This window comes from Amblyomma maculatum, chromosome 9, assembly GCF_055883805.1.
Source record: "Amblyomma maculatum isolate TAMU_Amacu chromosome 9, ASM5588380v1, whole genome shotgun sequence".
Classification (NCBI taxonomy): domain Eukaryota; kingdom Metazoa; phylum Arthropoda; class Arachnida; order Ixodida; family Ixodidae; genus Amblyomma; species Amblyomma maculatum.
Genome location: NC_139352.1, coordinates 21,572,958 through 21,686,269, shown reverse-complemented (window position 1 = coordinate 21,686,269; position 113,312 = coordinate 21,572,958). Strand labels below are relative to the sequence as shown.

At 45.0% G+C, this 113,312-nt stretch overlaps 4 protein-coding genes across 6 annotated transcripts in view; 1 reads left to right on the top strand and 3 right to left on the bottom strand.

Annotated features, from left to right (window-relative positions):
- Positions 1 to 8,226: 8,226 nt before the first annotated feature.
- Positions 8,227 to 31,358, bottom strand: LOC146178567 (cathepsin B-like). The gene is made up of 7 exons (XM_084579782.1): positions 31,230 to 31,358; positions 26,324 to 26,533; positions 22,978 to 23,093; positions 17,079 to 17,308; positions 11,668 to 11,784; positions 9,273 to 9,404; positions 8,227 to 8,303 (listed from the first exon to the last, which is right to left on the bottom strand). Exons 1-7 carry the CDS (start codon positions 31,356 to 31,358, stop codon positions 8,227 to 8,229), a joined length of 1,011 nt encoding a protein of 336 aa, XP_084435908.1.
- A 19,628-nt stretch (positions 31,359 to 50,986) lies between these two features.
- On the bottom strand, positions 50,987 to 81,695 carry LOC146178566 (putative ATP-dependent RNA helicase DHX34). The gene is made up of 18 exons (XM_084578378.1): positions 81,347 to 81,695; positions 81,082 to 81,170; positions 79,708 to 80,477; positions 78,614 to 78,895; positions 76,514 to 76,718; positions 75,141 to 75,355; positions 73,650 to 73,844; positions 72,103 to 72,291; positions 70,619 to 70,846; positions 64,679 to 64,825; positions 63,993 to 64,138; positions 61,807 to 61,917; positions 59,549 to 59,670; positions 56,769 to 56,930; positions 55,409 to 55,517; positions 54,045 to 54,187; positions 52,678 to 52,830; positions 50,987 to 51,368 (listed from the first exon to the last, which is right to left on the bottom strand). The coding sequence occupies exons 1-18, from the start codon at positions 81,607 to 81,609 to the stop codon at positions 51,361 to 51,363; spliced, it is 3,537 nt and encodes a 1,178-aa protein (XP_084434504.1). The 5' UTR covers positions 81,610 to 81,695; the 3' UTR covers positions 50,987 to 51,360.
- A 4,968-nt stretch (positions 81,696 to 86,663) lies between these two features.
- bc10 (BLCAP apoptosis inducing factor bc10) lies at positions 86,664 to 87,855 on the top strand. Its single transcript, XM_084578377.1, has one exon. It carries the CDS (start codon positions 86,808 to 86,810, stop codon positions 87,054 to 87,056), a length of 249 nt encoding a protein of 82 aa, XP_084434503.1. The 5' UTR covers positions 86,664 to 86,807; the 3' UTR covers positions 87,057 to 87,855.
- Positions 87,856 to 88,848: 993 nt separating this feature from the next.
- Positions 88,849 to 113,312, bottom strand: part of LOC146178563 (uncharacterized) — a 145,058-nt gene continuing 120,594 nt past the window's right edge. For 2 of the 3 annotated variants that reach the window (XM_084578374.1, XM_084578375.1), the window contains exons 2-8: positions 104,801 to 105,246; positions 102,959 to 103,162; positions 101,874 to 101,927; positions 101,051 to 101,152; positions 99,331 to 99,392; positions 96,800 to 96,966; positions 88,849 to 94,606 (exon numbers count right to left, since the gene is read on the bottom strand). In XM_084578374.1, coding sequence (XP_084434500.1) covers positions 94,412 to 94,606; positions 96,800 to 96,966; positions 99,331 to 99,392; positions 101,051 to 101,152; positions 101,874 to 101,927; positions 102,959 to 103,162; positions 104,801 to 105,246 — 1,230 coding nt within the window. In that variant the 3' untranslated portion in view covers positions 88,849 to 94,411. The remainder of the gene's footprint in view (positions 94,607 to 96,799; positions 96,967 to 99,330; positions 99,393 to 101,050; positions 101,153 to 101,873; positions 101,928 to 102,958; positions 103,163 to 104,800; positions 105,247 to 113,312) is intronic. The other variant, XM_084578373.1, reaches the window with a different exon arrangement.

The window sequence follows — 113,312 nt, the reverse complement described above, 5'->3', positions numbered from 1 at the left end:
CGACACTACTTGCCAAGTTATGCCTTGTGACAGATGAACCAAGAATGCATCACTACTCTTTGAGCAAACCTTAACAGAATCAAAACTAAAAATATTGCTGAAACACGGTGCTCTAATAAATTTGCTCATCATCGGCTGGACTATACCCACTGCAGGGCGAAGGCCTCTCCCATATTTCTCCAATTAATCTGGTTCTGTTCTAGATGCATCCACATGACCCCTGCGAACATCTTAACCTCATCCACCCACCTGACTTTCTGCTGCCTCCTGTTCCACTTTCCTTCCCTTGGTATTCAATTTTCTGCTTTCACTCCCACCGTCATCCCTTATAGTTCGTTTTAGGTGTCCACACAGAGAGTGGAGTGTAGCAGATACTGTGTTTTTCTTTCCTGTAAAGCAATTTATATCTCCTATAAATCAACAATTTTGAGACGAAATGGCAGCGTCAGAGAGAAAGAAAGCTATAAAAGAACATTGAAACCAGCATTGTATCTTTTATTAACTCAGCTATATCTCTCGACGTTCTGTTCAGCAGCGTTGAATGCCAGTAGTTTTTTTTTTTACAATCTTTCATGTAATTGCAGAGCCAGCGCGCACTTGAAACAGCGTGGCAAAAAGGAGTGGGCGCATCGATGGGTGATATATAGCGTCACTGATAGCCTCGGATGAGAGGCAAAGGAGATTAAAATGCAGTAATGGAGCAGGTGACAGTATAAGTAAGTCATTTGTGGCCTTTTACAGGGTAGTCCATTGAAGGTGCTGTTACAACAGCACCGTTTCTTTTCCATGCAGGAAATTCTCTTGGGTAGTTTAGCATGCGTCGCTTAGGCAGACTTGATAGTCCAGCCCACGACTGCGAAAATGCACCTTGGTCAAACACCTCTCACACCTTCCTCGCTTCCCTCAATCTAGGTACTGCGCCTTACATTTGTTATAAACCAGTACAATTTACAAGAAAAAAAATTCTAGGGGGCACTTTGGACCACTGGAGTGCAGTGGTAGTCTGAAGCCCTCCACTAGGGCACCTCTTTCTCTCCTTTTTTCACTCCCACATTCCTCATTTTCCTTACTGCTCGGTTGATGTATAGTGCCTGGAATAATATAGTTAAGGTGTTCGCATGGGAGTCCCTCCTGAGTACCATGTACCGAGCTCGCCCAACAGCGCCAGCTCATTTTGCACGCCGCAGAGCCCCAAGGGATCCCTGCTGACCTTCTCTAAGCAGTGCAACCAGTCTTTCGGCTGGTTCCCCTATTTTGGGAGTAAATAACGAGCTTATCATCATCATCATCATCATCCGTGGAGAATTGACAGATAATGCACCTTTTCATTCCTGTAAACCAATTTGAAACGCCGCTGATGTTTGCTGTACTGCGTCTGCTTTGGTATGCTGGTATGCTGTGGAGAGCGGGGTTCGAGGAAGCGCCAAATGAAAGGCAGCCCACAACAGCAGCCCACGGACGCCTGGATCAGACGCCCGGCAGGATCAGCTTCGTATATGCGTAATGTGATGTGATAACTTTATTATTCCACCAGATAAGAAGGCCCTCTAGTCCCTGGCACGCAGGCCTAAGGAACGGGAGCCGGGACCTCCGCGATCAGAAGCAGGTAAAGAGGTCTTGGTTCTTCGCGGCTTCTTCCGCCAGGCGGATGGCTTGTTGCTGTGAAGTAATGACCTCGCTCCGCAGCAGGGCTTTCTCAGGCTTCTCTACAATTTATATTTGTTTTAGCCCCTGGGGAGCTAGCACATTCCCAGATTAAATGGTCGAGGGTCCCTCTCTCCCCACATTGCTTGCACCGTGCTTGCACTTATCGCTTTTCCCATCGTCCAGCAACTCCGGATGGTGACGTCATTACCAGTCATGCCTAACCATCGGAACTGACGTCATCGTGACGTCAGTTCCGGTGATTAGTCATGACCGGATATCATGTCATGGTGTCATGACTTGTCACGGCGTCACCAAGTGATGTCGTCATAGTCATCTTTGTTATCATCACTGTCACTATACTACTATCATTGTCGATAACTATCTACCACTAACTAGCGGTGGTGGTCTCAGGAAGAAAAGGAAGTTTATATAATAAATGTTTTTGCTCCTCCCCCTCCTCCACGGCAACAGCGCTGGCATGACGCTATACAAAGAGAACCAAGATACGTTTCTCACGTGCCGGGCACGGCTGTCAGGATGATTGACAGCTGTAATGGGACAGGACGCCGGACACCGTGAGTATGATGCATCAAAGGCTTTAGCCTTTATATGAAAACATGAATTAACTTGATCTGGTTAGATGTAGATGTCCACCATTCCGTGGTGTCCGCCCAAAAGTAAAGGCACCTTCATTTTCTTAAATTAGTGCGATGTCAGCTGTTGGTTCGGTTTCGGTTTGTGGGGTTTAACGCCCCAAAGCGACTTGGGCTATGAGAGTCGATCACCTGGTGCTCTTTACCGTGCTCTGACATCGCACAGCACACAGGCGCCTTACTTTTCGCCTCCATCGAAAAGCAGCCGCCGAGGCCGGGATTCGACCCCGCGTCATTGGGAACAGTAGTCGAGCGCCGTAACCACTGCGCCACCCTTGTTGTGGCTGTAGGAAGAAGGAAAAGAAAATGCATGGACCTGCTATACTGGCTCTGAAGCTGAGCCACCTCCGCTGCCTCGTGCAGACAGAAGAGAAAATAGAGAAGAAAGAAAAGTAAGAGGGAGAGAAAGACGCGCGCCGCAACAACAGCCGTCGTCCACCGCCGAAGCGGTGGCGGGTGCAATGACGGCCTACAGCAGATAAAAATTCGGTGGCAGGCTAGCTCCCGCCGCAAGCGGCGGTGACCTACCTGTCCTTGCCCCATCAGGGCCAGGACCAGCCACCCTTCACTACATTCCCCGGACGAAAGAGAACAAGAGCCAAATTGTAGAAGTATCCTTACTTAGTGAGGATGCCTTAAGAGTAACGCGCCCTTTTGCGGTGAACTTTAAGATGCGATTCTCTAAACTCTCTTTATTTAGGGCGTATTCAACCATGGACCGGATTAGGGCGCACCGCTCGAGGCATCTTCACCGAGGCAAGGCGCCTTCTAAAATTTGGCCCTAAGTGTTTTGTCTTTCCTCCTTTTTCTTTTTTCATGCCTTGTATGCATGGTGCTGCAGATCGCTACTGTACTCTGCAGCTGGGAACCTTTGCTTGCTCGTCAGAAAATAGTTCAGATGTCACTCCCTCTTCAAAGCACAAAGGAGGCTGCCAAAGAGAGCACGTCAGATGTTGCACTATATAAAGCAGCTTGGTAGACCCTTAAAACTCCGGGTCTAAGGGTGTGACGTGACAGCATCACTTGGGTTCCGTAGACATGGACACCGTTACGAATTCTTTTACACAAGCCCGGAAGTCATGTACACATAAAAGCGACAGCATAGCGCCTACGTGTGACTGCTACGGAGATGGTACATTATAAATTGCTCGAAGGCTATGCTTCTGGCTTTATGCCAATGGATCGAGAGATGGTCACGTCCGCACATGACCAACCCAAAAGCAATTACGCCACTGGAGTGATCGAAAATAATGAACTCAGCCTGCGGGCCAGCTGAGCCGCCACCTGCAGCGGTGGCGGCCGTGTCGCCCTGTACGTGTGCAACCGCATAGCGGGTGCTTTGGCTGTTCTATATTATTAGACAAGGCGCCTTACAGGTCCTGCAGCTATCTGCAGATGCCTCTAGGTTCGAGTGGTAAACTTGTATGATTACCAAACAGTGATGTGACCATGATCTGACCTTAACGAAAAAGGTTCGAAAGGGATATCGTGAAACAAAAATGAAACGACACTTCACAGGTGTGACAAATGTTTTTCTAGCTATCCCGAGACATATAGTCTCATTAGCAGTCTACAGCACTCTACTGCCTGTCTTCAAATCTTGCCCTTATAGGCTCCTGAGGCCAGTCAGTGCTCTTCAAACAGGCATATCGCGAGTGAAATAAGGATTGACATGCATGTCAGATTTGACAGCTCATAGATTCCGAAATTTTAGAGCGTACGTAAGCTCTGCTGCAGGGTGCAACTTGATTTTGCCTCGCCAAGTCCAAATGATCTTGAGTCGGGGTGTTCACTGAAAAGTGATGCAGATACTTCGCCTTCCTTTTCCCCAATACTGACTAAACAAAACTATAGAAATGTCGCGGAATAAAAAGGCAATGTTAAAGGCGCCTCCCCGCTTGCGCTATACGCGTCGCGAATTCTTGTTCGCACAAATCCACTTTGCTACCAACTTTTATTATATCATACGTGCTCATTGACATACAGTCCTAAGCTTAGCCGCATTATACGTGGAACCTTACCTGACATATACAAGTCCCCGTTTACTGAAGCCTTTATTGAACGTTCCTACGCGGTTTATGCGTAGCGTGTCTGGCACGGGATCCCAGTGGTTACGATTTCCTCCGATTTCAAAAGAGCCTGTAAAGTTGGCATCTCCTGCCGCCTCCGACTTGTCACGTGCTCTAGTGGCACTGTACAACTTGAAAACCAAATAGTGCCTTATCCTGTCTCCTACCATATCTACCACCTGTCGTAGTCATGCCCATGACTTTTTCGCTCACAACACCGACTCCAGTTTTTTTTTTTTTGTTTTGGAAAAGGACGTGCTTAACGCGGTCGCGTTAATATGTACTACTTGTGCATCTCTGCGCAGACCGGAACGCAATGATTTATTTTGAAAGTAAGTATTTTAATAACGCAGAGAGAGTCATCTGCGCTGCGTTCGGACTGCGCAGCCGTTGCAGCTTGTGTTGTACGTGTCTAAATTTATTGTGCTGCATCATCATCATCATCATCATCATCATCATCATCATCATCAGCAGCAGCAGCAGCAGCAGCAGCAGCAGCAGCAGCAGCCTGACTATGCCCACTGCAGGGCGCAGGCCTCTCCCATATTTCTCCAATTAACCCGGTTCTGTACTAGCTGCATCCACTTGACCCCTGCGAACTTGTTAACCTCATCCGCCCACCTAACTTTCTGTCGCCCCCTGCTATGCTTTCCTTCTCTTGGAATCCAGTTTGTTACCCTAAGCGACCATCGGTTATCCTCTCTTCGCACTACATGTCCTGCCCATGCCTATTTCTTCTTCTTAATTTCCACTAGAATGTCAGTAACTTGAGTTATTTCTCTGACCCACTCTGCACGCTTCCTATCTCTTAATGTTACCCCTACCATTTTTCTTTCCATAACTCTCTGGGTTGTCCTCAACTTAAGTAGAACCCTCTTGGTTAGCCTCCACGTTTCAGCCCCATAGGTGAGTACAGGTAAGATGCAACTGTTGTATACTTTCCTTTTGAGCGATACCGATAAGCTGCTAGTCATAATCTGCGAGTGCTCGCCAAATGCGCTTCATCCCAATCTTATTCTTCTTGTTATTTCCTTTTCATGTTATTTCCTGCATAAAGCCCTCAATAAACTAAAAGTAATGCCATCTCGTTAAGATTGTCCCATTCCCCGAGCCTTTGCACGGCGTTTAACCTTCTCATTGGCTGAATGCATCACGTGTTTTCGCGCACCCTTTTCTTGCTCGTTGGGTTTCTACCTTATTTCCCGTTGTCCCAAACAGCGCGCGAGGTGCACATCAACACAACGATTTGCTACGTTCCGCTCCTATTTCGTGCTGTTTTAACACGCTATACCCATATTCTAGTACACTGTAACATCTTTTGCGATACAGTGTTGCTGCGCTTTGTAGTGCAGCGCACGTGGAATTGACAGCAAACGGCTATTCGGGTCTGCGTACCTTAGTAGGGAAGTATAGACGAATCTCCTATACCAATGGCAGTAAAGTTTTCAATCACTCACTCACTCAATCAATCAATCAATCAATCAATCAATCAATCAAGGTGCCATATCCTCGAATCGAAATGTGGCGTGGAAGGCAGTTTGGCTGCATGTATACAATCGGCCGGGCTGGCTTCGAAGCAGCACAGTGATTGCGCCTGGCAAGCGAGCGAATCTTGTCTCATCGCTAACCTTGTATATGCCACTCCACACACTGTGAACTCATTAGTCTAGTTCATTAGTTTTCCACACTGATAAGTCACGTAAGTGTCCCATGTTTGCATTGCGTTTGTTTAGTTTTCGCGGCCGAACAGTATGAAGTATATAGACTTGAAAACTCGTATTTTGTGCCGACTCTGTCATGTTTCCAGCACGTGTTATCATAGACATGAATTTAGGCTTACTGCCTATTTTAAATGTATCGCAGTATTTAATGAAGCAGTTAGTGTATACTCCGGCAAACAGGACGGCGTGCTTTTTTGCGGAACGATGACCTTGATCTGACATCATGCTCTAATAATAACTCTGTGGACAACGAAGATCGCTGCTCCCGGCAATGTCGCCAACGCTCAGAAATGACGTCTGGATAACCTATAATTTTATCTAAATAATATAGTGCCCCCCCCCCCCCTTCCCCATATAGCAATGCTAGAGATTTCTATAGTCACGTATGGGAACGCGCGAACAGACAAGGGGAAGTAGACATGCAAGGCTTCGTGGAGATATAATTTGCTTCAGTTACGTGCGTTAAGCATTGTGCCTAATTGCTACTGCATTACTGAAGCCCACAGAAAAAAAATACCTGGCTTTGGTAAGACGCTCTGACACGTGGCAGATGATGGAGTGGAGAACACAGAAGCTTGGGCAAGTTGGTATCCCACTCTATATAGAAACAGGGCGAAGACAACCATGACAGAACGAGGACATAGGATGTGGTGGGGGTGAAAAACGTTTAATGATTGAAAAGGGGTGGAGGTATGCATGAGCCAGATCTTTGAAAATCCGGCCCTTACAAATACTAGTTGGGGTCCCTAGTACGGGACTTCAGTGGCGTCGGCCACTGCCCGGGCACGCTCGACCAAGGCCTTTTGGGCCTGCAGGTCATAGCAGCCGAGCAGGGTCGCCTCCCAGTCCTCCCGAGTGGGGTTGGGGTGAGGAGAAATAACTGGGTTGTATGGGCAAGCCCACACCATGTGGTAAATGTCCGAAGACTTCTCCGCACCGTGCGGACAACTGCCCATGAAGGAAGGATTAAAATGTTTGAATGCTGCCAGGCCCAGCAGTGTTGGTATAGAGACGGAGTAGAAGCCGCTCCTCCGTCTTAAATATACATTTACTCGGGCAAGGGTAAAGGCTGTAACAAGACTGATAACAAAGACGAGCACTCGGCCTGTGTCTTCGCTCTGTCCTGGTCGCCTTCGCTCTGTTTCTACAGTGAATGACGTGGAGCCGGGAAGAGCACTCCATTGTGGCTGTCTAGATCACACTAATTCCGTTGCTTTACCTGTAGCTTCCAGCATAGTGGCAGCTGTCAGATAAGTACCTACAGGCTGCTGATGGATGACTCGCTTTCACAGTCAGTAGTTAAAGAACGTCTTTCGGACAATTCTGCCGGCGGCCGATGAGCGACTGACGTACGAACGAGTATGAGGTTTCGCGCGACGTGGCACTGTGTTTGACAACTACTAATGGAAGAATTCAAGTGCAACGCCTTATCCACATTCACTCTTATAATTTGAAGGCAGCTAGTTATAATATATTTTAAACAAATTGCGACAAAAACAAACGCACTGAAAAGATCGAGCAAGACTAAGTGCCAGCCTTTACTCATGGAGAGCGTCTGCTAGGTCCGCATAGCGGAAGCCACGCTTGCAAAGCGAGAGGAGCGGCAGTGCAGGAGGAAAAGGGAGGAGACGGCGCGTTACTTTTATTAATTGAGGAGTTTTACTTCTGCGGCCATTGTGATTCTCAACGCGAGCCGCGCCCCCATGGATGCTGGAGTGGGGTCCCTCGATGCCGGAGGGCCCATCTTCGTCCAAGTCTGCTGGTAAAGATGATTAGCGATCGTCGGCTGTGAAAGCCAGACACGGTTCTACTTTGTTGACTCATCGTATCCACGGAATTGGTTGCTACTTTGCCATACGCACATTCATTATACAATTCCTGATATTCTACCGCTCTCTTCATACATCGTCCTATTCATTTACATAGTGGAGGGTAGGAAACTGGAAACTTCTCAGACTGTGCTTACTGCTCATTATTTGACAACGTCCTTATCTTCGTCGGATCTGCATATCCCAGGGGAATTAAACTGTGCTTCTCGCTTTATGTTAACGATAATGCACACGGGGACGAAGGACTGCAAATAAAAGTAACACAGAAATTGCTGTTTTCGTTTTTATGGAGAACACAGTAGGAATTTCATTCTTTCGGAATTCCAGCGACGACACCTTCCTCGATACCGCACTCATTGTTTCCACGCAGGATCTTAAAGAAGCCTGTAATGGAAATCGCAATCACGGACATAATTTTAATTGCATGCTGCGTTTTGTAGAAGACACAAGAAAGAGTGCGGTCATGTTAACATGTGTTTTCTGGCGTACCCAAGAGATTAAACGCACTAAAGCGGGAACTAAAACGCTTAGGTTTTGGATTGAGCAACTGGTGCGCGCGTCATTCACGTCACTGTACAATGTGTGTATATATATACCATCCCTATCCAATACAAACTAATACCAAAGCCATAATAAGTTATCTAATGACGTCAGGCAACCCGGTGGTCAATCTGTTCCCGGCCATGTCGCTGCCATCTATCACCCGCCAGTGGCAGGCCGTGAATTTTCACTCACAACGCAGACTACAACGCTTACGCCGGAACTGAGAGTTGAGCTAGTTGGTGCATCATTTTTTAAAAATACACAGTGCAACAAACATAGGACAAGCGAGTAGACGGAAACAGCGCTGTTCCAGCCAATTACGCCGGGCTTTCCGTTCAATGGAGGCCTTGGCGCAGTCTTCGGCACTGCAAACAGTCCCCGGGGTGGCGCTCTGATGGGGCCTTATATCTAGAGAGTAACTCTGCTGCGAGCTATGCAAGAAAGACAATATTCCTTCTGTATAGCGATTCCGCTTCATGACTCTCCCACTTTTCGCTCACGGAGTTTTTAAAACGAACATTACATACACTGTAAACAGCGCCAAGGGTAACACTCTTATGTGGTCTTGAAGGGAACCTCTGTAGCGAGCTTTGAACGATAGATAACTTTTGTGGGTATGGCGATTCATCTTTACAATCTCTAACACTTCCGGCTTCCGAAGTTTTAAAACCAAACATCTAATGCATTGTAAACTGCGCCCGGGGTAACACCCTGGTGAGACATTATACCTAAAGAATAACTTTGCTTTGAGCGATTGAAGAGGGGAAATATTTTAGTGGTATGGGGGGGGGGGGGGGGGGGGCGATTTACCGTTAAGGCCTCCCCACGTCTCACTCCAGGAGTTCGCCGCGAGCCAGTAGGGGACGCCGTTCTCGTCTCCCCATCCAAGAACGCGGATGGAATGATTATATATCCATGTATTGCTGTGCCTCCGGTAGACGCCTGTTGAAATACAAAACCCACCAGAACGCTCAGCTCCAACTTCACTGCATTTTATTTCAAACCTACTTCCGTAGTTCCAAGAAGGGACAACGCATGCATATTGGGACAACCACTACGGTACCACACGATGTGTTTGCGATGTTATTGCTCAACAGTGAGCATATGTGAAATACTTTGTGCAATGCAAACCATGGACAGAGCTGTATTGGCTGAGTCTTATATAGATTGGTCGCGTGACTAGTTTGTAGCATAGTGGTTCAAGTTTCGTTAATATGCTAATTGAAAACCATTATATAGCCTTTTATCTGATGCAGTCTTTTCATTGGGCTGTTTTCATTGCAAGCGAAAGTAAATTCCTTTCGATGTTCAGCTTAGAGAACATTTATAGCAGAAGCTTTGTCGTTAGCACAATATTTTTTGTCCAGAGTGAGTAGTAGATTTCTTTCAGTACGCGCAGTATGATGTAAGATGAAATCAGAAAAAAAATGTGCATTTCTGTTTCTCCACCATATTTATCGCGGTGTTTACATGAACATGACGAATTCGGGCCAAGATGGTCTATCGGGCTGAAAACCGGCTGTCGGGCTCATGTATACATTAGTGGCTCGTACTAAACGCCCGGCGAGTTGGGCTGACTCTACCAGACTGCAGCGGGTAGGAGGCCTGACCTGCTGGGCAAGCGGCGTGTATACTCTCACGTTTTACCTCTTCGACGGTCTCAGGAGACGGGAACCATGAGCTTTCCGTCTGGTGGTGCTTAGGATGTCCTCAGTCGCAATGGTACATGCCCCCAGTGAATGATAGGCTAGGGTGCATTGCAGATACAAACACATTTACGGACAAGGAGAGAAGTGTTCGGGTAAGTTTGTGTCTTAGACTAGTCTGCATAAACTGGGAATTCCGTCTCTCCTGCCTACACGTGGTAACCTTGCTCGATGCCTTGTAGCGGCATCTCGGCCTGACAGAAATGAGTTCTTATAAGTCCGATATCTTGGCTCTTGCTGGTGCGATGTCTTCCAATAAAATACCCGAACGTAAGGGATCGACAGGTGTCAATCTGCGTGGAGAGGCCATTACACTACTCAGCTACGTATTCAGTGCCCCTAGGTTTAATCGTCTTTAGTACCAAGGACAGCTAGGTATAGCAATTTGCAAGAAGGCATCGAAAACCGCTGAGGTGACGTACACCAATGCATGGCTCAAGATTTTTCCATAAGACCACCCCGCTGGGGTGGCGCAGTGGTTACAGCGCTCGACTACTGTTCCCAAGGATGCGGGATTGAATCCCAGCCTCGGCGGCCGCTTTTTCACGGAGGCGAAAAGCAAGGCGCCCATGTGCTGTGCGATGTCAGTTCACGTTAAAGAACACCAGGTGGTCGAAATTTCCGGAGTACTCGGCTATACGGCGTATCTCATAGCCTGAATCGCTTTGTCGATATAAAACCTCACAAACCCAAACTAAAGCAAACCAAACCATAAGACCAGGCGCCGTGCAGCCAGCACAAGCGGATGACGACCTGTTTGCAAGAACACCACCTTCAGAAGACCGCCTGTCTTTAGGCGTCGGGATATGACGCGACCTATCGGTTGATATTGCCGAGCAATGGCTATGACGCCAAAGTTAAATCTAGGTCACGTGAGCGGTTATAAAACGGCAATATAATTGCTGGTTATTCACTAGTCGAGGGTTCCTGTTCTTAAAGCAGGCGATCGTTAGCACTGTAGTGAATGAAAAAGACAAAGAAGCGATTATATTTCAGCTTTCTAGTTCCTCACGTGATCTAACCATACTTTGACATCATTGTTATCAATTGGCTGTCGAAACCGATACACATCAGAGAATAAATTCGGTTTTAAATTATTAAGAGGTTGTAGCCGAACAGCACAAGGAGAGATCCGTGTGTAGTAATGCCTACCAAGAATCAAACGCGCAAATAAAATTAGGTGTCTGAACTCCTTAATATGCTTTAGATGCTGCAAGCCGTCGTATTTTACCATCTCGGAAGGGAACCTCTGCTGCTGGAAGCCTGCAGGTCATCATATACTGTCTCTGACAGTGCACCCCTGATGCGATCAAAAAAGCCTGCATCGGAACTTCGCTCCGAAAATATGAAAACTACAGCGTTTCGGTGACGCCACTTTCAGAGACAGTCATTCCCATAGCAAGAAGCGACAGTTGAGAAGTCGGGCTAATGAGTGAGTGCAAGAAGAGACTGGTTAGAAAAAAAAAACAAAAAAAAAAAAAAAAAAAAACGTTTCTCACCTGTTTGGTATTGAAAGAAGTCACTATAGACACTGAAAGCCGCCTGTACTGGTCCGTTCTTGAAGATTTCCCTTTTAATCTGCATCTCGTCGCTACTGAGGCTGTACACACGCTTTGCTGTAGATAAAGTTACAAGCAGAAATAATTTCTGCAGTTACAGCGGTTGTATAAAGCTGAAATACGAAACAGGCATTTTTAGAAAACAATACACATAGTTTCATTCTTCTTTAGATCGCTTTTTTAGGACTGCGAAATGAGGGGCAATATGGAATTTTCGGAAAAGCGCATAACTATAGTCTGACTTCTTTAGTTGGGTATCCAATGAGCATTATGTGTTTGATTTTAGCGCTTTTCAAACCCATTGAATAAACATTATTTTTTATTGACAATTGCCTTTAATTGATTTGTTATCTTAAATATTAACAGGGAATTTTTGCTACTGCCTACAGAGACTTGCTCCAACCTCTTATCATGTAAAAAAAAATCGATAGGCAGCATAATGAGCACGTATGTCGAGTCGAATTATAGATTTACAAGCATACCTGTCTTAAGGTTCTTGCAGCGAAAAACTTTATAAAACCATCACAGCAGAGATCTTCCGTTCTGCACTTTATACTAAAAAATCTAAGGCCATATAACGCAATTAGCACAATACTGTAACTGTGTTGGTTATGTCCGGCTCCACTTAGAACCAGTACGTTGTCAACACACACACACACACACACACACACACACACATATTATATATATATATATATATATATATATATATATATATACACTTTAATATTGGGCCAGTGGTTTGTGCTGCCAGGGAGCGAGCGTCTAAATTCATACGCAGTCCCAATTTTTTTTGTCCACTTTGTTCCAGCTACTATAGTGATCTACCTAAAACTTAATGATGCATCCGGGCGTTTCTTTTTTTATTTATTGCTGTGTTCGGAGTTTACTGTGCCCGCTCAGCCCTCGCAGGAAGGGCTAGCATAAGACGTAAAAAAAATTCTACAAAATAATGCTGCGAATGGGTTTCGAAGCCGAGCCTGGAAGAAAACATCACCTTCCATGGCCCGGGCGCTAGAGTACTGTGCTATCACCGTTTGTTTTTCTTTATTGCATGAATTGGTACAAATACATCAGTAAAAGATCGTGGTTGCCATGTCCCTTGGCTGACAACCGTGTCTAATGGACTTTCATTACCACAAGTTCTCCCATCAGACTCAAGACCTCCTCCGCAGCGTCTTGCTGCTTCAAAATTTCTTTTAGTTTATACACTTGTTCAACAAAATAATCACATACAGATCGTGCATCGACATCACAGTGTCTATAAGCCATCCTACTCCTCCAAATACTGTGAAGGCCCAATAGCATAATGAGGTCATACTGAAAATCATCATTAACAGTTGTCAAGTACCGAATTCCACGTGGCGTCAACGGCAGGTCTTTTTTAAGTGTCCTTTGTAACACATCCCAGTAAAACACCGCATCCCAACAATCCAGGTACACGTGCTCAACTGTTTCAGGTTCCCTACATAGTAGACAGTTTGAGCCCCAAGGTACAAAAAGGCCCTTTTCCATCCATGTTTTGACTGGGAGGGTTCCTGTATGCCATTTAAAAAAGAATGTTTTTACGCCCGGTGCAACAGTCATGTTTTTAACTCGCTTGAGCACGTCTTTCCCTGGGCCTTCACAGTATAAGGTTCTGTACAATGGAGCTGGGAACAATTGTGAAATAAGATCCTTGTACAGCCGCTTAGGTGGTACCGTCGCTAAATACTCTACATAGTACCGCACGCGCAAAAACCTGAACGACCACACCACTTCTCGCAGGAAGCGTGACACAGTGTATCCCCGAGCAGAGCATGAAGAGACTATAAACTCTGGAATTGCACTGGACAGCATGATTTGCATAAAGGTTCTCAGGAATGCATCTTTTTGGTCACGTAGGAAACAAAACCTTAAAACCATCTGCCGCACATATAGATGCATTAAAGACAACCCTCCGTCTTTAACTTGCCGAAAGAGATTATCTCTGCTAATTCGTTCCCAGTTGGACGACCAAATGAAGACCGCAAATACACGATGGAACCTTTGTATATTGCTTCGAGCACAATACAATACTTGAAGTAAATACATTATTCTTGCCACCAAAAAGGTATTGCATACAGTCGCACGGGCGAAAATAGAGAGGTTACGTCCCATCCATCCTTTCGTCTTTTCCCGTATTTCTTCCGCTTTTTCATTCCAGTAATTCGTATTTTCCCCGTAGCCGATTACGCCTAGTGCAAAACTGCAGCGCACTCTCGTGCTGTGCAGCAAACATCGCCGTCTTCGTGAGGTTACATCTGCGCTGGTCCTCCATTTAGCCTACGCTACACGTACGCCATCTGGGCCAGTGCGGCCAATGTCCACGAGCGTAGTGCAGGGTGAATCCACCAGGCGGCGTGACAAAAAGAGGCGGCGTGGCGTAGAGGAAGTCACTTTCGCTAAAGACAGAGACCGAAGCCGTCACAGAGAGGCTGCCGAGACCATCGGAACAACGAGAAGCCAGACTATCCAGCTGCCGGGAAGTTACTACGCGCGGAATCTAGCCAAGATCGAAGCGGCAGCAGTGATGTGGTTGAGACCGATGTCTTACGCTAGTGAAACTTGGTTCGAGGATATTAGTTGAGCCTCTACAATTTTAATTAAAATTATTAATAAATCTTAGATGTTTCTGCACTCATCGCTCAAACTACAGCAGGGATTCTCTAACGTTTTACCTCGCGGAACCCTAAGAGCTACGAATATATGCCAATGAACCTACTTCCGCACCCCCTCCCATTGTGCCATTACGTTTAGGCAATGTTGCTCGTGCATAATCTGTCCTTTTTGAAGGCGTTCCTTTGCTTTCTTGCTTTTGGCAATCGGCTTTTAATTAAATGCCCACCTCGCACTTATACAACGAGAACGCAGAAAACTACAATCGCAATTGAGACACGTTTCACTTCATTCGTGCGCTTGGCTAACGCCACCTAAACGCGTTGCCTCGAACATCTGACTAGCGCAGAAAATCACGTTACGGCTCGCCCTTCTTTTCATTGGTTATCAGCCGCGACCTACACTGGCACCAAAACAACGTAGGCGTATTTTTCTACTAAGGCGATTACTGGTTTTACAATGCAGATGAGCAGGCCGGTGGCAAATCTTAGTCCTGGCATTGCCAACGTAGCCATTTTAACGATCACAAAAACTGACGTGTACGCTTTTCTAACTTGGAAAGGGTCTGCTGTACTACTCACGCCTAGTCGCCACGCGCACGCGCACGAGTATACAAACCCCAACCTGCGTCGCCTTGTGCACAACGTTGTGCACCAAGGTTACGTTTTCCGCAATCATGTTAAGTTTCCCGCAATCCAAGGTCATGTGATCGTTTCAAAATGGCAACACAGTGGCCGTCGCATAGCAGCAGCGTATTATACCACGCGATCAAGGTTGGATGATAGCCACATCAGACCGGGCCTGTCTGACACCGAAGTTGGCGCGGGAGACGTTGGAAGAAGACGTGTTCTTGTGCGCGCCATTCACGAAGCAGTCTTTCCGTCATATTCGTATGCTCTAAAAGGGTCGACGCTAATTTATAGCTTATTATCGGGTGGCTTGTAGGTCAGCTGTCGCTGAGACAATGATGATTTGTCTGACCGTTAAAACCATCGCCTAAAAAGATCCTTTTTATGTCGCGCCATGTTTACTCAAGACGTGGAGCCAGATTCCGTTTCCAGAAAATTCCAGTAACTGGTTGCCGACCGCGCCATTTTTTAATTCCCTCCTCCCTGCTATGTTGCGGCGCTTCTTTTAAGGCTATCCTATTTCAAATTTTCCGCCCGATGGGCTTCACTAGAAGGGGAAGAAGCAGGATTGCAAAGTTTGGTGAATTCTTGTCGAATTGACGACTTCTGCAGGCGTCTAGAGACTGAAATTTTAGGTTGACGACTTGGCTACTTTCTGACGACTTTTTCCAGTAATAATCCGTATACTGGCGAGTTTTCTCGACACATCAATTTCGCTTTAAAATTTAATTAGTTGCTATATGAAGACTGACAATCACAGGAATAAGCGTGCCACTTTTAGTTGAATAATTATGGAGGTCTTCAGTTACACTGACAAAGAGTGACTTACGAAACTAACGTCCAACGAACTTTCTTACCCTCAAGACAAATTACGGATTACGCCTTGAGGATAATCGTGGAAATTCTAAGAGCAGTATCTACACATAAGTTAAGGGCGCTGGAATATGTGGCGAGTGCTTTGTTTTTTAGTTCACCTTTTTTGTATAATGTGACTTGTGATATCTCATCTGGCCAAAATGTTTTGTTTCTATAGTCATCTGCATCCGCGGAAAGCATGAAATAATCGTTTTGCAAATGAGTTAAGATATGCGATAACGTTTTTGTTTATACTTCGTTACTTCGTTTCTCCACAATATATAGGACAGAAAAATAAAAAAAAATACTTTTCGGTTGTTCAATTCTTCACATGAAAATTCCCAGACTTCTCGCTTTCCCGAGAGGCGATGAAGTGATAGCGATAGCAGTACACTCCTCTGCGTCTGAGAGCCGTGTGGCGGACTGGGCCCTGAGGGGTCCGAACTCGCTCGCTAAATAAAGTTTCTCCTCCTCCCTCCGCCCTATCTGCGTCCGGCCAAGTACCCGGCGCCTCTTCATTTTCTGCCTGGCTTGGCGTTTGGCGATGCCTTAACAAACAAGTTTTAACGTAACCTAGTCCGAGAACAACCTCAACTCCCGGATCACTTTCACCATGGATGATTAAAAAAACAAGGAGCTCACATCGTGATCACACAGAACGGGGATGTTTACGGTTTCTTAAAGCACGACATCGTTTTTCCTGGATAAATCCTTTATTACACGGAGAAATATATGGCGACATTTTAGCTGCTAACTTAAATGTTTATGCGAGCTGGCGACTTTGTTTAGCTGCTTTTCAAATGTTTTTTATTCTTTTCTTCGTAGAAGACCTAGCAACCCCTAGGAGAAGCGCCAGCAACAGTGGAGGAGCGGCAAGTATCAAAGGAAGGCCAAACTCTTCCACTATGCATATGCTCTGCTTCCTTCCAGCGTGTGTTGCCATGTGACGCCCTCAAGGTGACCTTCACATGCGTAATGGCACACTACGGAAGTGGATCACGGTAGCGTGTAGCCGATAGTGCTATATGCTATAACTCCCTAATATCTAGCACTGCTACCATTTCTGCGCTTACATGGGAGCCGTAAAACTCAGAAAAACTTTTTTATCTAACAGAATGCGCGTTTCAGATATTTTAAGAGTACGAAAAGATAGTTTCCTTCAGCCTAGATAAGAGTTCGCGCCCAGTATTTCGATCCAGTTCTGTCCAAGAAATGGAATCAGTTACGTACCATAGTGCTTGTCTTCACTGTAGCTCTTCCGGTAGCCTTTCCGGCAGGCTTGCACGCATTGTGGCGTCGGTGATGTGCTATTGCACATGCGATCCGGATTTCGTGTTCTGTAGTTGCACGGAGGGATTGTGTAGGGCTTGCAGCCGTCGGCGGTGCCGTATAGGCCTCCGGTAACGATTCCGTTAGTTTTGTAAAACTCCCAAGCAGCTGGTTGATGGCCGCCGCCACAACTAAAAAAAAAAAATCAAAATTTGCCTCATTATATTATCTCAAAAGATTCAACGCATCGTCAGAGAATATTCAGAACTGAAAACCTGAAAGACTGGAAACAGTGTTTTTTTTTTTTTTTTTCAGTCTCAGTTCCTTACTTAACTGCAGAAAACATGGAAGCTAAATAAATTCGCGCGGGGCCCGGTCGCGGGAATATTTGATAGGTGGCATGGCCGGGCACGCGACCACATGAAATGGCCAACATAGGAGGAGCTGTCAACTCGAGAAACTTCTTTCAGATGAGACGGTTTGACGGAAGTCGGACCCAACGGGACTGTTAGATTTCTCTTTTCTGAAATTTTCACCAGATTTTTATAAATAAATGTTTATCCTCAAGCATGAGGATAAAGGAGATGAGGGAATGAAGGCACGTGTATTTTTCCTTAAAGAGGATGCTATGTTGGGAACAGCGGAGCGGGCATAACTTAACGAGATTGGAGGAGGTTTCCCTTAGAAGGATAAGAGCTGGGCGCGGCCCTTACTCCGTCGGTAACATGCCGATGGGAATCTCAAGCAGACATCGGACCAACCACATGCCCAAAGTGTTCCACACCAGCTGAAGAAGTGGATGTTCGCCACTTGCTGTGGACTTGTGCAGGGACAAGGGCATCAAATACACAAATTCTGCGGGAATGGGACTAACCACAACAAGGGAAGAGGACTTCTCTAAATGGCTCACCGACAACGATAAGAGCGGGAGCCTGCTCCGGTTCCTCACGGAAAATAATTTGCATGAGTTTCTATAATATGCCTTATGGCAAGCTTACGTAAAAAAAAAAAAAAAAAAAAAAGAAAATCAGGGTTTTATTCTAGGGCCTATTGCGCTTTCCTTTAATGAATTGCCCTCAGTTACGGGGCATTTAAGACAGTCATGAAGGCTGACGATACTGCATTAGTTTTTTTATGGGTGCACACTGGACGAAATAGGCGACGTCAGAAGCAATATCTATTAAACCTGTCAATGTTAAGTATAGCTTAACACTTAATGTCTTTAAAACAAAGTACATAACGGCGTAATATTTGTGTGGAGTGGTCTTTTGGAACAATGAGGTAGCTGACGACCGTGTGCTAATAAAGTTGTTTGTATGGGTTGCCAATTCAGCAGACGACGTCGATTCCTAATCGATTCTGATTGAACCAGGAAAGTGCATTATCCGAAAGTAGGAATGAAAGGGATAGCGGCCGCGCCAAATTTCCGTGGGAATAAGCAAGCGGTTTACCCATCACTACTGAAAAAACTGTAAGGGGCAATAACCTCACATTTTCTCATACAATCTCACACAATTCACATAAGAAATCACGTACAAGTCGCATATAATTGCATAATTTCTCATAGTTTTCTTGTACATTATCATAAATGTGCACCGTATGAGACTCTATGTGACTAAATGAGATTTTATGAGGTTATTGCCCCGTAGAACTTTTGGTTTTTCAGTAGGGTAGCAGTTTACAGTTCGAGTTTGGCGTTGCAACAATGAGTAAAGGAAAAAAAATGGATATTAGTGATTAAGCTAGTAGCAGAGCTTATGAATGTGACCGAGGACCTCGACGGGAGCTACACGGAAGCAGTTCACATCTTAAAAGACGGAGCGTAACGGTCCTCCGCTCCAAATTTTATCAGTGTTCCTTCGAAGAACTGCAAGATTAAAAAGCAAGATAGAATTAAGTACAAGCCCTTATATCACGATTTTTTGTGGTCGAAACTTCTATAATCTGTATTAAGATCCTTGTGACCAATTCATTCGCGATTTTTTGTGGTCGAAGCTTCTATAATCTGTATTAAGATCCTTGTGACCAATTCATACTACTTCTGTTTCTTGAATGGGACTGTAAAAAAATTGCTTCGATTTCGTTCTCTGTACCTTATGTTTAAAGCTCTAGATTTGTATATAATAAACAACAAGGAAGCAAATGTATAATAAAAAAAATTACAAGACGGCGCTTACGTCTGCTCAAAAGCGGAAATGGTGAAAGCCACTTTGCAGGACAGTTTTCGCTAACTGCATCGTCATTGTCATTCCTGCTATCATCATTATCACTATCCCTGCTGTCATCATTATCAACTAAATGCACCGTCATTACCATCACTACTATCATAAAACTATCTGTTTCGCCATTTTCATCGTTACTATCATCCTCACGCTAGAGAAGGAGAACTGCGATCGGTTTCTCATGAACACGGCGTGGAAATACCCTGGACCGGATGTTATTAGTAACGAGTTTTATGAAACATTTTCGCCTTGCCTTGCACCTGTTTTGCTGGAAGTTTTTCAAGCATCTTATATTGATGGTTTTCTGCCTCTCACTTCTTATTCTGGGCATATAATATTCATACCAAAAAGCAAAGACACTAATCTCTTGAAGGCTCTTAATGGGTATCGTATAATTTCTCTTAATGGGTATCGTACAAAATTTTTGCTAAGGTTCTTTGTGGCCGTACACAGCTAGTAGTTAAAACTTTAATAGGAATGCACCAGGTATGTGGTATTAGAGGCCGAGCATACAAACCCATGTTCATATTGCACGTTCGGTATTGGAAACAGTATCAGATTAGACTGGCAAAGTAGCTATAATTCAGATTGACCTTGTGAAAGCGTTTTATAAAGTCCGACAAAATTTCTTGTTCGCGATCTTGCAGCATGCAAATATTGGTAATATTTTGCTCAAGGGCAAAAATCTTGCTGTAAGGAGTCCTATAAAAGGCTAATTGTTAACAAAGAGCTGACCAAACCGACTCAACTGAAATAAAGGCGACAGGGGACAGCCTTGGTGAACAGATGTTCACCAAGGCTGTCCCCTGTCGCCTTTATTGTTTGCTATATATCTTGAGCCCCTTCATCTCAGCATCATTAATGCGAAAGCAATGCTATGTTCACACATTTCTGGCCGCAGACTGCGTCCGCAGAACGTGTCCGCAAAATCCTGTCCACAGCAGTTGTGAGTAATTGAGAAGTGGTCGAGGTTAATGAGTGGTGCCAATCGATAGAGGGTGACGTAATGCTGTGTCCAAAAAAATAATTAGGCCAATAAGTTAATTTGGTACCAAAGACTAAAATAGTTAATTGAGTCAGTCAATTAGGGTGACGTTAAGAATGTGACACATTATCGACGTAATGCTGTGTCCAAAAAAAATAATTAGGCCAATAAGTTAATTTGGTACCAAAGACTAAAATAGTTAATTGAGTCAGTCAATTAGGGTGACGTTAAGAATGTGACACATTATCAAAGAAAAAAAAAAACAGCGCGAACAAACGGGGACGAAAGGAAGAAACCACAGGAACAAGCGCTGATGTGACGTCACGCAACCGGAAGTAGAGCCAAAAAGGGCATAGAAAGGAATTGGCGCGCAATTTCAAAGTGCCAAAGACTAAAATAGGTAAACAAGAAGTGAATTAATGTGACGTCACGTAACCGGAAGTAGAGACGAAAAAGAGCACAGGAAGGGATTGGCGCGCAATTTGAAAGTGCCAGACTAAAATGGGTAAATAAGAAGTGAAATAATGTGACGTCAAGAATGTGACGTCACGAAACCGGACGTGAGCCGAAAAAGGTCACAGGAAGGGATTGGCGCCAACGCGGCATCAAGCCCAGACTGCTACGGTATTGGTCTTGCGTAGGCATTTGATCGTGTCCGGCATTCGTTTTTGTTTTCTCTGCTAGAGCGCGCCAATTTTGGATCAACTGTTCTTAAAGGGATGCAACTTTGTTACGACAACTCTTCCACTCGCTTCACGTCTAAGATTCTGTTAGAATTCTATCATCCATGGAACAAGGCTGTACTATATCACCGCTACTCTTTGCCCTAACCTAGAGCCACTTTGAGTGTACTGCGAAACAACAATATCCGCGGTTTTGTTGTCTTTAGCAGTGAACCAAGTGATTGCGTAAGCCAATGATTTGGCGTTTTCCTGAATTGATAAACCCAGTATTGACAGAATATAACCACTGCTGAACGTTTTGGCATCGTCTCTGGTGCTAAAATGAATAGCTCGAAATGTTCGAATCTGTCCTATCATGGAGATCAATGCCGACTCATTATGAATGGCCTCGTGTCCCCGAAATACCTTGGAGTTCTTCTTCATGCATTCAAGTCTAGTGGGCGTACCTGGAGAGAGCGGGTCCCGGCCTCTCAAAGCTATGCCCAGACTTTTGTTCCGCGCCGACTATCAATTATTAGTCGAGCACAGGACTGCAACATGTTTCTGGCTACAAGAATTTATTATATTCTACAGGTACTACATTGCGCAATCACTACACCAAAGCTTTCACCGAGCGTTTGAGGCGTTTATATGGGCCTCCATTTTTGAGCCGATGCGGTGTGATAACCTATTCATGTCTGTTTCTGTATGGTGTACTAGGCTGGCACATCTCTATGTAAGGCAGTTTGTTGCTCGTTTCTTCTTTTTCCTTAATAGCTCCCACCAAATTATCACAGCATCCCTGCAAATTAATTTTGTGAGCTTTCCTCCCAACTTAGTTGTTCCTTCCAATTTTATCGATCGGTCCTTATAATTTTGTTTTATGAAAGAAGTTTACGATTCAGTGCGTTTTCTGGCAGTTCGTTCTTCTTATAAGTGCTTATACTCCGTGCTATTGTGTTGTGTTGTATATTTCAATTGGACTTGTTCAGCTACAGGCTGATTACTTTGAAAATAATGTATATAGCTCTTTCCTTCATTTAAATGCGTATAATAAATATCATGCGGAAAAAAAAAAAGTTCATTCGTCGACTGGTCGGTAGCCTGCTTCGCTATCGACCTGTGTGTCAGGAGTTGAAACCCCGGCTGAAACGTAAAGAAATTTTTCTTAGCGAAAAATTGTAGAGGACAGTTAAGAAAACTTATGTACTTTTAGTTGAAATCCCTGACTACCTGCGATACAGTGCGCGTTAAAGAACTCCAGGCGGTCGAAATTTCCGGAGTCCTTCACTACGACGCCTCTCATAGCCTGAGTCGCCATGGGAAGCTAAACCGCATAAATCAAATCAAACTTGTGGCCACCCTAATTCCTTATAATCCAGTGTATTCTACCACTAATCCAACTTGACGCATCACAGTTGAACTTAATCCGCCCTACTGCTACCTAATCCAAGGTACTCCACTCGCAGTCCATCTTATCGCAGCGTAATCCACTCTTCAAACACCGCAATACTATCCTATTCCGCAATTAATTAACCGTAATCCACCCTCCTGCAACTATTGACCAGACGCATATTAATTTAATCGGCCTAAATTACGCGTAATCCTTCATAATTCACCTAATATAACTCTTCTCGCTCTTATTTCACCACGGTATATGAGAATTCACTCTCGATCCACCGTAAATTGACATAATATATCGTAATCTAACGCAATCCTCCTTAATCCAACGTGACCACCATAATTTATTTCTACATTATCCACCCATAATTCAACATTGTCCACCCTTAAGCTAATGTAATCGAAGTCTGGCTTTCCGTTATTCTCAATGCAGGCGTCAAAGCGTAAATTGCACTCTTCAACAACGCCGTTGCGACATTATTTTCGCAGGGACTTTGCCTTTGGTTTCCGGCAACGCCGACGCCATGTTTTCTTTTTCTGAAAGAAGCCTTGAAACAATCGTTTCAAAATGACAGAACTGAATCGCTCACCCATCGCCGCAGCCAAAACAGCACGTCATCAAATCTTCGGCGGAGATATTCACCTGGACTTTGCCTTTTGTATGGATGCAGATTCGGTCGGATATAGTTTCCACTGCTCCAAACGCCTGCAGTGAGAGTCTCTATTTAGGGTCACTGCGCAATCTTTCGCATAACCCTCAATATAAGAAATAAGACTTGATTTGTCATAACATTCTTATTGTCTAATAAACTTCGGGTGCATAAATTGTTCAAAATATGTTCCGATTGAAAGGTTCAGCACCTATCACAGCTCAGATTCGAGCAGGATGCCCACGCAAAGACACCATTACAAGTCCAGCGCGAAGAACCCTTGATCTTGTTCCCGTTGGGGATGAACCCGGTGGAATGTCGTAATTCTAAATGCCTGTTTAGTGACAACGCCTCAAATCGCCTTCTTGATCAATGCTAAAAAAAAAAAAAGAGTAATCTACAGGGTTATATTGCAGTGCCTTTGCTTGCAAAGTTCCTGTTGTTGTCACTCCGAAAACTAAAACTTCAGAAACTCGCATTTCCAGTTATACTAACCTTCTGCGGTGCCAGCAGGAAAGACAGTGCATATCAGACAAAAATGTTATTTGAATACTTCCGGTTTCGCAGAAAGCTTTAAAGCGAATATTTTACTGGAGTCGTCTAGCCAAGGTCATCGGCTCAGCAATTTGACCTTTAGGTGCGGCGCGAGGTGCCGGTGCCGCGCTTCTTTGTGGCGCGAGGAGCCGCCGGTCAACGCTTCTTCATCCTCTTCTGCCTCGCTTTTTTACTTCGCACGCCTGCTGCTGCTTCTTCTTCACACACGTGGCAAATAGTATTAAGGCGAAAGCCTTTAAAGTCTCGTACTGTCGGCCATGATTCTGTCACACACTTCCGTCACACTACATATAGCTAATGTGACGTCAGATCCGGTTAGGCGGCAATTTCGAAAATTAAGTCCGCAGCAGTCTGGTCAATCAAACTGATGACGTCATAGGCGTAACTCCGTAATTTAGTAGTGATTATATTATAAAATAATTTGTCAATAATTAGTAATTAATTAATTAATTAATTAAAATCCTATCTTCACCAGGAATCAAACCTCCATCCCTCAGATCCTCAGCGGAGCATTTTAACCAACTGCGCCACGCCCGGGATCGTGAAAGGCACATCATAATTCTTGTCTACCGTAAGGATGGTAGTAGCGATGACAATGATGCTACAACTAGTGATAATGACAATGATGGCATTATAAATGATAATGACTGTGCATTTAGTTGATAATGGTAATGAGAGCAAACGTGATGCACCGTGTGCACCAGCAACGCTCATGCTTTCGCATTTCTGCAGTGTAGATTCCACGATGCTCTCCGAAATTTTGTACAGGTACATATCTCCGCAAATATACAATATTTCCTGACAACGAGAGCCTCCCAGTGCCCTGTCTACCGTTTCCCTCCAGCGCTGCACATCTGGCTCGCCTCCCTCGACACCTCCCGTATAGACCAGGCTGCACATCTGGCTCGCCTCCCTCGAAACCTCCCGTATAGATCAGGCTGCACATCTGGCTCGCCTCCCTCGACACCTCCCGTATAGACCAGGCTGCACACCTGGCTCGCCTCCCTCGACACCTCCCGCATAGGCCAGGCTGTGGCGTCCTTTAGATTCGAAGACAGTCATGGAGGAGTTAAACCACAGCAAACCGTGTCTGACCAAGCTTTATTGAGCTTCCGCTCTGTAAACTGCACTCAGGCATATACGAGTCTAATCTGGCTTAGCAACACAGCATAACCAAACATAAGAAAGCTTTCGCTTGCATAGCCATGGCTTAGCCGATCTAAGGCGCAGCCATTTTTACAGCTCCCGTTTTTTGCTGACTAACAACTAACTTCCCATTGTAAGGGTTCAGGCAAATGGTCATACCCGATGTTTCATAACGCAACAAAACCGAAAGGGCAGGACACATGCGTATTGTCTGTTTTGTTGAGTTATGGAACATCGACTTACATCTAAGCATGTCCAGCAACCTTCGCGGCTGGGATGCACGTAGCGGAAGAGGTACATGAACAGCGAATTAAATGAAATAATATACTGGTTGCAGCAGTTGGTACCTGAACGCTTACTCTGCATTCAAATGAGTTTCTTGGTATGCTGAGAAAATATCGTTATTGTAAGCAAAGGCTGAAGTGCGCGTCCCGCAAATAAAATAATCCTAATTGATTGCATGCCGATGAACATTTGCTTTCGTGTTTCATCTGTCAGTGCACACGATTGGATATGTCCAAGTTTTCCAGCAGCAATTGCGCAGAAATTGCCATTTCATATCCTACAAGTGTTGTTAGTGAGTTTACGAATTCACACATTCCAAACTTGTTTAAAACTCGATACCCTCTCTGCTTATGAGCACAGCTTAAAAATATTCTTCGTATGAAGTTTCAGTAGCCCTGACAGTGCAAAAAAATGCTGTAGAGACTTGTATCAGTGTTTTAACACCCTAAGAGCACAGACACTTGCTGTTTATCGGCACGAGAAGCGCATGCGTGAAGGTCACGTTCAAGCACACATGAGCGATGATTGTTTTGGCAGCGTAGTTGCGAAAACTGCAGTCTTTGGTGTAGATTTCTGATCATGACTCTAATGCGCAGAGGTTCAAAAGACCATTTTTCACAGGTATACTGTCTAGCATACGGCATTAGGGGAGCGTTTGCAAGGAATTTGAAAATAGCAATTGTATTATTTTCTATTTTCATCGCGTGATGCCTGCGAAGCTATTGGTATGCTAAAATCAGAACTGCCTGTTGGCCATGACAGCATGCCATATCTTTCGTATGTAAAAGTTGGTGCCATGTTCTTTATTGGTGTCCGAGCACACATTTTAATCTGCCCTAGCATGCATTTTTAATACTGCAAATTGTATTGCCGTAAAAGTGGAAGACATCAATGGTTATTCTGGGGCATGAGAACAGCACTTCTCTTAATGTTAAAAACTGCTGACCAGCTTGCTTAATTTTTACCTTCGCGAAAATATTTCAGGTTAATCCCAAAGTGACTGGAGAAAGATATGCCATTTTCAGCATATTTGTTTTGGTGTCCCGAATTCTTGCTAGTTGTTACAAATGAAGGACAAGTTGACTCTGTTTCCATCTATCTCAAGCTTCCGTTGTAATATATCAGTCCTTAATAATAAAAAGCATTAGCACCTATGGGGTAAGTGTTCCTTGCTGCGCCTTTTCAGCAGATAACTGCGCCTGAAGAATATTGTCATGCACCATAGTACGACAGTAACACATGGTCGGGACAACTGTTGGTATTGCTGCAGCAGAAGGGCTGCGCGCGCAGCTGCGCTCACCCAACAAGCTCCGCAGTTCGACTGGAAGCGGATGACACGGATGCTGTGGCATCTTGGCCATCGACGGCGGGCGTCGAAAAACGTTGGCAGGTTTCGGGGGATATTCTCGCGGTATAGGAGCGGCAGGCCGTAGTACCTGCTGCTGGGGTGGACACCCGCGAGTCCCTTAAGAAACCGGAGCGGAGTGTTCTTGTGGAAATTTCTGCCGGCCTGTAAAAGAACGCTCATGATACATCACGCGATAATTTCAAAACTGTCATACAGTGGCATTTCATTACTGTTTTTCTCACTGTCATTACTTGGCTGCTACTTTATTGGAGAAGATAACACTGCTATATATGTCATCGCCGCTATAATAGCAAGATTTCAGATACCCTTGATTACCTCTGGGTTCTCGCTCCAACCGTAGTACGGAACTCGTTGTACGCGCTGTTTCCGTCAATGACGAGGATTCTATAACGCGGTCGCTGCAGTCGGGCTAACACTGCTATATATGTCATCGCCGCTATAATAGCAAGATTTCAGATACCCTTGATTACCTCTGGGTTCTCGCTCCAACCGTAGTACGGAACTCGTTGTACGCGCTGTTTCCGTCAATGACGAGGATTCTATAACGCGGTCTCTGCAGTCGGGCTAACACTGCTATATATGTCATCGCCGCTATAATAGCAAGATTTCAGATACCCTTGATTACCTCTGGGTTCTCGCTCCAACCGTAGTACGGAACTCGTTGTACGCGCTGTTTCCGTCAATGACGAGGATTCTATAACGCGGTCTCTGCAGTCGGGCTAACACTGCTATATATGTCATCGCCGCTATAATAGCAAGATTTCAGATACCCTTGATTACCTCTGGGTTCTCGCTCCAACCGTAGTACGGAACTCGTTGTACGCGCTGTTTCCGTCAATGACGAGGATTCTATAACGCGGTCTCTGCAGTCGGGCTAACACTGCTATATATGTCATCGCCGCTATAATAGCAAGATTTCAGATACCCTTGATTACCTCTGGGTTCTCGCTCCAACCGTAGTACGGAACTCGTTGTACGCGCTGTTTCCGTCAATGACGAGGATTCTATAACGCGGTCTCTGCAGTCGGGCTAACACTGCTATATATGTCATCGCCGCTATAATAGCAAGATTTCAGATACCCTTGATTACCTCTGGGTTCTCGCTCCAACCGTAGTACGGAACTCGTTGTACGCGCTGTTTCCGTCAATGACGAGGATTCTATAACGCGGTCTCTGCAGTCGGGCTAACACTGCTATATATGTCATCGCCGCTATAATAGCAAGATTTCAGATACCCTTGATTACCTCTGGGTTCTCGCTCCAACCGTAGTACGGAACTCGTTGTACGCGCTGTTTCCGTCAATGACGAGGATTCTATAACGCGGTCTCTGCAGTCGGGCTAACACTGCTATATATGTCATCGCCGCTATAATAGCAAGATTTCAGATACCCTTGATTACCTCTGGGTTCTCGCTCCAACCGTAGTACGGAACTCGTTGTACGCGCTGTTTCCGTCAATGACGAGGATTCTATAACGCGGTCGCTGCAGTCGGGCTAACACTGATGTCATCGCCGCTATAATAGCAAGATTTCAGATACCCTTGATTACCTCTGGGTTCTCGCTCCAACCGTAGTACGGAACTCGTTGTACGCGCTGTTTCCGTCAATGACGAGGATTCTATAACGCGGTCTCTGCAGTCGGGCTAACACTGCTATATATGTCATCGCCGCTATAATAGCAAGATTTCAGATACCCTTGATTACCTCTGGGTTCTCGCTCCAACCGTAGTACGGAACTCGTTGTACGCGCTGTTTCCGTCAATGACGAGGATTCTATAACGCGGTCTCTGCAGTCGGGCTAACACTGCTATATATGTCATCGCCGCTATAATAGCAAGATTTCAGATACCCTTGATTACCTCTGGGTTCTCGCTCCAACAGTAGTACGGAACTCGTTGTACGCGCTGTTTCCGTCAATGACGAGGATTCTATAACGCGGTCTCTGCAGTCGGGCTAACACTGCTATATATGTCATCGCCGCTATAATAGCAAGATTTCAGATACCCTTGATTACCTCTGGGTTCTCGCTCCAACCGTAGTACGGAACTCGTTGTACGCGCTGTTTCCGTCAATGACGAGGATTCTATAACGCGGTCTCTGCAGTCGGGCTAACACTGCTATATATGTCATCGCCGCTATAATAGCAAGATTTCAGATACCCTTGATTACCTCTGGGTTCTCGCTCCAACCGTAGTACGGAACTCGTTGTACGCGCTGTTTCCGTCAATGACGAGGATTCTATAACGCGGTCTCTGCAGTCGGGCTAACACTGCTATATATGTCATCGCCGCTATAATAGCAAGATTTCAGATACCCTTGATTACCTCTGGGTTCTCGCTCCAACCGTAGTACGGAACTCGTTGTACGCGCTGTTTCCGTCAATGACGAGGATTCTATAACGCGGTCTCTGCAGTCGGGCTAACACTGCTATATATGTCATCGCCGCTATAATAGCAAGATTTCAGATACCCTTGATTACCTCTGGGTTCTCGCTCCAACAGTAGTACGGAACTCGTTGTACGCGCTGTTTCCGTCAATGACGAGGATTCTATAACGCGGTCGCTGCAGTCGGGCCTGTAAAGGGGGGTACCCTGCAATTTCTACAGCGCTAGTCTCAAACTGCGCTTGCAGCGCCTTGCGCGGCTTGGAGCCAACTTCGTGTCGTGTACAGGCCAAGGCTCAGCTTGCAGTGCAAGCTCATACGCAAATCACGAAAGCCTTAGGCATATATAATATAGCCTACGAGCCTAGGCACAACACGGCCATGTGTGTATTTTAGCCCTTGCCTTTATTGCCAGTTGTTTTTTATTGCGAAAGCAATACTATACGCCACGTCTAACCGCTCGTCGCGTGGTCCGTGGCCTGTGGACCTCTCTGCTCCTCAAAGATAAGAAAACGGATAAGAAGACGACGAAGAAGAAAACGAAGAAGAAGAAAGCGACGAAGGCGGCAAAGAAGAAGCCGACGACGCAGAAGAAGAACGCTCGGTAACCCGCATCTAATGCTTTCGCTCCGTATTCGGTTCAGCAGCGTTGAACCCGTCTCATTTTTTTTTTCGTGCTTAATTAAAGATTGACACTCGATGTCTTTAAGGTTATATTGCGGAAAGGTTAACAATACGACTAATAGGTTTTGGCTAAACAAGGCAAAGGATGAGTTAAACAGTTGGTGTGAGGCAGCGATGATATGCGACGCTCCTTGCGCTGCGGCGCTGCTCCAGCGCTGCCCTCCTCAGCTGCCACGACCTACAAACAATCTTGGTCGCCGGGGCGCAAGTGGCGTTAGACACTATTGGATCTTCGGAATACTAGTGAGGACCGGTGCCAATAGTACCTGGCCCAAAGCACCTTCTTATCATCATCATCAGCATCAGCCGGACTATATTCACTGCAGGGCGCCAGGCCTCTCCCATATTCCCTCACTTAACCTGGTTTTGTGCTAGCTGTATCCACTTGACCCCTGATCCTTCTTGTACAATATAGCTAATAAATGTTTACCACCACGCCCACTCTCCTTGCGCGGACATGATTAAAAATGGCAGTTTTAAATGCTGAAGGTCCCCCCGTCGAACTTCGGTCTTGCTGAGAAGCCGAGCGCCTTCTCACTGGGTAACGAAAATAACTTGTGGACGCTGACGTCGAGCCTCTCGTACGCGATGCGCGGGGTTGCTCCGCATCACCAGCAGCACGACCACTGATGTGAAATGCACAAGCGCTGGGTTTTCGGGGTATTTTTGATCTTCATTACGCTAGGCAGAGCCGCGCTTCGCGTGCCTGGTAATTTAACGATCGGGAGACTAGTATATTTCAGTACAGTATATTGTGATTTTACTTTCCCCGTTGCCGATTCGATATCTTTGTAGAAGCTTTCGACTGCATGGTCACCATGGCTACAGGTAGGCACGTAGGAAATATCGATGGCCAAATTCTGTTCTGGTGAGGGAGTACATTTCCGGAGGTGTTCACCGGCATCAGGTCGCACCCCAAACATGTTTATGCAACTCCATCAACACGTGATTTTTTTTCTTCAAATCCGGCCACAAGAGTAATGCTAGCAATTGTTCAAAAACGTTTCCTCGGCTGTAGGGTACGAAACGGCAGCATTATAGAGGCCGTGTGCTGCCAACACAAAACGGGAATGTCGAACTAAACCCCATAAATAACACGTCAATTTTTAAGACAACACAAATAAGCTTGCTTCAATACAGCAGTGCTATGAAAATATATTTGGCAATATTATACAGCCCGAAGGCTGTAACTAATCGTGGCTACCGTGCAGGCGCGGCCACGGAGATACCACAGCCCCGCAGTCCCCTAGTAAACGGTCGCTTGGTGGCGCGCCAGTCGGCAGAAAATGGCCGCGCCCAAGAACGGCTAAAAAAGCATAAGCCGTACGATGGCAAGTTGGGCAAGTTGGGTTATGTTCATCTTGAGGAAAGATACAGCGCGAACAGAGACGACGCATGAGGACAGCACTTGTGTCATGTACTTCCTCGTCCGTCGTCTCTGTTTGCATTGTATATTTCCTCAAGCTGCATAAGCCGTAGCGAGATAGAAACGACGTAGCTGGCCGTTTTTCGAGGCGGTTTTGCATTGACACTGTTTCTCCCGAGGCAATAATTAAAAAAACAGCTAATTAGTCTTCACTAATTCATTACCTTTGATGAACGAAAATATACTGCACATTAGCATAGGCGACTCTGAACAGCTCTGAATTAGTTTCACTGGGCTGATACCCACTGTAATTTTTTAAACATCGGCTGGGGCACGCTGTGTATATATAGAACCCTGTGTGAATGGAAAAGAAATCCATCGAAATACGCGATAAAGTGTCTTACCTTCCAGGTAGTGTTAAGCCTGTTGATGAATTTAATGAGTTCATCAGACAACGGATGCATGCTGGGCGGGTGCACTTTGCGACCCACCGCCACCGCCGCTAAGAGTGCACACACGATAATAGCCTTCATGACATCTGAGCAGGAACAAGAAAAAAGTGAGATGATTTGTCAGAATTTCGTCGCTATTTCTTATCAGTGTTCCGCGTAATATTATAAAATAAGAAAAGTTAGCACACGATCGACCGCGCTTTGAGACACCCCCGGTTATTGACACCGTAACTCGGAAAACTACTCAGATAAAAACTGCCATCCCTTCGCTGGTAGCAGCTGAAATCACTGTCACGTGCATGAGCGCATATGCAGGGCGCAAATAACTCCTGTTTTGTGAGAACACTGGAGGAGTTTGTATTAAATGAAAAACAAATATGCCCAGTGGCTTTCGTCTCATCGGGCAACAAGGTGAGGATAATTTTAGCGAACTGGGTGGTCATGCCAATTACGTTCGTTGTATCCGAGCTTTGTAATAGGATTCCCATTTCCCACAGGAAGTCCGATAAAGCTGGCGTTTATTTGTCAGTAGTGTTCTGCTGAGGAAACCATTCCACGGGACATTCCAAGCCCTCCCGCTTTCTTTCCCTTTCTCTGCTGCCCAATTCTTGGTCTATCTCCCTGTGTGGGTACGTATACTTATGTTATTTGGTAAAAAAAAAAGAAAAAAAAAACAACAACAGTAATAATAACAACAACGACTCAGCGCATCAATCAGTGCGAGCTGAATGGCATTTGCCGCCGAAATGCGTGTAATGATGGAAGGATCCTTATGTTGGCCGTGAACGTAAACGGCTGGATACGATCTTGTCCCCCCTCTTTCTCACATCAGTGGCGTGTAGCGATACAAAAAATCCTTAGTGTCTTCGGTGCGGCACGGCTGGCCAAACTGCTGTGGTCACGTGTTCTGACATGCGCACGGATGGAAGTTGACCAAGACGGATACATACTGCTCGATAAAGTAGCTGTTTAAACGTCCGTTGTCAGGCTACACTAGCGCGACACGACACCGACGCAGACCCGACAACGACACCGACAGTCGGCCAACTCGTCGGCCGACCATGTCTGCGGCCGACCAAGCTGTCACACTAGGCCGACAACGACACCAACACGACCGAAAACCAAATGTCTTCCCAGTGTGACAGGCTTTGAGGCCGGGGACACCGACAAAACCAGTCTGCCGACTGTCGGTGGCCGAGTCTTCGAGAGATCGGCCGCCGAGCAAAAACTTTCTCGAAACGCAAAACCGACTCAGTACACCTCGTCGACAGCGAATACCTTTCAGCACTAATATACGTAAAAAAAGTAGAATCAATGCATAATCCGTCACCGAAACGCGAGCGTGAGCCGCCAAAATACTCGAGGCCGCCGAATGCGTGTGGAATATCAACGGCAGCGTTTTCTTTTCGGGGCGAGTGAATTCGGGGCGCATAGATTTGTGGCGCTCGTTGGGACCGTGAGCAATCTTTCCGCTTTTCCGAACTGCACAGAATAATGCAAAATGAACATAGTACGTGACAAAGAAATGATGAAAAGAAGCGATTATTTTCCTGAAGCCAGCAGAGATGCCGATCCTCCTGCGCACTTCGATCATTGTGTTTAACGTCTAGCCGCTGCGTCGCTACTTCGCAACCCAATTTCAACGCTATGTTACGCATCACGCAATAATTTTTCGTTGCATAATTCAATGTGTTTCAAGAATTGTGTGCGCAAAAAGCGCAGAACTTGCGTTTAAACTTTACAACAGAACTAACAGCAGTCGTGGTCCCGCGGCCGGCCCTGTGAAATCCGCCTAAGGTTTTAGAAAATCTGCCGAAAGTTTTACCTGTTACTGCACAACATGGCATGATTCAAACTATCTGCAGTTTACTCTCAGCAAGCTGGACAGTCAGTTAAGCGGTAAACGCTTCTACTACCTTCGCGACTTTCGCACTGAAAGACAGCGTATTAGCTGAAACCATATCTCAACCTCTGAAAGGGCCGGTTAGGCCTAACTTTCGTGGTGCAGTGGTTAGCGCAGCTGGCTATCAAACAGGAGGTCGTGAGTTCGATCCCAAGGGTAGAGTTTTTTTTCCTTTCTTTTTTTTTACCTTTTAATATACACTCTTATTCGCCGTGGACAGCGTTTGTTTTTCGAACACTAACGTCGTTCTGATCCGGCAACCAGAGCCGTAAAATACTGGGCACTATTCAGTCTCGGCCCATAATCACGACTGTTGAGACGCATGTTTTGGTATGGTCGAATACATGAAATAGAATTAAAATTAAGCGTTCCTTAAGTTGTTACGAGAATAAACCATGAAAAATAAGATAGGGAGTAGCTACAGAAAGGAGAATTTTGCATGGTAGAAAAAAAAATAAAAGGATTAAGAAAATGAACGTATGAACGAGAAGAGAGTGAGAATGAGAGGGCCTGGTCGGTGGGGAGGTTTCCCACGTTGTCTGGCTAGTGTGACATAGGAGTTGGGCGACCGTCGGCCGACAGGCGTCTTGCGAGCGACGCGGCGCCGACACCGACTGTCGGCCGACTGTTTCCGTCGGCGCAGTGTGACATAGACGCAGACATCAGGAAGACGCGCTGTTGGCAGACCAAATCGGCGCCATGTCGTGCTAGTGTGACAGGCCCTTTAGTTGGGGAAAGTAGCGTCAGGGAAACTTAGCTGCACGTCACGATTATGACCATATGCGTTTGCAATGTGTTTAATTATTATGCGCCCATTACATTGTTCATGACGTCACACTGTGGCGACGACATAGTAGCTTCAGAGAGTGATGGGTTCATAGCAGTCCTTCTCCGGCGCGTAATCTTTCGTTCTGCGCTTGCGCGAAAATACACTATTTGTACGAACTTGACAAGGGCAATAAAGCCCGTCGTTTTCTTTGCTCTGGTTTATGTTTCATTCAGTGATTATTTCGATCCATAGTTGCAGACGAGCTTGGAGGCGAGAACCAGAAGTTTATGCACTTATACCATCGCGCATGCGCAGAACACAAGATAGCGCGCCGGCGAATGTTATGGGGCTGCATCGCCTCACTACATATCTCCAGGAGAGCCCCATTAAGACTTAAATGATGCTGCTCTCGCTGTAAAAAGTTCGAGCGAAAAATAAAGATTATTCTCCAGAGGTCTGTCGAATTCCTTAGCAACTTAGCCAAGAAAAAAAAAAACACTTTTTTTCTAAACTTTTCTCTTCTGAAGATAACCAATGACACGACTGGCCAGCCCTTTGGAGCGATAAGCGTTGACCCTTTGACCATTGTTTGAGTGCGCTGGTAGATGACGGTTGCTTTTTAATGTGCGATAAATATTTCTTTTTCTTGCTCGTAGATAGTGACATTTATGTAACTATAGAGTTTTCAGGAGATTGAATAAGGAAGGAACGTTCCATGCACACGCTTTCTGCTCTAGTTTGAAAAATAGAACGTGGCGCCACTGTTTCCCGCGTATACTCGTTAGGCATAGATCCAGAACAAGCAAGTTTTGATCTTGCTTTAGGGAAATGAGTGTTTTACTTCTTGCTATGAGCGCCCCGTGACGACTTAGGAGGTAAGTTACATAAGACGAGACAATCTAATTTTTTTTATCTCGAAGCGCGTGGCTTTGCACCGCATGGCGCTTGATTTTGCTGCTGTGCGCTCTACATTGATAAAGGTATACTTACACCGTGCGTTGTCAAGCTTCGGGTAGAGCGGCGCCATGGAAGCAGCCCAGCTGCTTTTTTTTTTTCTTTTTTTTTTGACGGTCTGAGCGATGATAGAGCTCCTCTTCGACTGGTTCCCGTGGTTAATATATAGTCCTCCATACAATCGGGCCAGATATATTTTCCCTCGTCCTTGGCGCGAACAGTTTCTAAACAAGAGGTTTATTAACGTTAGCGTGGAATGAAGGAGCCACAAGACACGGTTCTGTAGCTTTTGAAGTGGTTTAATTTATAGATTCCTCTGCCTCGTGTTTTGTCAAAATCACAAATGAATTGCCGACGAAGGTGCGAAAACTAAAGCAGCCTTCCTCCGCCGATTCCTCGCAGATATTCGGCGCAAATGCGAGTTCACAAAAAAAGGAAAGACAGGGTTCTGTTTAGTGATGTACACGAGCTATCGAGGTCTACGTCTTCGGCGATATATAAATAATGCGCAATGAATTACATAACAGTCCTATGTGTAGAAGACAAGCTGAGAGCAGGACCGACATTCCCACATTTCTCACCATTCGATCCACTCGGATGGCCTGCAATGACGTGTTTCTTTCTTGGAATCATTAGAAACTTTGAGCCAAAATGCGACTTATTGTTGGAGTAGATGCTGTCACAATGAAGAAAAGGTAGTTCGACTGACAATAGGGCCGCGGTTATTTCCCTTAGAGAAGTTTTAACATCGGTGTTACAGTTTGGAAAATAAATAGACGCCAACAAGGCTGCTTGGCAGGCTTGTTGTATGTCGATGTTACTGCTCTCGAAAATTTAAGGTGTCTTCCTATAGAGCAGCTTCTGACAGCGCTATCCGATGCCTGCTAAAATATATTTAAAAAAAAAACGCAGGCGAATAAAGGAAGTTCCGACCTCTCGGAGTGTCATCCCACAAGCATGGAATATCGCTCAGCTCAAAGAAAAACTGCCTACAAATACAAAGTGAGGTTGTTGTCATCAGCAGCCATAAAACGCAAAGAAATATGATCGAAGGTAAACAATGGAATCTTTGAAAGGAGTTCGAAGTAGAGAAGCAAAGCAACGTGCGGTATTAACCACAAGAAAATTTGTCGTGTACATCGATGACATTGTGTAAAGAATACCATCGTGGTGCAGTGAGGAATACGTTTGCTGTATGTGCCTATGTGTGAACGATGGGGTACGATTCCGTTATTGGTAAACCTCGCAGAACACAGTTCAAGGTTCTATGCCAGGAAGAAAAAAATGCTGTGTCAAGTTCTCACAAAGTATACTTTTAGAAAAGCTGGTTTGGAGCCGTCCAACGTGGATCTGTATATCAGATAAATATGTGCCCTAATTTAAAAACTAAAAAGGTAACGGAATAATGACAGTTCATTTCTTCATAATCTTATTATTATTTTTTTTTTCATACAGCGCAGAACAGGACGCAACACAAGAGAACGAAGGTAGACATGACATCTTAAGAAACTACCTCTTATAGACCCGTTCTTGGTAAGAAATTTGGGCGATGTTGTAGAATTTTTGAAAACACAGCAGAAAAAAAACAACAATTCTAGGTTTCTCGGCGGACGTCAAAGGTCTGTATTATTCCATTATCAGCGCTCCGTCCTGTCTACCTTCGTTCTCTTGTGTTGCGTCCTGTTCTGCGCTGTTCCTAAATATGGATTTGAACCAACTAGCCCAACAGCAAGTGTTCAGAATCTTCTTCCAGAAAACAGTACACGGCTTATTCCTTGCGAATTCTGGCGTTGATGCCCTGAATATGATACTCGTCTTTTCCATACAGGATCTTGAAGTAGCCTGCAAAGTGGATTCCTAATATAAGATTGCATGTTGTGTTTTGTATAGGGAACGCAAGCTGCCTCTATTCCTCTGGAGTGTCTCCAGTTCATTACAGTTTACACTGTTAGGACTAAGGAATTTAGTCTACAACAGGTATTCATACACATCCCCTCGTAAGTCCCCAGCAGCCCCCCCCCCCCCCCCCCCCCCCCCCCCAGTTCAACACATATATACCTCCAACCAAGTGTTTTAACATGGCGCTGAATCAATGCACGCAGCCGTGACGACATATGGTTACAATAGTCCCGGCTGTTTTGTTGGCGACAGAGAGTTTACCAGCTACTTCACCGGGCAAGCGCAAGTGCATGACCATCGAGTCAATTTTTTTTATTTAGTAATACTGCAGGCCAATACTTTGGCCCAAGCAGGAGGGGCTATTCACAAACATTCACAAGAGATGGGTAAGACGGCTCACTTTAGTGAGCGGCTCGGAGCGGCTCCGTTCACTAAAGCTAGCCGGCTCACTTGAACGGCTCACGTCTGTAGAGGTGAGTGGATCGCTCAGGAGGGGCCATATATATATATATATATATATATATATATATATATATATATATATATATATATATATATATATATATATATATATATATATATATATATATATGTATATGTATATGTATAATATTAATAGTAATAAAAAGTAAAATCAATTTTGGCCTCACGTGACGCAGCAAGCGGTGGCATTTAGCATCAATTCCTGCCTGCGGTTGTGATTGCGGTTTCTGCCTGTTAAGACGACTGAGGAAGGTGCTACGAAAGAACGCGGAACGTTCGGACCACTTCGCTCTGCTTTTCTCTAGCTGTACCTTTCGCCTTTAATGCCGTGACAGACACGTGTGCCCCACTTTCTTTTTACGCGTTCTTATTGTATTATTATTTCACCAGAATTAATGAATAACAGACTGTTACATTCGTCCCGTCAAAAATCCCTAGAGGACAAACGCTGGCTCGCATTTTCTCTCTCTCTCTCTCTATTTCTTTTTTTTTTTTTTTCACTGTGCTTCGGAACGCTGGCTTCTCGGCGCCTCGTCTTGTTCGCGCGCCATCAGTAAAGAGGCATTGGATGGCAGAACGGCAACTGTCGTGTTTCTGCCGGTGCGATGCTCCTTTGTGTTTGGCGCGAAAGAAAGTTGTGCGACGGGCATATGGTTATTATTTCGCTCTTCTTACCTCCCACTGACTTCTTTCACTTCTCTTCCGATCAGATGTATAACAGTTGTAGTCAGTACTCTCTGTGTCCCCTTCTATTTTCGTCCTCGTCACACGCGCTATTTCATCAAAAGAGTAAACTGCACATCCGATTGCCTTTTGAGACACGAAAAACTTCGTCTTCAAATGGTGTTGTTGCACCAGCGAACAATGTACGACCGATGAGAGTCGTGAGACATCGTTCGAACAGCAGCATGGCAATGAACGGCGCCATTCTTTGCCAATTAAGGCTTCGTTACTCTCTCCTTCAGTGGCATCGGGTGTCACACTATATTACGCATATAGAGCCAAAGAGATTGCCGCGGACTACTTTACACAGCGGACGGCATGGAAAGAAACTCGTCGGCATGGAAAGAAACCACAAAACTGTAAGACAAAAAAAAAAAAGTGATGGGCACCATGCAGCAGTGCGCCCGCGGGAAGATCAGAAGTCAATGGGTTGGTTGTGACACTGACAAGGAAGGGCGGTATAGTTGCCTTTTCGCTTTGCGTTAAAAAACTCCAACCCGGCTCCGACAGAGAAGGCTCACTGAATGAGAGAGAACCGGCTTTTCAAAAGAAGCGCCGTTCCAGCCATCTAGGCGCGGATCTCCATCCATAGAACAAAAGCAACAGAACCACCTCGCTCGACTCTCCAAAAGAGTGGTGAACTCCGCTGACTCTGCTCAAAAGACAGCCGAGGGCGAAGACATTCTTGTTAACCTTGCGAGAAAGGGCAGGAGTTTGCTTTCTCGCATCGCTAATAGATGGTGCGGAACTCGCACCCGCCTTAGGGTGCCTCGATGCAGCGAACGGCGGCGCTATAGAGCTCTAGAATATAGCGGTGCTAACATCGAGGCACCCTAACCAGCCTGTGACGGAAAGGTTCACTGAACTAGAGAACCAGCAACGAGCTCTCCGAAAGATCCGACTCCGATGGTTCCGACCGCTCCGGCCGCTCCGGATCCGACGGCTCCGGCTCACTTTGCGCAGCCAAATGGTTCACCCGCTCTTTGAAAGGAGCGGCTCCGAAGATCCGGCTCGCTCCGGAGCAACCCATCCCTACGTCGATGTGCTCCTGTGGCCGCCAAGCAGTGCGCGCGTATGCGAGCGAACACATGTAAGCCTGTGTAAATACTTCGAACAGGCGGGCTTGACGTCCCATCTGTTCCACCACGTCTATAATGCGCGCAGTGATCGAACGCTCAGCGTGTGCTATCTCGGACGATAACGGCCCTTCGCCGCACAGGCTCAGTCAGTGTCAGGACCATCGCTCGTGTGGAGGCCCACCCGCTGTGCCGAGTGCTCCAGTGAACTGAGACAATTTACGGGCGGGCCTCAAGCATCCTACTATATATACTCCCTTTTAACTAGTCCAATGGCATTTTATTTTTGCCTACCATGCCCTTTCTTCCTGTCGCTCTCCTGTGATTTCCTCTCCCTCTTACTATTTCTTTACTTCCGCCGCCCCAGTTCAGATGTTTCTGATGATTAGGTAGCCGATACCGTGCCCAGGCAAATATCTTTTCACTTCCGTTTTTTGTTTATTTGAAGGAAACCATTTACTACTACTACTTAACGTTCCATATCTAAGTACACTAAAACTATTTCAAACAATGCATATGCTGCTGTTTGTATGGTTCATCTTATGGACTGTACCGATGCAAGTGAAATACGCGGTTTCGTTGGCTGGCTTCGAAAAAAGTGAAGTGGTGCGATGCTTGGATGGAAGCGAGTTGTTCGAAGAAACACTGGGAAGTAAAATACGGAGGACATTTCAGTTGCGAGCGTTTCACCACGGAGTGCTTCGGCCGCACTGGACAAGCGAAGCGACTGAGACCGGAAAACCTAGCGACTGTGCTTTCCGAGTTTCTGCAGCACGTATACAGAAAACCTCCGAGTACCCCTGGAGACTACAGTCCTTAGTCATCTATACCGAAACTAGAGCAACTGGATGAGAGGCGCACAAAATATACCGTGCGTGGTTCGATTTTTTTTTTTTTTTTGTTGAACTGCGCATCCTTCACTCTTCGTCAAATATTTAGAGGAAACCCCCAAGGTGGATTAGATTTGTAATAAAGGAGTAAGTACTGATATCCACCCAAGCGCAGCGATACGGCTACAAAAGAAAGCTATACAGCTTTCTCAGAACTTCGTAGTTAAAAAAAAATTTCGTCCTGTTCCGGGAATCCAACCCGGCACAACCGCCTTTCCGGGGCAGTCGCTCTACCGACTGAGCTAACCAGGACGGTCAGCAGATCAGATGGTAGGGCGAGAGCGAATTTATCCATAACTCGAAGTGGGTTATTTTTCAGGCGTCCAAGTACCTACCACGCAAAGGTCTACCGCTCCGTGGTCCCACAAAGACAATTTCCACCAGTACTGATGTCACGCGTAGGAGATAATGATGAATTGACAATTTAGATGAAAATAAATGCAACACACATTTCTCCATTGCTGCAAAATGAGATAATAACCATTTTGGACAGGCCGTGCAATAAACACTATGCAGCATCATTCCAAAAAACTACACCATAATTGTAGACGTAGCCAGTGCTGAGCAGGAAAGCGTATGCGTACGCTATATCGATGAATACGAGGTATTCCTGGGTCTCTGTACTTTGCCAAACACCAAAGGAGCGACAAAAAAATTTCAGTGGCTGAGCTCAGCTAGGCCAGAATATACGTAGCGTTAAGAGAAATCAGCCGTTCAGCGACATCATTAAGCACTGATAAGCATGATGGCAACAGCGGATATACCCGTGGTTAACCCTGTAGATGGGAACATGCTCCTTAGCTAGATAAGCCTTACACGCGACACAAACACTCGCTACACTGACTGTTTCAGCAGACCATTCCGAGAAGGCTAACTGCAGAGTCGCGCGCATGATCGTACTCGCCGGCGACAAGTCCTTGTGATATCGCAGTCTATCGCGTACATTACATGCACAGCCAAACTGATTGTTTAGTAAGCCTCGAAGATCCAAGTTAGCACTGGCCGTCAGCCGAATGGTATAATCAGTCATCTGACGCGACTTCATCGCTTCGACTTCTTGCTATACCGTTGGACGTTCTTCTTGTAGTTCGGCAGCGACTACCTTGTTGCCGCTCTTCAGGCGTCTCCGACGCTCGCTTAATCTTCCTTCTTCATTCGCACGTTGTCGGATGGCCATCCCGTCATACGTGCGCTCACCGTCCGCCTCGGTATCTTCTTCCTGCGTCTTGGCGCAACGGTAGTCAAAGTTAACCAAGTATTGGGGTTAATTGATAAAAAATCAGTCGCAAGTGCACTTTTTATTGTACCAAAACAAGGATCTCCTCCTCCTCCTCTGAAGTTTATGTTGAAACCGAAAAATCTCCGTTGTCATGGTAACGGCGCATGCGCAGTTGTGGTTCCGGCTGGGCACCGCGAAATGACCTTCTTAGTCTAGTGCAGCTTTCGCTACAATATGCACTTTCTGGCAGACTTGACGGAGCCACGAACATGAGCGAGGTGTATAACAGCTGTCAGGCAATCATAAAATCTAAAAACATGCTTGCGGTACTTTCTTTATGGAGGGCACAATTCGAACCTCGTAGCTGGGGAAGTCGCAAGCTGCTGTCCAGAGCTTCGAGAGGCCCTTATGACTGTAAAAAATCTGCCACACTTTCAGCGCGATTTGGATGCAGCTTTTTCAGAAAGAAACGCACTTCTTTTGTAGACCAGCGATTTTCGCTGCATTGGATGAGCACGATGCAGTGATCGCTTTCATTAAAAAAAAAATGGAGGACGCGTACCAGCTGAACAGTTACTAAAATTACGAAGGATTCTCGCAATAAGGAACCTGGCCACACATAGCTCCACTTTAGATTGTACCGCTGGTGTTCTCTGTGCTCGATGACTTTAACGCGTGCATATACATGGACACCACTCCACTGTCTGCTGAATGTGGCAGGTGGTTGAGAGCTGAGGGAGTTCAGAAAATTGCACTCCGAATAAATATTCAAAACTTTCGGAGAAGACCACGAAAGCAATCGAAGATGAAAAACCTCCTCCGGGGTGGCGCAGTGTTTAGGCCGTTCGGCTGCCCAGGGATGCGGGATCGAATCCCGGCATCGGCAGTCTCTTTTCGGCAGATGAGAATAGCCAGGCGCCCGTGTGCTGTGCGATGTCTGTGCACGTGAACCCCAGGTGGTCAAAATTTCCGGAGTCTTCCACTATGTCGTTTCTCATAGCCTGAATCGTTTTGGGACGCTCAAACTCATAAACCTCACCAAACCGAAGATGGAAACGTACATCCAGTGGAAGCTCCTATAGGCCTCGACGGCGTCCCAAAGGTGCCATCCGGGAAGTCACTGAAGCACCTATCGAAATTAGTGCACATTTTCGGCGTGTTCCTTTCTTTTACAATTACCAATTCGGCTTTGATGGGCGTCGAAAGAGGACTTGACCCACCTCGAAGGGCATAGCGACATAAAAAGAACTGAAAATATGATATTGAAAAAAAAGGGCCCTCAAAAGCCGACATATATTTTCGCCTTTCTCATTATTTTATTGTTTTGAAATTAAGCAACTGCTATTGGAAAAGCCTCTCGTGACCTTTCAGACTGTATACGTTTCACAGTCCATCTACAAAAAATTACAAGAGTTGAGCGCTGCTGAACCAAATATTGAGCGAAAGCATCAGCTGCGAGGGACCGAACGTTCTTCTTCTCTTTTTCTTCTTCCTCAGCCCACATATAAAGCCCCGCTTTAACCGAGCCGTATGAACGCACCTCGCCTTGTCAGATGGAAGGGAGGATGCACAACGTGCAGTCCTCCTGTGAGGGTACAGACCTCAACCAGTGACCATCATCATCCTACGGCAACCCCAGGCAAGGCCTCCCGCACTACACGGGGGGGGGGGGGGGGAGATTGTTTCGGGGAGCGGGCTTTTCCCAGCCGCGGGGCTCATGCAATCTGGCTTATTCCCGTGGCCTATAGGGGTAACGTGAATGCCAGCGTCCTAGCAGGCTGATTCTGACTCGTACGGCTGACGGCGTGAGCCAGGGCCCGATTTATCCAACTGTATGACGCCACTCCGTCTGTAGCGCTCCTCGCGGAAGGAGCGGGAGTTAGCCCGCCGTTGGTGTGCACCGCCTCGCATGGCTGACGGCGCGCGTTGGACCCCCGGTTTTTGCAGCAGGTGGCATGACGTCACACCAGGGGTGAAGATAAAGGTCAATGGTATGCACCGCCTCGCTACGTTGAAGGCTTGAAAGTGCAAGTAGTATTGCTTTCACAATAAAAATTGAAACTTGTGGATCTCGCAATGTCCGCATGTAATCTTAGCGTAGTAATTTGATATGCCTCAGTCAGCCAGAGGTCGTCACTGTCGAAGCTTTTGCGTTTAGCGCGTTTTACGTGCTCGTGTCGTTAAAACAATGTAATTCTTTACAATTATCGCAGGCCACAATTACTCAAGCCTGGTTTTAATGAGGGCCTTTAAATGCTCAAATTTGCTGTGCTGCCGCAGGGGCGGCAAGCCCTACCCTTTTTTGAGAGGAGGAGCAAACTTCGCATGTCTCATGCAAGCTCGTTTCTTTGTTCCAGAAAGTTTTCATACAAAGGGACTGCAGGAACCGCGTGGCGCGGTTAACTCCTTAGAAATCCTGGAGTGCCCGTTCTATGAAGTTTCTATAGAATGAGTTCAGATATCTGCACTGCTAGATTAATTTGTTGCGCGGTTGTTGACATCGCTCCTGGCCGCTGCATCATTTTCGTGTGTTGATCTCTCTCTGCTTTGTTTTCTAATGCCTCAGTTTTGTTCCTCCATGCGGTCCGCCAGCACTCCTCAAAAGGAAAAGTTGAGACACAGCTTCCCTCCGCTCAGCACATTCCCTCAGTCCATAGACGCAGTGTGACACCTCTTCCCTTGCCTCGTTTTTCCTTTTACGCGATCCCTGTCTGAACCCAGTCAAAAACTTCAATGGATCCAATTGGGAATTTCCTAATTGAAACGAATTGGTCAAAAACCAATTGTGTTTTCGCCACCCATTGGGCCTGACCATTTGATATGAATTGGTGCTCCCAATTGGGAATAATTGGTTACCCAGACAAACTGGTTCGCCAATCGAACTCAAATGGCATACCCATTGAGCCCGAATGGTTTGAACTCACATAGTTGAAAAAGAAAAGAATGGAGATGCAATTTCAGTGTTTTGTCCAGAAGTTATGGGGGAGCCGACTTTTATAAAAGTGGAATGAAATTAAATTTTTTACAGAAATCATGAGAGACAAGCAAGAATTACACACACGGAACTAACACAGATTCAATGTATATATCAACAGGTTGCAGGCTTATATACTCAATTCTTTGAACAGTGCTGCTGGGACCAGTGACACATATTTGTTATTCAGAGTTAACTTATTTAATTATGCCTACACTTACAGTGAACATGATATAATCAATTAATAAGATTAAGCAGCATATACTTTTTATAAGAACTTAAATTTTTTACTGTTGTCTCTTTATAGAGGTATGTATATCTGTGCACATCTCAGTCAATCATATCACTGACTTGACTTTCCCAATTGGGAATGTTTGCTTAGGACCAATTAAAACCAATGGGAAGCCCAGTTGGAAGCCCAATTCTTTTCAAATGGGCGTCCCAATTGGGAGCGAAAGAATCCCAATTGGGATTGAAGTAATCCATTGGGTTTCCCATTAGCTCAATGGGTTTATTCAATCCCAATTGGGACGCCCAATTGGTTTCTTCATTCCCAATTGGGAGTCACGAAACCAACTGGGCGTCACAAGTGGGAGTGAAGAAACCAACTTAGCTTCCCAATTGGGAGTGAAGAAACCTGTTGGGTTGGACAGTACCCATTGGACAAACCATTTGGGATTGGCAGAACCAATTCAATCTGACTGGTCTTCCCAATTGCACCCATTGATTTTTTTGACTGGGAATAGTTGAAGGCATCGTTCGTGATTAAACCTCATTCTTTTTTATACGCCTTTTGTGACTTCGGCACTGTATCTTACATTCGGTTCAACTGGCCCGTTTGTGCCACTGACCGCTGAGTCTGCTTCCCTGAATTTTTTTTTAACTGTCAGTCAGCGACCTTCAAGCGCTTCCTTGCTCTAAGCGCGTTGCTTTCTTTCATGTTTACAGGAAAGACTCAAAAAGCGCACGGAAGCAGCACGCAGAGGATGTCACAAAGGCAGTGCTTTGAGACGACAATGCGGAATGCTGCAGTTGGCAACATCAGGCCAGTGAAGGAAAGTGCGCGCGGCATCTTGTCAAAGCGAAAGACACAATGGTGTGCCGCAAATTTGAGGCCAGCGCGGCGAAGGTGGCGCTTTTTTGCCACTGTCCATGGGTAGAGCTGTGCATACTCCTCTTCGAAAGCTAAACATTTTGAGAGCCTGTCTCGTTGGGTTTGGTAATGGCCATCCGCCCAAAAAGTCAACCTTCATTCTGTGTACTTATAAGCTATTCGCTCGTCGCTGACTAACTTACAAAGGAAATGAAAAAAAAATAGTTGGGGCTTGGTTTTAGTTAAGCCCGGTAGGTTGCGAAAGCAATAATAGCATGGCTAATACCCATCGACAAAGAGTCGAATTCACTGTTCAAAGCTTCCATTACATTCCATTCGGAGTCGTCACCGGTGGACGATTCAAAAGAAGCGCGACTCGCTCGTCTAGCTGCAGTATCTTGAGCGCGCCGTCGAGCTAGACGCTGTTCCACGTTCTTCATCTCTCTCTGTAGGCCGCTGTCATTTCCTGGCTTCATCGAGACGGCGTGACTTTTCTTCATAGGAAGTGCCTCAGCATCATTTACATACCATCATTTTCGTCCTCCTCTCAACTGCGAGAGAAGAGGTGAGAGCAGCGCCTCCACTCGGTAGCAGCGCGGCTCAAGCTGCAGCGCGCCCCGACGACTCGACTTGGTAGCCCATCTCTCGCAGCCGGTATGACGTCACAGTGACGTCATCATCTCATCCACCCGAGGACTCGGCATGGTAGCCCATCTCTAGCAGCTGGTATGGCGTCACAGCCATCTGAGGTCATTAAAGGTCAAACGTGCCTACCGACCGCGGCTACGCGAAGGGCTGAAAATGGTAGTATTGCTTTCGCAATAAAAAAAAAAAAAACCCAACGAGCGCACCCCCGCACGCGCCAACACCGAGGCTCAACACAAGCTTTAGCACCCCCCCCCCCTCCCTTGATAAAAAATCCTGCCTACTGCCTGGACACAATACCACACGTAAAAATAACATAAGATGTAATTTATTTACATTATGCCTTCGACAGCGGAGAGAGCGGAAAAGCAGGTCAAATATATCCCTTATAAGGGTAAGAGCTGGGGCGGCCCTTACCCCGTCGGTAACATCTGAAGAATCGGAATCTGAAGAAGACATCGGACCCACCACATGCCCGAAGTGTTCCACACCAGCTGCAGAAGTGGATGTTCGTCACCTGCTGTGGACTTTTGCAGGGACAAGGGCATCAAGGATAAAGATTCGGCAGGAAGTGGGACTAACGGCAACAAGGGAAGACGACTTCTCCAAATGGCTCACCGACAAAGAGCAGGAGCCTTCTCCGGTACATAACGGAAAATAATTTACACGGGTTTTTAAAATATGTTATGGCAAGCTTGCGTAAAAAAAAAAAAAAAATCTCACATCGACGCACGCATACGTGGTGCGCCGCTCCAAACCGTCAGCCAAGCACCGCGGTCGTCAGGCGCGCATCGTATCATCAATACTTTTGAATCAATGTTCAAAAGTTATTACTGTTACAACCTTCTAAACTTTGTGAGAGAAAAACCCGTCGGTCGAATTGTGGCTACATATCTCATGCGTAGCGTCGGATTATCAAATGATCAAAACATCAGAAAACTGGCGTTATATACAGGGTCAATAACATTTAGCAAGAACATGGCTCTGCGAAGCGAGTGACAAATTCACGCAAAATAGCCGGCGATACTATAGCACCACTTCGGAGTCCCCGTATTCGCGCGCCACTCTGCATTGATTCGATCGTGACCGGGTATACTTGCAATGGCACAAATCGCGTGCGTCGCCACGCGAAGCCGTGTTCACGCTTACGGTAGTGTGACTGACCCTGTACGCATGTCCTAGCGACTTAAACGTCCTTTATTCGAACTCGCGATCCTTCGATTGGGTGTGCTGCGAGTCAGACTCTCTGTCGCTACGCGACATTGGCATGTTCGCGCGGCTTGGTTAAAGTGGGACTTCATATACAGGGGTGTTGCACTGGTTAAAAGATAAAACATTTGCTGTAGGCCACGGAAACCAGTTGCATATAGCACCCAGCGGTCTTGCTCACCAGAGGCATTACTACTCCAGGTTTCGAGCCTTCAGCGTAGCGCGGCCGGGAGCCACGTCTTACCCACGTGACGTCACACCCCACGTGACACTAGGGTGAGAGCTGGGCTACCAACTCAAGCGGTCGGCGTAGCGCGGCGGCAGCCACGTCTTACCCACGTGACGCTGTGACGTCACACCCCACGTGACACAAAAGCGAGAGCTGGGCTACCAACTCAAGCGGTCAACGTGGCGCAGTCGGAGCCGCGGCTCAGTTGGCAGGCGCTGCCAACTGGAGTCTCTCGTTTCACATGGGACGGTTATGTCAGAATCAGCCTGCTAGGACTCTGGCATTCACGTTACCCCTATAGGCCACTAAGGCACGTTCATACGGCTGGTTAAGGCGGGGATTTGTATGTGGGCTGAGGAGGAATACCTATTCGCTAAAGAATAGGTATTCAGCTCTAACTGAGGATGGCAACATTACCCTAGAGGCAATGAACAATAATTTCAGAGATATCATTACTGAGTGCGCGGTAGAAGTAGGCGGTAGGATAGTTAGAGAGGATACCGGTAAGCTGTCTAAGGAGACGAAAGATTTGATTAAGAAACGCCAGAGTATGAAAGCTTCCAATCCAACAGACCAGATCGAATTGGCCGAGATATCAAAGCTAATCAATAAGCGCAAGGTGGCCGATATAAGGAAGTATAACATGGAGAAAATTGAGCATGCTGTAAAGAACGGGGGAAGCCTTAAAGCGGTAAAGAAGAAATTGGGCATAGGCAAAAACCAGATGTATGCGATAAGGGACAAGGCGGGCAACATCATCACTAATATGGACAAGATAGTCAAAGTAGCCGAGGAGTTCTATACAGATCTCTACAGTAGCCAAAGTAGTCAGGACCGTAATGAGATTGGCGGTAGGGAAAAACAGTCAGACGTTCCACCAGTAACGAAGGACGAGGTCAAGAAAGCACTAGAAACTATGAAAAGGGGGAAATCAGCTGGAGAGGATCAGATAACTACAGATTTGCTGAAGGACGGGGGGGATATCGTGCTAGAAAAACTGGCCAGCCTGTATACGCAGTGCCTGGTGTCATCGACGGTACCAGAAGCATGGAAGAATGCAAACATTATCCTCATTCACAAGAAAGGGAACTCTAAGGACGTTAAAAATTACAGACCAATCAGCTTACTGTCTGTTACGTATAAGGTATTTACTAAGGTAATCGCTAATAGAATCAGGACAACCTTAGACTGCAATCAAGCAAAGGATCAAGCAGGGTTTCGGAAACGGTACTCTACTATCGATCATATCCATACCATCAATCAGGTGATAGAAAAATGCTTGGAATATAACCAGCCCTTATACATAGCATTCATTGATTACGAAAAAGCATTTGACTCAGTTGAAACCTCGGCGGTGATGCAGGCATTGCGAAATCAGGGGGTAGACGAGCCGTACGTGAAAGTGCTGGAAGATGTATATAGTGGCTGCACAGCAACCATAGTTCTACATAAAGAAAGCAACAAAATTCCCATAAAGAAAGGTGTTAGGCAAGGAGACACAATCTCCCCAGTACTATTCACAGCTTGTTTAGAGGAAGTATTCAGAGACTTGGAATGGGAGCAGTTAGGGATAAGGGTGGATGGAGAATACCTCAGTAATCTGCGATTTGCTGATGACATTGCCTTGCTAAGCAACTCGGGGGATGAACTGCAAATAATGATTGATGACCTAGACAGAAAAAGTAGAAAGGTAGGCTTGAAAATCAATATGCAGAAGACTAAGGTAATGTTCAACAGCCTCGGGAAGGAACAGCAGTTTACATTAGGTAGCGAAATACTGGAAATAGTAGGCGAATATGTCTACTTAGGACAGATAGTAACCGCAGATCCGGACCATGAAAAGGAAATATCAAGAAGAACAAGATTGGGATGGAGCGCATTTGGCAAGCACTCGCAGATTATGACTAGCAGCTTACCAGTATCGCTCAAGAGGAAAGTATACAACAGTTGCATCTTGCCTGTACTCACCTATGGGGCTGAAACGTGGAGGCTAACCAAGAGAGCTCTACTTAAGTTGAGGACAACCCAGAGGGCTATGGAACGAAAAATGGTAGGGGTAACATTAAGAGATAGAAAGCGTGCAGAGTGGGTCAGAGAAATAACTTAAGGTACCGACATTCTAATGGAAATTAAGAAGAAGAAATGGACATGGGCAGGACATGTAGTGCGAAGAGAGGATAACCGATGGTCGCTTAGGGTAACAAACTGGATTCCAAGGGAAGGAAAGCGTAGCAGGGGGAGGCAGAAAGTTAGGTGGGCGGATGAGATTAAGAAGTTCGCAGGGGTCAAGTGGATGCAGCTAGCACAGAACCGGGTTAAGTGGAGAAATATGGGAAAGGCCTTCGCCCTGCAGTGGGTATAATCAGGCTGATGATGATGATGATGAGGAAGAAGAAAAAGAGAAGAAAGCTCGGTCACCCGCAGCTAATGCTTTCGCTCAATATTTGGTTCAGCAGCGTTGAACTCTTGTTCTTGGTTTGCTTCGCAATTAATTCGGAGGTGCACGAGTTTCCCAAATTTGTCAATATTAACTTTAGACATTATGATTTGTAAGTTTGGAGCCCACCTTCACAAATCCCCATTCAATTTATTTGCGATAAAGGAAGCTACATATGTGCATCTTTTTTCTCAGCTCCAAAGAAAGCCTGCGAAATAAAAACAAATAACACGTGACTAGCGCGCTTACACTCTATGATTGTGCTGCTCTCAATCGTGGTTTCAGTGAACGAAACCAGTCACAGCAGTGACTTGGTGGTCAGGCTGATGTTGGCAATTGTTGCAGCGAGCTCGCTGCAATTTGCACTGTCACATGTGATGATTGGCTGATGCGGGTGAAGAAACCGTCGCAGACATACCAGCCTGCCGCTGCAACTGGGCTGTGGAGCCACGGCCACAGTCGATTTCATTAATTTAAAAGCATGACTTGAGAGCAGCACAATCGTGGCGCAGGAATGTTTCAGTCGTGATAGTTTTTGTATTTGGCGAGCTTTATTTGGAGTTTGAAAAAATATATATGAGGTAGGCTTTCCTTACCACAAATAAATGTAATGGGGTTTCTAAAAGTGCTCTCTTGCTCTCTAACTTTGCAAATTATATTGGCCGAAAGTCAACATTTAGTAATTTAGAGAATTTAACTTAACCATTGACTGCAAACAAAAACTGCCTATGGCATACAAGACAGCTGGCAGCTGTATGCAGTGGTTTTCCTGGCCTACCTGAAATGTATTCTTGTTTAACCCTTGGCTAAATTTAGCTGGGATGCCCTGTATATGTCATGTGGTATTTCACATTAACGGAAAAGAGAAAGACCGAGGGCAAGCTTATCAGCTGCCTCTTTCCGCTGAAGCTGGGAGTGGGCTGGTGTCCATATTAGCCGGATTATTCTGCAATAAAAACAGGGAAAAATGTTTGCTTCTATTCGCTGCACTGAACAGTGCAACAGAAAACACAGAAAAGCTTGAGCATTCCTAATTTCTAGGTGCAGACATTTTTGAATGTCCAGTATAAAAATTCAATTTACCCACGATTGATACAATATCTAACTGCACAAATATTCTGCACTATGTATGTAAATATAAAGATAAAGAAAAAAATGTTACAAATGCAGCTTTTCGTTTTCTTGGCTTCAAAAATAGGCTATGTAATTGTATAAAGAAAAAGCTTTCAGTAAATCTGCGTATCATTTTTATTATTTGCATGTGACCACTTTGGCCACGTCACAGTCTGTTGCGTTGCGGAATAAATTAGGTCAGCTGAATTTTTCACAGCATATTCTTCGCTCCCTGCCACCAAGATTCTTGGAAATGCGTGCAGGAAAGGGTCACCATCAAGGAGCTTGACTCATTGACCAAGAAATTTCAATTTCTTATTGGTGCAGTCATGGAGGTCACAAAAGTGGGCAGTGACATGACTGTGTCCACTGCCATGTTCCTCGATGGCAATTCAGAGATCGTCAAAGACATTGCTGCTGCTGGATTTCTGGAGGAGTCCTTTGGATGGCCGCTTGCTGCAGCTTAGTCATTCATCTAGACGGGAAAAGATTAGAATGTGAAGTAACAGCTTATAAGGATGCTAAATGTTTTTCTGAGAGTGTTTATGTCAAAGAACCACCTGGTTGATTAATTATATGTGCGCCAAGTGTGAATGTTATAATAGGTTTAGTTCTGCTAATGGAGCAACCCCTCGAAACATATTATGCAAAGCCCTATACTGTGGCCCCTCTCACCACCTTAGTTGCTGGGGATATTAAACCCCAAGAGTCAAAATCAAACCAAATCTATCTTATCTTTCATTACTGCCTGGTGTAGTAACAAAACATGGTAAGTACATAGCAACTATAGTGTTAAAGTTTACCCAAGGGAATTGTTGATGCGATGATATTTTTAGAACGAAATATGTTTATCAGCGTGACATTATTTTACATCGTGTTAAAACTATGCTTGCATAGTTATGTAAAAATATTAGCAGAGTAAAAAAAAAAATGATAAAGAAAATAGAAAATCTGGGAATATCATCGCAAAAAAAAAGTTTATTAGCAACAAAATGCAACAATCCTCATAAAAATCCGAGAAGCCATTGTTGTGCGAATGCAGTCTGCAAACAGAGCAGCAGTCAAGTAAAAATTGCAGAGGCTGAGGCCGATGCAATTTTTATATCTGTGCATTTATTTTTCCCCAAAGACACACGGCTCAAAGAGGTGGATCATTTCGGTGAAACAAGTTTTCCAACCTGTCGTTAGCAGTGGCACCGAAGCAGAGGTATTCACCATAATCGCAGAGATTTCAGTCAGTTTTTTGCTATCCTTTGGCACAAATCAATTTTTAAGAGCCACTTCTGGGCTGTTTTCTTACAGTACGACAAAGAAAACAGTGCAGATTGCAAATCTGTTTCCTAAAATTAAAAATTTTTCTGACTTTTGTGATTTAATCCTCTTAAATAAAAATCAGAAAAGAAAACATAGGAAATAAAAACATGTTCTACTAAACAAAAGCTAGAAGTTTAGTGATTCAAGATGCAGATCGCATCCCAATACGCATCCCAATAAAGGTTACCAGTCAGCATAATGGGAAGGACGGTACAGAAGAATTGCTGCATTATAGTTGTGCTGGAGTAATCTTTCACTAACCCAACTAACAAGTTAGCAGAAACGAATGGACTGACATTTGACAACCAGGTTAATACTTGTCAGATCACTGTATGATACAAAAGCTAGAGGCACTGTAGGCAGTCAATCCTCCTCCTCTTTGTTATCAATACACTACGAATGTCCTGGCTCCATCCCTGGTGAGCAGCCCGATGAAGGAATTTCTCGCGTCAAAAAGGTCAGTTCCTTGCCTTGGGAGGTAGACTGGTGTGTATTTTTGTGCTGGAAGATCTCTGGAAGCGTCAGGCGCAGTTCCCTGTTGCACTCTTTGCAGAAGTACACTTTCTTCGAGGCATCGTTTGGACGTTCCACCTCCTCTTCTGGCTGGGGGCTTCCTCCAGCACCTGCACAAGTAACAGTAGCCCAACTGGGCATCAACAAATCTAGCACAAGTTTTTTACAGCACCTATAAACGTGGCCTAGCCCTGCTCAGCAAGACTACCCAGATACGAACCAGACTGTGGCACCTGCGTTTCGATGGAGCCGAAATGTAAAAGGTCTGCGTGATGTCGGCGCCAGTTAAAAGAACCCAAGGCAGTATAATTTATTGCAATACTTACTTGCACAGCAGGTATTTGGTTTTTTTTTTACTAAATTATGGCAGCCAGCACTCGAAGCTAACTCATACCTGGTATGAATATAAGCTTCCGTGGTAACCTAATAACTGTTTGATTATTTGCGCATACTTGGCTGCGTCTACTAACAGAAGCCACAAGCAAAGCTATGGAGTCGTGCTCCATTTTTGCTTAATTAACCCTTTGACTGTTCTTTCCGTACGGGTACTGTGGCCGCATCCTGTCCCGCGGTGTTTTTGCCGTTCGAATACTGTGCTGAGCGCATAGCATGTAAAAAAATTTGACGCTGGGGTGAATTTTTTTCTGAATATTCGGCAGTCAAAGGGTTAAACGTTCCTCAACACTACCAAAGCCTTTTGCCGAAACTAACACCATAATAGTCCTCACGCTGAAAGGTCCTAAACTACAAACTACGCCCTTAAAAATTTGGAAAGCATGACACGGGCTGCATAACTGTAGCAAAAAGTATACTATAGGCAGTATTATGAACACTGCATGAACTTCTGGAAAACTCTTAAAGTACTAACTGGACTATTGTAGAATGATTCCTAAAATTTCTGAGAAAAACAAGCAAAGTGATTACTCTTGCAAGGATAATAAAAATCTATTTCCTTGCACATAAATTTCAATTTCTGCAGTTGCGTGACAGTGCTCAAAGCAAGGGACTGCACACACGGTTGAGATCATTGGTTAACTATAAGGGGCTAACCAAACACTAGACACAATCCAAACAGCACTGACCAGAAAAGTTTAGAACTCAGCATATAACCAATTCTCACAGAGAAGGCAAATTTAAACGCAAAGCCGAAATAAATCCGTACCAATGGCACGTGCCGTTTGTCGGGCAATCTGCCCAGGACTTAAGCCCTAGACAACGAAAAGTCATCCAGTTTTTCACATCTGAAGACTGAAGTTAGTCTGCTGAATTTACCCAGCTGTCCACATGAATTATGCACAGGTAAGTGAGTTAAGGCTGGCAGTACCTTTGGTGATCTCACTGTCTTTGTCACAGGTGTCCAGGTGGATAACAGCATCCATGACAGCTAGAGGGAGCTCCTTGTCACACAGGGGACAGTGACATGTCTTGTTCATCAGCATCTCCTCAGGCAGGCTCATTTCTTCCAAGCTATCACAAAAAGCGACAGCACAACTCAGTAAGGCATCTTTAAACTTGAGGGTAATATAAAACATTGGGCAAGGATTAGGCTGATTTCTATCACAGACTTCAAAAAGGGACAGTCTTAACAGCTCTTAGTAAAAGTAAAAATAAATAAATAATAATAATAATAATAATAAACATTAAGAACCGTTGTCATGGGTGCTAAGTTGCTGAAGGGGTGCCCCTCACCTTATCATGTGAATGGCTGTGAAAAAATAAACAAAAAAAAAAAACAACCTCTGCAGTCTGTGCTTTACAGGAAACATAATTCAGTAGCTGTCAGCTAAACTAGTTGAGGGTCGCAAGCTAATATAGAAGAAGTTACGTCACCTAGTCACATCAGTTCTGTTCAGCCATTCAGTGACGTGCTTTCCGGTCTCCCACTATCACATATCTACTCATCAGCCACAGTGATAACCCAGGCTTCCAAAATCTCTCGCGTCACCATGTTGTCTGTTCAGCAGCGTTTTTCATCAGATTTAGCCAGGCTGTAATCAGCTCCTTCTTTTTCTGAATATTTTTCTTTGCAATTGGTCACTACGGGCAATTCATTTTATGAACACCACTGCTTTGGAACCAAAATGCACACATTAACAAGGCACAACTTTATTCACAAGAGAGCCTACGATTACAACTGGCTACGATTAAGAGAATGATGGTTTGTATACATGTTCATGCCTGAACTGTGAAAGAAGGCGTCAGGTGTGGCGTCATCCTGAGACGCACTGTGCGCGCCCGTCCTTTCCCTCACCCAGCTCTCACAGAAGTCATGTGACCATTCTGACTGTGTATATATATTGAATGGCAAAACATTAAAGGAGGTCATTCTTGGTCAGCATACCACGAGCATCTGTCTGCTTATCTGAGATCAGGAACCGAAACAAACTCAAGGTGATTTCTGTATTGACTTCTCACAACTATTTTCTGCTTCTTGCTCTGAATATCTTGCATACGTTTTTATGGCATACATTTCTAATGGGTGTTTACTCAGGTCAAATAAAACTAGTTTAGCAGTACACAGTGATCAACATTGATAAGATAGCAGGGAGATAACACAGAATAAACGTAAAGATATAGCATCGATGTCATTGTAATAGGTAACAGTTGACCGAAGAAAGCAACTGAAATTAATTGAGCAGTGCTCTACCAAAGCTACAGTAACAAAGACAAGAAAAGGTCATATCATACCACCCAAAGGTGAAGTAGCTGCTTATGAAGACTCCTCCTTTCCTTGGATTCACTTTAAAGCGGTCCTCGGGTAAGCAGTCCTCGTTTTCTTGAGCAAGTGCCCGAAAAGCTGCAATATCAAGACTTGCTTTTGAGTGGGTGCAGGGAATACAGGTCGAAATAGGCAACTCACACCTGACGACAACTGCTTCGGGTACAAATTATTATCTGTAGTTTGAAAGATGCTAAAAGTTTTAGAATTTATCAAGGATCATACCGTAAATACACAGCGAAAATTACCATCCTCCCAGATGCTTAATTAGGCGCATTACTTTATGTCGAGACCTCATATCCGCATTGTGTGACTGAATGCAGGTTCCGGGGTCTCAGTTATAGTACTGCTTTTTTCCCTCAATATTGCCAGATCTAGTTATCTAAACAAATAAGCCCACAGTAAGCAATTTAGCGCACTTAACTTAGCAAAACACGAAAAAGAAAATTCGCACTGACTGCAGGCGTATCAGGGCTACCGTAAAACGGTCAAGAGTCAATCTTGAAAACGATTTCTTGCATTAATTTCTGCGGTGAAAGGAAGTGGCGTCCCTGTGCTGTGCGATGTCAGTGCACTGCACATCAAAGATTCCCAGGTGGTTGAAATTACTCCGGAGCCCTCCACTATGGCACCCCTTTCTCTCTTTCCGCTTTCACTCCCACCTTTCTCCCTTCCCTTACTGCACGGGTCAGGTGTCCACAGAACAAGTGTGACAGATACTGCGCCTTTCCTTTCCTGTGAACCAAATATTATTTTTATTATTATTAATTTCCCACATCTGGGTTGGAATAGTCTTACGAATGATTTTGCATAATTCGGCACTTTTTTTTAGGGCATACACATTTGTATGCACCGTGCCTTGTGTACGACAATTTGACAGCATTTATGTTGCAACTGGATACAGTGCATGAAGGAGATGTTTTATAATCCCTGACTGCATGTAGACGTTGAAGTCGCTTCACTGACTGCAATTAACAAGAACACGGCACTTTTTTAAACCATACGAATGAAACCACCATTATCAGGCAAGTATTTAAACACCAAAAGCGGTACACAATCATCTAACCACCTGAAGCTAACCAAAGAAGTGAACTGCAGAAATAATTTCATTTAGTGGCTAATTTTGAGTTGGAAAAAGCAGGAAATTGTTCCCCTACATCTTTGGCTTTCAGCAGTCTGTGGTGTCAATGCAAAGCTGAAATCAGATAAGCAAGGCCTTCTGCGCTCATGCCAGCTTTGCAGGAACTGTTTGACGTCACATGCTCGGTGAGAAAAAGAGAGGCAAAAGCCAGACAGGTGCGCTTTAAGTGTGAACAAGAGCATCCCTACCCTGCGCTCCAGAGTAGAGATGCTTCACGTCAGCTGGCAAGAGGCGCTTCACCGTATAGGGGATTTCCGTCTTCAGCACGGCATCATATCGCTGTCTCAGCTGCTTCTGCATCCGCCTTACCTCGGGGCTGGGGTCTTTCTTTTGGTCAGAAGACAATGTCTCTGTGAGGAAGAAAAAAGAAAGGAAAACTACATGAAGGATAACTTTCATTGTACAGAAAAAGAAGTCTCCAGAGAATGGAGAGGTCACAAGTTCATAGGAGAGACAGCAACAAAGCTCTCACGAAAGGTACCATGAGATAAGCCAGCGTATCAAAAACATCATAACTTAAGGGCCAAGGGTACAGCCGAAAGAAATGCATATGGTACGCTAAATAATGGAACCAAGTGATATGTCCACATTATTTAAAATCCAAAGCATCAGATGCTTGCTGCATAATTAAATGAAACAAAGCCTATAACACCCTATCAGCATACCATGGTTCTGATAATGTGTATTCTGAAGCATTCCTTGATGTCTTTCACCAAACTTTTACTCTCAGTTTGTGGGATTCATTTTTCCACCAGGGAAATTTGGGGGCCTTAGTCCCAAATACAATGTGAAAATAAGATCCCCCCCCCCCTCCCCTTAATGTTCTTATGTGAATCCACATTAGGAACACTGTAGTTGCGCCATTGTAAAGCAACCCGTTTCTTAAATTTGGAAATTTGAACTGCAAGAGAGAGTAAACTTACTATCAAAACTGAGGCATGGCATCGCCAGTAAAGGTGAGACAAATGAGACATCAGGGGAGCTACGGCATTGCTATTACTTTGTGTTATGGCTTAGAATATAATCACAAAATTTTAATTAGGTATGTAATTATGGTACCTTAGTATGTGTTCACAGTGCTAGTATTCGGTAGAAGCACTTTATTATACCTCAGCTAAGTGACAACTAGCTACGGTGTATATTCGAAGCTAATATTGCAAGCTTTATTGAACTTTTATGATATGAAAATGATTGGAAAGTTTTATGACGGTAAGAACAGGTTGGAAGCAGTTATTATTTTGTAGCGAAAGCTACAATGCGGTAGGTTTTAGAGCTGTCAGCGTAGCACCTTATTACTGTGGCACCGTAAAGGAATCGTAAAAGAAGAAGAAGAGGAAGAAAAAGAAGGAAAAGAAGAAGAAAGAGAAGAAAAAAAAAGAAGTAAAAGAAGAAGACAAAGAAGAAAAAGAATGAAAAGAAGAAGAAAAAGAAGACAAATAACTCAGTAGTTGGTAGAGGCAGACGACAAGATCGAGTTGCTAGGAAAGAAAGTTAGTTCAAATGCTGTGACAGCGGTGTGCCCCCAGTTCTACATAGAGACGATTTCATACCACTAGAAGTCTTCTACACCCAAATGAGAATGGTTATGACGAGAGGCAAGGGGTGCTCATACGTGAAGTGATTCCCCTGTGGCATAAATAAAGCTGAAACCATAGAGCAAACCATTATGTGCAAAAGCCATGTCTTTGTTTTCAAGCTGAACCTAAGCGTAGCCATGCAGATTGCTTTCACGTAACTTCAGGCTTAACCACAAGCTAAACCACCGCTAATTTTTTTTTAAATCTCAAAGGAACTGAAATCTTGAATACTCACTGTGCAATTGCTTAACGTAATATATATGCGAATTATCTGCTTAAGATTATACCTGAAGCGAGAGATTATCTATAACACTTCTAATATACACGAAGTATAGGAATTCAGCTTATCAGAAAACGGACAAGAACAAGAATAAGCAGTTAACGACAAACACTACTTCACCGCAACCATGGTGCACAGAGATAATACTTCTGTTCGCAGTCCCGCCTATATTTTATTCTGAATACATTGCCATTGTCCCGTGTGCTCTTTATCATTTTTTTTGCTTGGCTGACTTCCAGAGAAGCAATGGCACAGTGACTATTCAGAATTTCAATTCCTCTGATATTTTAAAAATAACTGCTTTCAACCTTTTTTTAATCATGAAAATTCGGTGAAGCTTGCAAAATTAACTTCGAATATACACCATAGCTGTACAAAATTACGACAGCTGTTTTTTGACTTGCCCACTAATGTTCTTTACGTGAATTTCAGTGAACAGCGGAAGCAATAATAGTCTGCAAAGAGTCCCACAAGACTGCCTGACGTTTACCAAAAAGGCCTTCTTGTAGAAAAAAAGCACCTAAACATTTGGCGAGCGCTTAAGCTTAAGAGGGCACTTAAACAGAAGTGTTAATATCTCCTGTCTGTGGCTCCCCTAGCAAATTCTTGTTCACATATTTGCATTTTGCTACTCACTAGATCACAAATCCCTCAATTTAAACCTCTACTAACTCACATGTACCCCTCAGTAAACAGTCACAAGCTGCGACACTCTGTGAAAGATTTTTCTGATGCATTACAACGTCTATTCACCTGCTAATATTGTTTTTACGTATGTTTTGTGCCTGTGTGCAGCTAATATTGCATAATTTTATTCTTTTCATTATATACTAATGTGAATTCACTCCTGCTTGGGCCGAGCAATGGCCTGCAGTATGTTGAAATAAAGTAAATAAAATAAATAACCCAACACGGATATAAACCCCCCTTAACCAAGCCTTATGAATGTTCTTATTTTCACTCACAAACACCACCGATGCTGACAACGCCAAATGCCAGTTCTTGCAATGTCCTCGAATTAAAATGAAGTGATGTTGTCACAAAGAAGAGGGGTCGAAATAATTGCTCAGTAAGACTCCAGTCTACATAACACGACATGCACCGACCATACCTTCAAGCATGTGAGCAACCAGTTTTTCATAGAGGCTCCGCGCGACGAGGACCTTCAGCAAGAGTTGCAATGCTTCCTCTGGGTCGGGGAAAGTCACTTCAACAAATTCGTCAAACACCAGCCTTGGGGTAGAAAAAGAGCATAAAAAAAAAATCAACAGATAGATGAACAACACCAGCTGGTTTATAATACGCACATATACTTGCAACAAATGCAATTAGAGCTATACACCTACCACGTGCATCTTTAACAGCTGACATACATTCTACTGGATAACATTGTAACCCTAGCTTTTTTACACCCGAGAAATTTTTTTATATATTATAATTAGGGGTGTGCGAATATTCGAAATTTTCGAATATCGAATCGAATATCATAATATTCGATTAGTTAAACGAATCAAATAGTGGAAATTAAAAATTATTCGAAACTGTTCGAATATCTTCGCAAATTTTCGAATAATTTTCGAATACTTTTCGAATAACTGGCACGAATTAACTTCTCAGTTACCTCCGACCATTCTCGCGAAGGCAGCGTCAGCTCCGAGCAGGCACAGCTTGCTGCCGCAATAAACCTACGCAAGAAGCAGAGATCACCATTTTAAAGAGCCTACACGTCGCCTACAGGGAGCCTACACACAGTCAGCGTGGCCGCGACACGGTCCATTCGCATGAAAACATTCTTAAAGATTGGACATATCACGAATCGCGGAGGCAATTTCTCGTAGTCGTGTCATAGTTCACACGTCTCTAATCTGCCGAGAAGTAACGCTACGTGTTTATTCCCTGAAAATTTCATTCACTTTCATCATCAATAGTTGAGGTTAAGTTTATTATGCTAGTGGCGCATGACATGAGAGTTGCATGAATGTTGTCAGCTCATGCCCATACATCTCTCCACTATACATCTCAGGTCGCCTAGCGCCAGTTGTAATCGCCTAGCGCCAGCTAGAGGAGAGCACGCGAGCTAATTGAGAAAGAACGAAAGCAACGAAAGTCACTGAAAAGAAGAGGACGATGAGGAGATCGTGCGCTCGGTGATAACTAGTTCGAAGAGCCAACAGCAGGGGAAGCGCAACTCTGTGGCCTCGGGTTACGCGGACGCAAGTCGGACGAAAGCGTCGCTCAGCCATTCGTATACTCTCTGATATATTGTATCATGCAATCTAGTTCACTAAATAAACTCGTTGAAACGTAATTGTTGTAGATAAAAACAACCAGCAACTGACAATGTGCGTAGAGATTAATAGTTGCGCCCTCTAGAGGAGATCAGCGTTTTCCCGTCAGATCTATTACTCCACGAGTTATAGCGCTCTACCGCAGCGCTATAACAGCGCTATAACGAATAGTAGAGCGCTCTATAGCGCTCTACTATTCGATTCGTATTCGATTCGCTGCTTTCACTATTCGATTCGTATTCGATTTGCTTTTTAGCTACATTATTCGTATTCGATTCGATAGCAAGAGTGCACTATTCGTATTCGATTCGGTTTGGAAAAAGTACTATTCGCACACCCCTAATTATAGTGACTGCTTCCCAAAGAATTATCCTTTGAAGTGTAAATATCCAAAGAGAAAACAAAATGACAAGGCTTTTGAAATTCATAAAGGAGTAACCCAGCGTTGCAAAGAAAATATTCCATCCACTTAGATTCTCAAATCTACGGTTTCTATTGAGAACATACAAAAAATGCGTACATTTTAGCATTTTAAAACACTCATTTTTTGCAAATTAAAAAAGGCATTTACAGGAGCCATAACTAAGCCTAAATTAAAACCCAAAGGCATCTATCTTAATTCTTTTTGTGTGTGTGTTCATGTGTTCATTTTGCATTCCTGGTTTGGAATGGCTGTGTAGTAATTTCTGCATAATTATGTACCTATATTAACCTAGTGCCCACATTTATATATGCCGCTATATTATGCCTTTGATCAAGGATTTAAAGCCTTCAGAGAGCTGAACGGTCCTTGTGAATGACCTTGACAGCATACATCAATTGAAATCTTTAATTCTACTCTACGCAGTTCATGCAATACTTCAAGTAACCATGATTTTAACAACCTGGTTCACTTGGGTTGACTACTCCTCCAGTTACGCAACTATGAAATGAACGCCTCAGTATACTCTGCGCCGACTGCTTCCAAGGCTGTAAACAACTTCAGCTCATAACTCCTAGTTACTTGTAGATTAGTGAAGCAAACTAATACTACAACTTTACAAATATTTACAAATTAAACTGGATAAGTGGCGACACCTACCTGGTCACTGTCATGCTAGAGTCTATGGCAGAAGAGACCAGCAACAGCATCTGGACACACTGCACCCTCAGGCAGTTCAGTAAGTAGGGCTTGGTCGTTTCCAGCAAGGACCTGTAAAGACAGAACAAGTCACCAGCTAAAGGCTGAGTCCGCTGAAAAGGTCATGCTTAGTAATCAAGCAAAACAAAAAAGTGTTCTAAAAAGCCTCTGGGCACTTTGTTGGCACAAATCCCACACACTATTATGGCATACTTTGCTGAGCATAAAAACACATAACGCGTTACAACTTTTCCATCTAACTCTAAAAGGGCACACAAGCATCAAGCATCATATTTTTTTACTTATGATAATACTGCCCACCTGCACGAGTGCACCTGTCCATTTAGTTAAAAAGAACATGACGTGTCAGCCAGAGAGCATTACTGGTAAACGCACTTCCGGTTCAGGTGAAAGAGGCGCAGTGCTGTCCACTTTCAAGAACAGCACAGAGTTTGAACAAAATTCTCTCGCCCGACGGCGCGTGCACAGAGTGACGTCAAACCTGTGAGCCCTTAATACGGCAATTGAACAGTGGATGCAGATGAAGTTAGGATTGCCACCTTGGTCTAAAAAACAAAGAAACTATGAATGGAAAAATTGACTAACAAGAAAGTATCTGGTCTGCAGTGCCGGTCGCAAAGGTGCTGGTAGTGCCAATAACAACGCACAGCCTATGCACACTTGTCAAGCTGCCCAAATGTTAGCAAGATTGAAAATGCGATACTCTTCAACCATCAAACTGCAAAAACTCGAAAGATCAATAAGAAGGATATGCAGCATTTTAGAGGAAAAAAACTAAACGGTTTTCAAGGAGTGTTAATGGCCTGACATAGTGATTGAAAGAACATCCAGTGATGTTCCGTTCGGTACCTTGGACAAAAAATAATGCCTTCAACACAGTAGCTCATTTTTATTAAGAATAGAAAATGCAGAAAGGCATACACAGTCATGAAACATGCTAGTAATCCATACTTTAAATATTTCTTCTTGTTCACACTTTTTCAGGCTTTGTTCACCACCACAAGATAAGTGATTATGTTTGTTACTAGTTCTAAAAAACAGACTGGACTACAAGATGCTAAAGAAGCATATCAAGAAACATCCCGAAGTTTGCCCGTTATTGCATGGTCAATGGCTTGAAGCTGTGGGGAGGGCGGCTGCTTCCGCGCCCTCAGAACAAAAAGTGGTTCGGGGACCGCCCCGCAAGAGTTCTTGGCTGCTTGGAAGTCATGTTTTTCTTCTTTTTCTGAGTAATTTGTGAGAAGAGATCTGAGAAAGCATTTCGGCACCACTGGCTTTATGATGGAAGAACTTTAAAAAAAATTGCTGTTATCATCTGCGACTAAAATAATCAGATTGGATGGAATTTCCTCATTACGGTGAGGCCAGAAGCTGAATCCATTCAGCCCGGCCAAATGTAAAACTCAAGGATTTCCAACTGCTCTATATGTTCGAGGTCCTTTGATTCCTATATATGACATTTCAGAAATCAAGGGATATTTTTTTTAGTGTTTCACGGACCACTACAAGCCTTGAATAAGGATTGATACTCAGCACGTAGGCTCTAAGAGAGAGGACCAAGTCCAGCTGGTTGGTTTGAGATAAAATAGTGAAGAAACAGATAGTTAGTGGAATCCTTTTGTGCCCCATATTCAAAGTGCAGCATCCCATGCTGTTATAGTGCACAAAAACCATTCTGATTCCTTCCTATAGAAACAATTTGGCCATAGATGAAGCGCTCTCCATTTTTTTAGCCTCGAAGAAACCCCCGATTGCTTTCAAGAAAACCTATGAAACTCCTCACATCTTCGCTCTCATCCCTGAGAATGCATGGAAAATTGGCTAAATTCAACAATAATGCTGTCTCTAGTGTGACAACACTTTCTTCTAAGTGAATGAAAAGGTCCGAAATAAAGCAGGCAGAAGGAAAGGTACAGGTTGAAGAACGCAGAGATTTGGACAACTGGGACACCCGAAGTTCTCCCGGACTACCCACAAGCTTGCCTGCCATTTACTGAACTCAAATTCAAATACAAAGCCCCACTTCTGAGTTGCCGCTACTGCTTGTTCTCTCTCAATTCAGCAAGAAATGATGAGCACTTCCAGCGGCAAAGTTCAAAGTTGAAAGGACATGCTTCTCAGCTCACATGAACGCCACAACTTGGTGCTTTGCACTGACGGGCAGATTACTCCGGAAGTTGGGCACGGTCAGGATGTCCATGTCATCGAGACGAAGCACATCCGCGTGCAACGCGAGGACACTGTTTGGATGGAGCACCACAAACCCTTTGCCCTGCACGCAATGAGCATGCAGTCCGGTAAAAGCTATTCAAATCTTCAGTTAAAAATGCATTCAACCTTCATGCTTTTACCTATCACTGGTTAAACATTGCATGTAATAAAACATCATGTAACGGGAGTGATAAAAACAAATTCTCCTTGAGAGAATCCGCATACATATGCTCAATATGTTATTCTAATAAAGTGACCAGTGATCGAAACAAAACAATTTCGAAACAAAATAGATATGTGGCCGTGGGTGTTGTAGCAATTTAAATCTTTTCTGCACTCATTGAAAGTCAGGTGACCCACATTTCATTCAAAATATCAAATACACAGCTACATCAGCTTCTACTGTTTTCCTGTAGGAACAGCTTCTAGTATGTCATGTATTGTGGAATCTCGGAAGATTATTTGTTTTCTAAGAGAGGATTCTCTGAAGGTTCTTTTTTTCTACAAATGTGCAAAACCATATTATTGCACAGTTTAAGAAAATAAAAACAAAAAATTGAAGAATAAGTAAAAACAAGAGAGGAAGCCATGCTAAGCATACCTTAGTGTGAAACAGCTGGTCCGAGTCTCGTTTGTACGAATTGTGGTCGTCTGATATGGCGATCTGTGGGTACACTCCAGCGCACAGGATCAGCTTCATCAGGCTTAGGTCGTGGAAGCCAAAACTGCGGCTGCGGCGCAGAAATTCCTGGTTTGAAAGAAAACAGGCAAGAAAGAGTGCAAGCGATTTCAGCCCTCTGTTCCCTCAAGTGACTGGAAGCCACTTGAAAATGTTGGTTTTCAACAACGCAGAAAGAAAGGAAAAACAGAAATGCGCTTACGATGAAAGCGTGGCAGCAGCGAGAAGAGGTACAAATAATTTCGAGCAAGTGCCCAAACTGCTTCAGCCTTTTGCAGTGAAATTCCAAAGGGAAGAATTTCAAAACTCCCCACTAACATCAACTCTCCATATTGTAAGGTAACGCGAAGGTCGGACTTGGGGAATCAGGCTTTATTACAGACCTGAAGCCTTGGTCGCACACTGCAGCCAAACACACTCCGCGATGACGATGGGTATCTACAAGAGGGAGCAGGATGAAGATGAAGCAGCACGTTCAGCAGTGTGGAAGATGAAGCGCCACACAGTGCTCACACTATTTCGCCCGCGCAGTTCAAGCGGCCAGCCTGGCCGCAATTAGTCCGCAGGATTGCGCCGAATAAAAGGTTTCATACGTGAAACGTGGACAACTTCAGTGCCACGGTAACGACAGTCCGGAGGAGGGTAAACAGGGGAGACGCGATAGTTGACAGGGGAGGTTTTTGCAAGAACTGTGTAAGGACCAATGTAACGGTGCTGTAACTTGTCACAAAGGCCAGGAGTGCGTAATGGGGTCCAAAGTAACACCTCGTCGCCGGGACGGAACGAAACTTGGCGATGGGTTGCATCATAGCGGTACTTGCGGTCTTCCTGGCTAGCTTCCGTGTTGACGCGAGCAAGCCGGCGTGATTTGGCGACTCGGGAAAGGAACTGGTCAGGAAGAGAGGATGAGGAACTGGCATGTGTAGAAAGAAAAGAGGCGTCAAGAAAGGTAGCGGGAGAACGGCCGTAGACGAGGAAAAACGGGGTGTAACCTGTGGTCCGCTGTACAGCCGTATTGTAGGCGAACGTAACAAAAGGAAGTATTACGTCCCAGTTTCGGTGGTCCTGGTCGACATACATAGACAACATGTCAGAAAGCGTGCGGTGGAACCGCTCAGTCAACCCATTGGTCTGCGGGTGATAGCTGGAGGTCAATTTGTGATGTGTGGTTGAGGCCTCAATAACTTCGGCTACAATCTTCGACAGAAATGTCCGACCACGATCGCTGAGAAGCACTTGAGGGGCCCCATGGCGCAGTACGAGCGATTCCAAAAAGAAGGTCGCGACCTCATGTGCTGAGCCATTAGGCAGGGAAGCGGTCTCAGCGTAGCGTGTTAGGTGGTCGACGGCGGTGACGATCCAGCGATTACCTCGTGCGGACAATGGAAGTGGCCCGTATAAGTCTATGCCAACAACGGCAAAGGGAGTAGCAGGGCAAGGTAGCGGCTGTAGTAGGCCAGCAGGAGGAGAAGTGGGCCGTTTGCGGCGCTGACATGGCAGACAAGAGGCGACGTATTTTGCCACACTTGAGGCGAGGCCTGGCCAGAAGAAACGGGCTTTCACGCGGTGGTAAGTTTTATGAAAGCCTAAGTGACCGGCTGTAGCATCATCGTGGAAAGCCGCCAGGATACGGGTGCGAAGCACTTTCGGAATAACGGGGACCCAACGGGTGCCTTCGGAGCAATAAATATAACGGGAGAGCACGCCGTTGTCAAGTTTGAACTTTTGGAGTTGTCTGCGCATCCTAGCGGTAGGAGGGTGAGAAGCACCGGTGAGAAGGTTGATTAGGGAAATACAGTAGGGATCTGCTCGCTGGTTTGAAATAATGGCGTAGCGATCTGGAGCAGCGGCAAGAGTAGCACAGAAGGTTGGGGCTCTGGACGACATTGGGACGTCGAGGGTGCACGCAGGAAGGCTCGAGGAAGCACTAGGTGGTGATTCTGAGAGCGGGCAGCGGGAAAGAGCATCGGCATCTCGATGTTTGCGTTCCGATTTGAATATGACATCAAAGTGGTACTCCTGCAAACGCAGAATCCAACGGCCCAGGCGTCCAGTCAAATTTTTGAGGGTTGATAACCAGCACAGAGCGTGGTGATCGGTAACGATCGTGAAATGCCGGCCGTAAAGGTAGGGGCGGAATTTCTGAACTGCCCAAACGACGGCTAGGCACTCTTGCTCAGTGATGGTGTAGTTGCGTTCCGCTAGTGTTAGAGTTCGACTGGCAAACGCAATTACCTTTTCCCGAGAAGCGGTATCACGTTGCAGAAGTACGGCGCCGATACCGAGGCTGCTGGCATCGGTGTGAAGAATGGTGGCAGCAGTGTCGTCGAAGTGAGCGAGAACAGGGTCCGAAGTGAGGGCATTCTTTAGGGTTTGGAAAGCTTTTTCGCATTCTTCGGACCAATTGAAAGTAGTACGGTCTGTAAGGAGGCGGTGGAGCGGTGCAGCAATGGTAGCAAAATTTCGAATGAAACGGCGAAAGTACGAAGACAGGCCAAGGAAACTGCGTAGTTCCTTAGTCCGCTGAGGGCGTGCAAAGTTCAAAACTGCAGCAAGCTTGTCAGGGTCGGGTCGAATGCCATCGCGGCTGACGAGGTGGCCCAGGATCTTGATTTCTTTCTTGGCGAAATTACACTTTTTTGTGTTCAGCTGGAGACCGGCGGATGCCAGGCACGTTAATACTTGATCAAGGCGGCATAAATGATCAGAAAAAGTCGCAGAGAAAATAACTATGTCGTCCAGGTAGCACAAGCATGTTTTCCACTTAAGTCCTCTAAGAACAGTGTCAATCATGCGCTCAAACGTAGCGGGGGCATTACAAAGTCCAAAAGGCATGACACTGAATTCGTAAAGCCCATCGGGAGTAGCGAATGCGGTTTTTTCTTTGTCGGCTTCGTGCATCGGTATCTGCCAGTAACCGGAACGCAAATCCAAAGTGGAGAAATATTCGGCGCCCTGAAGACAGTCGAGGGAGTCGTCAATTCGTGGCATAGGGTAAACATCTTTTCGAGTGACTTTGTTAAGTGCGCGGTAATCAACGCAAAAACGCACGGACCCATCCTTTTTTTTGACCAAGACGACCGGAGATGACCAGGGGCTAGCTGATGGCCGAATAATGTCTCGCCGGAGCATATCATTCACATTATCTTCTATGATTTTACGTTCTGATAAGGAAACACGGTAAGGGCGGCGGCTAACAATAGAAGTACCTTCTGTAATAATGCGGTGCTGTGCAGAAGACGTTCGGCCCAAGGTCGGAGAAGTGACATCAAAGAAGGCTTGGTGTTTTCGAAGTAATTCCTGCAAAGCTTGGCGGTGAGTCGCAGGAAGGTCAGGATTGATGGTGCCAAAGAGAACAGAGAGAGAAGCATCGGAAGAAGCTGCTGGTGAGGAAGAGGGGGCGGTAAGGGTGGTGAGGGACACCGGGTGAATGTCCAGGACACAAGGAAAACATGTCCCTTTAGTCAGCACAATGGGCTCTGGGGAAGTGTTCGAAGCAGCGACAAGCGCTGTGCCATGCTCAAACCGAACAAGACTTGGTGGTAGCGCGATTCCGCGGGTCAGATGGCGATCAGAAGGCACGATTAGCACATCTCCGTTATCAATGTCAGTAGAAGTAAGCGCGACAAGTTGTTCGCATCCAGGGGGCAACACTGAGTTAGTAGCGGCAAGCAGGCGATAACGGGGCTCGGGAGGTTCAGAAGACGGATCGCTCTCGTTCATGTAAATGACCCTGTCGCGACACGAAATGCTGGCTGATGCGGCAGACAGAAAATCCCAGCCTAAAATAATTGGGTGAGCGCACGGTGACATCACGGCAAATTGTACATGGTGGCGGACACCATCAATAAAAACTCGCACAGTACACTTTGCAGAAGGCCGAATTATTGCACCATTAGCTCCGAGGAGTTCAGGTCCATCATAAGGCGTTTTCACTTTTCGCAAGCGGGAGCACAAGTCAGTGTGTATCACAGAAACAGCGGCGCCCGTGTCAACCAAAGCCTCAACAGATAATCCTTCAACCCGCACTAAAATAATATTCCAGGGGCATTCCGGAGGATTTTTGGGATGGCCGAAGAGTGCAGTTTTCCCTCCTAAAACTGCAGTGGTCAGTTTTCCGACAGGCGGGGGGTCGTCAGAGAAGCTTGACGGAGAGGCGAGGTGGAGCGGCGAAAAGGCGAAAGAGAACGGCATCTTGAAGGCCTGTAACCAGCAGGCGGAGCGGGGCTTTCTGGCGGGGGTGATGAACGTCGGGGATAATCAGGGAATGAACGGTGGTTAGAGCCGGAAAAGCGAGGAGGGTAGTCTGCTTCAAATGATTCGTAGCCGCGGCGTTCATTCTGGAGCCTGCGACGACAGAAGCGGGAAATATGGCCTCGGTACCCGCAGTAATAACACACAGGGCGGGCTGGGCGCCAGTTGGGGTAGTATGTCGGCGCCGCGGCAGGTGGTGCCAATGCAGCGACATGAGCAGTGGTAGGCGCCGGTGGCGTAGGCGCTCCAACTGCGGGCGGCAAGGACGTGATCTGGGCGTACGTTGGCACCTGACAGATGGTAGGAGCGACCGATGTTGGCGGGGAATGGGTCATTGAGGCCAGCTCTTCTTTAACAATGCTACGCAGGCCGGCACTTGAATTATGTGGCTCAGATGCAGGGCGGCACAAATTACCTTGAGCCGAGAGCTCTTCACGGAGGTCAGCTTCGGCAGTGAAACCAAATGAAGTGGGATCAGGCTGCAGGCTTATTGACTGTAGTTCGTCAAGGCGTTGACAAGTCGATATGATGGCGTCAATTGTGGTTGGGTTCTGCACGGCCAGGGCGTTATAGGCGAGTGGACCAATACCTTTAAGGACGTGCCGAACCCGCTCGGCCTCTGGCATGGTGGCATTTATGCGCCGACAAAGTGCGAGAACGTCTTCGATATAAGAGGTATAGGTCTCATTGGACCGCTGAAGTCGGGCTTCTAGCTTCTTCTTGGCGGACTCCGTGCGAACAGTAGGAGCGCAGAAAATCTGGCGTAACTTTTGTTTAAAGGTAGCCCAATCCGGAATCGTCGACTCATGATTTAGAAACCACGTTTTGGCCACATCCGTCAAATAAAAGGACACATTAATTAATTTAAGAGAATCGTCCCATCGGTTGAAAGCACTGACCCGGTCGTAGCTGTCGAGCCAGTCATCAGCGTCGTCGCCGCGGAGACCGGCGAACATCTGAGGGTCGCGCTGACGGCTACTGACAGTCCAAGTGGCAAGGGGAGCTGGAGTCGAGTTGGTAGCAGTCGGAATAGCGGAGTGGCCCTCTTGTGTCATGACGATGGTGGTCGGGATCAAACGGCGGCCAGAACGAAGCTCCAGGTGGATGCAGGTGACGAAGCAGCGGGGAAATCAAGGCGCACCTCCACCACGTGTAAGGTAACGCGAAGGTCGGACTTGGGGAATCAGGCTTTATTACAGACCTGAAGCCTTGGTCGCACACTGCAGCCAAACACACTCCGCGATGACGATGGGTATCTACAAGAGGGAGCAGGATGAAGATGAAGCAGCACGTTCAGCAGTGTGGAAGATGAAGCGCCACACAGTGCTCACAATATACTTAAATACAACATGAAATAAGGCGATTATTCTTTATGCGGGCAACAGCTATGCCTGTTTCGCATAGCTCACATAGCTTTTCGTGAGAAAAAATTACTATTTGACAGAAAATAGGCATGGTGATGCCAGGAAACGAACAGAAATGCTGCAGTATAAGTTCCAGAAACAAATGACAATGAAGAAAAGGGGGGAAACTATGCTCATGAAACGTGCACTAGCAAGCAGTGACCATGGAAAGGTAAGGTATCTGTCCAGCAGTGGGTACACCTACCTGGACTAGGGCAGGATCCTGCTGCAATCTGAACTCAACGTCCTTGATGTCGATCTCTTCCTCTTCCTCGTCGTCGTCCCCCCGGTGGCCAACATGCAGCACGCGCTTCTTCCGCGGTGCTTTCTGTAGCTGCCGGCGCAGGTCCCTCAGCTGCTTCTTCTCTCCATGACGCTGGATTCGTGCAACGCTGTCCATGACCTCCACTTCGCTCTCCATCAGGCCCACTTCCTGAGAACATCACCAAGACCATTAACAAGGGTGGTAACGAGCCTATACCATAGCCACGAGAATATGTAACTACACAAGGAGAAGACCTCACCACAGTAGCTCAGTGGTTAAGCGCTCGACAGCTGAGCCCAGCTGCGGCAGCGGAGGCGACAGACAAGGTGCCCTTGTATTGTGTGATGTCTGTGCACATTAATGAACCTTAGGTGACTGAAATTTCCAGGGCCCTCTACGATGACGTTTCCCATAGCCCGAGGCTCTTTAGGATGTTGAACCATATCAATCAAACGAAGAAACAGGAATGTCAACAAGAGCAACCTACACATAAACACAACTCCAGTCAATTCTTTCTTCGTTTTTATTAAAGAAATCTGTCCTCAGTGTGTGTCCCTTTAGGGTTCCTCTCACATTTCCAAATGTAAATACATACTATGCAAGCGGAAATACTATATAATTAAGGGAAGCAAAAAAAAAAAAAAAAAAGGAGACAGCACACTAGAGCGCGTTCTGAAATAACACGCCTCAGCAAAATGACTCAATTAGCATTCAGACCTTTGTCCTTTCAAAACCGATTCCAATAATTTCCCCATTTAGAACAAACTGTAGCTCTGCGTACAAATCCAGCTGAGCTGTCAAATGATTTCTGTGTAAAACAGGAGTTCTGTGACGCAATGAGAATGTGCGGGCTCCCTCGAATCACATTACTTAAAAATTACTTGAAAGTTTTAACCGCACATTACACAAGAATAATCTGGAGCAGTCTATAAACATCCTATATAACCGCATAATGGCCGGCATGTGATGTATGATACAAGCCATCAGAATGTGAACAAAGTCGAATGCAGACATACTGAACTCGGAGGGGACCGCACATTGTTCAATATCCAGTAATTCAATACATAAAAAAAACTCATAACTAAGCTCATCTGTAACTTACAAGCAAGAATACACTGCAACCATGCTTTCTCCTTATAGTACTGTACTGCCCACCAGTAAGCTGGAAGTGCATTGTGGAGCATGGTCACTTGATTCAATTTTTGAATTTTGCTATTCATTTACTGCATGCACCTGGTATATGCAGAGTTTTATCACTCGTTTGCACGCAGACACTACCATAATTTACTCGCTTTAATTGTGCCGTAATTATTACTTTCGTGATAAATCTGTAAACTTCTACATTTCTGCAGTGTAGGGATGATTACTGACAAACTATTAGAACAAGAACTACTAGAACAAACTACTAGAGTCCAATACCTTACCTGCAACAGGTGCTTGAACTGACTCCGCAACTTGGTCATCTCGTAGAAACGCTGCTCTTCCAGCCCCAGACGCCGGCACCATTTCCGGGTGTCCTCACCATAGCTGGACTTGGATTCAAGCCACTCGTGGTATGCCTTCAGGAGTGTGAACGGGTCGCCATGGTCGGAATCCACACTTTTGCGGGCTGCCTGTGTGTTTCACACCAGTGGATAAAAAGGTACTTCATTAGAGCACTCCACTGACTCATCATCAGTTCTAGGCACTCAATGCATCCCAAGCTTGAGATGCATGCCGGGCTGAATCAAACATGACGAACTGGGCTAGTCAGTTTTGCTTAGCCGAGTTAATATGCAAGAATGCTTACCCCTATTTTAGTTCTGTCATTTGTTTCAAGGCAGTTCAATAATATTCGTGACTCACTGCTATCGTTGTTATCTTTTTATGATTTACAATTCAGGAGCTAATATCGAGCATTCTCAGCTCGTCCGGTCTTCATAATGAATTGTAGAAACATGACAGCCAAATGCTTAATAGATACGTACACGAAAGTGCATCCTTGAGAATGCTCTGCCTTCACAGCGAGGCCTGTATCCTGCCTACACTTAACAATGGTGTCAATTAAGTTTTACTTCATTTTAAAAACAAAATTACGCCATCTAAGAACACATGTTTGCATTATTCGATTTATTTATGCAATAGATTGACATTCAAGGTTGTTCAGCATACTCAGTGCCAAAATTTCGTTTCTGAGCAACTTTCACGTGCCTAAGATGGTGCGACCTTCTGGTGGTTTGAAATGCAATGTAGTTTTGGTACCACCTTCAAAACACCAAATTCACTGATAAAAAATTCACTGATATGCACGGCTGTGCATTGGGAAGAAACAGTGATTTAACCAAGAGGTAGAAGCTGCTTGCAACCTTACACAATGCGTACAATAAACAGTGCTCGAACAATGTAAATGCATGCAACACTGGGACAATTAAACTGACATTCCAACAACTTTAATGGCATTTGACTAAAGAGCAATGTGGAACCCTGATTATATGTCTCCCGTTCAAGCGACTACCAGCATTTTACAACGAATTGGCACGGGCCCGGCAAATCCCCTATAGCGACAGTGCATTAAAAACCTTCATTATATCACGTTAATGCAAACCCCACTTTGTACGAACACCGACGGGAACTGTTCGGAATGACAGATGGTCGTATAGCCCTTCATTGGTAGATATCGCATCACCCCAAGGTGTTCCAAATTGCAATTAAGGCAGGGACAATTGCACGCAGTGTTGCGATCCAGCGTATGATGGCCTATAGCAACAGTTCTGCAGTTCTGCTTACAGCTATGACTCCACGCGTGCGATCTATGGTCGTTAGTAATTACCAATCCTCAATTGGATTTCCCTCCAAAAATGCTGCTACTTTACTGCTCGCAAACAATATTTATGTTGAATAATGCTACTATAAAGGATGCAGAAATAGAGAGGACGCATCAATGATTAACATGTGCAGCTACATGAAGCACCAAGGAAGTTAGGCCACTAACCGAAGCATCAAGGTCTCGAAATGACCGCTGCGTGAACGGAGACTGAATGCTCAGGGCAGCGGCAAGCGAAAGCACTGGATCCACCAGCCGGAAGACGCAGCCGAGGATGAGCACCTTCCCAATGGTGATGTCCACCGGCAGCTGTGCCAGGATTCGGCCCGTTGGCGTCAGCACTTCGTCGGCAGTCAACGCACCCTTCGCGAGACAAAACAATAATATTTAGCTGAGGCCAGCCCAACCTCAAAGGAAATTCACATTATTACAGCAGGACTCTGATGAAGCAAACACTCAAGGAGACTGTACATTGAATTTTAAGCATTCAATTTTTTTAATTTGTTTTGGCGCCACGGAAAACATACTATCTGTAGTGGCCGATTCCTGAACGGTTTTGCAAGAAATTCTGCGCAAAATTTTTATCAAGAATTCTTCAATCAGTGCAGGCAGCCCTTTTTATGGATATTATGATGAGTGAGCGCGGCAGCAGTGACATATCAGCAAAAATGATGTACCGAAAACTAAAACGAATGTTTCCCCACCATACAGTAATTTAGTAATGAGTAGAATCTATTTCAGTTTTCATACTGAAGATTGTTACGGCACATGGATTTACATCTCGTCAGCAAAAGTTTCAATAGATTGTTGATTACCGCTTCAGCCAAGGAGTTCAAAAACACTGTGGTGCCTCCTAATTATTAAAACTAAATGCACCCAAGCCAAGGCAGCATTATTTTTTACCTAAGGGTGCTCTGGAGAGAGTACTATATCTAATAAAACACGATAAGCATGAAATAAAAACCAACCAACACTGCGTACTATTTGAAGAAATCAGCAGTATCTTTCCAAAATGTGGTCATGGGGTGGACTGCACTGATAAGAGCAGCATTCCACCACAACATGACACGTCAGTTTGTCCTATGTGATTTCTCAATGCCAAATTAATATCATAAATCCTCGTCTCTACGATAATGGCATGCTCAAAGACCTTTATATTTCCACCATAACGTCACATAACGGTTTGATTGAAGTTTGGTCCAAGAAACAGTAATGAAATTTGAAATTGATTTGAGAACAACAAAGCGAGCTATGGAAAGGGAAATGATAGAAATAGAAAAAAGTGGTTTAGGGAACAAACAGGGTGCTATTACAGCCGAATTGAAGAAATGTAAATGACGGGCAGAACATATAATGCAGGGAGCAGGTAATCAGTGGATGTTTAGGAAAATAAAGTAAACACCAAGAGAACACAAACATAGTAGACAACAAAAGAGAATAAGGTGGGCAGGTGAGATAGGAAGCATAATGGGACAGGGCAGGCGGAGATGACGCAGGAGAGGGTTAACTTCAGACCAGCATGAGAAATATTTGTCTTGTAGTGGGTGAGTCAGGCAAACGGTGATGTTGATGATAAAAGACACCCAACAAGATAGCCCCATAGCACTGTTTTCTACCTTCATATGCGACTCGCATGGGCTCTCACCAGTCCCCACTCACCTGCTCCTTGAGCGCCTGCACTGCCTCTTCGATGCTCTCCGATGGAGGCGGCTCCAGGAAGGGAAACTTGCGAACGTCCGGCAGCCCCAGGGCCACCAGCTGAAGCAACAGTGAATTGAGGGGCACACGCTGGATCTCGGGGGTCGAGTACGCTGCCAGTGACTCATACTCAGCCTCGGAGTAGAGCCGGAAGCAGACACCTGGCCCTGTCCTCCCTGTGAGTGCAAGTGCAGGACAACAGGTCCTGTGACACTGTCTCGCAGGCAGCATGCAAATCATAGCTTAATGAGCGAAGTGAAAAGTCTCGTTAAAAAGGCAATGTGCATGCTGGCTTTATGTTTCATATTTTCAAGCGTTTCACTTCCTCAGCAATAAAGTGTACTACAGAGCTTTCCTATGCAAGACTGCACATCACCATCTAAATGGGTTCGCAGAGAATGACACCATTTGGCTTACTGTGGTATCCTTCAAGTACCATCACAAAATTCGGTTTGAAAGCCGAAACTAGCCACAGGATTGCGTTTTTGGTATAAAGTTTTAATGCAAAACTGCAAAAATTTTAAGCCGTTGCAACACTTATTGCGGAACAGGTGTGCACTCTTACAATGACGATAGCAGATATGAAGATGGGACAAGGGCTGCAGCCCTGTTCTGGAATTTTCCTTGCCTCTTCTGCCATCACCTCAAACGCCCACATCTATCCTATGGTCGTGGACGAACTAACCTGCCAAACAGTCCTCTTCTAACAGATTTATACCTGTCCTGTTTCCATTGGCAAGGAAAAAGTGAATACTTCATTGCACATTAATTACACATTTGTACTGTATTGCATGAAGATGGCTGTGTGTCATTGGAATCAATTGCACAGAATGATTGACTGTGCACTGTATAATAAATAATCCTGCCCTTACAAAATGGCAGCTGTAAGCTCTGATCTGCAGCAAATCAATTCAAGAAGAAACCAACTGTTCACAAAACATCTGTGTGAGTGCACAGTGTTTCTTTTCCTGCGGGGGGGACAATCCCATTAGCACATTACTCACGAAAAAGCAACTTGGGTCTGTTTTTTGGCTCACTAATCTCGAGTTTATCAATCAATGCGGAATATTATCCGACTCTTAAACAGCCACGGAATAAGAAACAGCGTGTGATGGTATGCTGCAACAAATCCTAAAGTTGCCAAAAAAAAATAACTAAGTAAGGGCATCTTGAACTGGTGCTTAACAAACAGTGTTGGTTAATTTGAGGTATACGGCTGGTTCACACATCTGCCAGCTTCTACTTGCTTCTACTTGGCAGTTTTAATAAACTAAACTTAGCCGAGTATCAGTTTAAGCTGATAGTGATGTTGTGTGCAATTAGCCGAATCTTGCCTGCTCGACCCTTGCGCTGTTCAGCACTGGCACGGCTGATCCAGAACTCCTTGAGCTTCTGCATGTGGCTGGCCGAGTCGTAGCTCATTTCTTTCACTTTTCCCGAGTCGACAACAAAGCGGACCCCGTCAATGGTCACGGACGTCTCGGCAATGTTGGTAGACAGAATGCACTTGCGCGTTTTCTCCGGCGCATAGTCGAAAACCTGGAAACAAACACAAAAATCTTTCTGCTTGTTTTCGCAGTCAGGCAGTCAGAACTCTTACATGTCAAAATATTCCACACATTCAAAAGTACACTGCCTTAAGTATTATGTGTAATGCACACACCTCAGTGGAACTTTGGACACAGTATGAATCAATTAAATAAAGAGGCAAGAAGATATAGCAACAGTTTCACTTTCCGCATTGGTCTATCTTTTAAACTGTAAAGCCATTGTAAACAGGGCAGCCTTATGGGCTAGTTGAGTGTAACTGAGATATGATGGAACCAGCGACAAAAAATGAGAACACAAGAAGTACCCGGGAAAATGCTGGAAACATGATGGAGCCAGTGAGTGAAAATGAAAAAACAAGAAGTATCCAAGACATCGCTGACCCTGTGTCTATAGTTGCAACGCAAGCTTCCCAGCACAGAGAAATCAACAATAACAGATGTATTTACAACAGAAAGCTATGTTGATGTAGGATACTTTGCATTCTGTTTTTTGTTTTTTTTTGCCCCTCTCAATCATTCAACATCTGGTTAATTCATACATTTCCTCCAGTCCCATGAAATCCTAACAAATTGGTTTTACTGTACATCCTCTTTATGCCTCCCCACTTTTCATTCCTGGTTCCATCATCTACCTTATAAATGCCACACACTGTCCCACGCTAGTCAATGCCTTGTTCTGAAAACTTGTGTACGACCTCCTTTATGAAGAACACGAAGCTAGACAATGCCACAAGAATGAGCAGTAATCTGTACCTTGAGGAGAAAAAGCATGCGATCAGTAGCTGTGACAACTGCAAAAACACTAAACTGGTCTCACTAATGCAAAAGTTATCAGAGACGGAAAATGATACTCTTCTCCCTTCTCAACCAAACCCACATCAACACGCAAAAAAAAAAAAAAGAAGTAATTGTGCCCCGCTGAATCTTGTCCTGCCCACAACATTTGAGTGCACTCAATGAGAAGGCTCACACATGAAGCAGCTAGGAATGCAGTGCAAGTGTTGCACTAAGCGGTCTTGAGGGAGAATTTTTAAAATAATTTTTTAATTATAAGGTCCTTGCAGAGCTCTTAAATTTCCCTCAAACGTTGATAAAGGCTACCTTTACAGACCTGTTGTATAGAGTATGACCATAAATTTCAGCAGCCCTTCAAAAACTATAAAGACAGCTTTTGTCACTACTTTTGAAACAGGGGCTAAGAAGTGAACTTGAATGCGAAAGTGATCATTGCCTTCTGAATATACATGGCTTTTTCCGACACCCAGATATTTAAACCAAGCGTGACGGGCACCCCATATGTCTATGCCTGATCTAGCCAGCACAGCTAGATGGGCTTATGCAAAGTTACAAAGTGTACAAAACCACTTGGCCAGCGGATTACTCATTTCCTAACTCAACTAATTTATTAAATATGTAATCAATATAAAACCCTGCAAATCATTTAATCAAGACAGATAAGACAAGCACTGAATAAGAAAATTCTTGACCTACTCAACTAGTGTTGTAACGTCAATGTGTTTAGAAACCTACAACCAAGTGGTCAGTCACATTAGCAGCATATATGGTTTGGTTTGATCTACGGGGTTTAACATCTCAAAGCAACTTAGGCTATGAGAGACAGTAGAGTGGAGGGACCCTGAAATTTTGACCGCCTGAGGTCCTTGCACTGATACTGCACAGCACACGGGCGCCTTGCTTTTTGCCTCCATCTAAAAGTGGCCGGCGTGGCCAGGATTCGATCCGCCGTCCTTGGGCACGGCACTTGAGCGCCCTAACTACTATGCCATTGCGGCAGAACTTAGCACCATATAAAACACCTACAAAAGGCGCAGTTGTTTTCTCAGCATTCAGTGTACAACTCAGAATTCAGTAAGCAATGCAAACCTTGTCTTGCTCCGCGAGCGACAAGGTACTGTGGAGTGGGAGTATGATCCAGTGGCCGTTCTGGTTGGCGTACTCTTCTGCCGCTTCCTGTACAGCAGAGATCTCACTCATGCCACTCAGAAACACCAACAGGTCTCCACGTTCATTGCTGGGGTACTTGTTATCGATGAGACTCAACAGCCTAACATAAGGTGCAGGATTGAGGCGTCCCGTGCGAGAACGTTTTTCCTCCACAGTGACGGGGTGGTACTGCATTTGGATTGGAAACAGCCGGCCAGGAACCTGCATTAAAATTACAACAGGTTATGCTGGATTCTCAAGCTGCAGAACAGCAACTTTAACAGTTTCAGACAAATCTGAAGCTAGACTGAAAATATATGAAGACTTTTTGGGGAGACCAGAAAATATTGGGCAGTCTCACAGACAGCAACTTGTGCTACAAAAGACGTCTGCATTAGGCCTAATGGTGTTGCTAGGTTAAAAGCACCTGCTGGTAATTGCTGAACGATCAATTGTTGAGCAGAGCCTGTTCTTTGGCTAAACTGCGCCCTCTGGAGAAAATTTTCATGTGCCCAAAGATATGATCGGAACAGTGAAGGAGACACCACTTAGAACTATTTTACTAGGCAAAGCTAAACTTGATTACATGTAAATGCAATTGCATACTTAGGCAGTACAATAGTGATGAGCCTACACTTTAAATAGACAGCTAAATAAAGCATGCAAAACTGAGTTTGGTTCTTTTGTTTGTATATTTAGCCTGAGTTTGGTTCTTTTGTTTGTATATTTAGCCCCGGTGTGAAATATTAAATCATTACATCAACAGCAGCAATGTTCATAAATGCTTAGCTATATGCCTGAACGTCTCGTTAATGAAACAGTCAGCAACAAAGCAAAGTTCTTCCCTTCTCTTGTGAGAGACTGTCAAAGCAAAACACCACAAAAAAAATCAATGCTTATAACTGCCATACACACAATACTTTCAGAATTAAGAGTGCCGATGGAACAGCCCGTTCTGCAGCTCGTTACCTGAACAAAGCAATGGCTTGAAATATTCGCAGCAAAGCAGCCACATCACTCATAGCCCTACTCACTTGTACAACAGGGCAGTTGTAGAAATACTGGGAGAACAACTGGATGTTGATGGTCGCTGACATGAGGATGATCTTCAGGTCGTTCCTGTGTTGCATGAGGCATTTGACAACGCCCAAGAGAAAGTCGCACGTCAGATGACGTTCATGAATTTCGTCGAGGATAATGACATTGTAGTCCTTGAGCATCGGGTCAGTAGCAATCTGCCTCAGCAGGAGTCCCTCCGTGAGGAAAAGCATTTTGGTGTGCTTACTACGGTGCTTCTCGAACCGAATTTGGTACCCGATGTGGGTTCCATATTCATTGAGGGTCTCAAATGCAACACGCTTGCACAGAGATATGGCAGCAATCCTCCTTGGCTGTGTGCACGCGATCCCTTCTAGTCCAGAATTGAGGAGGTACTGCGGTATCTGCGTTGACTTACCACAGCCCGTGTCACCGGCAATCAACACAACATTGTTTTCTGACACGGCTTTTAGAATGGCGTCCTTGTATTGGGCGATGGGGAGGTTTTTCTGAAAGTCACGCAACTTCTTGAGCTTTTGGAACTTCTGCCTCTGCAGGAAGTCGAGGTAAAGGTGGAAAACCGTCCGCACTTCCGCCACATCTTCTTCGGTGAGCGAGTGAGATGAGTCATCACTATCGACGAGCACGCCGGCATCAAGCATGAGGACTTTTGGTTCCTCAGGAAACAGGGAGAAATTTACTTTGTGCAAAGGGCTGTAGACGCTGGGAAGACCCAATGATGACTCAGCGCTCTCAGTTGCCTCATCTGTGGAAGAAATTTTGTAAGCGCATAAAACACCGTTGCCCATTTCACAACACATGTGAACTAAAAATGCCTTATGCATCACAACGGGCTAAGAACAAGTCGAATTCTGTGACTGTAACTGGTGAGACATAATAGTTACTGACTTAATTTTGCTGAATGACATTACTAGTGGAACACAAAGAAAACTAACTAGGCGACACAACTTTTGCAATTCTAAAGCTTTTCTTTTTCCTTTGCATACAATAAAGAAATATTTAATTATTTGTTGCTCCAGTGTCACTTACAACGTGAAATACATAAATGGTTCTTCATGATCGAAATACCGTTACAAGAGCACAAAAAAGCGCTCGGTGAGCGGCTAAAGCATATAATATACAGTGCAGTCGATTTGTTAGGGCGCCGTCAGCGCACGTTAAAGATCCCCAGGTGGTCGAAATTATTCCGTAGCCCTCCACTACGGCTCCTCTTTCTGTCTTTCCACTTTCACTCCCACCTTCCTCCCTTCCCTTACGGCACGGTTAAGGTGTCCACAGAAAACAAGTGAGACAGTTACCGTGCCTTTCCCTTTCTATAAATCAATCTTGCAATTACAATAATGTCGTACCCTTCGATGTCGCGGACTCGATGCTTTTTCGCTTCCGCTCCTCATACTTCTTGAGAAAGGCCCAGAAATCGTTGTACTGTTTGGAATGTCTGCGTAAGACAGAAAGCATGACTTTATGTGTGCATAAACAACGGATAATACATTCAGACTATTCCTTAAGCACTTACATTTCGTGGTCAGCGAAACTTATCCTTAAATTGATTGTGCGCATTCTCAGATACAAGACATTTTGTGAGTTTGAGCATTATGATAAGCACCAACTTGCCTGTTAATGGGGCTGTTGTCACCAAAAAATATTCGCGTGAGGTCATGGCGAAACTGAGACAAGTTCCTTGGCTCTCTGTCTCGGCCGTCTAGGCTGTTCCGCGTCGATTCTGGTAGGACGCGATCACGGTGCCCAGGCGAACTGTCCCGTCGCTGCCGCCGCCTATATTTCCTTGATCTCTTGTCGCAGTCATCATTACTGTCACTGCGCTTGCGCTTATGACTAGACTTATGGTGATGTCTACTGTCGCGATCTCTGCCCATTTCGACGGCTTTTGACTTTGTTTGCAGTTTAAAACGTGAAGATCGAAACTTCTGCGTCCATGTGGCCGTGTTTACGTTTGATAATGTCGATGCTCGCCGCATGCTGTAAGTGGTGCTAGCGGTGCTTTTAAACGACAATAACAACTGCAAAAATAGCCCTAAAATAGTTTAAGAAAAAATTTGCAATATATAAAAAACTGAAAATGCATTGCACAACTGCTCAAAATGTTAGCTCATATAAATCACACGGTACCTGTGGCGTTACGTGGCGTTGGCTCGTTTGGCGCTATGTTTGAATTGCATTATTGATTGCTTAATCACAAATACTTCTTGCAGACGTGTGAGATATTTGAAATTAAAAATTGTGAGTAGTTTGAAAATAGCGTTCAGATTTTGATTTGGTTACCATCGGTGTCATGAGCAACATGCATGACATGCATGCACCAATAAGATTTGTGTTGATGTTTTTTGTATATTTTTTTGGTTTAATTATTAAAAGTTCCTATTTTTGAGATGAGCATTCCAAGCCATTTTTGTTCGTCTCCTCCACTACCGCATCTGCTGCTTGCTGCAGCGTGTCCTCAATTGTGCCGGCGTGACCCTTGGTTGTCCATAGAGTAATATTGTCGGCATATAGGTCTGGAATTTGTTCTAATTTACATGCCAATTTTATTAAAGTGATATTAAAGATAAATGGGGACAGTACTGAGCCTTGCTTTGTGCCCCTGTCTCCTATAGTGGGAATTTGCTGGAATTAATAGATCCTAACTGAATTTCCGCTGTCCTACCTGTTAGGAAGGCCTTGATGTAATTATACGTCCTGGAGCCCACCTGCAGGTCGGATAGGGCACCTATGATAGCTTTATGGGTCATGTTGTCTAAAACTTTTGTGAGGTTGAGAGCTAATATGGCTCTTAGCCTATTATTCATCTCAGGTGCCAATATTTCATGCTTAATCCTTAACATATTGTGTCTTGTGTAGACAAAAAGTGTCTGAATCCCAACATAGTGTGAGGGTACAGATCCCACTCGTCCATGTATGACTGAAGCCTTGCCAATTGGCTACGTGTTCGAATAGGGCATGAGGTGAGGGAGATCACCCAGGTGAAAATTTTCTGCTGGTTTCCTGCTGGGATCCTGCTGGTTCCAGCAGTGCTGGGTTATTAGCACATTCCCAGCAGCTGCTGGAACCAGCAGCTGCTGGTTCCAGCATCTGCTGGTTCCAGCATCTGCTGGTTCCAGCATCTGCTGGTTCCAGCATCTGCTGGTTCCAGCAGCTGCTGGGAATGTGCTAATAACCCAGCACTGCTGGAACCAGTAGCTGCTGGGACCAGTAGCTGCTGGGACCAGCAGCCACTGGGACCAGCGGCTATTGGAACCATTGGCCGCTGGGTTTCAACCGAGGGCTGCATATAGTCAGAATTTGGTTGATTGGTTCTCTGGGGACTTGTCAGCCTACGAGAATTTGGTGCAGCGACTGCCTTGGACTGCACAAAGAAAATAATGGCAACAGCAGAGGTTTCAGTCATGACACATAGTTTAATTTTATTTTCCATGCCCATATAAATTCTGCAATCTGCATGGACACATTTTCCCTTCGAGACTGTGGTACTGCAGCAGGTGTGCTCCAGCTCCAACTCGGATGGTGCCATGAAGGTAGCTGCATGAAAAAAAAAAAACAGACCAGAAAAATATGCTACCAAAACCATGCTACTGCACATAAAATATGAATAATGGAAATTGAAAGCATCTACCCAAGAACCACATATTTGGTGCAAATCCACATGAGAACTGGTCAAGTGTGATGCAAACCACGTTTAGAGAAAATTTTCAATGAGCAGCGCTTCTACTAATGTGTGGATGGCTAGCTTTTGCATGTGCCTGTGCAGACTGCACCAATGCACACACGCACCCATGGTGTTTCATTCATTCAACCATGAGAGCGCCACTCCTAGGAAAGTGTCTGCATTGCTTTAGGCAGATGCAACGTAACAACTGGTGTGGTATTACCAGAAAGGTTAGATGAAATGAGGGGCTCGCTATGATACAATTGAAAGGAGCAAACAGTCTAGAAGTCCAAGGTAAACATTGGGGATAATTTTTCTTTTTAGGTTTGTTGTCGATGTTGACAAGAATGAGTGTTAAGATGATTTAGGGAGAAAGAATATTAAATGAAATGTGGAAGGAAAAACAATGCCGCTTTTCATGCAATATTATTTATCCCTAAATCATCATAAGACTCATTCTTGTTAATAACAACAAACCTAAAAAAAATATTATCCCCAACGTTTACATTGGACTCGTAGGCTGTTCGCTCCTTTAAATTAAATCAGAGAGGTTAGAGGTATACCCATTGCTAGCCAGACATGACTGTTTAGCGGCATATTCTTTTAACCTTGTTTGGTATGCCACTCGTCATACACCCATACCCTGCAAATGGATTGGCATGGAAAGACAGTCTAGTTAGTCTACTTGCAACGAACCGTATAGAATGTGTGTTAACTTGCACAGTGTGTTAACTTGCGATTAGACGTTCTTTGAATCCTTGGCTGTTCACCATTGTTCGTACAAAGCGAAAAACAATCGGGCGACAAAGATATTTTACTTGCCGAAAATAGCACCAATGATACTTCGGCAAAATGATATGGCCTATTTTAAACTAGGGACGACAAAATTACCAGCTCACTTACTAGTCAATTACTAGTCACTCGACTAGTAAGCGGCTCTGATCACTGCCGAACTGCGCTGGCAGTGGTGCGCGCTTGAGTCATTGTTCCCGCTTGCTTCACTGTTCTTTTCCTCCGTGCCTATAATAAGCTCTCGCAAATCCACTAGACGTTACACAACGCGAGGACTACAAAAAAAAAAAAAAAAAGAAATGAGATGCACTTTTTTACTTACCAAACACACGCAGGTCCTAGGCCTTGCAGATGTCACATCACATTTCTCAGTCTTGACAGAAGTTGTTACACCACCTTGACCGGTTCAAACTTACGTAGATGTTTCAGATAAAATGCCTTAAATAATTCATACTGACGACGACGTTTAAATATTGTAAAAAGCACAAAATACTCCTGCATTCGCAAACACGAGCCAGCACAGAACAGCTCACTACGTAAATGTCTAAACTTCGGAACGGCTTCTTTTGGCTTGTTGAGCGTCAACCGGACTGGTTACGATAGTGTCGTAAGCGCTGAAAATGCGCGTTTGTCAAACGTTACGAAAAAATACTCCTTAAATATTTCAAATTGTGCTAATATTACTATTTGTATACCATCTTACACGTAATTGTATTCGCTCTGCTCTGATCGTTGCACCAGATCGTTCGAAGGCGCGTCGTCTGCTACACTAGCAGATGATGAAGGTGACAGCAGTAACAGCCTCGTGCATTACGCCGTGATAAACAAATTCGTAAAGATCAGATAACATTTTTTGCATCTTTGATGTTTGCAATAGCTCATAGCGGTATAACACTGCGGCTACTGGCCGAAAAAAAAAAGCATAGCTTCTTTAAAAAGGTGTCTTTCGCAGCTACGGTGATATTTTGATCACGGAGCAGAAACATGGTGTAAAAACGGGCATATGCTTTCCGTGCTACGTTTTTGTAGAATGAATGAGCTCGCGATAGGAGAATGCAACAAGTTCTCACGTGCGTAAATGAACTCCATTACATGCGTTTGTAAACTTGGGTGGGTTACTTGCTGGTTCCAGTAGCATTCCAAGAGGGAACCAGCAAAATTATAAAACCAGCAAAGAAAACCAGCAAGCACCCTGCTGGAACCAGCAAAGCCAGCAGGTTGCCTGCTGAGACCAGCAGACGCTCACTGCTGGAACCAGCACTGCCAGCAGGTCGCCTGCTGGGACCAGTGGAAAACTAGCAGGTCACCTGCTGGGACCAGTGGAAAACCAGCAAGCACCCTGCTGGAACCAGTACAACCAGCAAAAATCCAGCAGGCTACCTGCTGGTTCCAGCACAAACCAGCAGCTTCCAGCAAGAAACCAGCAGAAAATTTCCACCTGGGCAGACTCAGGTTTTCTATTGAAAGTTTTCCCCCTGGTTTCGGAATAAATGTTACCTTGGCGTGCTTCCACATTTCCGGTTATATGATCCTTCATTCCAACATTCGTTGGCGAATTTGATTAGCTGGGAGACTGAGTATTGATCTAAGTTTCTCAGCATACTATTTGTGATCCCATCCGCGCCGGGTGTAGAGGGAGTGCGGATTTTATGAATTGCTGCTCGGAATGTCGGAGTCGATGTGAGGGTTCGGATTGCCTAGCAGGGCTTCTCTGTCACGAGAGATGTTGAAATAACGAGTCTTAAGAGCGGTAATGATTTCCTCGTTCGTGAGGCCATTAACGTGAAGGATTCTTTGGATTTCCTGCTTCTTAACTCCTTTGCTGGATTCGGGATCTAGAAGGTGTCGCAGTAAATTCCACGCCTCTCGCGAACCCATGTTGCCATTAAAGTTGTCGCATATTTGATGCCACTGTTGCTGAGCCAATTAGGAGGAGTGACTTTGAATTTTCTTGTTTAGGTTGGCTACTTTGATCCTAAGTCTTTTGTTGTGTTTTTGCGTAGCCCATCTTTTTTCCCTTCTGTGCCTAGCTTCCCACATGTGGAGTAAGCGATTGTCAATGTTCCTGACCTCGAGCTCAGTTTCTATTTCTGTCGTGACTGTACCTACGTCCTTTAAAAGATTGGATGACCATTCTTGGATGTCACTTATCGATTCCAAATCGTAGTTATTCCTATGTTCTCTTAATTTGCCTCAATCTGCGAGTTAATGCAAAATGACACGGTTACATTGTTTGAATCACGCGCTCTTAAACGCAGCATGACGTAATTTGTTTGTTGCCAGGCTCTAATTTGTTGTTTTGGCTAAAAGCGAAAACCTTGTTCGGTTTTTGAAAAAATTATACTAATTAAACTGTCACATAATTGTTTTCGCATGTTATTGAAAAGGTATTACTGCTGAGATGAATTTGATTGACGCTAGTTTGGGACTTGAGTCGTGTTTCGCTTCGCCGGTAGTCGTATAGGTAGCGACGCCATCGCCAGCCAGCGGCCATTATTGTTTTCGTCGACTTTGATAAGTAGGGCCGATTTAGCGACACGCAGGCGCCCTTTCACTCGGCCGGAGACCACCTAGTAGAAGTACGCGCATCGACGCCAGACGAACGACAGAGCCAGCACCATGTACTGCCTGCAGTGGTTGATCCCCGTCCTACTCATACCCAAGCCCATGAACCTGGCGTTGGTTCAAAATCACGTGATGTTCATGGTCCTCTACCTGACGGGTTTCTTCCTCGAGCGTAAGCCGTGCACCATTTGCAGCCTGGTGTTCATTGCTGCCGTGTTTCTCATCTGCTACAGCGGCATGGGCAACTGCATCTTCTCGTTGTTCGTCAACTGCAATTCCGTGACCTGTGAGCCGGGCACGTAGCCTGCTGGTTGCGCCGTGCCTTCAGCCCCCTCTCCCCCTCCCTCCTTCAGCCGTCTCGACCTCCGGATATTGCCGTCGACTACAACACAGCAGCAGCAGCCAGCAGCAGTTGCTGCAGCCTGAACAGCGATTTTGAAAAACGGTGCATACCTTACTACGCACTCAACGGGACTGCCTTACAAGCCGCCCTTCCCCGTAACTATACCGTAACGAAGTCGCACGCGTGATGGCGTCTACTGCACTTATGGTCGTCTACGGACTCGGAACGCTTGCGTAGCTTTTGGACGGATGGATTTTTTTTTTTTTCGGTCATGGAGGGGAGAGTAAGGGGAAGGAAATGAAACGAAAAACCGCCAGTCTTCCCCAGTCGTCTAGCGTGTGGACTGTGTCGTCTCTGCTGCAACCTACAGCCTTCAGTTCTTGTGCGATGCATACGTGAGTGTACCACCTGTACTGTGCTTGAGTTACCGCTGCTGCAAGCAGTGCGGCGAGGCGTGCGACAAGTGGCCACTTCTACTGCTACAACGCCCGTTTCTTCACCTACTCGGCTCGGAACCTTTTGTTTCCTTTCTCGGCTTTCTAAGTTTGAAGTGAATTAGCACCCATTTCTCCGTTGCGGTTTCTCGAAGCAACTTCTCTTGTGATTGTCTCGTAATTCTATCCTTCCCAGGCCATTTTTTATTGTTTTTGTATTGCTAAAAGAAGACTCAAAGCGACAGCTGCGTAGTCCGTTTTTGCATTTTCGCGTGAACACGGCGTACTGTTCTCTCTCGGAATAAAATAAATGGTGTGACCGAGATGTTCCAGAGCTTCCTCGTACTGCGCTACGCACCATCGCATGTCGTGCGGCGATGCCTTTCGTTTGTTCTGCGCTATCGAAAAGTAAATCGCGGACGGCGTGCCCAGAGTGACTAGGCCGCCGTCGTCGTGTAGTGGAAAGTTGCCACGGAAATGATTCTCGGGCATAATAGAACTCACGTTCGCAGCGTCTAGGCTCAAAATTTAAAGCAACACCAGTAACATATGTTTGGTGTTCGCTCATAGAAGAAATGGCATTGCACTGTACTTAAGGATGTTGGAGTATTCTGCATAATCTTTCAATTTTGGAACATAAACATCTTGGAACACAAGTGCTTAACATTAATTCAATAGTTAACAGTGATAAGCTATGCCATCATGTGAAAGACCTCCAGAAATGGATGTAAAGCCCAGCTTTAGCCAACTTGGCAGCTCCTGCCATCTCTGCCGTCATGTGATGTACTTACATCACACAGCCTACTGACCACTGAATATATTGACGGCCATGTCGCCTGGCAGCTACCGCCTTGGAGGCATGCCCATGATTTTTTGTTCGTCGGCGCCAGATTTTCTGGAGAACAGGGCCTTCAATGCCGCTACATAAAAAATGATAAAAAAATGTGCAACTATTTGAAGTGGCAGTGACCCTTGAACAAGGCCAACAAGAGTGGTGTTCTCTTGAACCAATCATAATCTCAAGAGGCTATGCAATTGCTCAAATGTATTTGCAGCTGCTGGTAATGTGGGAAATGCATAATAAGCTGCGACAATATTGTATCATATGTCATAGTACAAGCTTCCAGGCTCGTGCTGACAAATATTTCATGTGATTGTTGCTAACTTAAAAACAATGTAGCTTAATATGATTATGAAAAAAAAAAGACCAGTGAGGAACGTCTTAGAGCCTGTCATTGTGACTCTGAGAATGAAGCCTTCCTGAAAGTTCTAGCGACAGGCCTCACTTCAAAACTGACACGGACGACCATGTAGGAAAAACCATTGTAAGGAACATTTATTAACATCCTTTGGATCTTCAATATGCTGGGGGTCATCTTTGCAACAACGCTGCACATTTCGTGGACAACCACCAGTGTAGAGAGAGAGAGAAAGAGTTGCAATACTGTTGCGAGAACTATTGTTTGGTTTTGTGAAGACGTTTGTCACACACCCAAAAAAAAGGAAACAGAAGAGCCGCTGTGAAGTCTGCAACACTTTGTCGCATGCTTTCTTCTTTTTTTCACCTAGGTGTACTACACAAGCGTCTTCCCACTGAATGTGATGAGGCGAGGCCATTGGCTTTTGCTAACTCCTCAAACCAGCCCTGCCTACTATCAGGGCTTTGTCAGCTAGAGAGAAGTTTTGGGGTGCCAAAAGACACGACCTCTGTAGTAAAAGACTTGATCCTTGTAGTGCCCGCACAATAGGGCAGGCGGTGCATTTAGCCGTAACAAAAAACGTGGAAAGCTCTTCACCCAGAGAGAAAAAAACAACGAAACATGGAAAATAAAAAGCAGGCTTCCAAGCAGTAGGAAAGCTGTGGCTACTTCGACAAACAATGCTTATTTAGGTTCACCGTCTGAAGCAAAATGTTCATTGCACTCGGTGTTGCATAGGCTACAGCTCAGGAGCACTTGAACATGAGGGGAAAAAAAAAAAAAATTGCGGCCAAGCTTTACTGACTAGATCATGTGTTCTCCTATTGGGTTTGAATTAGTGTCTTGGGAAAACTGCCTTCTTTGAATAGCTAATAACTAGAGGGAAGCCGCAATCTTTGCTCAGTCTCGCAGAAGTTTGGGAGAAGCCTCGCAGCTCCCTAGACTGATTGGAAGCTCTGCTTAGTAGTGACTAGACAGCTTGCAGACACTTTTTTTTTTTCTGTAGAAAGGTCCCTTGAGAGTTGGTTTGCAATGATAGCACGGAGTTATTCTGCGCTGTGCCCGGCATTGCTTAAAACCTATTATAACGCATCATCACCACTGCATCGATATCTCTACATATTGTTCAGTGTGCTCCCTGCATATTCTTTATGTACAGTCTCGGTTTCCTAGTTATTGTGTTTTCTCCTCGTTAAAACTTTAGCCCTGCAACGTAAAAGCGAAATGCAGCGTTAACGATGATGCACGCGAGCTTGACTCAGTGGCATCGAGCCACGGTTCAGAACATGTCTTGCCCGAAACCAGGATCCAGACATGGTGGTTCCTGTTTTGGTCACACCGTGCACGGCTTGAATGTAACTCAATGAGCAATAATGCCGTTTTTCACCGATCGTGCTGACAACTGCACAGCATTTGGCATTTGCTGTGTGTCACAATGGGTGAAAAAAAAAGGGGGGGGGGGGGGACCTTGCACACTTCATTCATTTCTCACAGCATCAACTCATAGAAACAGTGTTTACCACATTAAAATTCTGACAGATGTCTAAAACAGAAATGAATGCTGATGGAAACAAGGGAGATGAAACGGCAACTCCGTGCACACCACTGATGGCAGATTTGGCCGGAACGCTGTACTATAGAGCTGATGTAGTTGCGAGAACACGGGTTTTAAGTAAAGGCCAATGTGGACTCGTATCGTAAACACAAAACAAACAAACATATCACACAGGTCAGCTTTCAGCTTTGTCACAAGGCGTGGGTAGTGGATTCACCTCACAAATAGAACACTGAAGCTAATTTGATGTTTGTGCACATTGTCTTTGACCATTTCTTGCCTTGATTTCAGAAAATGTGAGCAAGCACTTGTGCTAAGGACAGCTTTGATTAAGATAATGACACTAGCTAAACAGGCGTCTCATCCATGCTTCATTTTTATCCCTTATGCATTTCACGCTCGCACCTAAAAACAGATTTCTCAGAGCAGTGCCTCTGCCCCATTAAAAATAAAAAAGACCAAGGTATCTAACAGTTCACAAACTTCAAGATTTGGAATTCTTGCTAATTGCTTACTTGTGTGACTAACCAAGTTTATGTTGGTCAAGCGACTGCAAAGAAAAACCATGTGCTGAACTGTGCGTAATCTTCCATGTTTATAAATGAGACTAGGCATGGTGACTAGACATAAAAGACTATGTAAACTCTATAAATTTCTTTTTTGTAGAGATGTTCTAGAGCTTAAGCAAATAATCTTCTACCCTCTTTCATTTCTGCAGTGCGGTTACATGCAATGCATGAAGTTTTGAAGTGCGTAAATTATTTTTAGGAAAAAAATAACAAAAGATGCAGCAGAATCAAAGGTATCACTGCATTTGCAAGTGATCCGCTTCCGAGATGTAAGCTCAGAGTAACTCGAGCAGCCGGCAATGAAGAGTTAAGCAGAGGTCTCAAAATATGCCCGCGTCATCTCAAAATGCTCATGAGGCAGGGCTGAAAAATTGGAAATTGACTGTAAAAAAGTCTCACAACCACTTAACAGTTGTAAGTTTGTTCCGGGGGCTTTTCATTTTTCAGCTCTAGCAAGACTTGTAGCACAACATGGCAATAGTTCTCTTCGTGAGCAACTTAAGTGTTATTTACGTTTACTTATCATAAATGTTTCTCTTTGCAAAGGCTAAGTTCAAGCTCACTTAGCCAAAGTGACCTGCTTCACTTAATTTGTCTCTTTTAACAGGGCTACTGAACTTATAAAGATGACTTAGGCAAGTTGGTAATATGACATTAAAGTTGCTCTGAAGTTCACAGTAATCACAATAATCAAGGCTACTAGTATGAATAGTTAGAAGAAACCTGACCCGAAGTGAATAATGTTCCAAGTTTTTGACATGTCGCGCACATGAATATCGAAATCAAACTGCCTGAACACGCTAGATGTACACATATCAGTGCCAGAGTTTAAGACCCAAGGATAATGTGATAGAAGAAAAATGTTTAACTAAATGCATCATGTGACCACTTCTGCACCCATACTACTACTTGCACTCGTTGTTAACATGATGTGGAAGCAGATTTTTGAAGTCTCATTGCTTGGGGATAAACATATTGGTTTCACCGCGCTAACACATTGAACGACAGAAAAGACAAACACCACGGAGCGCGAACTAACATGTTAGCGCGGTGAAACCAATATGAATAACCAACTAGGTCCAATTCTCGCCATTTTGGGGATAAACTTTTGTGAGTAGACCTTTTGATCCATCCTTATCCTTGCTCATCAGTCATTACTACATATCCAGAAAACCACATTTGGTTAGGAGAATAAATCGGAAAAGGCAGTTGTACTAGCTCTTCTGTAGGGTTGACTGATGCCTGTCAGGTTTATATAAGTCAACGAATTTAGGAAGAGAAAAGAATGGCAGGCTGGGTAATCCAAGACTGATGGCTTCTAGACATAGGTCACATCCCAAAACAATTGGTGCGGCTACGTACATACTCTTAACATACCAGAAATCAGTACCATTTGAGGTGGCAAGCTGAGACTGGGTCTTGTAGGGGCAGATGTTAATGTGAGGGTTGTTGCGATTCGGTTGCCCTCATATGAACAAAAAAAAAAATAGTGGTCTATGTACTGACGTCCCTATTGCACCAAGTTTGAAGCGCTCTGAAAAGGCAACATATAAGAAACAACGCACATGCTATGTACCCCACCAAGAGTGCAGGCTGCTCTTTCTATGCTGGAGAAGCTGTTCAGGAATGTGCGGGAAGCTGTGAGTGGCCAAAGTGCCTGTTTTGCAAACAAATATACAAACAGAGACGAAGTAAAGCGAATAGCCTGAGAGCTGAGAGCCATGTATTCCTTTCTGGTGCTCTGAATCTGCATCGTAAATTGGTCGTCTTGGTGGTGAGAAATGGAGGAATAGGGGGAGCCTGAGCAAAGTGAGATGGGAACTGGTGTGTAGCATATTCAGAATGCTTCAAAGGTAGGGAGGGGGGGGGGGGGAGCAGGAAGCAAGTGGCTGGGCTTATTGGTTGGTAAGCCCTGTTGAGTGTGTCCCCCTCCCCGGGAAATTGGCGAACAGCGTGTGCGAGTCTTGCTTGCAACATGTCGTGCCCCACTGGAGAACCTTCCCCTCCCCACCCAATGTGTGAGAAAAGAGCGCCTTTTCAGAGAGTCCCAGCGCACAAAAAGCGCCGTCCATGTCATCAACAGACCACGTTCCTCCCGGGCGACGCGACATTGTCGCCGGAGGAAAAGGAAGGGTGTTAGCACAGCGCGCATGCTGAAAGCGTGCCGCTATGTCTCCTACTGCAAAATAAAACGATGCAGCACACACGCACACATACACGCACACACACAAGCGCGTGGAACATTTAAACGCACAGTCCTCTGTCTGAGAAAACTCAACAATAAGTGTGGCAGGCGGCCTGAAGAATACGAACCTGAGGGGGCACCGTTGTATGTTGGAGGTTTAAAAGGAAATTAAAGATGCTGGACAAAAAAATAAAGGAGGAAAGAGAAAGGAACAAAACACAAAAAACGTCACTGCACACACTGTACAGCACACTACAACAACCTGTCCCATCAAAACCTTGTGCAGAAACGCAATGGAACGAAAAAATAATGCTCGGGTCACACGACAACAACAACCCGTCTATACCCCTTTTGAGAGGTAAAAGCCGCAGTGAGGAAAAAAGAAACAGCAAAGTAAGAGTAAAAAGGGTAGGATGTCGCACCAAAGGTGAGTGGAAGTGCAAAAGGGAGCGGCAGGGGGTAAGTAAGCACACGAGCGCTATTTGAAAGTGGGGCCTGCCAGTCACTGCCACACATAAAACTGTGCGCAGCTTGGAAACGCCGTGTGCACTCTCCCCAGTGTCCAACTGTCCTGCCCAGCACACACTCCTGATGCAGTAGAGGAGAAAGAGGGATAGAAAGAGACGGAGGAGAAAAAAGGGAAGAAGGAAAACGGGCAGATCTCCAGTTCCGACAGAGGCTACACAACTACACTCGAGCACGGTGTGTGTCCCCTTGTGTGTTCCATCGTTGCCAACGACGTCGGCAAATGATATGCACTTGTGGAAACGGCACGCCAGCACCGCCGACTCTTGGGAAGATGGCAGCCTCTGTTTCGGGTGGGTTGGGGAAGGGGCGCTCCTTGTGTCAGGCCGTCGCATTGCTTGCTTGGCTGGCAGTCATTGGCTCGTCCAGCTTTGCACCCACGCAGCCCAATGAAACAGCGACGACGAAACGGGGAGAAACAACAACTGCAATGGGGCTGTACGCGACAGTACTTGTGCAAAGCGTATACGAAATGGTCGGGTGACATTGGGAAGCCGGTGAGGAAGCCTTATTGCTGGCAGAACGGAACCCAAGAGAGGGTGGCAGGTGGTCTCTTCTTCCAAGTGTTCCACACTGTAGTGTAGTTGTCACTATGCGGCTGTTGTTCTGGTCCTGGGGCGAGACGTGATGCAATGCCCTCTTCCTCCAATGGAGAAGAACAGCACGCAGGGTAACAAAGAAGAAGAAGGCGGGCAAAAAGGAGGCGCTAGTAGCAGTTTGTGTGTTCAGGTACGCGTGGTGACCGCCTTCACGCCATTGAGCTTTTTGAGCCGAGGGCTTCTTCCCATCTCCGTCGGCGAAGAGGGAGGGCGCGGCGGCAGCGGCGGCGGCGGGTGGGCATGTGGCTCTTAGGCGGCACTGCCCTTGCGCGACGGGGAAGGCAACTGGGCCAGCTTTCGGTACAGCGGGGAGTTGACGAACCGCGGGTACGAGTCGCGGTGCATGAGGGTGTAGATCTGCAGCTGTGCCTCGTCGAAGGTGTGCGGCGTGGGCTCCACCATGTTTCGGTTGATGATCTCCCGCACGCGAGAGTCCAGGCTCACCTGCGGTCGCAAGAAAAATACATTAAAGTCTCAAGTGGCTGATCAGGTGCGTTACTGCTGCAGTTTGTTTATTGTCGAAAATGAAGTGTCACTGGTAGTAGCATAGTCGAAGACACATTTACTAGGCAGCTGAGTTATTTCTAGTGTATAATATAGCATAGCCATTTATGGATCGGGCCCATCTTCCACTATAACAGTGCCACATCACAACATTCCTTCTATCTGCATCTGCAACTCAACTTAGCATTGATGCTAGAAAGGCAATAAAAAGTGCTTGTCAGTGCTTCATGACTCCAGCTCTTAGGTTGCATAAAGATTATGAAATATTATTATCGCGCAGAAATCGCTACTAGGCAAGGCAAATGCCTTGTCTAGTAATGGTGATGTTACCATCAAGTGGCCTGATTTTCACTGTTCCCCTTCAGTTTTATGTTCCCCCAAAGGCATCCATCGCACCTACAACTGCTCAAAAACTGCATCTTATACGTCTATGACTACTATTTAAAATAAAATATCTTTTTGCTTTTGTTAGGGCGATAGAAGTACTTAGGCACGCACCAAATATAGTTCAATCACCTTAATTTTTCGCTCACAACGCCGACCATGCTGATAGTGCCAGATTTTCTGCAGAATAGGGCCCTTAATACTGTCATGTTAAATTCAGTGATGATAGGTACAGTGCATTCTATCCTTCAAAAAGTATTGTCTTTATATATCAGGATCGTAGGACCTGCATACGTAATGTATCACTTATGAAGTCTATTAACATTTGAGGGAGGCAGGTACACATCAGATTATTAGACTCATTTTAAAAATGTAGTGCAATTATTGCGGAATAATAAATGGGTGTAGGCCCATGAGAGCTTGCCTATTAACTTTTTTTGGCTGTGCTTACACTTAAGGCTCAGAAATTCCTTTCCCTTTTTTTACTTGCTTCATATATGTCTTGAGCAATCTTTGTTTCTTTTTTTTTTTTTTTTGTAATGGCCCTAGCTGGGTTTTTTCAGTCAATGAAATAGTTTTTTGTTTCCATTTCTTGTCGGTTCTTTAATGTTGATACAAACGACTGCACAATGGTTCGCGCATAGAAAAGTACCACACTCTGCAAACACTGTATTCTGTTTTCTTTTGACCTCATGGCACCACGAAGTAATGTTAAATTTGTTCCACTGCACAGTGTATGTAATTGCTAGGTGAAACATGTTGGTGCACCTTGTTGGCCAAAGCATTTCTTTGGACTGGTTGGGTTATGAAAAGGTAACCATCTATAAGTGCGCACAAAAAGGCCACACAAGTCTGGCTTGACAATCTGTGTTCATGACCTCTGCTAAGCATTATAAAGAAGTTTCTTTTTTAATTATAGAGTGGCATTAGCTTTACTCAATACTAGTCTGTCTCTTTGTGTCTCGCGTAACAGAGCTACTTACAGCAATTCTGCGCATAGCAACGTTGCACAGGTAATCCCAGCGAGGATACCTGAGCAGCCTGTCACCTTAACCAGCATTGGTAAGAGGTGTGCTAATAATGGAGATTCCTAAATAGAAATAAAAGATTGCATGTTAACTGGGTCGCATTAGATTTAAAAATTTATAATCGGCACGCCGAGTTTCCTCCTCAAAGTTTTTTCTCTGGACTAGCATGGTTCAACTTCCAACTTTGTGATTTCTCGTGAGGAGGCTCACCATGCATAATTGTGTGATTATATCTAGCTCCTTTTTTAGGCGTCGATCAGCACATTTTTGTTATCGCATTCTGCATGCTCAGTCGAATTCTCTGTGTACATTCATTTGGCTAACGTGAACTCTTTGTCAATTTGTAACTGTTGTCAAAACATCATTAAAATCTGCAATGGATGGTCATCTCTGCCTTTAAAAAAATGCACTTTCTATTTGCCGCCGTCAAGCTCAGAATTTGCATAACTTGAAATGTCCTTCGATAATGTCAATTGTATCTTTTAACCCTCTGTCATCTCTATTATTCTACTTTTCATCTCTCCAATCCCTATTTTTTATACAAAAGTACTTTGTACTAAATGGCAGCTCCTTGAAGACATTCATATTAGATTCTGTTTATAGGACTCCCTCCCTCACAGCCACAGTGTTGACCACAATTTAGCTTCGCCATCCACTTAATCTTCTATTATATCTGCTTCAGTGTACATTCATTTTACCACCAGAAGCAATGCTTTATTACCTCCTTAGGGGACAGGATGGAAATGTAGTCTTCGTAGATGGCGCGAGCTTTCTCCTCAATCAGCTCCGGGTTCGACTCCTGCTTGAGGTCCTCGCAAGCCAGCCAGAACAGGATGTTCTCTTCGCTGTACTCGCACTTCAAAAAGTCCCTAAACACCTTGCGGCCAGCTGAAACACAAAACGATGGAGAGGAGAAAAAAATAGAGCAAGACAGGGTAAGAGTTGGTGAAAAACTACATTTTGGGAAGTCAGAAAAAAAAAAAAAGGGCAACTCGTGTAGGAGCAGACGTTTCTGGGTGTATAATAAGGAATCATTAATATCGTCCTCAACAGCCTGACTACACCTACTGCAAGGCAAGGAACTCTCCCGTCTTCCTCCAGTTAAACTGGTCCAAAAATAATAAACAAGGTTAAGAAGATCAACAGTGACTGTGTGGTTTGAGGGATAAACATGTTTTTTCCTCATTAGCGGCTGACAGTTCAAACCGCAGACCCGATCCCGCAATCGCGAGGCTGATAGGGATAACCTTCCATTGTGTAACGTAGGTTCCCCTAAAGATGGCTTCCTAACATGCTCTGATTTGTCTATTTTCTTTGAAACTACTGTTGCTGCTTTCCTGCGGTATGGGTTGGGGAAATATACCATGTACAAGTAACACTCGTGTGCAGCTGGCATGAAACCTTCCTTCCCCAATCAGCTGTATGCAGACTACCTCACATGATAAACACTATCTCAATGCAGTGATATTTTCCATACACTCTAATCTGCAGAAAACTGCTCCAGCAATAGATTTTCGTCGTAAACTAGGCTGCCCTTAACGCATAGCAATGTCATCGCATGGTGAAAATAGCCAGTACAGTGAAATATAATTTCAATCATTCTGAATTTGTAGTAGAGAGTTTGTACAGATTCTGACTACTGTCACCAATATGAGTGGGTCAACAAAGTTGTTATTTATTTATTTATTTATTCAAATACCCTAAAGGCCCTTCGGGGAGGGCATTACATAGGGGGGGGACACACGAAGCACTTTGATAATACTTAGTTCAACATCAAATGAAGAGAAAAGAGGGAAACAAAGAATACAAACACCATTTTTGAAGTACAGCATAACAACACTGGAGCGCAAATGGAAAAGCTTAAAAATTCAAACAGCTGAGATTAAGAGTTCAAAAACAATGCAAAAAACCGTTCACAGCGCAGATTAAGAATACAAAAACATCTGAAAGAAGGTAGTGGTATTCGAGGGAACACAAAAGAAGAATTATTAACTCTATAAAATATAAAACAGTGGTGTACAGGGACATCACATTCCGATGTGAGTATGCAGCATTTTGTGAAATTTGTTTGGGTGAATCTCGGTAGCAATATCTGATGGTAGGTTGTTCCAGTCACTTATGGTTCTACGTATGAATGATTGTGCGTAAAAAGATGAATGGCACACCGGGCGATTGACTTTGTAGGCATGGTCACGGCGAGGGAAAATGAGACAAGGTGGCTGAAAGAAGTCGTCTGTGAAACAGTGTGTCTTCGTTGTAATGATAGTGGATCTAATTCGGCACAATTTTTAAAGATGTAACATTGGTGTACGGGGAATAGTCCGTAAAAATGAAGCGAACAGCACCGCTTTGCAGGGATTCAATGTTATGTATGGTTATGGTTATGTTATGGTTGGAACGCGAAGGCCCCAGCATTTTTATCTGTGACCGCTTACCAAAGGAAGATAAGAAGAATAAATCACATTGGAAGTGCCGAGAACATGACTCAAATTAAATGTAAATAAATGAAAACTAGTGTTGCCGGTAAATTGAAAATTATTTTTCGACTTGACTGCAGCTTAGTGACTGAATCAGAGCAAGAAAAATAAAAGTACAGTCAGCTTCAATATGCAACATTTTTACCACATGCAAACCTATTACCTGTATATATAGTGGTCGTCCATCAATTGTGTATTTCGTAAACTGTGCTTGCAAAATGGCATCGTTAATTCCTATACTGTTCAAGCAGAGTGTTTGTCAGAGCAGGCCCTAGCTTTATCTGTAAAATTCTTGACACAAACTGGCTTTTGCGCAGATGGAAGTGCTTGCAGTCTACCATTAGTGATCCTTCAATTAATTCGTGTTTGTTCTAAATAATAACCTTTCTCTCCTAAAAATAACATGATCAGTAGTCAAAGAACCTCAGGTGGTCTAAACTATCTAGAGCCCTGCACTGTGTCATTCCTCATAGCAGTTGAGCCACTTTGGAACATTAAAGACACCATAATAAACTGCGAAACAATGCAAGAAGATAAGGGAAACTAACAAATGATAAATTCATTGACGAGAGCTGTAATCCAAAAGCTATTAGCTTCTATCATTCAAACTTATTTTTACTTTCCATGTATACTCCATTCTTCAAATTAATAACAGCAAAAGCTTAATTAATCATCAACATACTGCTTTTCACTGTAGTATATAAAAAAAGGAAAGAGACGCAAACTTTGCCGCCCACAGTTCAGACTACGAGAAGTGAAGAGATGACGAACATACCTGAACATTTCATTAGCTTCTCAAACGAGTCTCCCCACGTCCGGATCTCTTCCAGTGTGGGTCTGCATTGGAATGAAAGACAAATACCACAAGTTTGAGAACGTAACTCCTAGTTTGCTTCACTGCATGTGAGTGAACTGACAAAAAGAAAAATGACATGCTGTTTCGTCACTAGCAGTAGATTTGAGTGAAAACATTTCCAGCACGCCATTCAGAAGTCGACCAGACTGTTATGCAAACAAATTTAGTTGTTTTATTTCTAGCATAACCGAATGGCTACATACGTAAATTAAATCGAGATCTTTGTCAAATGTATGTGCTTAAGACACTGGCCTTCTCAATGTGTTAGATTTTATTGATAAATACATACTATTACGTTCAAGCAAATCCAGTCGACATATGCGTGATCATACATATTCATGCCATATAGTATGTGGAGGTCACAGGCAAGAAACAGTAATCTTCCCTGTAGCTAGACCCTTACTGCGACATGTGAAGTCTCTATGCGGCATCACACAGAGACTTCACTCATGATAAGTGATGACAAACACGAAGCTCACAGAGTGATTTCCACTCTAGTTCCAATGTAGGCTTTGGCTTTGTTGGACTTGAGTCATGCACCAAATAGTAGCCCAAGCAGCACAAACCATTGGCGTGTCGGCAATGTCGGCCATACATAGAACTAGAACTGGCACATTTCCACCACATGCCAATGTTGGGCCAATCATCTGTGCTGCCTGGGAGGTTTCCTCCAAGCTGGGAGTTCATGGCCACATGACATTGTCAGAGAGCCTTTAAGATATGCTAGATTTAGCCACATGCAGCTCAGTAAAGCCTATGAGGTTCAAGAAATTACAAATAGTAATGTCCTCAAAAGTCGGCATATCTTTGTAGCAAAACTACTCTTTTAGCACATCATACTTCGAGAGAAATGTCGCCGTGTGAGCTAAACCACTAATGTCAAACCAAGGCTTTCAGCACTGATGTAACTATAGAGTACTGACAATTGCTTGTAGCTCATGTGGTAACTGAATATACTGCATGTGCTTGTGATACAAATACCAGAAAGTAACATGTTTATGCACATATTGAAGAATCTTGGCTAGCAATCTCTGTAGGCATTGCGATTCTGTCCTCGTCCCTCTTGGCTCCGTAGTGCACACAATCCATATTCTCTTGAAAGTGATTACCTTTTATCAGACCAAGTGCTGCCGAGAAATACAAAAATAGACCGTGGAAAGTGTGAAAGCATGTACGCATCATACCAGTTCAAGAGAGCAGCCAATGTTTACATAAGAGATAGGTAATTCTTTGATTTCTACTGCAAAGCTGCTGGTGAAGTTTTACAACAGGCAAATATAAAAGAAAATAATGCATTTGGTCAAGATGGTGTCTGCTACTTGAAATTGCAGCACTCAAGAAGATGAAACACAAACAAGCGCTTGTCCATGTTTCCTCTCTCAGTTCATCTTCATTTGAGCGCCGTGTTTTCTTCTCAAGACAAAACAAAGAAGCATCTACCAGTCTAATAATATCCAGATGGTACTGCTCAGAAGTGATGCACGTGAACTGTGTTCTTGCACATACATATATAACCACTTCTAGTTTTCTTTTAATCTCCAAATAAGAACTAACTTTTATCGCACTGCCATTTAGGTTGCATATAATCTCATGCCAAGTGCAGCCGTTTAACGTAGTATAGCCAATGGTGATTACTCACGGTGGTTCGCCGTCTCCATTAAATATGCTGTCACCCGCAGTTAGCCTTTGGTTGTTGTCCCGTGGTGACCTAACATTGCCGTTGTTGCTTTTGAGGGCCAGGCTGCAAAAAGCAAAGAAGGTGCAATATTTTAATGTTGGCACATTAAGAAAGAGAATGCATATATGCGGGAACAGAAAAGTCCAGGCCACATCACATCAGTATACCGGCTCACAAATCTGCATCTTTTGTTGATGCTGCTCTTTATGTTCTCACTGCAACTGGGAAAAGAGGAAGGAGCTCTTTAACCAACTTTTAGGCTGAGCATGTGTGAGTAGAGAAATAAAAAGCTTTTCAGTCGATGGGCTGCACTTTGTTTCTATACTGGTGTTAAATTCCTAAGTAAGCACAACCATCATTGTTGAATTTTGACTAAATAACTTCTTTAATATTGGAGTGCATAGTCAAGCTCAGCACAGCCTCAGCAGAATTTGCTGTGTGCTCAGGATCACAGAAAGGTCGCCGTTTTCGTAGGAATTAAGAAGCATTGCAATATTTCAAAACCAAGGTACTCAAGCAGGATCCATATCTGTACACAAATTACAGATGTTATTTTCTTGTTGTGTTTTTAATCACTACTTCAACAGACCAATGTACATGGTCGCTTCCTATGGAGAGAATGACCCTTTCTCGCTTCACTCCCTCTGTACCCCTGCCCATGTGCAAGGTAACAAATTGGGCACTATGCCCAGTTATTACCAGTTACAACCGCCCTAGTTTTCCTTAATTATCCTTCACTCTTGCACTAACTCTGCCTGCATTCAGCAGCTATGTTCAAACCCACCTGGAAAGCTTGACGGGTTTCTGCAAGCTTGCATAGACTGGCCGCGATCCTCTCCTACAAGAACAGTGAGACACAGAAACGAAAATCATTAAGTTTTTACCAAAGGCACGGCCTCATAAGGCGTCAAGGCTGGGCTGGGGCAGATAATTTGCACAGAACTCGACCATGGGTCTACTGCCAATATACCCTCCGTGGGTATGCGAAATGCACAGTGAATAAGTCTGATGGTGGTTCTTGAAGATACGTAGCAAGGTAATGTCGTTTTCTTTACCACAGATAAAACTGATGGCCATACTTTGCAAACTGACAGAAAACTGCCTCCATCTACTGCTTTCTGTCAATTCCAAACTACCCGTCCCCTAAATATTTCCGAATGAACTGGACAAAAAAAATGTACTTGCATTATGTTTTGACTTCTGAATTATTATCGACAGAACTTCTATGATGCATCAACATAATGGTATCAGCACAGAGCTATCACTAGTGCTATATTATATGCCACATACCACAAATGGTGCATGACGTACGATGTCGTCAACTCTTAGTTAGAACGTCGCACTGCGCCGCTGGTCCTCTGCAGAGCCATAAAATCTATTGTGCAGAAGCAGTGAGAGCCATAGGTAGGGCTTCATGCTCTCGCTGCTCCTGCGCTATAGTTTCTACGGTGCCCACCAGAAGCGCTTTGCAGATCACCAGCAGTGCGGTGCAATGTTGTAACTAAGAGTGGACAACACCGTATATGTCACTTTTTCTGTGACAATGTCACTGTTATTCGGCGTCCGGTACAGCGTAAACATTCTGCACAGATTGCATTTTACAGAACCCCTCCATTCTGCAACTTTTCAAACTAGTTGCAGAAAATTTACAAGGTTAGAACGTTGCTTTAAAAAGTCGTGAGCTTGTAGAAGCCTTGAAAATCTAACTACCAGGTCAAAATTCAGAGAGCAGTAAGTTGCTCAGAGTTCCTATAAGGCTTTTTTGTTTCTGGATATGCTGTCTTTAAGGGCAAGCTAATCAACCTACAGGTCGTCTCGACACAGTGCAGTGACCATAAAGTGCAGGTATTGCGCACGGCACGCACTCACCAAGAACAACTACAGCAACAGCACCAACAGAAGCAACATGTCTTGGACTGCTTGTCGCGCACGGGAGTCGCTGCGGACACTTCCTGTGGAGGCGACCCACTGTTGTTGTTGTTCTGCAGGCTCCCACACACCCGGCCCGAGTCTCCGCCGCCCGATGGCTCGGACACCGAAATGCCGACACGGCTTGGTCCCGCCCACGATGGGCTGTTGCAGGGAGGAGAGAAACATTTTCAGGACAGGCCTACAAACTTGAGATGGTCTCACTGGACACAATATAGAAACGTAGGACATTGTTTAAATGTTTACTGTATAATGTTTTGTGCAGCTCTGCTTAAAAAATAACAGTAAAAGTAAGGAAGAAAATATGCAGTCTGTCACATATCTCTGTGGACACCTGAAACAAACTGTAAGGGAAGAGAGGAAGGTGGGATTGAAAGGAGGGAGAGAGGAAGAGGTGCCGTAGTGGTGGGCTCTGGAATAACATAGAAGATGGTTAAAAGAAGACTATTTAAGTTCTCTACACTGAGTTAATTAAGCAGGAATGCATATGCTGAAAGATATGGGGTTGTCTGTAAAGCAGCAACAGAGTATAAATACGGATGAGAAAACAGCCCACTGAGCCTCCCAGAATAATTTTATGGAGAAAAATGTATATAGAGTAGAAAATAAAGGGTTGAAAAACAAAACAGAGTTGACGTTTAACGCCCATTTCTCTTCCAGTTCCTGACAGAATCGGACAATTCCTGTGCCATGAACGAAAGTGCAGACAGTGGAATTGTTGCATGTTAATGATTTGGAGCTGCTGAAAAGCTTAAGTGACACCAATATTTAATTGCAAAGCTGATATTACATGGCAGAATCTACCACTTGGGCAGCTCCTTTGAGATGAGAGGATGTAATATGAACATTGAACCATTCGGAACACTTTTTTTGTTATCATGCTACACAAGCACGTTTTCATGGCTATAGGCTGAGATGGAGCTTTATATTTATGTCAGCTGGCACCTCACATAATGTGGTAGCTGATGACTCTATGGTAATGAGTATACATAAAATAATAGAGGCGCGTGTTCTGTGTCTTCTTCTCGTGTGTGTGTCTTCCCGTGCGCTTTATCTTCAGTCAAAAGCACAAAATAAGGGATCAGTGGTTGAGCAAATAGAAAACATTTCATGTATGCAAGTGAGAATCGGCAAGGGGAGCTGCAGACGGGAACCATTATAATGCGGTTATGTCATACCTTAAGGCGGAGCTTAGTTGTACCCCCAATATCCTGTGGTGACTATAGTATCTTCCATGGAAAAGTAACCACTTTTTCTCGGTCATATATATATATCAGGTGCACATATGTAACTTAATTCAGTCTTATTTTCTAGTAAGAGCAGTTAATGTTCCTCTAATTACATACAAGCAGTCGTGATTTTGAGTGATTGCAGTATGGAACACTATTGCCGTACGAAAAATAGTGGTTGGGACATATAGGACAAAAATATAAATATTGATTTTCCCATGAACATAGTCTGCAATACCTAAACAAACAAGAAAAAACAAGAAAATAATACCATGCTTGACAATGTAGGATGAATCCTATCTCTATAGTTACCGGGTGCGGGTGACCCTAGCGACACCACTGCTCATAACGTTTAATTAATTCATGATCGAGCTGATGACTTCTTTTTCAAGTTGAAGCATCACAGAGCTTGTCAGAGTTTGGGTTTTGATATGAGACACTGCACCTCGGATTGTTTTGTTTTTAGAGTGGACTAGCTCTGCAGAGGCTTTTGTAACTGCCGCTTTCATATGTCCTAGTGCACATTTCAGATTCATGCGTCCTCGCGCAGCACCTGGTGTCTGGAACGACGACAACGGGTGCGCCGCCGGCCGCCGAGGCGATGGAGGGTGCCGGTGAGGGCTTCTTGGCGGCGGGCGCGGGCGCAGCCGCGGCTTCCGCCGCCGGCGGCTGTAGCCTCGCGGTCGCGTCGGGCCGCGTCGTCTCGGCTTCGGCGGTCCTCGGCTCTGTCGTCACTTCCGCTTCCGACTCTGCCGTCGTCGCCGAAGGGGGCGTGGTCGGCGGCACTTGTTGCAGGCCGTCGCCGTCGGGTGGCGCCTGAGTCTCCGGCGGCGACTCCGTTGTCGGAGGCGGTGATGAGGTCCGGGCGGTCGGGGCGGGCTCGCCGGGGCCTCGGCATTCGGGCGCCTGCCGCTGCTGTTGTTGTTGCTGCTTGGGGTGTTCCTCCGGCTGCGGGTCGGCTTCTTCGGCTGCTGAGGCCCTCTGCGTGCTGTTGGACATCTGCGCAGAACACGGGACAGGCTCAGGATGCGGGGGGCTTCGAGCGCGCAACAGTGGCAAAAGGGGAGGAAGGTGACGAAAGCGACACAATAAATAATGCGCTGAAGCACAATAAAGACAAACAAAATAAAAAGTAGCGAGAACTGTACAATAGAGTAACGGGACAGGCAAGAACGAATGACAATATGCAGTTTGCTGGCGAATACGCAGCGCTCTTGGGTGGCACCCTCGGGCTGCACAATTAAGTGACGATAAACTCTACTCAGAGATTTTGCGCAAGCACACACACACACACACACACACACACACACACACACACACACACACACACACACACACACACACACACACACACACACACACACACACACACACACACACACACACACACACACACACACACACACACACACACACACACACACACACACACACAAAAAAAAAAAAAAAAACTGGGGTCTTCAGTACGGACTACGATTTCGGCACGCAGCCATGTTTATGAAAATAAAGCTTTGAAATTGTTCTGTTCTCTTGTTGATCTGATACCGCCGGCCGGTTGCAACTTTGCGAACAGACTGTGCAATTAAAGCGCAGAAAAAGACACCGAAACACTGAAAATCAAGCTGAAAATTAAGGAGGTCGGTACAGGAGGAACACTGATGTTTACTTATAAATGAGAGCTCGGGTATGAACGCGGCACAGACATAGAAAAACGGGCGCAGTAACGATTGTCGTCTGGCGGCGCCCCTGCAAAGCATGCTTCACTGCAGCTTGAGGTGGTTTGAGAGTAAGCCAACCGTTAGGAAGCCATGAGGAAGTAGGACGCCGGAATTATATTTGCAACTAAAAGGGAGCCAAAGCCAGCGCAGAAAACAAAATACAGACAGTGCAAACGTCTAATTACTATCGGTTGCCGATACGAGTAGCCCTCGGCACGCGGCCGGATGCACTCGGAGAAAGCAGAGGCCGGGCGGCTTCCATCCCTTGGAACAAGATGCTTTCGCAAATCTCTCCGCCGCGTATTATGTTCGTATGGTATTTTTCCTGTAATAGTTCTAACTAAACCGTGCCAATTTCGCCAACAGTGATGAAACGAACGTGGAAGTAGTACATGCTACTGAACTTCTTTTGCCCTAGATTTTGGCTCGCGCTTCTGTTTTTTTTTTTTTTTTTTTTTTTCACATAAGCGTACTGTTTGCCGAAAGGAAAACGTGTCATGGGAAAGCAATCGCCTGTATGCCCAAATTCCAGGGAGGACATTTGCAGGCATGTTATCTCTCTCACTATTCCAGAGGTCTGAGTCACCTGGAAGCTTTCATGGGGTGGTCGAAGCTGCCTCTCATTATGCAAGCGCATAACACGTACTCGTCTCTCGGAAGGGTGTGGACATGAAAGCGAGGTATGTACTGTGCTGAAAGACGATGACACCAAACGGCATGGAATCGACACATTGAATGGCGTCCCGGGGACGTTCTTCGTCCCGAGATAGCAGTGCACTCGCTGTATGATTAAAAACAGGCAACAACGCCGGACACGATATCTGATAATGACGGCATTCCGACGTTCGCAGCATAGGAGCCAGCACAAGGTGCTGATTTCGTCCTTAGCTGATGTTCCTTTAGTAAGGCGGTACTTTGCTTCCTGGATTTCTAGTTAAAGCTGATGGCTCGGTTATACAACATACACCACACGGGTTTATGTAATTATTTGTATATTGTTGAACATCTAGTGCCGACCATTATTATAGGCCGGCCGGTAATAGCACCGCGCTTCCATTAAGTGCATAATAACGAATAGAGGGACTATTAACGAAGGATTTCTTTTTCAGCATTTTCTTGTGAATGAATCTTGTATTGTTTTCTGCTCAGCTTAAGCTCTCTTGCCTTCGGTAATTATAATAATAATTATTAGCAGCAGCGACTTTCGCCTCGCCGTGAGCGGGACAAAGCTTGGCACACCTGGGAGTCAGGTTAACAAAAGCCGCGCAATTCTTCTCTTTTACTATACATTTGGGTCCGACTTTCTTTTTTTTTTTTTTTTACATCTCTTGCAGCGGTCAAATAAAAACGTAGATTAAGATAAGGAGGCAGTTCCGAACGAACATGAGCGCTATAGGAAAGAGAGAAAGAGAAGGTGGGAAGCAACAGCTGCGCATCAAAGGACTCGGGGAGATGATAAAGCATGGGGTAAGGAGTAGCAAAGACGAGGAAGGAACAAAAAAAAAAAAGAAAAAACAAACAAACAAAAAAAGAAAATAGGGTGCTGCTGTTATCGAAAACACGCTCTCTCGGGCGCTTCGGATTCGACAAGAAGAGCAAGGGCCCGCCGAACTCTCCGCTGCAGGCCCACCACTTCCAGATGACGCGGTGCATTACGCAGCGACAGGTTCTCCTTCTATAAACAAAAAGAAATCTAAAACAACAGAGTACGCGATAAAAGTAAGACAACTAGTATAATGAAAAAAAAAAAAAAGAGAGGGAGAAGGAAGAAGAATATATTTTAAGGGAGCTTCTTTATGTTGGAGGAAATCACACTATATCGAGAAAGTCAAGAAGAGAAAAAGAAAAGTAAAGGAGAAAGAATAGAAAACAAATCCCAAGAAGTTTCCTTTTTGTAGAAAATAACAGAAAAACAAAGCAAAGAAAGAGTAAAGAAAAGAAGGAGCAAGGAAAGAAAGGAAAAAAGAGAGGGAAGGGGAAAGGAAGAAGAATTAGAAACGTAAAGTAGAAAAAAGATAAGGAAGGAGGAATCAGGGCAACTGATTAAAAAAAAAAGCAGAAAGACAAAGACATGAAGTCCAGAACTGCAACAGTGCATTAACATGAAGAAAAAAAAAAATAAGCCAAGAAGGCAGGGAAGACAGCCGTGAAAAAGCCCATCCAGCCGTAAGCATGTGGGCGAATGTTGTGCTGTGCCAGTTTATCGGAGAGAAACCTGCCGCTCGTCGTCGTTTCTTCTTTCGTACGCGTTGACTTTCGGCTTGTTTTCTTCTGGTCTCAAAAGCGAGGACTCAGTTTTTTCTCTCTCTTTTCATGTTTTGTTTAATTTGAGATGTTTACGCTGACAAACCGAAGAGAAACTGGCAGCATGCGAACAAAACATTAACAGTGTAAGTTCGGTCAGTTATGTAACAGTTTCGTTCGAGCTTTTCCTCCGGTATATATTCTTGTCTAGGATGACCGGCTTTTAAAAGCTGAAGTAGTGCCCCCCCCCCCCCCCCCCCAAAAAAAAAACGCGTACGTGATTTCCTTTCAACGTTATGACCCAGCTGTTCTTTATGCAACGTGGTGTCATGCCATTTCACTCCTATCAGTTAGTCAAGTTAAACTAGTTTGCGATAGGGAATCGAGCCAACGGCAGATGTACACCTTATATTGTATGTAGTGTAGGTGCAGCTGTCCACTGACAAGTGAGACGCATACTACGCTCTCATTTTGTTCACGCCAGCGTGCGTACGTCCCGCCGCATTGGGTTCTCGTTTCCGGTTACCCGGCTACTTGCATGCCCCACACTTCTCAGCTTCTTTCTTGGCGCAGCGGCTACTGCATTAGAGAGATTTAGCTTACCGTGATCCACGATCCGCCACCGTAGCTCTCTACCGCGCATGGGCGGGGCGGGGTCAAGCTGATTGGTCCTGATGCAGCAGGTCTATGTGCTGACATCCAATATGTGGCGCCATCTGTCGGCGTCAAGGGGGGTCTGGGCATGCGCAGTGGAAAGCACGGTGGCGGATCCCAGTAGCGGATCGCGGATCACGGTAAGCTAAAACTAGTTTTTCTTGAACCAACATTTTTGGTTCATGGCCCCTTTTCCCAAGCATTTCACCCCAGAAGAGCCGAGCACCAGGCCGGGGGAAATCTTGTACCCATTGGAAACCGGTGGGTACCCGGCGGGACTGGGGATCGAACCCCGTACCTCCCGAACGCGAGGCGGATGCTCTACCACAAGGCCACCGCTTCGGTTAAAAAAGGGCCACATAACGGGCTGTTGCCGCGCAAGGCGGACTTATTGTTGTCCGGTGGCGGAACGAGTCACTGCCACATCGGCGCAACTATTTGGGCCGTGACCCCCTTTCCCAAGCATTTCACCCCAGAAGAGCCGAGCACCAGGCCGGGGGAAAGCTTGTACCCATTTAAAAACCGGTGGGTAACCGGCGGCACCAGGTATCGAACCCGGTACCTCCCGAATGTGAGGCGGATGCTCTACCACAAGGTAAGCTAAAACTAGTTTTAGCTTACCGTGATCCGCGATCCGCTACTGGGATCCGCCACCGTGCTTTCCACTGCGCATGCCCAGACCCCCCTTGACGCCGACAGATGGCGCCACATACTGGATGTCGGCACACAGACCTGCCGCGTCGGGACCAATCAGCTTGACCGCCCCGCCTACTCGCGGTAGAGACCCATGGTGGCGGATCGCGGATCACGGTAAGCTAAATCTCTCTATTGTTTCCGCTGCACATCTGTCGGTGTTGGCGTATCAGCGTGGCTCTTCACGCGGTGTCTGCAGCTTCAAGGCTCTCTTGTCATCACTAGACGGGCGCTATGACGTCACCAGAGCAAATGCTGCGCGTGATCGCGCCGGCCACTTGACCCTCCTGTCAACGCGAACGGAGCCGTGTGGTGTACTGCTCTCTCAGATACGCACGTCACCTCCGCGCCGTGGTAATACTGCGAGCACGCCTTGGAAACATGAGGACGAGCAGTACTAGTGAATTCAGAAATATCAAAATTCCAGAATAGCAATGGCACACACTAGCTGGGCTGGATGAAAGGCAACTGCAAGGTTTTAAAGGGTGAAAACTACAGGTAAAAAACACGTTAAGGGACCCAGCGGAAGACCGGCGTCGTCGTTGTGAGAGAAAAACTAAGAGCATACTTCTAGCAGATGCTAGTTCTCCGGTTACATCACCATGCAGTGATTGTTCGGTGGGTCGTGCCATGTCACTGGAGAAGATGACGAGACAAAAGCTGCCAACTCGGGCAATTACTTCGAGAGGGTAATCGAACCCTCCGGGGTTGATCCTGAGTCAGAGACCCACACCTCGGTCACGCTGACATGTCCGTATGTGGCTTGGTAAAAGCAGCTCGAGCTTTGAATATCTATGTCGCACCTGGTCTTGCACACGGCGTGGTAGCCAATGACTGCGTGCTGATAACCAGTACGTGTGAGGGAATGTGTAAGCGTATATATCATACCGTTGAAGGCAAAGCTTAAGTGTCCCCAAATTTATTTTGTACTAGCATTTGAAACGATGACGTCATCTCGAAATATCACTACGATGGTATTCATGTTTCTCCGGAGAACACAACACTGGGCAGGGGCCAGACACGTATTCGTCACAGGAAGGAATAATCGATTACAATTGCTTCAACTGAAATGCAAATAATTTTATGATCGGTTACACCCTCCAAAAAACATCCAAGCAATTACAGAAAGGTAACACATTGTCATTACCTTATTGTCCGTGCCACTTTTATTGGCGTAAGACCATATATATACGCCCCGCAGTGGTTAGGGCGCTCGATTACTGTGTCCAAGAATGCGGGATCGAATCCCGGCCGCGGCGGCCGCTTTTCGACGGAGACGAAGAACAAGCCGCTCGTATGTTGTGCGATGTCAGTGCACGTTAAAGAACCACAGGTGGTCGAAAACCACTGCGACGTCTCTCATAGCCTGAGTCGCTTTGGGATGTTAAACCCCATAAACCAAACCAAACCATACCTATACAGACTAGAATGACACGGCGCACCACTCCTGATCCGTTGTCTGTTGCATTTTATACGCTGCGAATTTGCTCTTTTCTGTTTTCATCGGTGCTGATTGTACGTTTTCATGTGGAAATATGAGCAGCGACATTCAAGCCTCTCTCGGTGTACGGGCTCGAAGGCCAGGCGGAGTTGCTCGGGGAAGACCTTGCGGTCCTTGCTTATCAGCTATGGCACGCAGTTACGCCCGACCATTGTACCTCAATCGCGGAAGAATATTCCGCTCTAGCATTGAAGCTTGCCACCAGGAGGTGTCGAAGAGACACCGGTGGTTACACAACCTATTTTTTCGGAGGATCAAAAGTAACCGATAGTAATCAGGTGACGAAAAAAGAAATCGATTATCGATTGCTTTACTCTTTGCAAAAATTAATGAATCAATTAAAGAATTCGAAGAAGATTCAGTTTATTACAAGCAATCAGTTACTTATAAGTAGTTATGTAAATTTATGGTAGGGTACCTATCGTGACATCCTTTACATATAGCGCCGGTACATTTTGACTAAGGAACGTCTGCTCGAAAAAAGGAAAACACATGCCTCCGAAGGTAAAGCCCGTGTAAGGCTGTTGGGGAAACGCATGGCGGATACAGGCGAAGGCAGCGGAAATATTACTATGCATGCGATGACAGCATTACTAAGCTTTTCTACACTGCTTCCACGCTTTGAGAAGTCTAAATATAATCATCGCCCTACTGATAAACCAAACGTTCTGCGGGGCAATAACCTCATAAAATCTCATCTAATCGCATAGACTCTCATACGGTGCACATCATTATCATAAAATATCGTACAATATTTATGATAATCTGCAAGAAACTATGAGACTTTATGCAATTATATGCGACTTGTATGATCTGTTATGTGAGTTGAGTGAGATTGTGTGAGAAAATGTGAGGTTATTGTCTCATACAATTTTTCAGTAGGGCGCTTCAATTGACAACTGCCTTATCACACCGAATACTGGCGAAAATAACTTGGTTATAACGTCCTCCACAAGCTTCATTCATGCGAATCCTTGAACTTCATCAAATTCCTTAAGACGATTCAACTTCCTTTTTTTTTTTTTTTAGACGCATAAGCCCGTAATTTTAGCGGCCACAGACGGTGATCGTCTTCTCGTTTTCATTTTAATTATAACCATAAAATAGAATAGAGCATGCAGAAAAACTACAGCACGTCGCCTACAGCTCACGCTGCAACGAATAACGAATAGCAAATATATCTCAGCGAAAAAAAAGAAAACATTTTGGAGAACTAATCATTCCGCTCCGGAAAACGAGGGACAAGGCTGAACAAGCCGCGACCAGCAATTGACTCCGCTAATCGGAGTATAGTGCTCTAGAAGAGTGCCGTATTTGTCTAGTCGCGTTTGCATAATTGGAGACGTAAAATTCCTGTTTATTTTCTTTCGCCGACAAAACAGAAAACGGAGCGCCGAGTGAGGTAAAAAAATATATTTAGCATAATAGAGGCAGAGACACCCCTTTGTCCGTGTTTTCTCACCCTCGTTCTTTCCAACAGGAAATGGCGACAGTGAGCCTCTGAGCCATGGAGGAAGGAAATAACCTAGGAGAGGTCCTGACGTCACTTTTTTGAAGCCGGCGCGGCCGCGCCACGACCGGACGCTGCAACGTCTCTCCTCCTTTTTTACACTCTGCCTTTTCTTTCTCCGCAACGCTCACAAACCCCAGGCCCTTAGCAACGCTGTTGCTAGTGGCCCGAGTTTTCATAGCAACAGCGATGCCGTTGCTTATGGCCCGACTTGGCTAAGCCTAAATTTTGACGTCACTTCCGCCACACTTTCTCCAATGCATTGGGAATGGCAAGGGCCTCTCAGTTGTTTCCTTCCTCCATGCTCTGAGCATTTCCCAAGACGTCGTTCAACAAAACTTCTGCTAAGAAGCCGTCATCAATGCAGGTCAGAAAAAAAAAATGTTGAATTTTAAAATGCTGACGAGCACTTACTCCGGCCTATGTATTCCTTCTTCACATTTTGATATATATTTTTTTCCTCCAATCGGATACGAAAAGGAACGGAAAACCGGATACGCGGACTTCCAATCCGAATCCGAGCCGTATACTTATAGCTCTCTAATGAGGACGCGGAGACTCTGGGAGGCACGGAGCGAGCGGAGCAACAGCGGCACAATGGATAAGATGGAGAGCGCGGCAGAACCAATGCATTGAACTCACCTGCTCTGGGTCCTTTTAGATTGAACCTCAATGAAAAAAAAAAAAAAAAAAAAAAGATGGTTTAAGCATGGCTTGAACCTAGTTATACGAGCGAAATCTATGT

Coding starts and splice junctions, on each gene's coding strand:
- LOC146178567 (XM_084579782.1), bottom strand. CDS start 31,358: ATGAAGGCTATTATCGTGTGTGCACTCTTAGCGGCGGTGGCGGTGGGT. Junction 17,309..22,977: donor TGTTTTGGCTGCGGCGATGG/GTGAGCGATTCA, acceptor TTTTTTTTTTAG/TTGTGGCGGCGGCCATCAAC. Junction 11,785..17,078: donor CAGTGAAGACAAGCACTATG/GTACGTAACTGA, acceptor CTTTATCTACAG/CAAAGCGTGTGTACAGCCTC.
- LOC146178566 (XM_084578378.1), bottom strand. CDS start 81,609: ATGGGCAGAGATCGCGACAGTAGACATCACCATAAGTCTAGTCATAAG. Junction 73,845..75,140: donor TGCAGGCGCTCAAGGAGCAG/GTGAGTGGGGAC, acceptor TGTCTCGCGAAG/GGTGCGTTGACTGCCGACGA. Junction 59,671..61,806: donor TCTAGCATGACAGTGACCAG/GTAGGTGTCGCC, acceptor TTCTACCCCAAG/GCTGGTGTTTGACGAATTTG.
- bc10 (XM_084578377.1), top strand. CDS start 86,808: ATGTACTGCCTGCAGTGGTTGATCCCCGTCCTACTCATACCCAAGCCC.